At 36.7% G+C, this 144,179-nt stretch overlaps 1 long non-coding RNA gene across 1 annotated transcript; it reads right to left on the bottom strand.

Moving 5' to 3' along the window:
• Positions 1–443: 443 nt before the first annotated feature.
• Positions 444–57,441, bottom strand: LOC133225921 (uncharacterized). The gene is made up of 3 exons (XR_009729320.1): positions 56,926–57,441; positions 27,944–28,057; positions 444–611 (listed from the first exon to the last, which is right to left on the bottom strand). It is a non-coding gene; the product is annotated as an uncharacterized LOC133225921 (long non-coding RNA).
• Between the last annotated feature and the right edge of the window lie 86,738 nt (positions 57,442–144,179).

A 144,179-nucleotide genomic window follows, 5' to 3' on the forward strand; every position in this document is an offset into this window, starting at 1 on the left:
TTTAGTACTTTGAACAATATTACTGTTTATGAAGCTGTGAGATTGCTTAGGAGCAAATACTTAGGTGAATACGCAGATCTCAGGCTTGGGGACTTGCTTATGATTTTAGATTGTTTCCCTCATGATGCATTAAAATGTTCTATTCAGTTTGCACACTGATTAAAACAGTATATTAACATGTTTATATGGTTATACATAAATAGAGCCTGTGCGGCTTTCAGCATCTTCTGTTCTTTTGACATTGAATTGTTTCTGGGTGGGGCAGTTAAGGCTTCTTAAAGGCAAATATTCATATGTATAACAGCCAACAGAACATTAGTATTAATACTTGTATTGAAAAGTTATCTCACAGATACAGTTATTGGCTACTTCCAGGTCCTACTTGCCCTCTCCCACGGTCTGTCAATAGGCTTCAGTTATACACTTGGGGACAGGAAGAAATACAGTGCACGAATGTATTTTTAATTGTGTTGCAAAAATGAATTCCAGTGTCAGCATCTAAAAATGGTTCTAACACACTTGGGATCAGATTCTCAGCTAGTGTAAACTGGCACTGCTCCATTGACGTCAGTGGCATCTGCCTTTACACCAGCTGGCACCTGGCTGCTCATCTGGAAAAAAAAAGTAGAATGATCAGTTATGGGTTCTTATCACCTTTTCTATTTTGTTTTGTGTTCATATTTTTTATTAAACCTTTCTCAAGTGACAAATTTCCATGTTGTATTGACATTTCACCTGCAATATATTAGCACTAATACTAAATCTCAGTAAGTATTGACACTGCTGTGCTTCCACCAAAAGAATTTAAATCCAGTCGACTGTAGTTATTAGGGATTCAATTTACTCTTGGATGACTTTGAGTTATATGCTAGAAGTAAAAATTTCTGTGCAGCTACCAAGAGGAAGTAATTTTTCTGACAATGAGATGTGCTAATTTTTTTGTGGTCTTAAAAATGGCAAGAACAGAATCAAATAACCTTTACTATAATCCAAGACTCCTGTATTCTACAAACACTAACTGCACTTATTTCCACAGTGTGCTGGAGTATGGCATTGGCTCCTAATTACTAATGCAGTAATTCTAAGGCCAATGTTTTTCAAGAAATCCAACTAGACAATCACAATGTTTTCATGTTAACTTCAACCTATGGAAACATCACTCTAAACCTCTGCTGGAAAAAAAATGATGTTTTAGGGAGTATTTCACCATTTGCTGGAGTATGGCCATCTCTGAAGAAAAGTAGCAGCTGCATAACATCTTGAAGCAGCAGTGCATGCCAGCCTGAGACAGGAGGAAAAACTGTGATTGCCTTGTTTAAATTCTGCGTTCTACAAGACTGCTTTTTTGTACACTATGGCATTAAGAAATCTCAAGTTATACAGAATCATCCTAGTTCTTGCTCATGAAATAAGGCAGGGGGGTGGCATGAGGGGGTGGAATATGCTGGCACACCATAGAACAGATTTTTAGTTGAAATAATGAACACAGGACTATTTTAAAGTAAATCAAAACTTGTTTGACACAGCCATGGCACAGCAATCTGCAGTTCATTGAGTCCTATCAAAGTTCTGCTGGCCCAGAAACCAGTGCATCTCCAAGTATGCTAGTTTGTGTGTTTGTAGCTTTTGAATAAGATTTTTAGTAAGTCTGCTGTCCAAAAATTTACTGTGCTCTTGAAGTTAAACCCATCAGATAATATTACATGTTTATAGCACAGGCTATGAGGTGGGATGCTGATTAGCCAAGCTAATTTAGGAACAGAACAAATGTGAGAAGCAATGATATTAGTTCAATCAAATATTTGATTGCACTTCCAGAAATAATTTAATTGCAGAGTTCAAAACTATGCTTTGCCCATTAGAATTTTGCTTGATTAGTATTTTGCTACGTTTTGATATTAAAGGCACTTCCGAAACCAAATTTAATGTAAAAATATCCAAGGCAATACTGGCTTTTTGCTTACTGCTTTAGGCTTTTGTACCTCAATTGATATAAATTCTTACTCTTATTTAACAAATCATAGTTTCATTCATGTGTTCTAAACATACTTTTATATCTGACTTACTGAGCTTGGCTCTGCCTTTTATTACATCATGTTGTTAGTCCTGCTTGAAATTGTAATACAGGACTGCAGCACCGGACCTGTAAGCTTTGCTTTTTATTTAAAGCCAAGAAATTGGTGAATAAATTCTAATACTGCCTGCAGTTTCCCAGCCTTTTGGATGACAATTCTCCACTCCTTGTAACTGGAACACATTACTATTTATGGAAGATATGCACATATTTCAGTGTCCATAAATCATATGCAAACATCTGTTCTTTAGATCACTAGATGGAGTATGGTAAGTGCTTTTTACATTAATATCCATGAAGTAATGCTCACCTACTGACATTATGCTTAAACTTTAATGTTTTAGCAAACATTTCAGTAATTTATCTTTTCAGTCGGTCAAAGTCAAACCAGTAGAAATTGCAAGCACTCTGGCATGGAGTTCTGTGTGGCCTGTACCCAAAAAATATCAAGTGGAAGTTGTGTGACAGAGTGGTGTAGCTATTAAGAGCAACATGATCAATTCTGCTAAAACACAAGAGGTTCTGTTAGTAATTCTCTGTACTTGTTACTACCTTTGAAGGGTATTGCTTACCTTCCCTCTTCCTGTGATAGCCTTGTATGGGCATCTTTTACCTACTTGACAAATCTGGATTGTGTGTAGTGGTCTACCTTTTTGTTTTAGTGTTATGATCTATTTCCCATGTGATCCCACAGGCAAGATTCTAAAGCCCAGTAACTGAAGCTATCCTCAGAAAACATAGTACATGTGGAAACCAACACTTACATGCAAGTTAATGTAAGATGTGGGAAAGACAGTATTGTATGATAGGATGGGTGCTGGATGGGAAGGTAGAGGATAAGAGTTCTCTTATTCTGTCTTCAGTGTCAGTGTTTGTATCCCATTAAGTGTTCTCAGCATGTTTCCCATTTTGTGCTTTTTAAGCATTTATATATTTCAGACTGGATCCATTGATTGTTTTTCAACATTTCTTTTTGTCTTTGTATGTATTCTATGGTAATAGAGGCTTGATATTACGAGGTTAGATTTATAAATGTTAGTGTAACAACTGAGTTTTCATAGAGTGGAAGTATCTATGAAAATGGGGATTAAACATATTCTGTATTTCTACGTTATTGGATCCTTCTGTAGTCAAGTGTTAGAAAACGAAATGCAGCTTTTTACCTGCAGAAAATGGGCTGACTACTTGTACCTTTTTTACTAATCCTTTTTGCTCAAAAAAAAAAAAAAAACCAAAAACAACTCGAACTGCTTCAGCATGAATAGAGACCCCTGTCTTAGGATTTCTGAGTGTTTCAGTACAATGTGTATTTTGTCTTACACGTTCTTCACAGTGATCATATGAAATACATGTATTCAGAAAAACATGTTTGGGGGGTTTTAATATATATTAATTTGTGCTTTTGACTTCCTAAAATTATTTTTTTAATTTACCAGAAAAGGTGCTTCTTGAGCACAAGATACCTTAGGGATTCTGTATGTATCTGCATATCACTGCTGGAGCAGAGTGAAGTAGCAACTGGCTTCAACATCCCAACCCCCTCTTCTTTCTGAATCACCATAGGAACGGACTGCAAGAGTTGCCAAATTCAAATAATTATGGTCCTGCTGCACAAAGTTTCTTTTGATCAAGAGCAAGTCATTTGAACTCTAATGTTTAGTGGGTAATACTTACAGTCTCATAAAAGTGTAGTGATGGCTGATATCTCATAGTGCTTTGAACATGTGAAGTGCTATATAAACAATATAGGGCTATTGCACACAACTCAAGCTATTAGCATTTGAGGGACACTGCCCCAGGCCCTTAGAGGGGAAATAATGTCCTCACTGGGAAAGAGGCACCTTTTTGAGTTCTATCTGCTTCCAGATTATCGGGAGCTTTCTAGGTAGCATGTAAATATGAAGACGTATGGTGGGTTTGTTTTTTTTTTTTTTTTAATACTGTGCTTATTACACAGTAGCAGATACTAAATGAAGGTAGGCAGAATTCAGTTAGAACTGTGATTCTGAAAATGCAAGGATGGCAAATCATTGCCCATTTGCATTATTTCCTTTGCACTAATGCTCTAATTGTTTTTTGGCATTCTTATTTTTTTTTCCTTTGTGAAATTTCTGCATGCCGATCTACTTGTTGCTAACATACTCAGTATTTTTCATGTGTAACTTAAAACAGACGAGAGATGCCTCCTCTTTGTTCCTAAAAATATCACCGTACTTTACAGAAGTTGAACCACAAATGCAATTTGAGAATGTTGAACAGTCCATGGGTATCTGTGTATAAATGTTGCTCAAATCTTAATATATATTAATACAAGTTAAAAAACTAGTGGAGGGGTACTTTCTAAACTGCTGATTTAACATTTATTAGATCTGAAGGTGCTATTCAAATGGGGGAAGATCTTTTGATAAGATTGGTAGAATTGCCTGATTTGCTTTGAGTCTCCATCACACGTTTTATGTGCTCTGATAAAGGCTACTGCTTAGGATCCATCTTGCAATCACTGTAACATGCAGTCTGGGGTAGTAGAAAAGCTTATAGATATCTTCAGAGAGAAGAGGAAATTCCTTGAAATCTCTTCATGCCAGTCATTGCTCTAGTTGATAAATAAGACTGGTTTTGGTTCAGTGTTGGCAAAACATTCTTTTTGCTGGTGTAACTTATTTTCAATAGCAGAGACTATTCTAAAGAACTGCAGTTTTCTGCTTGCTTGCTTGTTTGTTTTTTTTTTTTTAGTGTCCTGAGCTAAGCTTTTAGACATGTTAAATGATGTAAACAAGTTTTAAATTTTTATTACTGTTATCTAGGAACAGCCATGCAAAACTAATACGCTATTGACTCAACCCTACAAAGCTCTGAAGAGAGAATAAGCTCAGATTTTGAAAGACTGGGCACACAGCTTAAGTATTTAGCATAGCAAACCCCATTGCAGTACAACTGCTTGTACTGGATCCAATGTTTTACAGCATAAATGCGAAGCATAATCCTGTGTATTCAGGGAGAAAATACCTAGTTATTTTACTAATTTCTGTTGTTGGGTTTTGTCTTTATAAAGACCAACATGAACTACTTCTCTGCCCTGGCAAAGTTATTTTTAAGTAATATATATTAATCTAAAGAAAAGTAGCCTGCAATAGATAGATACAAGAGTGTAGGAACTGTTACAAAAGCCTTCTATTTATTCTTCAAAACTGGTGCACCCTTAATAATTTTAATCTGCCTTTATTTTTGTGGTGCTCTCAACATCCTCTTCCTTGTCCCTGTTGAGCTCAGCTTCCCTTTGAAAAGCTCTTTGTGGTCCAGTGACCACTTTAAGCTTTCTATTGACAAAATTAAGCGGGACTCCTAATTTATTTTTCCAGCAGAAAGTGTGAGTTGAAAGCGGTCATTGGCCCAAAAACCTACAGTAAGAGCAAAGGTGGTTCTATTGGGAAGAGGGTGTGAAGTTTAGTTTCTTTCTCTCTGTCCTTCAATCCTTTTCTCTTGTTAACTTATAACCCTCTTGTTTCCTCCAGGGTTCCTGGAAAGTGTAGTTCCTACATCCCTCTCTGAGGTTTCCCTTTTCCAGCCCCACAACAGCAGGGATTGCCTTTTTGTATCCATCTGCTGCAGTAAGGAAGAGTAGGCCAAGAAGTAGTGCTTGGGACCTCTACTGAATCTGGTTTATGATTCCATATCCTGTGTCCCAAAGCTGTGGGAAGACTGAGACATTGGCAATAAAGTAAATGAATGAATGGGATGAGGGAATGCATATAGAGCAAAAGTGGTGATTATTGAACTGTTTGCTTTGCTTCATGTATGTTTTTGTGTTTTAACTATATATATAAATGCACATGCAGATGTAATTTAATGTGATGGAAGATAGAGAAATGTCTTTGATTTGGAGATTTAAAGGGATCAGAATTGTATATGTGCAACATCCAAAAGGCTCAAACAAAATAAAGACACCACGGGGTCTTGCCTTTCTGCAGTAGTACCTAATACATTTAAATACATAACCTGTAATTAATTCATATTTTTGGAGTAAGTGGATGGCATTTTATGTAGTCTATACCTTCTCTAGGAATCTCTAGAGACCTGGTATTACCATCTCAGTAACAAGTCCTAATCAACAAATCGTGATGTGAACAGTCACGAGTGTCTGGCTATTTTGAGAAGTTTTGTTTCTGCATTGGTGCCTTCTTAGATTTAGAAACCCTTTCTTTAGGGTACCTACAGATTTTTCTTGCTCAAAGGTAAGCAGGCAGTTTGAGGCTCTCATTAAAATTTTTGTGCTGCTTGAAGGTGTTCTGCTTGTACTTTTCTTTAGAAAAATCTGGATGAAACTCCATTTGTTAGGAAGGTTCCATTGCTTAAGTCCTGTGGTAATTCTACTCCGAACACCTAATGTGGAGACATTATGCTGGCTTTTAGCAGATAGGGTGGATTTCATTCTTGGTGAATATGACCCAGGTGCTAAAAAGCTATAGCTGAAAGTGCTAGGTTAAAAGCACAAGTCAGCTAGGTACATAAATATTACATGGCTGTATCTTTAATGGGTTCCTGTTGTAGACTTGGTTTGTTTAAAGATTTCCATAACCCTGCTGATTTATTGCATCTTTTCTAGAAGTATGCTGTTAGCAGGAAATTCAGTTGAAGCACTTTCAATCATGTTGGAGGATCATTATACTTTCACTTGAATAACTAATTAGTTGCAAGAAATTAACCACTGCTGTTTAGCACAAAAACACTTCCAAGAAGGGCTTTCTTTTTTTGTTGTGGAAAATAACCTCAGGCACTTGAGGAGGTAGGCAGAAGGGAGCAATAATGATCCTGCTGTCTTTTAATATAACTTTTGTTTTCAGTTCAACCTGGTAACCAGCAGGCAGCATAGTTGTCTGAATAGGGCACTGCACTTGGACTTGGGATGAATATGTTCTAATCTTGATGGTCCCGTGGTTTAAGGTTCCAAATGCTGTCCCTTAAGGCTGTGGGAGACAGAATGAGACTGAGAAAGAAACAACTTCATGAATTGGAAGGAAGGAATAACATAATATGACCAAAGAAAGGATTTAACCAGTCCGTTCATGTCTCTGGAACTTATTTTTCTTGTTGTGAAATGTGGATCATGCTTAATTGGCATATGAGGGTCTAGTCTGAGTGTCTTGTGTAAGAGCTCATTATTACTGTCATATGCTGTTCAGAGCACTGCTAATGAAATGCAAGAGACAATGAAGTGAGGAAGGAGAATAAAGGAGAACTAGAATACTTAGCATTTTGCCCCACCTTTCCTAGGGCAAAAACTGGAAGGAAGTTGAAAAACAATTGTTTGAGATCTTGGTTCTTTTCTAATATAAAAAATCACTTTAATAAGGCAATAAGAGGAACAAATCCTGGTCACTTTTTTCTCTGGAACTGCAATTTCAGCCCTGCTATTGGAAAAAAAAAATATAAAATATACTTTCAAATTATAAAGTAACATCATGCATCTGTAAATCAATTGTCACCTTTCAGTCTTCTCTATTGCAGAAGCTGTGAGTTCTTCAAGTATTTGGACAAAAAGGAGTAATGTTCAGTAACATGAGAGCAAAAGGGAGAGAAATTTACTGGTATTTCTTCCTCTGCCCTGCCTTTTATTTGCCCATACTTGCAACATTAGAAAGTTAAGTCTTCAATATTTGTATCCGAGATGCGGTAATACAGAAATGCTGGGGATTATTCAGTGAAAATATGGAGTGGGCTACTGTAGTCATGACAAACTCCTCCTGAATATAAAAAGTAAGGGTAGCACTACCCCAGTACTATAATACTTGTAACAGTTTTTCCCCTCTCTCTTGTTCATTGCCTTCTTTCCAATGCTTACATTCAACCACCTGTTTTGGGTACCTGAATGTTAGGATCAGAATCATTCAGGTGTTTATGATTATACTGGATTATCTGCATAATATAAGTATCTTCTGACAATATTTACATAAGCCTGGTACTTGGTGGATGGGGGTTATTTGTGTCGTGTGTCCCCCCCTTTTTTTTATATTTAATATTTTTTTTAGTATATGAGAATACAAGAGAGAAGCTCATATTTGGCTTTTTTTTTAGGAGGGGGAGGAGGGGAGAAGGGAAGGTTTGCATATGTGCGTGCCAGGAAATCTAATTTCATGCGGAAGAGAATAGCAGAGCTGAGCTCTAGAAAGAGGACATGAGCAATGCCATAACATCTACAAACAAAGATTATTGAGCTATAGGGCAAGTAACTAGATTGGGCATGCTCCCACTAAAAAATTGGTTGCAAACAAGCGGCCAAGAGCGTGTGTGTTTACACATGTGCGAGTCACTCTGCTTTAGGATAGCTGTGCTTAAGAGCTCATCAGGACACAGTGAGAAGGACTTAGTGCAAGTGCTTTACTATTTTCTAGGAAGCTACATACCAGGTTTTTTTAAACCAGTATGTTACCTTGAAATTGCATGCAGCGATCTTCAAGAGGACCAAGGAATTTTAAAAGATCCTCTCCCTTGACAATCAGTGGCATTTCTGCTAAAAATTCTCGTGGTTTTTGTCCATCACTGAAAAGTGCGATCTGACTACAAGAGTATCATAGAAATGTGCTAAATTCAATGCACTGTATCTTTGAAGACTATGCAGTAGCCTAAAATTCTTTTAGTTTTAGTATCTGTGGCTTATCCAAACTGTACACACTCACACTTTGTAGTAATTACAGTTGAATAACATAACTGAATATAAATCCATTGACATCCAAGTTATAGGCTGTTGACAGATGTCTCAATTTTCCATTCTTTTTTTTTTTTGAACATGTTTTCTGGTTTGCCCTTGTTACCTAATTTTGTTTTACTTGCTCTTCCATTTTGATCTGCAACTGTACAATGAGCTTAATGTGTCTTCAGATAACAGGTGTTAACTCTCTGAGAGTAGCTTCAAACTTCATTTTGGACTTCTGTCTGCAGTTCAGATTGTGGTCATCTGAGTTCTTACTCAGATCTAAATTTGAAATTCCTTCCTACTTGGACACTTTAATTCATGCCACACTAAATACTGACTTGCTAATATTCAGTTATCAACTGTCCCTTTGCCATGGAAAATATATGGTCCTTTATAATCTTGTATAATCAAACGAAGTGGAAAATACGTAGTCTAAAAAAACATAAATACCTGGAGTGAAAAAAATGTAAGACTCTTCTTTAAAAACAAACAAAACACCTTTGCAATACAATTAAAACAAATAGGCAACAATGTCTTGTATGTACACTTAAGTTATTGGATGAAAACACACAATGCAAAGGCAGATCATGAATAAATCAACAGCAGAGTAAACCTAGACCTCCTTACTGAGAAAATGGGTCTATACAGACTGAGTACGTTAAGCCAAGACACTGAGGGAGAGGCAGAAAATTTCACTTTAAGGATCACTTTTTGGGAAAAAGCATATAATTATGTTCCATTCTTTCCATTAGGAAGCTCTGATGTATTAGTTGTGTGTAAATGTAGCGAACTTTCTATTTCAGTATCTGCACACACATGTAGTTGAAAAGACCAAGTAGATGATGAAGTGAGTTGGGTTGGTCATGGATTTGAGAATCCTTGCTTTGATTGGGCCTATGTTGAGTAAATCAGATGTGAAGGGATTAGCTCCTGAGGCATGTTCCAGGTGATTTCAGACAAATGAATAGTTTAACTGTGCAAACTGAAAAAGAAAAAACATTCCAAATTGGAGAGAGTATGCTTGCTTGCCTCATACAGTCCAAAGATGGGGTTTTTAACCTTTTTCCTCTTTTCTCTTCTCAACTGATGACATAAATCAGTTTTGTCTTCCTTTTTGCTTTCCCAAGGTGCAAGTCTGTAAACATGTTTTTATGCTGATGAATAAATATGATTCTTGAAAACTTCACAGCGCATGAGCATTCAAAGTTCGTACATCTCATTGATTCAATTTTGGCATTCAGTAGCAAACCATGGCTGCTATTCTCAAACTGTCAGCAGTTTTCCCTGCAGCGCTGGAAGGTAGTTGGTGAACTGGAGTTTCTATAGTTCAAAATTCCTCAAGTGTAATGAATGAGTATAAATTCACTATTTTTCTAATTACACTGACTCATTGGAGTTACTACAGCTCTGAGTGGAAATAAGGATAGTTTTATTGTTAAAAAAATCTGTACTTCACATATTATACAATGTCTCATAAAAATTAAGTCTGCAGGCTTCTTTATGCGTGACATGTTTGATATTTATTATAGATATTTGTCAGAGATGCATAGTCAGAAGCTGAATGATGAACAGGGTCTGCATTCTCTTGACTTTGGCATTCGGCCGGGGTTGGTTTTTTATCACTACTTTATTTCTTTCTTTATTTTTATTTTTTTAAAAGGAAAACAAAAAGAAAAAAAGGTGTGTGGGGAAGGAATAATGTAGTGCTGCAGCTTAGGACTTACTCATTCTCACTCTTGTGCTTTCTGTAGCACTAGTATCAACTATTCAATCAGCGTCTTTGTAAAGCATCTACCAGGCTGCCAGATTCCTGATGCAGAGAAGCTAGATGGTGCCAGAAATCAGTCATTCTGTGCTAAATATTGCTGCTGGCTCCACTCCCTGTCTCTCAGAGTCTATAGAAGTCTAATCTTCTGTTCCTCAGAGAAAAGATGGCAGGAATTAAAAACACCATCTGAAGATGCTGTTATGTAACAAATGTCTTGCCATCCTGCATGGTTAAGGAGTTAAACTGGTCTCTAGTCTCAAGTGGTAGCAAGGCCCTATTTTGTTTCTTTTTGGTGTCTTATATTGCATGGAATGCTTTGCTTTGATGCACAGCTACTGTGTATTTGTCATTGAGTTCTTTGCTTGCCAAGACTTCAGTTTAGTCAATTTAGAAATTCTTCTATTTTAAACAAAGTGCTTTGCTGCCAATCAGTCTAAACATCAATGCTAAACTGCCTTGGACATGCACAGAAGGCTAGCCAGGAGAATACCTATAAAGCAGTTTAGCTACCTCCAACTTTCACCACCCACATGATGCCTGTACAGAATTGGCACACTGAAAATTAAAATGGTATAGTGTTAAAGATAAACTTGGAAAAAATAATGCTGAAGCTAATGTGCAAACAAAGCCTTTCAGAATTGAAATGCATCTTCATGGCATTTCCAATTTTTATAGAATCCAGGGATCTTTCCAGAAATACCAAGTGGCATTTGATTGTATAAGAAAGAATAGGATGAATTTTATAATCGCCCTTTCAATATGCAAATAATTTTTAATACTAATTTAAACTAATCATTACAAAATTAGCCTAGTGTAAATGAGATCAAGCTGCATCGTTTTGCTTAAACATGTTGCACAGCTGACTTAGGTGCTTAAGTAGCACATAGTACCTACATTAAAAATGTGAATCTTCAAAAGCTTTTATTCAGTGCTTATCTCACTGTGGAAGTGCCCAGATCCCCCAGCAATCAAATGCTTGCCAAAGGCCAAGCTGGCCTTATTTCAGCATGTCTTGCACAACAGGCTGAAGAAGCATGTGGTTCTGTTCCCCTGTGCTTTCTGCTTCTATGAGCAGCCATTGGAGCAAATACTAAAGACAAGGGAAGTTAGTATCTCAATTAACGAGCTGTGGCTGAGCATTTTCTCTATTGCTATTTGAATATTTAATTGCTCTTTGCAAATTGTGAAAGCTCATTGAGGAGATGTTTGAGAACATCTCTCAATTAGGATATCTGGTCACAAGTAGGGGGAGGGTTGTATTCAAAATCCCATTGGTAAAGTTGGAATTTGAATCCAGGTCTTCCAGACCCTGGGTAGTAAGCTATTACATGAGAGGGAGGCAGTAAAAATGAGTGTGACCTTGTCAGATAGGAGTATTTTCACTGCCAAGAAGCAGTTCTTGGTCATATTGTTGTACTGGCAACAACATTAAAACCAAAGTTTCAAGGTGCTGTTCCAGGCCTGTTAATCTAACCATTCTCCCACCTGATTGAGGAGCATTCTTTTCAACCTGTGAATTTCTGAGAGTCCTTTTACATTTGTAGTTTCTTAAGCTCTCTCTCTCTCTCTCTAAATATAAATATATATATAAACATTATATATATTTATATATATATATAAAAATATATTACATACCTGCCTAGATATAAATCTTTGGATATTTTTGGTATAGATCCTTGGAAGATAACTTCAACATTTATTATTTCTGTGACTTTGGCCCTTTGGTTGCCTTAATCTATCTTTAGGGCTTCTTATTTTCTGCCCTCCCTCTCATTAGGAGAGGGATGTCATGATTGTGAGTTTTGGTTGACTCCTCTTATTTTTAACTAAAAGGCTGACATATTGTTGGCTGGATATTCTTTCTTCCTAGGCCCTAATGGTATTGCTCGTTCTACTGAAGTGACAGTTCCTGCATGATGTGTAACACAGCGCAGCCAGGAAATTACACAGGATATGTCTTCTCCACCTTGATAACTCTCCAGGAAGAGGTTTAGCAGGTAAGATAGAGCCACAAAGTCTGTTTCCATTATCAAAAGATTTAGCTTCAGTTACTAATTCTGGAAATTTAGTGAATGAACCTAGTATTTGTGCGTGTGACTTTGACAGTTGAAAATGTTGACATATGAGTTTCAGGGTCTGAGAAAGATATATATATATATATGTATATATATATATTTTTTTTTAGAATGCCAAGTAACTTTTAGTTAAGCCACACTGAAAGTAAACCTGAGAAGACAAAAGGAAATAATATTCATTATGTGCTAAACTGTAGAGTTTATTTATTAATTTGCCAGCAAGTAGTTGAATGGCCCAGACGGAAACAGAAGTCTTGTATATTAAAGTTCTTTTCTGCAGTTAAAATGATGGGAAACACCTCTGAGAGATTTCTTGTTTTAAAATGTCAATGTGGAGACTTGCTAATGCGAGCAATGTGTCACTTTCAAGGCAGTTTGTTTTCTGTGTTAAAAAAAAAGGGGTTTGATAACCTTAATTTTGATAATGTTATGATTGACCCTTACTGTATGGGAGTCTTAAGCCTTGCTTATCTACAAAGTCAAACTTTAAAATGTGTGAAACAGGTTTTTCTGCTCTGAGTATGCCAGCTAGAGTTTGTCTTAAAAAGTGTGTGTGTGGATTCCTTTTCAGATGAGAACTTTTTAAGAAGGGATTTTAATTTCAATTGACTTTGGAAGTAGTTAACTGTGTTTTAAGCTTCCTTATCCACATTCACCTGCTTAAGTATGTTGTTAGGCTGCTTTAGAAACTTTTTGCTGATACTGTTTTTTGCTTGTTATTCAGATGATCAGGTAACTGAAAATAATCTAGTTCTCTCCAATTGCCTTTGGGGATACTTGGGAAAATTAATTGTAAAAATGTACTATAGTATGAATCTTCTCTTGCATTTGATTTTTCAGTAGTTAATTTGAGAAAATGAAGGAGAACAAATGTTGCTTATGTAAAACAAATGCAGAAGCATAGAAAACATGCCTATTCTTGTAAGAGGTGTGGTGTGCAATAGCTTATGATGAGGTGCAGTTGAAGTGCTGTTATGACTAAGATAGATGCTGCTTCATACAAGTCTGGTAGTGCTACTGTGTGTTTCTTCCTTTCATTTTCCCTGCTTCTTTTTCTGCCATTTGCAGTACTGCCTTTATATCTTCACTTCATGGGGGAAGAATAGTTTATGGGGGAATACTAGTTGGCAACAGAAGCGTGCTTCCGGTTGGACTTTAATGATACAATGCAGAAATATGTTGCAGAAATACACTGCAAGAAGGAAAAAAGGGAAATAATAACCTCAGGAGCTATTCTGTTGTGATTTGTGGCAAGGTAGATTGCATTGCAAGGGGTTACGTGTCTGTGACTTCTGACAAGTCAGTAATTATAAACTGAAGATAACGTAGTGAGCTACTTATATAATTTCTTGTTAAACTTGACATGGATATTCACTTGAGGTGTAATTCTGTTTAGATTTGTCTTTTTCATCATACTGTATTCACATTGTTTCCTGGTTTTCTGAAGTCTGGGGGGAAGGAATTGAAAAGCTTGTTCTAGGTCAGCCAATAGAGGCATTTTTCTCAGGACTAGGATGCAGGCATAGGTGTTGTTAGGGGTTTTGGAAGTTGTTTGGGGTTGGTTTTGATTTCTTTGCTCCTGAAGTATTGCTCTCAATATTTCTTCCAAACAATAATGGAAAAAAAAATGCTCTATCTGCCAGGTACATGATTAAAATGTGTAATTAATTTCATTAAAAATTTTGCATCTTGAAAAGAGGTGTCTGGATGAGCTGAGCAAAATAAGTCGCAGATTATGTTAATTCATGTTAACTCCAGAGAGTGTCTATGGCAGATATTTGATTATAAAAGTAATAATTAAAGTGATATGGAAACTCTCTGCTCTCTACTGTGGTAACTTAAATTTTACCCTTTTTTATTTTCATATCATTAAATTTACACCAATATTAAAAGATACATATGTACAGTATCCCTGCTACAAGTTTCTCTATAGCCCTTTGCATGGGTGATAAGCAGTGAAAAGCCCAGTGTCGACACATAGCTTCTATGTTATTGTTCCCTTCAGTCCCATCACATCTTTTGTCTCTGAATATTGGTGCTTGCTACTTGACTATGTAAAAAAATTAACTATATATGGCTGACTTTTTGAATATACAAATTGGGTATTATAGGTAGTTGTGCTACACCTGCACACAATTTGAAAAATGGAACAAGGTGAGGAAATAATTTAGGGAAAACGGACAAAAAGGTCTTAAATACTTAAAACAAATGAGTGCAAAGGTATTTTATCAGGAAATTAAAAATTTGGTCGCTGAATGTGACTAAATGTAAGCAGGTTTGAATAAAGGGGAATGTGTTCTAGTGTTTCTCCAGTAAGCTCTTTTATCTTAAACCTGAAACACAAATTACAGCCAGGTAGTGTTTAAGCATTAAGTAAAGCTTTCACATAAACCCACATCTTTTCAAGCAGGTGTCCGAAAAGACTACTTAATATTTTTACCCTTTTAAGGCCAGAGATCAAAATCTTTATTGAACCAACTAAAGGAGGCAAACTCTGTGGAAGATCACAAGTTCTTAAGTCCTCAAATCTAGTTTCTTTTAATAACTATTTTGGGGATAAGGGTGTTGTCATATTGACTTATAAATACTGAGTTATTCCAGGGGCAGGTACTCAGCTCTCAATCAAGACAAATGGGAATTTGTATGCTGGCTTTTAGAGTTGAATTTAGGCAAGGCGAAGTACTTCAGTTCCAGGAGGATTTTTCAGATCAAATTGCCAGAGCAAGCCATCAGTACTTGGAATGAATCCAGTCCAGGCTGACTGCATGAACTTCTGAAGAACCTTTGAGGCAGTTCTAGTGGATGACAGTTTAAAGAACTAAATATTACTAAGGCATTAATGAATGTGGTTAGATTAAACGATGCAAAAAGCTGAAAGTACCTTCAAAGGGTCATCCATGGCTAGATTCAGTGATCATTAGGAAGTCATTTAATGTACCCTTACGTAGTGGTCTAAACTAAATTGAGGGCATTTACCAAGTTACCACGGGGGTAGTATGTGACATACTGCAGCTTTTCTCTTTACAATGGAGATAATTCATAAAGAACAGTTAAAGGCTATAGTTAAGGCATAGATATTCTTCCATCTTAGTCATTGGCTGATGATGTAAAACTGTATGTAGAGTTAATAAATGTTTAAGGTTGTGCCTTAGATTGTCACTGACATGTCAGCAGAGGCTGGTTTCTCCATTCTTGGTGATATTTAAAAATTGAGGGGACAAGACACCTAGAACAGAGTAATGCGGTCATGCTCTGGTTTGAGTAGGACATCGGCCTAGGTGAGGTGCTGAAGTCTCTTCTGACCTCACTTAATGCAAGAGTGTCTCTGATTTCAGTTATTTTGAGTATATATTGATGTGTCTTGATTGAACTGTTTCAGAGGCACTTCTGTTGATAAAGATCAGCTCGAGACTAAATCTGCTTCTATGTGGTTTTGTTAGCTGAGGAAAAACTTGTGTATCCAAAGGATGCTCAGACCTTTCTGTTCTAAAGGTCAGGAAGAATAATTGTGTCTATTTGACTATTGACACTTGGAAACAATCAAGCAAACAACCCAGCATTTTTGAAATTTGTATGTGTGCATGACTTTTTCCAATGACTGTACTGTGGTGGATATTTGTTGCAGCAATTTGCCTGTGAGAAGGGGTGGGTGAAGAGTTGGGGGAAAGTTTTGTTTTGCTTACATACTCTGCTATCCAATGCCAAATCATTGTAGCTTTGGATGGCATAAAATGGAGTGCACGGGGGAAATAAGAGATGTTACACTGGGGGGGGGGGGGGGGGATAAAAGAAATAAAGAAGCTAGGTCACTGTTAAAAGGTACTGGTTTTCTTTAGGTAAATAGTAAAATTATTTTAGCATTTCAAAAGAAAAATGTGGGGTCATGTCCCTCCCTCCTTCACCCCGGGCCCCCTTTGTGTGATGGAAACAATTTTAAAAGGTTAGTTGAACTGTTGAATATATTGATTTGCACTGGCAAGATTAAATATGCTCAAAAAACTTCCTGGATTCCTGATACTTAGCTCTTCTGAGTTGAGATTATCCCTGCAATAAGCAAAAATCACTCCTATTTTGCATAGGGCATCAGAAATAAGCCAATACCAAATTAAACTTGGCTGACTGTAGTTTAATAATGTTAGTTTTTTTCTTAGTGTGAACACTTTGAAACTGTAACTTGAGGGTTTGAGTGTTCAAACTGATTAACTGCATGTAATTTACATTGCAGAAAATAGGTTATTATGGAATCCTGAAAATTCATCATTAAATACTTTCATCTAATTGGATACGGCTGTTTGAGAGCTGTAAGCAGCAGAAGAACTTCTAGGAGCAGACCCTCCCCCCAGAAAATTTTGTAACTTTGAAACAACTTGTCATGGTCTTTGGAGGTGGAGAAAAGTTTGTAAATGCAGATCAAAAGTCTGAATTGAATACCTAGCTCTATTAATGACTTCATATGACCAATTTAATATCATTGTTAGAATAATTTGGAAAAAATAATGCCTCAGACTTTATCACACAACTGTTTAGAAATTTATTTTTTTCCCCGGATGCTATCAAAGTGAAAATTGTTGTTTAATCCATATTTGTTATTGTGAATAACTACTTATTGTACAGGTCAATATATACCTGATTCTGGAAAAGAATGTTACAGGACATCTGGACTGTTTTACTTAAAGTGGAAAGAAAAAATACTTAAAAAAAAACACCAAAAAACCAAAACCAACCAAAAACCCAAGCAAACAAAAAAAACAAAAGAGAAAACCCACCAAAAAACCCAGAAAAACCCAGCAAACAAAACCCCGAGAAATCCCACGTGATCTAGTTTAGATATTAGTTTGTTATAAAGCACTTGATTTTTATCTCACTCCTTGTGTCCTGTGATTTTATTTTAAATTCTTAATGATCATCTGCCTCTGTGCTGCTTGTTCCTCAAAAAACGTTGTTGGTCTAAACAGGAGTCTTGGCTGTGTGATGAATGAAGTGTATGGCAGCTGACAAATTTCAGTAAAGTCTAAAGATAGACTTGTCTCTTATATCTACTCTTTGGCAGAGAAAAAGGGTGATTGACAAGAAGTACAGTATATGAAAGAACAGTTAGACACACTGACATTATGATACAGTGTCTCATTGGGGGATGTGGTGTTTTGACTACGTGGCTGCAGCAGGTCTATAATTTAAATGCTATTAATGGCACAAAGAGCAATAGCATGGAGAGAGGAGTACTCTAAAATCTCTGAGTCTGTACTTACAGTGCAGATGAAATAGCCGTTTTAACTTGTGGTGCCAGATGTTGTCCAAAGTTACCATTCTTCCATGAGGAAAGCAGTTTTTGTTTTTGTGGCGGTTTATTTCTTCCCCTCCTCCTAGCACAGACAGACATTTTCTGTTTAGATTGCTTAGCTTGTGTCACTACAAAGATCCCGGGCAAAGGGAGGCAGCTTGTATTTTGCCTAACTCATGTCCCGTTCACACATTCGGTACAGAATTCGCTATTGTGAATAGTCATGACTATGTTTTCTTTGTGTTTGTTGGCTTTTGAATATGCTTCTTTATACTTTTACTAAAGTAGCCCACAGAACTAAATTCACCAGAAGCTATTGGTGTTTAGCTGTAACAGAGTTACACATAGTCCTGTGACTGCATTATAATATCTCATTTGTTTCCATTTGACTGCTGTAACATTCTCTGCCTTTTAGATCTGTTGTTCCTTCCCATTCTCTACTTTTTTCTCTTTTAACCCCATTTTAAATTGTAACTTACTTTATTTTGCTTATTGAGCTCAGCTGTGGATAAGCACATGCTTCTGTGCCCTCACAGAAGCCAAACATTTAATGCACTTTAGTGTAATATATGCTGTAATTATTTGCCAAATTGGAGTGAGTCTTTCCAGAAACAGTTCCTAATTTTTGAGGACCTTGCAAAATGTGCACAATATGTTAATTGTAAAGCTTGCTTTAAGCATGCATTTCAAAAGAGGAGAAAAAAAAAGCCACGTAAGTGGAACTTGTTTAAAGTGCATCTCCATTTCTAGCAGGAGACTGTCATAATAGTCACATTATTTCTTTACACTGATAGAATGTAAACAGAGGAATGTACTGTTTGTAAATTGCACTTAGGCATTCTTTTTTATTTCAGCTGGGTCATTCTATATGTCTGGTGCTATAACACATAAATGCCAGCTGTTTTGAATTTTAGCTATGTTGCTGGACTCATTATTCATGCGGTGCTTACAAAGTTAGCTGCAATAGTAATGGTTGCAAAAGGGATAATTAGGGGGCTTCAGAAAAGTTGTCTCATTGCATAAGCCCCAAGGACTAAGTGTGGTAACTGTTGCATGTACGTATGCTTTTCTTTTTCTCACTTTAAAACAAATTATACCTGTTTTCTCTGCTGAAAAATGACATGGATCTACTTTCTACTGAAGGTAAAAAGAAGTAAAGAAAAATAAAGCTACTGCATTAATTAAGCAGTATCTCAGCAAAAGTCATTAATTGAAAAATATATTTACCTGGTTTCTGTCATGTGTAGCTACCTCTTAGAAGAAGACTGTAAGTAAAATGCAAAAATATGCATCGGCCAAATGAAAGCAGTTGTCCGTTGCTTTTCTTCACCAATATCCAGAAAGGGATAAGAGGTCACTTAAACCACTATGAATGGCTACTACAGTCAATGGTTTTGAGGTTTGTCAGGGGCAGAGTGGGCAGAAGCGTTTAGTAGCTCTAAATAAAGTTTATTGTCATAGACAGTCCAAGACTTCAACTAGAATTAGTGCCTCCAAGTTACAAATCTCATAAAGTTACATTTTCTCAACTTCTAACAGCAAATCTAACAGATAGAACCTTCAAGTATATTGAGGAACTGCACCACTTCTAGCTTTTTTTTTTTAAGAGATATTTTTCTTTCTTACTGTTATCTGGAAGCATCCGAAGTATTAAAATTCTGAGTCTTGAGGTACAAGTATTGAAAACAAGTCTCCCTTTCATTTCCTCTTCCTACACTTATTGCTAGTTTCTCTTTTCACTGCCCTGCCAATGTACTAATACCTCACTTTTGTATGTTTTCTGCTTGATAGTGCAACAGGAATCATGCAAACAGAAATGAGAATTCTTGTTTTTCTGGTTCCTTCTGTGTTTGTTTTTTTTTTTTTTTCCTTGGTGTCTGAATGGAATCATTATCGTTTGGCTAAGCATGACTGAATTTCTTGCTGTGGCTGGTCACAGTGATTAAACCAACTTAAGGTGTACACACTATTGAAAAAAGAAAACCCAACACAGTAATTCAAACACCTAGAGGCCTCTGACTTCATGCTAAACCTCTCAAATTCAGTGTTTTACAGACCTGTGTGTGTCTGTGCAAGTAGCTCATGGCTTGCTGTGTACTATTTACACAGATGTGCAACCTACAAGTTTGAATTTTGGGTAAACTTTTTTCTTTTGTTTCCATCATGTCTTTCCATGTAAGATTAAAATGTTGAGATATACTTCTGTTGTAAATGTAGAATTTATGTAATTCAGTTGCTGAAAGCAGCAGTGAAGAGCACTATCTACTTGTAAAATTCTTACAGGTTTGCTTGTGACTTGTGAAAAATAATGATTTCTTTCTTAGCACCCTTGTCACAAAAGCTTAGTCTGGAAGGTTAGAATTCTTTCCCCTGGTTTTTGAAACCCACAGAAAGTTAGAATATATGTAGTGCTTTATCACCTATGCTAGAGTGTCCTTCAAGTTAGTGGAAGTACTTTTAAGATTAGTTAGAGTCTATGGAAGAGCTTAGTGGTGCTGTAACAGGTGCTCACAAACTAAATTGCTAATAACTGTGGTGGGTCACAAACTTTGGAAAAAAACCCTGATTTTTTAATATTATATTGTAACCTTCGGTTGCAGCATGTTCTGGTAGGAAAATTAGGAGAAATGCTAGCGAAGTCTGCAGCATATTTGAGTCACTTGACCTTAATGATCTTTGTAAGGCTCAAGGGACAGGGCATGACTACTAGATGATTTTTCAGAATGGAAGGAACTTTGAAATTAAGATTATTTTAAATATTTTAGAAATGGTCATATGCTTGTCCATGTTAAGTTATTAACAGCTTTGAAACTATTAGTTTGAATAGCACAGAAGCAGTATTCTGTTGCTTGGTTTTTTTTTCTCTCAGCATAATTTCTGCCTTCAGGATCAGACAATATATACTTCATGGTGATGGACTGGGTAATGATCTCTTAGCTGCAATATGATTGCTGATACTACCTCAAAGACTGAATCAAAGAAGGAATTAGAATCTTTAAAGTAATGTTGCATCTGCTCCCTTTCTGTTTTCTGAGAACTTTTAACATAATCAGTGGAAAAGAAACCAAAAAGCTCAAGGATTAACTGACAGTTTAGTTATGGGCATTTGGAGATGCTAGGATGGTGTGCACATACTTCACACAGAGTAGACAGATAATTGAGTAGTACCCATTGCATACAGTTCTGGGGGTATTTTAGGGTATCTTCTACCCTGGTTGAAATTACCTGACTTAAAATTTCTTGAACATGCTCATGACTGGGTCGAGGCTGATTACACGTAATTATTCCATTAAATGCTGCAAATATTCTGATTGTGGGTTATCTTGTTTTAAATCATAACTGCAGATCATATAAATAATTTTCAGTGCCCTAGTGCGCAGCTAATCAAGGGAAGAAAGCTTCTTGTCTGCTAGCTATAACTGATAATTGTGGAAGAAGAGGAAAGCCTATGAATTTTTGTTCTGTCCCCAAACTCTGTTGTGGCTATTTCTATTTTCCTTATCTGTTTAGCCTAAAAAAGGTGTTTGTTTTGAGGGGCTTTTGCTTGATTGAGTTCTTTGTTTGTGGTTTTTGTTTTTCTTTTTTTTTTTTTTTTACAAGGTGTAGCAAAACAGGGCCTTGACCTTAATTCCAGGTGATGATGCTGATGTATTATTGCAATAGAAATTTGTAATTAAGATTACAAATCAAGCTCTGCCTTAAGGATAAAAATATGAAGATGGCAATTCATGGATTCCTAGATCCCTGCTTGGTTGGAGAAAGACTGGAGGGGCTAATGTCAGTTTAGGAGTTTAGAGGAAAGTCTCTTCCCTCCTTCTGTGCATGTAGGGTTGAACACTCACTTTGCTTTGTTGTCTAGGTTTATTATTAAATGCTCAAGCATGCCTAGAGGCATTCCCTAAATGAAGCTGCAACTGTATAACTTTTAAACTTAATTAGCCCTCTTCAGTTTTCTGCATACTGCATCAATTATAATTGAGTTTACTTGGGTATATGAAAAAGGAGAGGTGTGGGGACCCCATAACAAGTGCCTCTTTCCCCACATTTTGATGGAATGACTGCATCAAATGTGGCCCTTAGGCATCAGCAGGTATCTCTCCAGAATCTTTACATGTAAATTCTTCTTAAAACAGAAGATGCTGGAGAAAAAAGTTAAACATTCGTCAGTAAAGAGATGAGTGAGTTAGCTTCCACTACTTAACATGAGACTTCTTTAGAGTAGAAAGAATACCAAACTGGCTGTTCTTTGTGCACTATCGACATGATAGATTGGCCCAACGTGTTTCTTCCACAGAGCGATCTCCTGAGGTTTGTGGTCTTCTCTAAAGAACAAACTTAAGAGCAAGCAATCCTACCACAACTATTACTAATACCCAAAACTGTCCTAAGAAAATTGCTATTCACGGGAATAAGAACAAAGTGTATTTAATAACGCAGTATGAAATGTTACCATTAAAAAGGAAAAAAGGTAACAAAATTGAAGGTAAACCACCTAATAACTGTTTGAAGGAAAACCCCCTTCGTTAGAGCTCAAGCACAAGAAAATACTTGGCCTGTTTTGAACAGCAGTGCTTTTATAATGTGTGTTTGTTGGATCACAATCCTCTCCTGTTTGATCTAAAAGTCCAACAGTGTTAATTTAACAAATTAATGTAATGCACTAAGCTTGTAATATGATTAAAGGTATTACAAGAACTTTATAGAAAGAATGTCTTTTTTCTGATTCTGTTAGTTTTTCCATGCAATTGCAGATGTATACAAAACTGTAGCTTCATTTGGTTGAAAATTTAATCAATTTTTTCCCCTGTGGGGAAAACGTAAGATGTTTTGAAGAAATATATTTTTCACTGGACTTTTTGCTGGAAAGGCCTTTTATGTGAAAAGAGGCAAAAAGACCCCTTGCTGTCCTGGAATGGTTGACAGCCTGGTGTTTTTGGTGTGCCTCTGGAATGTCAAAGCTCTGTTGTTGTTGGAGAGGGGCCTGGAAACCTCCGTTTCTGATACTCTGTGTGAAAGTCTTAACGATCAGACTGCTATCTATCTGGAAAGCGATCGTGCTGCCTAGCTCTTCTTGTCCTCATTTCTTTACTATGATCTCCTCTCCCCAAAAGAAAATAAAAATAATTTAGCCATACCTCTCTTTAACAGAGAAGGGGAAAAAAATAAACAGTTCTGAACCTTTTTTCTCTTTAAGAAATAGATATTCTTTTCCAGTCAGTCTGTAACAGTAATGCATAGGTTCAATGTTCATGTTGTATAGTAAAGAAAGCTATAACGATAGTTTTCCTTTAGCAGTGATGTGAAATCACCATATACATGTATGGAGAGAAAAGCACTGTAGCTGTGGGTGAAGAATTCTATTTAGAGCAATGGAAAACTTGTGTTTATTCCACTGAGTCTTTCAAAAAGCATCTTGGTGCCTGTGTACTTGTATATTTACTTAATTTTTTTTTTTTTACTACAATAAACTAGAACCCCCTAAAACTAATGTTAAAAAAGTGAGGACTGCCTTAAAATACAAAACTAATGAGTAAAAGGTGAGCAGGAGGGAAATCCTGGTCATGAAGCTGAAGTGACTCTGTGAAAGAGTAAAAAATAATCAGTCTGATGTATGAATGAAAGAAAGATTCAGATATAAAACCATGCAAAACTTCAGTTTAATTTTATTGTTGATTATCACAGCAGCTCTTTTGAAGTACACGCTAACTGAAATTTGGAAAGTGTCTTTCAATAAGGTCAACATGCATGGTAAAATACACAGATTGTTTGTAGTTGAACACAGGTATGTTTGGGTTGCTTTAAAGCTTCAATCAGTGGGGAAAGAAAGGTGATGGTTGGATCATGCTTCCATAGGATGCACCTCATTTTTTAGTACTTAATATTTAATGTTCATCACTTAATGTGTTTTCAGGTGTGTTTCTGAATTATTATTTTACAAAAAGAAACACATTTTTCTCCATCTCCAGATGGGTTTCCACCTTGTTAAATGATTGGTACTTTTCTCTTTTACTCCTTAGAGAAGAGAATTTTTAGTTAGATTCTGCCATCCAGATAAGCTGTTCCTCCCTTGATTCAAGGGAACAAGAGGAGATAGCATTGGGGTATATTTGATCTCTTTGAAATATTTCATCCTGTCTTTTAAAAAAACCTCAGAGCTGTAACTTTCTCCTGAAAGGGTGCTGTGACATTGAGATATTTGTTGGCTGGACTTGAAAGCATGCTTTAGATAGCGTTTAGAAAAATCTAGTGCCCCATAAGTGCAATACACAATAAAAGGAAGTAATGCTCAAGACCTATTGTGTGTGGATTGCTGCAAACTGCTTTTTCTCTTAATGCTTTCAGCTTGCTGACCTGGGGAAAAGGTTGTTTCTACATTTTATCTCAGTTACCTGCCTGAAATTCTTAATTTTGGGGCCTTGTTTGTTTTATTTTGACCTGACTTTACAGTGTTTAGAACTTCCTAACGTGTGCAATGAACAGCTGCGCTGCTGAGTTCCTGTAGATGTTGAGAGCCAGTATGACTATTATAACTGCCATTACAATGATCACTCATGGAAGCCTTGACTTAGGAGAGAAAAATCATATTAAGTCATGGAAGTCTTCAGATGTCCTGACCTAGACCTACAGCAACACAGTATGGTATTTTCTGGCACGCTGTGTACTGAGCTATTGGATGGCTTTCTTCTGTGTCTCCTAAACACATTAGATAAACTTTGGAGCCATCCAGTACATTCTAAGTCCCTTTCCATATCTACAGCAATCTGGTTAACGTTACCTCTTTTAAAGCTCTTTGTTAGTACATATCATCAGATAAAAGGCTATGTACTATGGATTTCTGCTCTGTGAAAGTCCATTAAACAAACACAGTATTACCGGATGATCAACTTCTGAGCTTAGTTTTACTGAGGGCTATAGTGGGCTTTTAACAACTACAGATATGGCTTTTTTGACTTCCTAATTTGGGGAGGACTTTTCTTTGTCAGAGCACTTGTTTTCCCAATTCCTTCATGTATGAGCTTGCTCTAAAGGAAAACAATCTCTAAATATTTTCTTCACTGAGTTAAAAATATCTATTAATCTGAAAATCATTTTAGAAGCTATATTCTATTGTTAAAATAGTGGCCATGTCTCTTACTTTGGTATCAAAATATCATGTATATAAAATTCATAATTGAATTTATCTTCAAGATAAATTTCAGAAGGAAAAATATTACAGACCTGTGTCAGTGTGCAGAGGTGTATCATAGCTGTGTGAGTGTCTGGAGGGGGGAGTTGAACTATAGCAGCAGTCATTTCCATGGGTATGTAATGAAAGGCTTGTCTGCAGGACTTGATCTATCACTTTGTATAGGTTTCAGACGGACTTGATAGGAAAAAAAAAAGGTAAAAAAAAAAGATAGAAAAGTGTTTTCTAGACCTAGATCTTTACTGCATCTCTTCCTTCAAATCACTACATCACAGGTGTGTATGTGGGCCTTTTTATGGCAGTTGCTAAACAATGCTGTCCAGTTTGCAAAGTCAGAGATGTAATCACTCTGCACAGCACTTTCAGAGATGGAGATTGAAAAGGAAATGACAAAATTAACACTGCTGGTCAAGAGTTGCAATGAGGTATTTTCCAGAGGAAAGAACAGTAACCTTAAAGTCAGGATTTGTTGGCCTTCCACACTGTGCCGGCGCACAGCATTTTCTTTTTGTCCCTTCCTTATGTCTCACCAAAAAAAACCTTGGCTCCAGGAACTTCCAGTTTGGGAAGAATTAGAAATATAAAGAGTTAATTACTTTTCAAGAGTGAAGATTTCTAGCTCTTTTCCTTGCTAAGATAGAATGCAAACCATAAACTAATGGTAAATGTCAACTAACCGCTAGACTTGAAAGAACCAGCAGCTGGCTTCTGCTTATGAAGCAGAGAAACCGTGTGGGAGGAAATGTAAAGAATCTCCTCAAATACCCACTCTGACAGAGGGGCAGCCTGGGAGACGGTACTGATTATGGGTTTTAACCTTTAGAATTATTTTGCTGTTATTGTATTCTTAGACTTGTATGAAAATGCAAACTGGCAATTGAATTGTTTCAGGTAAAGGTATTGGATAAAGGCCCCAGGCAATCTGAAATAAATTTCTGATTAAAAAATGGGGTGCTTATTTTGCCTGTGTCAGCTTTGTCTGTTAATGATTTATGGTATGGATCTCAAAGATTTGAGATGTATTTAATGAATAATTGTTATCAAAGACCTGAAATCAGATGCAGTGTTTCAATATGGCAACATTATTAACAAAGTTGTTAGAGTAATACTGAAATGGCAGCACCTAAGAAAAATGTATCTACCACAAATCTGAAATTATGAGTTGTTCTGGGTGCAAATAAACATAGGGGAAATAGTTTGGGTGATGTTCATTAATGATGTATAAACTGAGATCAAAAATAATCTACAAGCTTCTGCTAATATAAATCGAGACAAATTGTAGGACTGCAACACTGACGTAAAAGCTGTTTAAATAAGGTTACTAATGCTGGTTCTCCTTCTAATAGGAAGTCTATACCTGCTGTTGAGGAAACAAAAGGTGGTTTTGGAGTAAGTTTTTTTTTGGTTGTTTTTTTTTTTAAGGTAACTTTTTTCAATATTTCATAGATCCTTCATCACTTTTTTGATATGGAAAACAATATGCAGCCTCATTAGTTCATGGCACAATGATTTTTTTTAACTTATTTTTAGAAGAATCAGGGTAAACAGACTAGAAACTCAAGAGAAGCTTCTTACTGAAGATAGCAAATTACAGGACACTCAATCACTGTATCTGAAAAATGTAGTGGCAGTCTGTCTGGTTTCTAAATGTTCTGTATCTAGATGTTGTTTTTACAAGACAGAAGAAACTTCTTTCAAGGATTGGTCAATATTGTTTGGTATGGGCAGATTGTTTTTACATGTTTGATGAGCAACACTCATGGGAAAAAAAAAAAGTAGAACTTCAACTCTGTTATTTCACCTGCTCTTCTTTTAGAAGTGTCCTTTTTTTCCTGACAACTCCCACTATGGAGCGCTTGTCTGCAGTCCTAGGAATTGCTATTAACTCCCCAAGATGGGGTGGGAAATTAAAACTGGTGAGCAAAGGCTTGGAAGTATACCAGCTGGAGGATATTTGTGACAGATAACAGGAAGAGAGAGAGAGAAAAAGAAATGGCCATCAATTCTGGCTTCTTAAAAGTGGGGTGTAGATGCCTTGCTGTTACGGTTTTGCAACGTCTTGTTGCCAGACTGCTGGATTAGTCAGCCACATCTTTAATTTGCCTGGTCTATAACAGCTGCTTCTACTGCTACCACAGAAATTACAGTTTCCAAGCCTTCATTTTGTCCCTCTTACCTATAATCCTCAAGTTCCAGTCTGTCTGACCACTTGACTAGGCTTTTTAATTAGCAGATCTTTGGGGGTGGGTGGGGCTTAAATGTATTTTGCATATACAGAGACACTAAACAGCCTTGGAAACTCTTGATGAGATGAAAAACATCCTGCTGGGAATATAAAATGGCACATAGTGCCTAGAATAATGTTTGCTGTAATTGAGATTTTCTTGTGCTATATTAGAAGGCATCATTTACCTGTACTCCTGTTCTTGTCAAAAGAAAACAAAATTTTGTTGTTTAAAACCTCATCTATTTCATCCAGTCTCTACACTGTTCTGTTGAGTCCTCTGAAGAAGGCTTATGGGTTTGGCACAAAATACACAAAGCCCAAGATGAAAACTAGCATTCAAATATTCTTGTTCAATCAGTGATTTGTACCAAGTATGTACTTACTTGATTTGCACAAATGAGGCAGGTGGAGTTTCATAATGATCTTTTCCTTGTACCTGAGACCACACTGCTGCCTGACCATTTGGGTGAGGTGGCACATTGTTAACGCGGTGCTAGTAAACAACATAATATGGGAAGGTTCATTCTTCTGTAGAAGATAATAGTTCTCACTGATGCAAGCATCTTAATGTAATTAAGAAAACAGCTTGTGTTAATCATTTACTAATTGTATGGCACAAGCAAGTAATCTCAGGGATGTACCTTGGAGACCTGATAACATGTTTCATCAACCTCTGGGGAGCTGACACAGACGATGTCGGTCAAATTGCCCTCAGTTCACTTCCTTTGCTGGTCTGCAGCTCTGCAGTGATTTGTCTAGAAGACAAAGAAATAAATGATTTTGTGTGATAGTTTAGGGTAAGCTCAATATATCAACCAATAATTGGTCTTGACATTTCCCAAGGAAAAATTGCTAGTGTCGCTATAAAGGTCTGAGTGGTTTAGTACTATTTGTACAAATTCTTCTCTTCATGGGATTTGTTTTTTTTCTTTTGGTAAAATATGTTTCAAGTTAGCGCTGAGTGAAATTAGATTATTAGCATATTAAATTGAGACACAATGCTGTGAATAAGCCTTAAATTTTTCAATAATTTAAACATTATAAATACATAGGCCTGTAATATTTGTCTCATGCTGTTCTGGTTTGCTGCTCTTATGAGATTATTCAGGCATATGAAACAAACAAAAAATTATCAGATAACACTATTTTTCAGTGTTGCAGATTAGTGTTGATAAAATCTTTTCCTGAAAGCTCAAATATTAAACCTGTGTGCATTGGTCTTCTTCCACAGTATAGTTTTTAATTCATTTATGTCTTAAAGAAAAACAATCTCACTTGAATACTCAAATACAGGTCTCAGTAATATTCTTCTCTTTATTGGTACCATGCACCAATTCTGATTAAAATCTGCAAAATTCAGCTTTGAAAACTGTTCCAGCCTTAATCTGCAATGTTCAAAAGTACCCATGGAACTACATAAATGACTACCCCCTCTCCCTGAAGTGCAGTGGGTTACGTGGGATTCCTAAAGCTCTAAATTCTTGGCATTCAGGGTTGAAAATGACAGGGCTCAAGTAAGAAATATTTCAGTTGCTTGTTGAAGTGACTCTATTAGATTGGGCTCATCTAAAGTCTAGTATCAAGTAAATATGGTATATATTAAATCTAAAAAGAATTTCAATTTTATGCTTTTCAGTGGTCTAATGATGACTTTTTTTAAGAGTTTGTTTTCTGAAAAAATACTGTAATTGCACAGCATCTGCTTAAAAAGACTGCTCTGTAGTACCAAACTTCAGTAGTTCCACGGAAGACATTTTGAGAATTTCGGATCCATCTTGTTTAGCTACACCTTCTCCATTATGATTAATGGGGGGAAGTGCAAGTTGGAATTTTTCTAATAGCTTTGAAAAATCTCATATTTATTTGCCTATTTTATAGGATGTGAAAAAAACCCAAACAAACCCAACAACCTAACCCTGCCACCCCTCAGGGAATTAAAGTACAGTGCTTTAATTACATAATGCCCATTAATGCTAATAAATTTTATGCTAAAGACCTACGCTGTACTAGTGCCAACTAAAACATAAGTCTCCTTCCTTTTCAAGCTCTGTGCCACATATTGCCTGGACATGCGGTCATTAAAATGAGCTAGGTTGTAACAACAGAAATTAGACAAAGATGCGGGATCTCATTTTCAATACCTTTTATAGGTTAAAATAATTTTAGGATTTGATCTTCAAGTAGTCTTTAAAACCATTTAAATAGGAAGTGTTAACTGAGTGAAGGAACAGGCCGCTAGGTATGTGAAATCAAGCAATGATGTTTCTCAGCTGCTGCAGTGTTTCTATAGTCTGGTATGACTTCAGTTTTCTCAGAAGGTTCTGTTGTAATGGCAGTCTGAAGAATGAGTTTATCAGCTGCATAAAAGATAGCATGCTTGTAACTTTATTCATAAATCCTGATTTTTCTCTTCTGTATCTCTCACCTAGTCAATAACTGCAGCCCTTTTATTACTTTTTCCCCTCCTTTTTTAAAAATATAGCTCTGCGATGAGTAATCCTTCTAGAGTTTGACCCTAAAATTAAGTCTCCTTCGCTTACAATATTTCTGGAAATGGGTCAATCAAACCACTTGATCTCTGTGTTACACTGCAGTGGTTCTGCTTTTCATGAGAGTAAGGGAGGATGCTGGGATCCATTTCATAAGAATTTAGAGGGTGTGGGGGGGGAGTATCAGAGGATCAAACTGGTAGATGCAGACTTTATCCACATCTCTGTGAGCCAAAATTTAGGATCCTGTTGAAGTAATGAAATGAAAACCTGATGGTGGCTTGGTCTGGTTGAAAATGGAGACCAAATGCATATAGCTGTGCATGAAGAGGTGGCATTTTGTATTTTGTGACAACAGGAACATGAGATGAGGAAGGGGCTTGAGTGGTAGTTGGATGGTAAAATATGTTTAAAAAGAAACCAAACCAAACCAACCAACCAAACAACAAACAAACCCAAGAGCATTTGGATACAGTCTGGCTATGGAGACATGGAAAATATGCATAGACTTAACAAGTGGGAGGATAGTGGGATCAACCAAAGGATGTGAAGAAATCTAATGGGGGGAAAAAGTACAAAAAAGATTAACCTCAGATGTCATAAGGAGATTGTATTTCAGCAGTCTGCCTTTTTCATATGTTGTTCTTGATTATCTCAATCCCTGTATTATGGCCAGTGCTGACCTCCTGAAATGGTTTTATTAGTTAGTCAAAGGATCCCCAGCACTTTCTTAAGCCTATCAGAGCAGTCTTCAGGAGTGTGAGGCAGCATGTGGGGTCAGGGTGATCACCACTCACATGCTCACAGCCTGCATCTGGCTGGGTAAAAGTATGTGTGTATATGTGTGTGGCTGGGCTGAGGGGAGGGTAATGGGAGGATGAGGAGATGGTAGAAAGCTGGGCTCACTGCCTGCAGTGTTCTCTGCAGGGCAGGGAACCCTTGGAAGTCCTGCTGTAAAGAGCTCTCAGCAGCTGTATTTCATCCTCAGTCTCAACCCTGTCAATCACATTTTTTAGTATTTTCACTATGCAATGTTTTTTTTTTATGTTCTATTTGTGCTTCTTTAGTGTCTCTGCTGAAAGATTGGAAAACTTTGGCTGAATTTGGGTATGGGTCTGCCATCAGTTACGTAGAAGCAGCCTCACATTAAAGAAAAAAGGGTTATTATAAGTGAAGAGCTTGTAATAATGTTACATGTTGATGAGCAGTAATTATCAGAGCTGGGAGAGTTTTAGGACTAAGCCTCCATGTTACACCTCTCCTTCCCGAATTCCCAGTCAAGTGGGAGCTCGTGTTATTTTTAGCAGTAGCTACTTTTGCCACTGAGCCTTAATGGACTGTAATCACACTTAAAGTAATTGATACTTTTTAATCTCATATGCTGCTGTTGTCAATATCCTTTTTATTTTTAAATTAGTGAGAAACTTGAATCATCTTCCCACTATCAGTTCCACTTCTAACTTCCTGACTAGTCCCAGAGAAATCATGGTCTTGCTGCTGCTTCTGCTCTGTTTGCCTGTGTTTGCCTTGTTGCTGATCTCACTGCTCACAGGCAGTCCTGCTCCAGCTCAGTGATGAATGCCAGTCACGATAGCATAACAAGCCAAAGGTAGTAAACTTGCTTTGAAAAGCTTGCAGACTTGGAAGTGCTTAGGTGCTAGGGTTTTAAACTCATTGAAACTTTACTAGTGACACCCGGGGGGGGGGGGGGCATCTTTTAATAGTAAACACACTGAAACAGATTTGAGCTAAAAAAGTTGGATTTGCTTTGTTTTGGTTGTGTGTAAACCACAGCATTATCAGGAGATGATTTAGAGCAACAACCGTGAACTCCTTGCTTGGACGATGTTGAACTGAAGGTTCTTCACGGCTGAAAATGTTTTTCCAGCTTTATGGGAGCTTTCCCCCTCCCACCCCCTGTGGCACTTAGCAGTTTAAAAAGAGCTGTGTTAAACAGTATTTGAGCTTACTGAATAATCAAATATGATTAATTTTTTTTAAAATAATGATTTCTTCTCCGGTTTTGGAACAACACATGTGCCAGTATGCTATTCTTTTCTCTGGTAGTTCTTACATGGAATGTATTTTTCCCTGAGAAAATGGAATCTTTGTGTCTTTGTCTCCTCGCTAGCTTTCAGGCATGTTTTGGCAGGAGCTCTGACTGTCGAGGCACTGGAGAGGAGGGGCCTTGCACTCATTTGTCAGCTTTTCTTGCATCTGTAATTTTCGTCCACTCAGCAGTACTGGAGGGGTGTAAAAAAGGGGGAGAGCTCGTAGCTGTTGAAAGTCAAACTCTTGAAATATTTGCTGGACTGCAACAGTCTGGGAAAGGTGTGTTGGGGGGGAGGGCAGAGCGGGCTACAAATGTTTAGGCTAAAACCAGGTTTAGGTTTAAGGTTTTAGCAACTCTCTGTTTCAAGTAATTGCATGCCTTTTCCCCATATATCTGTACGGGAATGGTACTGTGTTTATAGACTGGTTTATTGTGTGTTGATAAACTAGTTTTTTTTTTTTTTTAATGGCGGTGAAAATATTTCACTGCTGTTCAAGAGCTTTTTGTTTCCAGCCAACAGCTTAAAACATTTAAAGTCTCTAACTCATGTCCTAATCCTCTGCTGCAATCTTCCTTTGCAGACTGTGTGCTTTCATCTCCTTGTGAAATGTAACCAAACAGAAGTTAGTTGGGGTTTTTTTTATTAGACGACATATCCCTTCATACTAAAGAAAGCATTTTTCCTCTTCAGCTTTTTATGGAATATTAACATTGATCTCTCTTCCTCGTTTTAGTAGGCTGTTTAAGCTCAGGGCTCATACTGTGAGCTGTTAATTAATCAGTGTGACAGATGAAGAAAGTATCCAACTATGAAAGAAAACCTTACTTTAGTGGCTAACAAGATGTGAGGCCAAGTGATTTAAAGATTTATTTTTTCTGCATGATAAGGAGTCTTAAGCTGTTTGAGGTAACGTGGGGTTTTTGCTCAGTTTGTGTCTCTGCACAAACATTAAAGGGCTCATCAATATTTTGTCTTGAGAAGTCTAGACAGGAGTTAAAAGAGCCTCTCCTACAGTTTGAAGAGATCCTGTTTCCCATTATTAAAAACAGGAAGCACGTAAATAAGGCTTTACTGACAAATGAAACTGCAACAGTAACATGTACAGAGAAACATTAGCTCCTAGCTGAGAAATGTAGCTGAGGTCTGTTGGTTTTAGTGTACAGGAAGATTGCTGTGAAAGTGCATTAGAGCTTTGCTCAAGTCTAATTCAGTTATGTGATGGCAGACTAAGTCCAAAAGTAACGATAATGCATTTTAATTATCGAGAGTGAATTCTGACGTTTGTTTACATCAGTTATACTCCAAGAACTTTTCCCCCATCATTATTGGAAACTCTTGGAACTCAAAAGGAGATTTTCATGTTTATTTAAAAGCTACCAGAAGGCATTTCAGACATTTCCTGGAACAAACTGTATATATGTATTTTAGGAAGATAAGAAATGAAAGGAAACTTGAGGAAAAGCCTTTAGCTTTCTGCCTTCTTGTTGAAGTTTGTATTTTCCCTCCAAAGACAGCTTTTCAGAAAGTAGGTGGAAACCCTCCCCTCCGCCTTCCCAGTTCCTCTTGTTAAAATCAGTTAAACAACAGAAGGGAAGTTAGATCCCCATCTCCACCAGTGCAAAACCAGAGCAGTGCTATTTATCTCACCGAGCTGTTAAGGGCATTTCAGCAGCTCCACATTGTAATGACAAAAATTCAGTCTTGCCTGCCATACTTATGAGCTGCTTTGGTTTTTAGGTTATACTGCAGGGGGAAAGATGGAGGAGGAGGAAAAAGAGGAGGTTTCTGTGTGTGGTGGGGAGCAGTTGTTTTCCTTGGGAGCAGCAATGGCTGAGTGCACTATTCAGAAGCACAAGCACATTTAATTCCATGTTTGAGCTGCACCTTAATTCTGAGTTTGTTGAATTATGGTTCATTGTCTGGCATGTTGACTATGATACAACTGCATGTCACCTTAGTGCTGACCTTGAAAACAGAAGAGTGAATTTGTTTTACTGATTCTTAGCTACATTAAATTCCTACTTTAGCTGTTTAATTTACAGTTAACTGCAGGAATTATCCCCCCCCCCCCCCCCCCCCCCCCCCAAACGCCCAACAGCTTGTCTACTAAAACTGACAAGATAGGCCAAAATAAGCCTGATTGTAGAGCTAATGCTTTTCCTTTTCTGTACATTTTTGAAGATTAACAGCCGTTGCTGTACAGGAGCATGGCAGTGAATACTAAATAGTCCATCCATAAGGCATTTTGGAGGGAACTGAGTACATTCAAAGATGATACCCCAACACTGTATTCCATAACTTTATCTACTTTTTTGCACTGACTGTAACTAATACTATGAAAACAACAGACTATATCCAAAGAAAAAACACAGTATTTATCTTTTGCCAGGTTAAAATATTTACATGCAAGTGTTCTTTTGTTATTGACTGATTAAATGAGATATTTGAGCTCAGGTACCTAACTTTAAGCATAGGCTTTTCCCGTTCAGCTCCATGAGGTTGTGTTTTCATAGTTTAGAGTTGGACTTTTGCTCTTTTTAAAATGCATTTCCCTTCCCTGATAAGCACTGAGTTCTGTCACCTTGAATCACACATACCAGTATTCAGCTAGACTTACAGCTTTTAATGAGACAACTTATGGAATATGCTGATACTTGACGCAAATGCTTGGGTTCTCTTACTGCAAATAAATATCTCAGATGTCACTTCAAACAACTATTGTAATAGGGAAAAGTAAAAAAGACAACTGTTGAAGGTGCACTTTTGAGGTAACTATAAGGTATATCAAGTTATTTCCCTAACTCAGAATTGTAACAGTTAGTCAATTTCTGAGGGAAGTTTATTGTGGAGAAGATGCATTTTCTGTACCATAAAAAAAGTTACATTATACAGCGAAGCTTAAGAAGAAAATTGCATGGCTTTTTTCACTTCTTTGGGACCTTTTGAAAATCAGATGTTTATATGCTGCACATAATTGATCTAGGGTAGGAAATGTCTCTTATAAAACCATATGCAAGACATTTTAATAAACACTTCGAGTATCTTCAATTACACATCCCAGAGAGAATTTTCATATCAAGGCTAATCTTTGTATTCAGCTTTCAATGTCCATTTTGCATTACTAAGGAGTGCTTCTTTTAGAAAGAAAAGTGATCCATTGTCAGAATATACATGACTGGTGCTGTGTGCACAAATGCATTTAGGTTGATGAAATACATATTTCAGAGACTAGCAACCATAGTAAATAGCATAATGTAAGATAAGGTACCTAATATAGACCCAGTTTAATCTAAAAGAGTCTAATATGAAAAACTAGAGTCCTAACAGCACAGGATATTGGTAACAGAATCTTAAACTTTACAGGAACGTAGTTTCTGAGTGAAGCTCTCTGGATAATGAGCAGTTTCCAAGAGATTATCTAGATTTCTGTTTATTTTATATGGAATTGGAAGTGTCTTGTGAATTCTTCTGAAAGGATGAAGGCTGTTTATGTAGTTTTATTTTTTTACACTGTTGAAGTTGCAGGTTCAAAGTAACTGTAGGTACTGTGATTATACCACATCCTTTTAACACACAATTTCTTTTTTTTCCTCTAAGTTTTGATTACTTTGAGCATTTTTTTCATTGAGTGTTTGTGATTGGACCTGATGGATTCCTTCAGCACCAGTTTTAAATATTTGTTATTTACTAATTTACTCAAGGGTAAAGAGAAATTTATTTCTAATTCAGTGGTAGGCACCTTATCTGAACTAGAATAAAGTGAAGAAAAATGCATTTGCATTCGACTTCGAATATTAAAGTTTCTAATGACATTTCAAGTTGTTACTTAAGTATTCTAAGTGTTTATTTCTGTACAGCTTCACATCAGGGTAGGAATTTTTTTTGCAAATCCCTTTAATTCACAGAAGTCAGGAAGCTCTGCTTATTTCTTTTAAGCAAGAATAAAAGTTTGGCACACAGCTTAAAAAAGGTATTTCCATTCATCTTCCTTTTGAATGAAATGATGATTGTATAGGTGAAAATAATGTGAATTACTGTGAATGTGTGGAATTACATGCAAATTGGATTAGGACTTAGAGAATTTACCTAAAATGTACTTTTAACATGCCCTTGGAAAGTTTACCCTACTCTGTGTTGGAGCTCTTCAGGCTGCCAGTAAGCAATGCAAAGCAAAGTGTTCCAGGCTACCAGTAGGTAATAAAAACCAAGGACTACCATTAAGATATGTGAGTTCAGGCATTTAATATTCAAAGGTCTTCTTTTTAGAGATTCAATAAAAAAAAAAAGTTCTAAACTTTTGGGGTTTTTTGTTTGTAAAACATGGAACAGAAGATACCTGCTAACATTAAATGTTTTGGAGTTTGGTTTGGTTTCTTGTTTATTTTTATTTTTATTTTTTTTCAGTAAAGTGCCTGACACTTATTGATGTATTTATTTAAGCTGATGCTATAGAGTGAAGAAGGCCCTTGGCTCCCTGAAATATTTCTCTCTGTCATACATCCTGAAGGTGTTAAGAAGGAGGATCAATGTCCTGGGAATCCTTGCTGTGCTCTTCTATCATGACAGTCAGTAGTAGTGTCCAACAAAGAGAAAAATTTCAGTACTCCAAGCGCTGATTCTGGAAGAAACTTCTTTTGCTTTGCATGTAACAATAGTTTAAAAAACAAAAGAAACAAAATTCGTATGCCTATTGCAACCTCAGAGACTCAAACTTACATCTACCACTGTCAGTTGGAGGAAGTAATAAGGTGTAGTAAGGGTTGCATTTTTATTTGGTCCAGAGTAAGGGAATACCTGCTACTGTTACTGTTTCTTGATGTCCTAATTTAATCTCACTCATCAAGTCAATGTGTATTCTCACACCTTTAAACACCCAGGCTTTTTGTGATTATGTGATGATGAAACTGGATTTTGTGGGTTTTTTTTTTTTTCTTTAATGTTCTTAAAGGGTTTTATAACTAGTTCAGGCTGCTTCTTTCTGGAAGCATTATTTCTCCCAGGTAACCTAAATATATGACTAGATAAATGAGTTTTTTGCTTTCTGTAGTACAGAATATGGGGAGACAAAAAGAGAAGTTTAGGGATACTTTGCCCTTCCACTGTTTTGTGGCTTGGTTTTAGGTTTTGGGTTGGGTTTTTTGTTTGCTTGTATGTTTTTTGTGGTTTCTTTGGTTTCTAGTTTGTTGGTTTTTTTTTTTATGAGGGATTTTTTTTTTCTGAACAAATTATAATTTTCCATTCTTATAAACAGCAAGTTCTGCAGAATACTTCTTTCTTGGCTGAAGTTAGCATAGGAAGTGGGACTGATATAGCAAATTTGTTTCATAACTACAGAAAATGTAATATTCAACCAGGAATTTTTAGTAAAGAATTTTCTTCACAGTATGCCAAATATTTTGGTGCATGAAGTGAGTCTTGCTTTTGAGTAGTATGGTATATAATACCTTGATTTTACTAACTAAAATAGCATATATAGACATTATTATGTAAATGTTTCATGCCTGAAAGTTAGGATATGAAACAGTGTTCAGTTTTTTCTTCATCTTCTCTTACTTCCAGAATTTAAATGCTCTTTGCCTGCAATAGGGTCACTGTTGAGAGTGGAACAAAAACATATGGGGGGCATATACTGTACACTGAATTTTGGCCTTTGGTTCTGTTCCTCCTTCACAAGTTGTTCCAACGGTGGGAAAATGGCATGTGCCCTGGCATATAGCACTGCTGCTGCAGATAACTACAGTCTGCTGTAGTGACATTGGTTCATTGAAGAGGTGGTAACAGTTCACCTTAATTCTTTTAAAACTTCTTTTTCTAATTAAATCTATATCCAGCAAAAACATTGTACCTCATGACACTGGGTTTTGATGTTGCAGAATGCTATGACTCTGCATTTTGCATGTTACTAGACAAAATTTGTCTCTGCAAACACAAGTAGTACTTAGTGAACTGAGACCTGCTCTGTGTTCTTTTTATTATTTTGATTGACTGTTAATAGCATTTTTCCTCTTAAATGTGTAATTATATATCCTTTTAGTGTATATTTTTTAAAGTTATTATACTGATACTTCTGCCTTAGAGAGCCTTCTAAAAAAATCCATGTCAGGTGTGTACCTAGCCCTTCTAAAAGATTTAAAATAGAAAGCACTGGATCTGGTAATAGCTAGGCTATCCTTCTGGATCCTGTGAAACCCGGGGATTTTCTCTGTGCAAAGTCCCCTGCAATGCCTGACATCCAAACAGCACAGTACTGTAACTCCAGCCTGACACTATTTTGATAATTGTTGAAGATGCATTTCAACAAGAGTAGTATCTCCTAAGCCTTGTTACATATAATACTGTGGTGAAGGTTTCAAAGACGTGGGAAAAGGTTATCAATTGTCCTTCATCAACTAGGCATTTGCTTAGCTGTGGTCACAAGCAGAGGCCAAGCTATTTATCATGCCTGGTTTGTTCCAGGTATTACCTATTTTGTCATGGCAGAATCTTCTGGCAGCAAAAGAATTATTTTAAAAACAGAACTGACCCTTCCCCCAGAATTGCACTAGTCAGTCCAAAAGTTGTTGTTGTTCTCCACCAAATAAATGTCCACACCCCTTAACAGTGGCAATTCTCTTTTTAAATAACTGAAGTGGGTTTGGATCTGGGATAGTGATAGTTCCATAGTTAAAATTAACTACCTACAGGGACTGGTTAGGACATTTTAATGCTTTATTAAATGGTTTTTACTGGGTATTTAACTTAAAAAGTTTGCACCAGGACTTGCACTTGTCCAGAATACACTAAAGGCTTTTTAGTTAAAAATTTTTAGTTAGAAGTTATGTGGTAGGTCCTGTTGCAGGTAGGATGTCTTGTAGACGTTCCCCACAAATTGTGTATTTAGCTCTGTCTTGGGTTGTTACTTATGCCAAGCAACTTTGAAGTACTTCTGGCCTATTACATTAGACTAAACTTAGTGGGAGGCCATGTTGTTATGCTTTTATGACGGTGAAATAATGTAACATGATTCTGAATACATGTGACGAATGGTAGATTGCTAATTTATGTGAAGTGTTTCAGATATAGAAATGAATCACTGTATACCATTCATTACTTTTTTTTTTTAACTGGCAAACTGATAAATATTTCATGACCACAGGTAAGCATAAAGCTACCTTTTTCCATCCCACAAACAAAACTAGTTCTGTGTTAGATTTTGGTGATATTTAGGCAGAATGAAGAGATCTGTCTAAAGCAGTCAATTTGTTGCTGAATTGGAAACAGCTATTTTGGAGTCAATGTTTCTGGTTTTGACTATAAATTCCCTTTTAATCCTTAAATGTTTTCTGAAGGAGTTTTCTTTAAAAATCATACAAACCCACATGAAGTTTAACTTCGTAAATCAATATTTTTCAGCTTGACAAAGTGTGATATTCAAAGACTCCACTGCTTGTGAATTAGGAGTCAAACATGAAGTGAAATCTTCTTACATTTTTGGTTGGAAGTGGCACTTGATCCTTGAGGCAAACAAATTCGCTTCAACCTACATGACACATCACATTACTAACAAGCACACTGGCAAGGCTAGAAGATGAAATGCCACTTTCTGTTAAGTCAAAAGACATGGGTTTTTTTTTTCCATTTCTGAAACTTCTATCACTTCCTATAGTTGCTTTTGCACATGAAAAACAGCAACAGTCCTGTACAGAAGTGGTGTATGAATTATGGAAAAGCAGCTTATGCTGAGCAGTGTGGCACAAGAAGATGCCAACCATTTCATGAAGAGAGAATGCAGCACAGTCAAGTGGAGATTATAGAGCCCACAAAACAGTTATGATAAGTCTCTTTAACTAGAGAGGAGGATTAATAAAGTTATTGTTATCTTTATACTTCAGCAGGCTGAGCTAAGATGGTAACCTTGTACATGGTAAAGATGCTTACAGTACCTTGACAGAAAGTACAAATAGAATTGCCTATATTTTTGTTACTGTATAGCAGTGTCCAAAATTGTCTCAATTTACTTTGTTTTATAGTAGAATTAATAAAGTGTAATAATCTTAATATACCTTCCCACAGCCTGACAACTGGGGAATAAGTGAAGTTTCTCAAATTATATCACTTTGAATATGGAACAGGAGCCCAGATGAATCTTGGTCTCCTACTGGCTTCACCAGTAGCTTGCTCTTTCCCTTCCCTAAGAAGGGAACAAGAAAGCTTTATAAAAATGCTTCAATCAATACTAATAGTCTTTGTTTATTAGATATTTTAATGACTTTCCAGTGTCTATATCGGAATTGTTCTACATCTGGCTAAAAGCAACTAAAAGGTTCAATGACAGAGGTAGTGGGATGGATGAAGAGAATTTTGTTCTTTGTTCTATACTTCAATAAATTGCCTTGTAGTATTTTTAGTGTTATTTAAATGGCTTTGACACAATTTTATTTTCAAGTGTTTGAATCAGAGGAATTAAAAAGAAGTAAGACTTAAAACCAAGAAATAAGATGCAGTGAGGAATGCAACTGTAGCTCACAAAAACTTTTGCTTATAATATAGATATTGGAGTTGTAATTTTCATTTTTTGAATGTTTTTCACTCCAGCTGCACTAGACAATACTCTTGAGTTGTAGTTAATACATAAAGAAATATCTGCTTATTTTTCTCTGCATTACAGGATGTGTACTTCCCTAATTGGCAGCTTGTCATTTATACATGGAAAATAAAATTGTATTGGCAAGAAGGAGAGACCGAGATATCAAATTTCTGTGGTGCACAAATACCTTAGTTACATTTTTAATTTAGTGATTTGGATCATAACACACTGAAAGCCTCTGTAAGGCTGGCCATGAGTTACAAATTGCTAAAGTCCAGGTTAGAACTCAGACTCCTCTTGCAATACTTGATGTTAGGACCACCCACTAGTTTCAGTTAAGGATGGTAGCTCTATTCTGATATCCAGGAAGAGCAGATACATTTGATAAAGCCATTTATTTTTCTCTTAATGTTGAAACTTAAACTGCTGAGATACTTCTCCCTCCTAATGTGTAGTAGAATTGTGAAAGTTTTCTATATCTTATGAAGTTAAAACATCATAGCTAGGAGCAAGATTATTGAATACAGTGTTCTAGAAAATAAATACTCCATTTAAGAACTAAAAATTACTGTTAATAAGTTCGTGTTGACTACCTGGGCCAGCACAGAATTCATTCAAATGCTTTACTGAAAGTTAGACAATCTCCTTTGGAAACTCTTGTTACCTCTTCAAATTTATCTTGCTACATCTTAAGTGAAACTGATCATGAGTAGAACCAACTGTAACTCTAGATCTTGTACGAGAAGTCAAGCATTTCCATTATAAAAAGTCAGGCTGCCAAAATGCTTGTATGAAGCCAGTAAGATTTAACCAACTGCCTAAATTCCAGAAGACAGGAATTTTTTTATATTTTCTTTTTCCCCAAGCAAAATCATGCTTTTCATGTCTTAAGGCTACAGAAATATGAGATCTTTTAAAAGTACATTCAGGCAGACTCACTTTAGGACTTCAGTTTCCTGAGGTCCCTTTTTTCATTCCCTTTTTTGTTCAGTGCAAGACAAGTGGTTGTAGTAATTCAGGTGTTCTAGATGCTGGAGGTAGCTGATACTTCTGATGTTAATTACAGGCAGAAAAATACTGTGTATTTTGGAGACTTTGTGCCTGGAAGGAACTGAATAGGTTTTGAGTAAAGCAATGTCTTTCTAGACAGAGTACTTGAATTAAGCAAACAGACTCTCAAGACTTTCTAACACAGACTGTCTGCTATAGCTTGCATAAATCTGCTGAGTACTCGACCAGTATTACTTGAAAAGTATTGATAGAAGTATTGCCAAATGAAACAAACAATTCTCGTTTCTCTAAATCCAAGGTGGCACTGAATAACCATAGTCACTAATTTATCTCTGATTTAATCACTAGAGATGATAGGAACAGTGGGATGGTGTTAAAAAAAAATCAGTTTGGTCATCTCTATTCCAGTCTTGCAATTTATAGTTCTTTACAAATTAGGGAATTCAGTATTTTCCCTGCTGCAATCAGCTAGAGGTGGCACTGTCGAATCCTTATAATCCACTTGATGTATCAGTCAATATGATCTCTGTAAGTTTAAGTAAAATCTTCAACTGGTACGTCTAACTTTCAACCCAGCTTTGCCATAAACTTATCCAGATCCTTCCACAAGGAACTCATTTGTTTCCATAAACTGGAGTACATCTTTTCCTCCTTCATGCCTTTCGTTTCCCAATAGTCCTGATAGTCTAGACAGGTTCTGTCAACTGAAGCAGCATAGTGGGGAAACAAGTTTTCCAGACAATGCAAAGTGAGCTTTTGGGCATCATCAGTAGCCTCTTAAATATGCTTGATTTAGGTGTTGGTGTGAAAATACTAATGTAATGAGATCCACTTTGCTTTTCTTGCCCATTTTTATCTAACTGTGAGCTGGCTTGTAATAAAGATGACACTAAAGAAAGGATAGGGTTCAACATTGCTCAGAAAAAGTTGGATGATGTAATTCAATCTTAAGTCTTTACAGGATTCTTTGTCTCTTTTTCATCAGGCAAAGCTATAATGTCTTGTTGTACAGATCTTACTCTGGCCTCACAATTTTGAGGATAAATTAGTCCCTCTTTCTGGTTCAGTTTCAGTGGTTTCTGAGAAATCAAATCTTTTAGAATCTTAACTCCATAGATAAAATGTGAGCTGAGATTCAGCAAAAGGACATGATCACAAGTGTATAAATTTTCAAGTATGCTTTCTCTGCTTCTCTCCACTAAAAGCATACAAACTTCTTTTTTCTACCCCCCCCCCCCCAATCTTCTTGCCCTAGCTGGTAAAATCCATTTGCTTTCCCAGGTGCTCAAATGAAACAAATGTATGAGATGGCTTAAAGGACAGCTAGAAAATACCTGCTCTACATTCAAAGTTTCTGTGATTCTCTTTCAGTCTGAAATCAGTATTGTTAACTTTTCCTAACAAGCTACTTATTGAATATTTGTTCTTTCTAGGGATTGTTCATTTAATACAGAAAACATATGCTAAGATCAGTGTCACAGCACAAAGGGTCAATAATCCTTATGAAGATCAAAATTTAAAAGAAATGTTTGAATAGGCAGTGTTAACTGAAATCTGGTTATTTTTTTGTTCAAGAGGATAGAGAAATGAAATGTTTGTTCAGCAACATTAACACAGATTAGTGGTGGTCTGTTGAAGAAAATGCTTACTTAGCATTTATTTTGAAGAATGAATTTTGTTAATCTCAGTGAAAGATAGGGTTGCCAGCTCCGAAAGGCAAAGGTGCCCAACTTCCATTTGTCTCATAGCAAATTTCTGAGTATGTTTTTAAGCAATCTGGAAGTAATCTGAGGATGAAAATGGTATTCTCGTTAAAAATCTATCTTAATGTTGCTTTTCACTGCCATATTTAGGAAATGTGTTCTTGATTTATCAAGATAGGTACTACGATAAGTAAGAATGGAAATGACACTGTGTGAGGGAAGACATGGTCTGCTTGTTGTTCTTGGGGTAGGATAATATGTGAGAAGTTTCTGAGGCTATGAGAAGTAAGTTTTCAGTATGTGAAATGTTTTGACTTTTAACTAAGAAGTTTGATTCTACAGTGCCACCATCCTTTAAAGATTAAATCCAAATGGCACTATGTGGAATACAATATCCATTGTTCATACTTCTTGAATGACTTGGAATCATGTGTTAACATGATGAAACCAGATGGGATGTTCAAACACTAAACTCCATTCAGTGCTAGCCAGATGTCTTTTCTGGAGGATGGGGGAGGGATTGTCCAAATAGCAATTTCAGAAAAGATATTGACTGTCAAACTTTGAGAAACTGATTCAGGTGATAAATATACTTCATTGTTTATTTAGTACTTATCTGCTTTTCCTGGCTTCAGATGTGGATTTATTATGGGATCAAAATATTTCTTTTTTTTTTTTTCTTTTCCCCAAAACTTAAATGAGTAAGTAAAAAATAAATGTAACTGGGCAAGTACACTGAGAGATAAATTTGACTTAATCAGTCAAATGCAAGCTGCAGAAAGTAGCATTGAATTAAAAAAAAGAAAAAGGTATGCCAAGCAGTTAGTAGTAATTCAGAGAGGTTTTATCTCTAAATTAGATTACCAAATGTTTCTGTAGTGAGCCAGCTGTATGTGGAGCTATGTTGGCAGAAAATGCATGGCTATCTTGTGTCTTAAAAACCAAAAGAAAACCTCTTCAGTCATGGTACCTTTGACCCTTGCACAAATTCCACTACAGTGGGCTTGTAGCAGTTCAGAGAGACTGTAAATATGTTTAGACAGCTGGTACAGTCTGAGGCCTTCTTAAGGAAATGGAAAACAATACAGGATGTCTTCATTCAGAAATATTCTCATATAATGAAGAATGCCCAGTATCTTTCAATGCAGAATGCCTTTTTTAGTGAGTCTTGTTGCTAGTCACAAACTGAAGTATGAGTTTTCAAACAGAACAATTGAGAAGTAGGTCTCCCCCACATTTCTCCTTCATGCTATGTTAACCTCACTTATTTTACATGTGTGGTAGAAGAAATGCCAGCCAAGTTAAGTTTCTAAATTTAAAAATAATGGATGACAAATCTTTGGCAGAGAGATATGAACAATTCTAGCCCTCGTTATGCTTGCCACCTCCTGTTGTAGAGAGCTAAGGAAAAAAAGAGTGGGAAACTCATTTAGATCTTGTAGCCAAAGGCCACAACTCCCTCTCCTATAAAAGTCTCACATTTTCTTGACTGTCTGCTGTCCCTTTGCGATGTCCAAAGCATGCAGTGAATCCTGAGGGCATCCAGCAGGAAATTATTGCTGTCTATTCTGTGTAAATCCCAAAGAAGAGAAGAAAAGGAGTGGACATAAGCATCGTGTAATGAAAGAGGCACTGGATTAGAACAGGGTAGAGAGCTAGGTCTTAGTACAACAAATAGTTTGTGAATTCAGCAAAGTAATTTCAATGGCCTTGATATTCTCATAACCTGCTCATGCAAGGCATCAGTCTCCTTCCACCAGGAGCGTGCTGGAAACACATGTTGGAGTCCTAAGCCATTGAAGCCTGGTAGGATGAATCTAAATGTAATTCCCTGTGCTAGTTGCTCCAACCTGGCCTGCATGGGTACAAGTGTGTTGTTATCTCCCTTGTAGAACCACCTTAAACTGTTATGCAACCAAAATATGTTAATGAACTTGATATTTCAGTGTCCATCCTTGTTTCCTTTGAGCTATTTCTTTCTTAAAGTTCAGGAATTTGTTTTTTTTACAAATTTAAACCAGTCTTTCAGAAAAATACATCTGAATTCCGTTTTGAAAAGGACATGAACTTTATCAGCTTTTTGAGTAACTCAGGTTTCACTTCCTTCATTAACATGACCAATAGATTTAAATTCTATTTTTTTTTTTCTATGGAGAAGGTCTTAGCTTACCAACATTTTGCCACTGAGCCTGAAAAATTCAGCTGGAATACTGGTACTGAAAGAATAATCATGATGAATGATTCTCTAAATGAAGTTATGTGAACTTTATTCCCCCAATATAAGTACAAAACTGGCAGAGAATAATGGTTAGTGGGAATTTCACCCCCCCCTTTCTTTTTAATGATGATTTGCAGAATTACCATGTGGATTTACCTATGAAATAACCATAACTTAAACAATTTCAAGTGAAAAAGTAAAGTTCATGAGTTACTGATGAAATGAAGAAAGAGGAAACTTGGGTTTAGAAACAAACGTCCAGTGAATCCCACAAGTTGAAATAATGATGCTCCACAGTTTCTCTCAGTGAAATTTCATGAGACAATGCTTGCTTTACCATACTATTCTGTGTTTTGACGAAACCTGGCTCTAATTTTGCAAGCAGGAAAACTGACGCTAATCAGATTGCAAGTTGGTTATTTGGGGTTTCCACTAACAAGAAAGATTAGGACTTTGAATCTACATTTCATGGTGTGAGTTGAATAGCAATATTTATCTATCTCTGAAAATTAACTGCCTTACAAAAGGCACTGTCTTATTTGCATTTTACTTGCATTTATGCTTTTAAGTAAAAATCCCCCAAAACCCAAAAGAACAAAAAAGGAAAACAAAAAACCCATCTCTTCCTATCTAGAGTAAGTGTTCATATTTATGGCAGGCACTTCCAATTTTTACATCTTTACACCTTACTCTTTGCAGAGGAATATAGTGATTCAGGACAGAGTGATTGAAAAAGGTTGGATGGGGGTAGAGGAGACAGGTAAGCAGCAGCTCACCAGCAAATGGATTTCATAGGGGAATCTGTCTCTAGTTTTAGAATTTGGTGAACTGATGCTTTGGAGCACACCTGGGTGCTGATTCTGACAGTACACAGATCTGGAAGGAAGGTTTTCATCTCTTCCATATCTGTGATATATTAGGAGTCGTTTACTGGAAGAAAATTTGTGTTATGCAAGACTGAAGTAGTATAGAATTACAGGAGACACCTGGATTTGGTTGGGTTTTTTTAAATGGCTTTTTTTCAACTAACATGGAAAAAAGCCCTTAAAACCAAGCACAATTCAAAGATAGTTTTCTTTAATTTCCTTTCTTCAGGTAAAATGCATAGGGAAGGCATTAGGAAAATTGTAAGTCAGAAAAGGGAAATATGTATTAACAGAAAAAGCAGGTTCCATAGACAATTTCCTGTATTTTAAGTGCGATTACTACATGTAGATGGGAACTGTTAATTATTAAGGGTAAATGAATCAAGACAAGTATAGCGTTTTACCATGCTATTTTTTCTGCAGATATGATATGGTGTGTAACAATTGTAACACTGGCTTAGAATTTACAGAGAATAAGCTTTACATGAGTCTTCTCTGAAAGACATGACTTAGATGTTCCAAAATAGCAGGATACTAAATGAATTTAGGTTTTGGGTTATCTATTTTTTTTTCTCTGATTAAGTTAGAAACTTGACTAATTAAAATTTCAGTCAATTTTATACTTGCAAATCGTTGTAAAATTGGTCATTTACAAACATTACAAGAGCATAGTCTCAGGTTGCAGTCCTGAAAAAGATTCATAGTAGCCACCTAAAGCAAGACAAATGAAACCACTTTATCCAGACAAAGGATTCTCAAGTTTTGTAAGTGCCCAAATAACTGCTTCTATGGATACACAGCAAGCTCAGTAGTTATGATCTTGATGAGATAGTAGGAGAAAACAGTGCAGAAAATTCATTCTTTTTATCTCAAGTCCAGCTCTTCAGTACTATGTGTTTCCTTCACAAAAACAATGTCTGTTTTCAGTCTACAGTAGTTGAATTCTCAGCTGTGCAAAAAATACAGTTATGACAAGTACACTTGACCTTCAGTGAAATTAAGGAGAGTACCACCTGCACTAAATATGTCTTATAAACAGTGTCAGGAGCAAAGGGATACAGTCTGGCTAGAAATCAAATCCAGTTGCATAGCTTACTACAATAATAACATTTCAGGTTGCTTTAAATTTTTGACTTCTGATGTACCCTACTCTCAAACAAGGGGTGTTGATGAGTTCTTAGCAGCTGCACTGTGAACAGGAGCTCTCTTTGTGCTGAGATAAAGCTACCCAGCTCTAGAAATAGTTTATCATGCAATAAGCAGCAGTTTATATGTTTTTTCTCCATTTTTTCATAGCCCAAATGTTATAAATGAAATCAAGTAGTACAAGAGAACTGTTTCAGGGCACTTAGCAGAATATTTTGATCCTTTCACCTGTGCCTGCTCTTGCTGTGGTTCATCTCTTAAACCATTTCTTTTCCTCTGTGCTTTTCCTTCAGCTTAATGAACATTTTGCAGCATAGCTCAGTGAGGAAGGAGTGTGGGAGACATCAGCTATTTAAAGCTTTTAAGTGTCTAAATCATAATTTCAAAATATTTTTAAGGCAGACTTAGCTGGAATAAACCACAAAGTGCAGAACTGGACAGTCTTCTATTTCCAGCAAGTTTTAGACTATGGTTGTACAGACTGCATTTTAGTACATTGTGTCATGCAGTATAAAACTTATGGGTCTTTAATGCTGGGTCCACATCTGAAGAAGCCGTCAGTCCCGCAACATAATATGAATAGGAAAAATGGATTCCCTGCCCACAGCAACAAGGAATGTCCATGTAGGCTTTCTGGAAACAACATGAAGCCTGAAATGGTCTCAAAGATGATGGTACCTATGTATACTTTCTCCCCAGCATTGTCAAATTGCAAGCCCTCAGAAATCTTAGCAACTATCTCCTAAATATAAGACATGGATGAATAAACATTAAATATGCATGTGCTGTCTTTTATATTATCTGCATCGCTGACAACTGGAGAATTTACAGCATCTCATATTTAATATACATTTTACTACACTCCTTATTTTTATAAAAATGAAATTATACAGAAATTGTGTAATTTAGCTCTTTTTAATATTAGTCTGTAAAACTGTTGTTTTGCTTTAAAATTTACATCAGTCCCAATATAATGAATAACTACAAAAACATAAATTTATTTTGGAGGAAAATGAGCTGAAATTCCTTGGCTATTTTGTAGCAATGGGTTCTGGTTTTGTCTCCCATTTCCATAGCAAAGAGAATTAATCTGAGAGATCAATAGCATTGCTGGCACACGTTGCATATTCCTGCTATAATTCATGGTGCTGGGGAGTATGTGACATGAGCTTAATCTTGTATCTTGTCGTATAGAATTATGCCAATCGAATACCATTTCAAAGAATCTTTTGGTTTTATTACTTTAATGGAGTAATAACTAATAAGGGAAAATGGGAAAAGCAAGTCATTGTGTACTTAGGATAATAAAAACGTGCTAAGCCTTGATATCGGGTGGGTGTAACGGATGCCGTTGCATAAAATGCTCTGTGCACTTGGCCGCATGTGAAACCTGCACAAACTTCCCAATAATGCTAAAGCACTTGCTAAAATGTTGCACCTGGAGCAGGGAGGAGTAAAGAGGGCAAAGGTCAGCATTAGGCATTAAGACACTGGCTAAACAGACTTTACACTCGGTGAAAAGTCCAGACAACCCCTGCAGTGTCATCTTACAACTCTGGTTTTCTTCTTTTCAAGACATAGTAATCCATAAATACACTCAAGTCACCAGCAGCTTAGCTCTCCACTCCCCCCCCCATCCCATTTTTAACTCTCATTTTTAATTCTTACATAAAGATCTGAAATTTTAACCCTTTCTCTGCCCTGGGGACTGCTTTTCTTTGCTGTTGTCATTCATTACACTGCTCCAGCTTTTAAAATACTTCTATGCAAATTATTTTATTAGAAAAGTGGCTTCATATCAACTGAAAAATAAAGCTTGAAAGCGGTAACACAAATTCATTGCGTGGATAAGACATTATGGGAAATGATCAGATTTTTATTTCTAAATAAAAGGCAGTCATCAAACTCTGTAAACAACTTAAATGCATTGGGGGTTTTTAAAGCTGCTTAACCAGAGACTTTATGTAAAATATCACATGGGATGCAGCATAAAATTTGTTTTTACAATATCTTCTGAGCTTTTTTATTTTGGATGAGTGAAACCAGTTTCAAAAGGGATGCTGCAAGAAAATAATCTTGCTTGCCATTTTGGCGGTTTGCTAAATAAAAACCCCAAACGAACAGAACTTATCAATTCCTATAAACTGGAAAAATGCAGGCGTAAGACACAAAGACGTCTTTGTACTTTTATCATCTAACTGTTTGTTTTGTACCTATTACTCTTAGTATCTGAAATCATGAAACCAAGCTGATTTTAATCATTTTATCTGATCCCATCATCCACATCCAATAGCTTAAGAGACTGGTTAGAATCCTAATATATTCTGGAGCCTTGACAGTAAAAATAGGCTGATGAAATACAGTCCATCAATTGCACGTAACCATGTGCTTTCTGCTGACTTCCTCTCCTTGTTCTGAGAAGCACTATGAGGCCATACTTCCACGGAGGATATTTCCTTTTCTCCTGCATCTCACTACCCCTACCCTTCTGCAAACCTGCCAAGATGACCAGCAGATCTGCCACACTGCCTTAATTAATTTTCAGAACTCCTGAACAGCACTGACACAGCATAGCTGAGAGTCTGAGTATGTATTTTGTACTGTGCATGAGCCTTGTTTAAAGAAACATTCAGCAGAGAAATCGTTTTTCTTCTTTTGCACAGTGAGCCCCCTCATATTTGCTCATTGAAGGAAAAGAAAGTTTTTGGGTCTGTTTGTGTGATGCTATCACTTCAGTTAGCCACAAAATGGCAGCCTCAAAATCTTCTGTGAAATCTCGTAATTTCAGGCCCAATGGTCTCTGTTCCTGTGATTCTTAGAGTTGCTGCCCAAGGGTTTCTAACTCAGTCTGTCTAATGGGGGGAATCGAAGAATTTTCAATAGAAAGGTGAAACTGGGAGTGCAATATAATGACCACCAGTGAAATGGCCAGTACCCAGCAACTGTATTTACTTCTTGTAGCATAGAATTCTCTAGAAATTAAAAACCTATTTCACCATGATGCTTTACATGTGTGCTGAACTTTGAGCATGGAAGTGATTCACTAGGTGGCCTTCAGGCTTTCTACATGAAAATATGATAAATGCTGTGAACAAGATCAGATCCTTAGTGCACAAATACTGGAGGTAGTAAATGTCTAGGTAGGGTTCAGGCTTGGTCTTCTTGGTCATGCAGTGCAGCACTTCAGTCTGCAGTTAGTCTCACTGGTACCATGGAACAGTCTGTTAAACAAGCTGTACAGAAGTTAGCCTCTTAGGGTTAGACCTTGCATGACGTAGTCTTAGCCCTTAATGTTGAATATAGAGCATCATTACAGACAGAGTATTGTCTTCCAATTATCCTGATTCTGATGTTTTGTTGCATGCTATCGGGAAATAAAGTTAGTGTGCAAGTACATGGAAAAACCTGAGGAAATTGAACTAGAATTGAGTTACATGAACCTCTTGAGCAAGTCTTTGTATCTTGTCTAGTTATAGAAATATCACACAAAAAATAACCCAAATAATAGCAAAACCAGCAACAAAAATACTATTGTTCTGTCTGGGATTTTAAAGTCTTTTCAAGCATCTGAGGTATCTCTAGTACCCTTTGCTGTGGTACTTCAATGCTGAACTCGCAATTATAATCACAAATTCAAAAGTTGAATTGTACTAATATGACGTAGATGAGAAGTCAGGCAGTTAAATGATTTGCCCAAGGCAACAAAACATCTAACTAGAGAGCTGAAACCAGACCTTTTACCATGTCTGCCTGGCCAGTTCCAAAGTCTGTGCTTTATTTTATATTCTCAGGCATGTTTCTTCATGCGCATGTTACTTGGACTGGATGCTTGACATACAGCAAAGGCCATGCTACCCACTGCATTTTCTTCTGGATTGTTTTTCACCTTACATTTAAAAACTCATCAGGGTTTTAATAAAAACCTGATTTTTTTTTTTTCAGTAAAAGCCTGATTCAACTGAAGAAGCCTACCTTAGAGAAAGTATTTCCATAATTATATTTCAGAAATTTTTTTGTAGAGCTGTTTGATTCTTTCTTGATTCAGGCTTCTAGTGACAGTCTGAAACCTTCAGCCAGTCAAAATTAAACTGTGAATAGTAGCTGGAATTGTTCAAAATAGTACAGGAATAATAAATCTGTTACCAAGTTAACTAAGTTATTTCCTTGTGTAAAAAGAAAAAAAAAAAAAGCCCATTAAGCCCCCTCCCCAAACAAAAAAACCACAACCAAACAAAAAAAAACCAGCCAAAACAAAAAACCCCACACCAAAACAAAACAAAATCGAGAAAGCAAACAAACAACTCAAACCAAGCCAAAACCAACCCAACTTGCTCTATATTCTTTCAATTGATTCCACACACCACCCCCCCAGCCCCACACACCTTTTCCTTTAAAGGATTCACTTTACCCACTTACCTTATCCATGAGCTATGTAAACATGTGGATAGGACCTTGTGCATCTTTAGCATATACTACTTGTTAAATCTCAATATTGTTATATTGCTCCGCAGATATCTCACTAAATCCAAATCAAATAGTAAGGTAAGACTGTAATGATGTTACCTGTGTTCATATTTCTGTAGATAATGTTTGTGTATGATATATACAGTATTTACAGTCTGTACTTTGCATCTAGATCACACAGAAACAAGTGAGACCATGATCCCCATCCCACATAGTGTGGGTGGTGTGTGTAAAATCTATGCAGGCGAAGTAATTGAAGATTACAGACACTTTAAGGGTGAGAGCATTTTGGACAGTGGAAAAAAATAATTCTGGTTTTTAGGCTTTTTTTATTTCAGACTTTCTGACTTCATTAGAAAAGGTAAAGCAGTTCATGCTTTAATGCACCCACACTTTTCCTTCTTCTGTTCACTTTTTTCTTGAGTTTTGGTTTGTTTTTTTGTTTTTCTTTTCTAAATATTTGGTTGTTAATGATGCTGGGTACCTGCTTATCTGGTGTGTAATAGACATACATGTTCCTCGTTACATGCATTTGTAAAAAGGAACTTGGAATGATTTTTGCCTGAACACAACTAGATTTGCTTCTGTACAAATAATATAAATGAAATAATCTTAATTATTTTGGCTCATGCTAGAAAAGATTCAGGACAAAGGGGAGATTGATGCAGTGTGCCTTACAATGGCCCTACTGATTTCTCTACTGGCCCTTCCTCTGCACATGGTCAATTAGAATTGAAAATCCTGTGCTGATTTCATTCGCTGGAATTTTTAAGCAGGTCAGGAAGAAAGATGTTATTGAAAGGAAAAGTCTCATCTAAATAAGAAAAGAACACGTGGCCATCTGGTCTAACTGTACCATGCCGAAAGTCGTTTTGGCTCAACTGTAGTTTGAGCTTTGCAGCAGTTTGGCAAAATAACGCAGAGAAATCTGTTTACATTAAAACACTCTGTGCTTTTTATCTATAAAAATGCAATGCATGGTTCTCTTCCTATCTGTAATTACATGAGCTTATTTGACCCTATTACCTTATTGAGACTCTTTCTGGTAGGCTCTCAAATTACTTCTGCTGTGTAAAGGTATAAGTGAAACAACGTTTTCTGAAAGTTTTGGAAGTAATCCTGAGCTCTTTATTCTTATGGCGAAAAGTTACACTTCTGCTTAGACTAGGAAAAACTCAACCAAGCAGATGCAACAGAGGAAGTATGGGGGAAGAGGGGAGAGGAGAATTTAAAAACAGAAATTGAAACTTGAGGTTTCTGCAAGTAACACCATGGAGTTTGCACAACCAATTGAAGGCCATACACTTAAGAGATGAGCTGTAACAGACATAAATTTCTTAGGGAATGGAGTAAAAAATATGCATAAACTTCCGTGATTGCTTTGTTTCAACATCAGTTATTTGAAAGTTTAAATAAGTCAGCAAAAAAACTCAGGTCAGAATTTTTCACATTTAGATGAATAAACTGTTTGTATAAAAAGCTGAAACACATAGCTCCAAATCTCGGGTGCCTGGAAAACAGCAGCTGGAGGGTAATATCGTATTTACAAAAATTACTGGGCATTTATATCTCCTATCTACTTAAGCCAAAACTGTTGAACTCCCAGCATTCACAAAACCCAAGAGACTTTACTGGAAGAAGGGGAGAGTGTTGAGCTAAACATGGAGGCAAGGGCCATGTATGCGTATGCTCAGGTTTAATGCTTTATGTGAGTAGTTGTTGGTTTTGCACTGGTAAACAATAAATAAGTTGCCAGTTGAAAATCCCTTATAATAAAAGGAATTATGTATATGACTTCTAAAGTTTAGAGGAATTGATTTGCATAGGATTTCAGTCTTTAGGAAATGGATAAAAATATATGGTTGGTTATTGTCATTACCTTTAAGAAAACACAAGTCAGCACTTCAAAATGTAGCTGCAGGCATTATTTTGAAACACATTTGTGAAACATAAGTAACAAATTTTGTTTTTCAAGTATAATATGCCAGCAAAAGTAGAAAGGAATTTAGCATGTTAATACTAGTGAACATGTGTATATGCATATACATGTAACTTACAAGTATGTACTTGTCATATGACCACTGTGCTGAGTTTGCCTGTATATTTCATACAAGGTACCTAAATGTTTCTTCAGAAAAGTGATAAATCTGTTGTTTAAAGAAACCCCAAACAATCCATAAATACAAATTTGACAGCAGCAAAATTCATTCCACCCATTTCTCTGAAATCTCTTTTCTAGTATATTTACCTTGCCTGTGGATATTGTTGCCACCACATGTAACCTTTTGTTTGTATGATTCTACTGTTATTTGGAAGGGAAGATCTCTCTAAGACTAAATTTGTGGGACACTTATGCTGAGTTCCTTTTTCTTAATAGCAATATATTTTTGTTTTATAAAGCAAACAAAAACAAATGCCTATCTTTCTATTACGATACCTGTTAATGTGACTAAAATATTGTTTAAGCCTTTCCGGGACTAAATTAGAAGCAGTATACGTATGCATGTGTTTAAAAATGTTTTTCCTTTTGAGTCTTTTTCTGCCCAAAATACATAGTGAAAAGCAGAAAATAATTGCCATGTGCATCATGCCATACTTTGTACCAAAAGACAATGCAGTTTCAAAGAACTTTCAGAAAATAGGTCTGCACACCATACATTTAAAAAATAAATAGAATAAATGCTTTGAATCTCCCTTTTCCCTGTATGCCTCTGCTAACCCCACCCATAGCCACACCAAACGGAGAGCAACTATTTTGGGGAGTACCGCATTCCCAAGACTAACTTTCTGGCACGATGGCACTGGGCCAGTCAGCATTTCTCTGGGCTGTGGCAACAGGAAGGCGGAGGAGGCTTGTGAGGCCAGCTAGCTAGTCCCCTGCCACGCTCCCCTTCTGTGGCTTGAAGACAACCTACTTGTGAAGCATTTCACTACTATCTTGTTTAAAACTGCCACAAAACTGTCTAGGAGATCTTGCTAATCTCTCTAAACCCAAATATATTTAAATGTTGCAGTTTGACTGCCTTTTAGACGTAGGTCTGTGTACACCATCTATTTGCCTTTAGTGTAATTTGTACATATACAAAATCTGTTCATAGTATTTGAGCTACATGGCAAATTATGTAAGTGATGCATGAACTTAACATAAAATACTGCATTGACTGTACAGCTAGAGTGTAAACCACTGTAAAATGGGGAACAGTGGATGCCCTTATTTACACTGTTAGAACGTGCGTGCACCCATGCACATGTTTTGTACAATAAGGTGCATATCTATGTTTGCAAAGTTTCTTATTTCATATTTTCTTGCAAATCACAATCAAGTTGAAACCAAGCTTGGCCGACATAAGGAAGAAAGGCTTGTGTTTGCCTTTAATCTTTCTGCAACGCGGTTCAGACTTCTGTCTGATCTGCACATAGCAGAGTGAGGGGCTTGCCATGCATTGCGTACAGGCTCCTTGATTGTGGAGGGAAAAAAAAAAGAAATCTGGCTGGAATCCAGACAGGCGAGCGCAGTGCTCTGTTGATCATTGTGTCTAGCCTTCAGGTGTCTCAGCTCACAGTGGGCGGCGGTTGGGGGAGGGGGAGATAACAGGAGGGCAGACAAAGAATAAAATGGTGTATTTTTTTTTTAAAAAAAGGTAAAACATTCATGTCAAATTCTTAAAAAAATATATCTTTTTTTTTTAAAAGGGGTTCTTTTAACGTTCCTTTTCCCGCAGTGGGAGCAAGCAAACATCTGTGCAGGAAGATTTATTTAAGCCATAATTAGTAGCGTCTGGAGTCTTTCAGCAATTTCTCCTTATTGCACTTATTTTCTTTTCATTTTTTTAATTATTTTAAAGCATTCTGCTCATTTTTCACTTAGAAACTGTTTTTACTTCATGCTTTATTAGAGATCCAGCCCAGCCAGGACAGAGTCAGATTTCTATTGTCTTTGCTTTTTCCCTTCTGATGGTAGTTTTCAGAATCTAACTTTTGGTAGGGGAGAGAGGGGTGGGAAGAAGCATGCAGTCAGGGGGGAAAGATCTTATTAAAGGTCTCGTGAACACGTGGGGGCAGAGAAAATGAACAAAAATGCAAATTAGTGCTTCTTATTACACAGTTACTCCTTTGGGTTCAATTTCTTTTCCTGAGAAGAAGGAAGGGGGGGGAAAAAAAAAAAAGGCAGCTCTGCTTTGTCTGTTGCTTCTGTTTGAGAACTCTCATAAATCTTGCCCAGAAAGCAACTTGGGCTTAAGGAGATCTGGCCAGCAAAGCTCTGGGAAGCAATTGCAATGTCTCTTGCTATAGATACTCTCTTCTTTCTGCCCCCGCTGCCCCTTCCACCCCGACCTTCTGACGTTATGCTGCCAAGAACCCCACACCCTTTCCCACCCTGCCAGGAATCCGAGTGAATGCAAGCTGCTATCGAGAGGTAAAGTTGCTTATCAAAAAGCCTCTCCTTGTGCTGAGTGAGTCCAGATATTATGTTAGCTGTGTTTTTTCAGTCCAGCCATAACCCTTTCCTAACACTCCCCTCTGTTGGCTTGCCTCTCCCCCTCCCCCCGTGGAAAGGGGTGGGATGGGAACCTTGCTCGACTTCATTGTTCCAAATGTAAGAGCTATTTGCCCCAAAGTGTCTTCGCTGTCTTTCATAGCTAATTATAATAACTGTCAGATGTCTGGAAAGTCTGGGCTGCCCTTGCTGGCAGAGTTAAAGTTTGCCTTTATTTTTTTCCCCTTGGGGACAGATCGGGCCTGATTAGACACAGAGTACAAATAAAAGTGAACAACATACGTGTGTCGGGCTTTTTGTCTTTGTTTTTCTTTATGAACAAAGCAGCATGCTGGCTATGTCAGGAAGCAGTGTGGCATGCAGTGTGCATGCAGGCACTGCCCTGGAGGATAACTCTTTCTTTTTTTTTTCTTTTTTTATTTTTTCTGTTTTTCTCTTTTTTTTTATTGAAGAATACAAAAATTCCATCTGAATTTGAATAACGCTTTAGCTACTTGTTCATCTCATCAGAAAAAGTAACCATCAGTTCAGTTGCAGACAGCATTTTAACAATTTTAAGAGATTTGCATTTCTGGGTAAATATAAAAATAAATAGACTCCGTACTCACAGTTTTGCTGTGCTGTGCAGGTCGCTGTCTCCTTCTACAGAGACAAGGAGGGTCGGATGATGTCAAGAGTGCAGAATCCCAGTTTAATTCAGGAGAAATATTACAAATGCGCTTCCTGAAGTCGCCTGGAAGTCAGCCACTTGTGCTCAGACATCCCATTGCTGCTCTGCACGCTATACTATCTGCAGTTCTGAATTGAACTAAATACTGCCCATGTGAAAGACAGGGGAAACACAGTCATGTGGGACACACAAATCCACTCTATTGGCTCCGAAGGCACAACTTCAGCATTCTTGCATTTCCACCATTGGCTAACAGTTCAAGCTGAAAGTGTCTAAGTCCTCCTAGTGAGTCCGTTTTCCCTTTATGTGTGGAAGAATGACTGTAGGATTTTACAGTGACAGGATTAGTTAAGAAAGGGACTGAAGTCATCCCTTTGACTGAAGCTGGTGGGTGGGGATTGGAAGCTGTGCTTTTCTCAAGTCGACGTTTTTCCTTTTTCTGCCTGCGCTCTGGGTGTCAGGAAATGCTTGCAGTTAACTTGGGCAGCACAGAGAAACTGAAGTGACTTAGTTCAGGGCTAGGGACTTGACTTTTTAAGTAATGCAGTGCTACAGGTTGTACAATGATTTTTGCAGGAATAACTCTATTCTGGCTGGCTAAAGTGTGGTTATTTTCTCCTTTCTAGACTTTTTTTTTTTAAGCCCAGAAAGGGCTTTATCAGGATCACATAACTGGAGCTTTTGCATCACACAAGCCAGACAAATAAATCCAGCAGTTCCAATTAGCATAGACTAATAATTTGAATGACAATAGAAAATACATTTAACATAACTTTTGGATCGCTGGGGAATATACTGATGTGGTCATAATATTTTAAAAGAAGCAATAAATTCAATAAAAATCTATGAAGATATTTGGATATTTTGAGAATAATTAAATTATAAAGATTAAATAGGAGGGAAGAAGATTGGCTATTCCCTATTTTGGTGTTCTGTCATTTGCCTGATTTAGTTATGCCAGCATGAGCAGTTATTTGAAATGGTACTCAGTCATGTGTGACATACTTCTCCAATTAACCCTCATTAAAAAGACCTTTCCCAAGTCCCACGTGCATGTTTTTCCAGAACCATGGAAAGTGGAGGTATAAGAGATTTGTCAGGATTTGTGTCTGTTCTCCTCTCTGGGCAGGTTTAGTTCTTCTTCTCTGTTTCTAGGGCTTTGTCTAGTGTAGCTAAATACCCTGAACATGTGGCTCCTGTTGGTGGACTGTTGAATTTAGGGGCTAATTTAGAAGTTGAAGGTCTTAGCTATACTTGGAAGTCTACCATAATGATTTTTCTGAAATAGTAAATTCATTATATGCCTGTTGTGTATGCAAGGCCAAGCCCAAATGAACTGCTGGCATTTGTACCATGTGCAAGCTCCTATTCAGCAGCTTGTGCCTGGCTCTGGGTGTCAGGACATCTTTTTGTTTCTACCAATCAAGCTTGTTCAGACCACCTTAAAACAATACTTATCCCTCGTTAGAGTTCACCCTCTTGAGCTATTTATAAACTTTTATCATCACCTCACTGACCACCCTTGTCATCGCTTAGCTGAACACCATATTCCAGGTGTAGCTGCATAAGAGATGGGAATGTTCCTCCATAGCTTGTGACCTGGTGTCACTGCAGCAAATCAATATGTGTTTGCTCAATATGGGAGCAGGAAAAGATATATCTTAAAAATATACTTGAACACTGGACAAAGAGGATTTCAGAGACGATATATGGTCTGAGTTAAAGCAGCAGCCTTGCAAGGCCTCTTTGCTTGTAAGTGCTAAGTTGCAGAGCATTTATTTTTCTTTACCAGGCTCAATTAAAAATAATTCATGTACTAATATACAAAAGGTGGGGTTTGGTGGTGGTTGCCTTTGGCTTTTTAATCTTAATGAAGAAAGGTAATTGTCTGGTTTGGATAAAATAAGGCTACAGCAGTAGCATCAAAACTTTCTCTCCACCCTCCAAAAATGTTTTCAGCTCCACTGGGCTTTCCACATCTGGACTCCAGAACACTGAGGGGAGAAAACTGGAAACCCTGGGAGACATTTTCTTTTTTTTTTGCAGCGCTGGTGGTCTTCATAATTTTGGTTCCTTTTTTTTGGTTTTCTTTAATTCAATTAGAGAGGGAAGAAATACTAATAAAAGAAACCTTACTCCAGAGAGTTGTAAACTCTTTGGTTTTAAGACCAGTACATGGTCTCCTCTTAAATACATCTTTGTCATGAATGTCAGTTTCTGATTTTGAAATGCTGAAAAGCTATTTAAAGAGAGGGAATAAACATCTGAATTCATTTAGTGTTGTTTAGCTCTTTCCTCAAACAAATCATGAGTGAATTTCAGGAAAATTTAGGGAATCTGGAACAGTGATTGTTTACCTGTGCTTCTTGAGGCATGAATCAAAGACTTAGGTGATACAAGCAGATGCTTTGGTGACACGTAACATTTAAGATTCCAAATTAATACTTAGCATGGCTGTTGTCTGCAGAGAGAGAAGTGCATATTTACATGTATTTATGTATTTCAATGGACATCTTACTGTCCATATTATCTCTGTTGAAAAGAAATTTAAAAGTTATGTTCACTCTTCTTGAAAAATAAGCTACCACTTTGTCTGTTATTGGTTACTAGAGAAGCATTCATGGTTGTAAGAGGCAAAGAACGAGAGCATCATAAAATTACCATGGTGTGGAAAATAGCATTAATTTCCAAATTAAAGCATCATTGTGATGACACTTAAGATGTGAGCCAAGATGTTGCTCTGAGAACAGGGCTGGCTTAGAATGGAGACTGTACTGTTACTGCTATGTGGTCCTCAGTGATTCCATCCATTGACAGAACAGGCTTCTATTTATGGGTTTGGGCTTTTTCCTCTGATGTAGCAAAGTGGTAAAAACTTCTGCTTGATAGAGGTCTTGTTCCTAAGAATTTTCACTGTCCCCTGTCCAGGAACTCTAGGAAAATAGACAACTGACGCAAGTTATAAATGGCAGTCACTACAATAGTTCGTAATTCTTTGGAATTATTAGAAAGCATATGGTGTGAAGGGACAAAAGTAGGATGGCCTTTATTCACTCTTATGGAGGGCATTCCCACACAACTTCACAAAAAAAGCTAGTGATTTTTCTTGTGTATATCTAAGCTCAGTGACTGTTCGGGGGAAGGAGGAGATTTGCCTCTTGGCTTCTTTTTAGGAATGTGTGCTACATTTAGAAAGGCAAAAAAATCAAAAAAGTCAGATAAATTTATTTCAGAAGCTGCTTAGAATAAAGGCACTTACACAGCTTGCATGTTGATGTGTTGTGTTATATAAATGGATTCTTCTGAAAATGTTTTAACTGTTTCCTCAGAAAATCAAATGCAATTCTAATGTGTGTGATGTAGATTTCATGTTGCCCAGCACTTTTAAGCCTTTCCATTTCTCTTTCTGTGGAAAATAATTGAACTTTACTGTATAGATTTGCTTGCAACTTTGCCAGAGAATTCTTGCTGTTCTATACACCTTTGCTTTTTATAATTCAGCAGTAGGTGGTATCTGCTAAAGTATAAATCTTATATTAGTCACTGCTAGTAAAATCCCTCAGTGCTGGTAATGCATAAGAAAGGAAGAAATTGGTCAAAACCCAAACCAGAAGATACTGGAGAAGCTGGAAAAAGGCAGAGAAGAAGCCAAGTCATTGAAAATCTTTGAGGGCAGGCAGGTGGAAAAAGGGCACCCAAAAGCCATTTCAAAGAGAGGAATTGCCAAGAGACTGTGAGGATGCATCACTTGCAGGGCGTGCATGTGTGCATTTGTCCTGGAAATGGTTTTATACTCTAGTGAATTACAAGCCTAAACTAACATAAGGAGGTTTTTGAATGTATCTTCTATGGGAGGGCTGTTAAGGAAGGTTTGCTACTGCACCTAAAGGGGTGAAACTATCTGAAATGCTAAGTCATCTGTGCAGCACATGAACCAGCTGGCCAGGTTGCAGTATCTACCATTTACAGAAAGAAAAATCACGAGCACAGCTATTAATATCATAACTGATTTTATACGGCTTTTGTTTGTTTGTTTTTGTGTAGAGGTTTTTTCCAACCGAGACTTTTTTTATACCTCTGTCTCTTCTGTTTCAGTAGATAAAGTGAATGAAACCATGTGAGATACTGGGAAGATTTTCAGCAGGTAGAGAGGAAACTAGTATCCAGTTACTATTGAAAGTCCGAATGTATTCCTGTTTCAGCTGCCTGATCTGTTTAGGGCCAAGTTTTGGTGGATAGTTTAGGTAATCTAGATATAATATATCTACTACAAAAACCATATCAGATTTAGTGGGTTATTGATCTTTATGTATTAAAGTTCATGTATACTTTCAGCTATTAGTTGTTTTGTATTTAATAAACCTGATGTTGGTTACAGGACTGTTGGTGGGGAATTCAGATCTCATCAACATCTCATTCAGACAAACTGATAACATCAGGAAAAATCCATGATTTTCAGCTATTGGATTCTAAAATTTTTACAGGTTTGCACAAGTGAATATTAAAATAACCTGTTAACAAATGTGTTTGAGGAGAAAATTTCTAGATAAAACAGAATGTTATGTAATAAATAGTGGATCGGTGACTGAAATACTGCTCAGATAAAATTGTGATGCAAACATTTGAAAGCTTGGCTAAATTTAGGGTGCCATAGAATTATGACACCCATAATGATCTGATCAGTAAAGCTAGTTATAAGCTATGCTTTTAAGCTGACATATCTCAAGTTTAAAATAGATAAAATCCCTTGTTACCATTAAGGTACTATTGAAATGAAAGATCCTTGAACAATTTTTATATCACACCTGCATATTCCAGGAAGTCTAATGATTTCTTTTAAATGATGCTCCTTTTATTTATTTATATATTTATTTTTCCTTTGTGACCTTTTTTTTGTTGAATCTTTCCATTTTTATCCTTTTCCTTTTATCACCTTTTTCCCTTAACTCCTTTCATGATAAACTATTTTCCCTCAAATGCACAGGCCTGAAACTCAGCTGGCCCAGTTTTTGCAACAACAAAACCAATTGACTCTGTAGGAGCAGTCTGACTTGGTGATCACAACAGGTCTTTTTTTCTTTGGACTACTTTTACAGGTTACATAGCTTTTTCCTGCTTTCAAGTAAGTTCTTTCCCAATTTAACCCTAATAATAAATAAACATATGTATTTTATAAATTTTCTATCAAACTGCCACTTCCTTATAGAAGTCTGCAACTGGCATTTTATATTTTAATTTCCTTCTGTTCTAAGATATTCTCTTGGTTTCAAAATTTGAAATGTATCAATATTTTGTGTTATTCAGTATTTGGTGAGGAATGATAGTATTTAGCAGTTTATGGTTTGTATGTTGAAGTCTTTTGATCCAAAAGCCATGGGTGGCCTAGTTTTGAATACTTTTTATATTTAATATATAATTCCTTGGGATAAAGAATCTCTCTCTCCATTGAGGAAATAGATGAATATATTTTACACTATATGTAACAGAACTTAATAGAAGAATCCTTCCATTGTCCTACCTCTATCAGCAAAAGAATTACAGTGTTATTGGTAAGATTAAAGCATTGCAAGGAAACACATCATTAGCACTTGTAACATTTTCTTTGGTATATATTAAAATTAAAATATATTACAACCTTTTTTCAAAGTCAGCTTTTGCTCAGGGACCAATGTAATGCATCTTGGAAGTTATTTTTCTTCTTTTTCAATAATATTGATCTAATGAGACCTGTGACTTCTTGATTCATTATTCCTGTCAGATATCTCAGTCTTTTAGGAGTTAGCTAGTAACTAGTTTGTCCCATTCTGTTCCAATTTTGGGTGGTCCTAAACCAAGATAGTTTCAAAAGGGTTGGGTTGTTTTTTGTTGGGTTTTTGGGGGGGGGGGGGGGGGGGGTGGGGTGGGTGTTTGGTTGGGTTTTTTTTAAGCATCTGCCCTCCACATTTTACTCCTTAATGAAATTATTTTGTTCTTTTCTTAAGGGAAGCTAATACTGCATAAATGCAATACGAATGCCATAGTTTTCCTGCAAGAAGCCAGACCTGTTACTTTAAGGATGTACACTTCTCCTCTAGTACCTTATGAAAATTTAAATTAAAAGAATTTAATAATTTAAGCAGAATAGTTTAGTGACTGAATGTTGAAGAACGGAGAAGTTTGAAGTTGCTAGGAAAACACTAGACATTTCAGAGAATATAGTTCAATAGTGCCTTCAGGCACTGATCCTTGCTAGGTGCATGCAGGGTAGAGATGCTTTCAGAAATAGATTATTAGTTGAACAGAACTGCTACTCTAGTAATTACTTTTAATCTTTAATTATAGATTCCATTATGTAGTCTATATTGATTAATGAATTTATTATACACTAAAGACCACATAATTCCTTTAACAAGAGTGTTTTGATACTAGTTAAAAAATAAGTTGTTGGCAGGTGGAAGGAAGGTGGGAAGGCAGAGGGGGAATTCAATTCAAACTGCACTTGTTCAAATAATTACAGTCACCAAAGTATTCTCACGCATTTGTTTGATTCTTGTATGGGAATAAAATCCAGCCCTGAGCCCTCTTAAATGTCCTCCTAGTTTAAGTAATCTCTATAGCATTGATTTTGGGTTTTGTTTGGGGTTTTTTGTTTTGTTTTGTTTTTTTTTAAGTATAGCCAACATGATGGTATCTAAAGATCCTATTACTGCATCTCTTGCTCCATTTCTTTTGTATCTTTCCACTGTTTAATTATGGATCTCATATATATCACAGTATAAACTGGAAGCTTCTTGCTTGAGGGACCTTGACCGAGATCCTGACCTTAGTGAAATCAAGTAGGAAAGTGGGTTTCAGTGTCTTAAGTGGTTCCAGGATTTCACCCCTGCCTTTATTCAGGACACCTCTGGACAAAGAGAACAAAAATGAAGTGCTTGAGTATTAAGCCAATTATCTCCTTTAATTAGGATGTGTATAGAGAACTCTTAAACTGAAGAAAGGGTGAAATCTGCTGAATAAATTATTCACAGCAATAGTCCACCCAGCTCTAGTTCTGACAGAGATAAAGCTGCAGTGGCATCAAAGTGTCTGCTCTTAGAGGGAGTTGTTCTGACACAGATGTCAAATGACAAATCAACATGAGGTGAACAGATGAGTCTTATTCCCTGCCTTGCTCAGCTGGGGAGATCACTAAGGGTGGTCAAATAGGCTCCAACAATACTCTTGAAGCATCCTTTAGCTGTAAAAGATAAATAAAACTGGCCAGGAGGTAACTTCTGTAATTCCTTAAATCTGCTTTGCAGATATCACAAGGGGTCGAACACAAATAGCTTGGGAGCTTTTTACCACAGCATGGAGGGAAAAGGGGAGGGAAATAAGTAAGATCTTGTGTGTACCTCCTTTAAGAGTTAGAGACCTGAAAACTTAAACCTGTTTTTCTATTGGTGAAATGGGAGTTGCTAAAAAGGAGTTCAGCTGCAGTTCATTTCATCAGCACTAACTTTACCTCCATGTTCTTTGCTGGTTTCTGGTAAGAAATCTTTAGACTAGATAACAGTGATGGAATTACTGAGGATGTTATGAATAAATAGAGATTCAAACCCTGTTCCGGGGAAAATGTTCTGACCATTTATTGTTTTGCAAAATGCCATGAAAACTATAGTTTCCTTTGGGTTTCTGTTGCTCTGTGCAGTTCCTGTACCACCTGCTGAGTAACTTCATCTTCTTAGCTCATTTCACATAAAATTGAGTGCTTAATCAGGGAAAACCAAAACTATTGGATAAAAGGTGGTTTAAACACTTCTTAAGGACAGGCATGTAGGAATGGGTCTCATTCGTTATACTCATCATCCACGTAGGGCTTTGGTAGAACTATGTTAGCGTATGATGTTAGAACAGTCCTGTCTACGTGCAGAACCTGATGTGGCAGCTGGGTGCCATGGAGTCAGGCAGTAGTAGCTTCAGCTCTATAGCCACAGAAAGAAAACCAGAGATACCTCTCTAGCTGTCAAGCTGTCATTTATGCATTTTAAATAGCATAACATTGATAATAGTGAATTTCAGCTAAAAAAAATCTTTACAGAAAGAGCTTTTACTTTGGGTAATAAAACAGGCCATTAGAAAAAAAAATATTTAATTTCTTAAGAAAAAAAGGAGGGGGAAAAAAGAAAAATAAAACAAAACAGTAAGTACCTTTTCCTGCTTTTGGTTCCTCCTTCTGTGAGACAGCACTGCCTTTACAGTCTTTATCCTGAATGTAACATTTCAAGCCAGGATTTAAAATCAGTGTAATTTTGTATCAGATTTTTGGCATTCTTTTACTGCCTTTTTAGAAACTCTGTGCTATGACGTTTACAGTCCTTTAACATAGTGAAAATCCTTATTTTGCAGTGATACATTTTCATGGAGTAAATATGGTAATTAATGTATAAGGTATCTTGGCTAAATTTCTGTAGCTTTTTTATTCCAGTATGCTAAAATTGGTATAAAGGAGTATTCCTTCACAAAAGTAGAATTTTACTAAAGATTATCATACTGTTAAGAACTGTACATCATAGACAAACAACTCATGTAGAAATATGTGCTTGTTCCTTTGAGAGAGGTGAATAGATAAACTGTCCAAGGTACAGGGAAATAGAGCATGGATAATGCGGGTTTGAGATATTCTGTTGCTTAAGTGATGCATTAAATCAATATTCTGCAAAGCTTTTTCTTGTTAAGTTATTTACTTGGCTGCTGTCACAATTCACCATTTAGGTCATCATCTTTTTTAAAAAAAAATATTTTCTTGTGGCCTAATTTAACTTTATCTAATACTTCAATTCCTCAAGTAATGAAACTTTTTAAAATGCTGAAATGATAGCACTGTTTTAATGCCAATATTTGCATGGAAATTCCTTACTTTGCTAACAGGCTAAAGAGAATTGACTTTCAAGTGAATTATTAGTTTATCTGCATGAAAATCTATTACTACAGTTGAATAGGTGAAGGAATGAAAAGTGATGCTGGTAAATAAAAGGGGAAATTCGTGAAGTTCTGCAAAGAGAATACTGAAAAGGAAGACAAGTGTTTTGTTTTTTTCTTCAGCTATTTTAGTATTTACAGACATCTGCATAAATGGAATCTCAGAAGTTGCTTCTTCTCAACAGCCAATATAACTGTTCAAAAATAATTATGGAGATAATTAGTGCTTTGTGTAATAGGAGCCAAGGTGTGCACTCATGAGAGGTACTTCAGGGAAACCTTCATCCTCCCCTCATTCATAATGCCTGAGCAAGAGTCACAGAGCTTCAGTACCCTGGAGGTATTTTGCTTGTCAAAAACAAAAGAAAGGGCAAATTCTGGATCATGAGTCACCTCTGTTGTGCTAAGATCTTACAGAGCTTCAGATAACAAAATCATTTTAAGCCAAGCAATTTATACAATTTTCTTTTTCCTTTAATCAAGATTCAGAAGGGTAAGATCACTCATTTCCCTTTGTAAACTGTCTTAATGGTCTATCATCTATACAGTGCTGTCTGTGAGATACGGCTTACATAACATGTAATTAGTCACAGTGTCTAGGCAGGGATGTTGCTGCATCTGTACTTCAGTTTTAGATGATGCTTTAGTATTTTTTAAAGCATTTTTGAAGGCATTATGAGTGAAAGCCACAGGGCTCCCTTGAGTTTTGTTTTAGTGTTTTTGTTTTGTTTCTTTTTCTTTCTAAGCAGTTTCTGTTCATTTTAAGCTGGACCAAGAAACAAGCTTCCAAAGAGAATTTCCTCATCCTTGTTAGGCTATTTTAGAAATACGGGTGTTCAAATAATGATGAAAGCAATCAGGTAAATGGGGGTGGAGGGAGGGAGTGGAGTTAGGTAAAGGAGACTGCAAAGATTATGGTTAATTATTTAAGAAGGCAGAAGAATTAAAATGAGTCATGAGGAAAATAAAATTGCCGAGTACTGAAGCTTGTAGAGAAGAGAGATTGGGAATGCCTGTGTTCCTTTTCTATCTCCAAAGGGATGAGAGATGTCTTCTATCTAATCTGAATATAAAAATATCAAATTATTTTCTTAGGAAAGGAAGTGCTTTTTCATACAATGTGTGATTAAATTGTGGAAGATTCATAGGTTAGACCTGTTTCTTAATTACTGTATGGATACAGACAGTTTTGATGCTCTTCTGTTTTGATCTTCATTCATTCATAGTCTCCCCCCCCATCAAATTTTGTTAATCTGCTTCTATGATGCCTTTTCTCATGTACCTTTCCCAGTCTGATGGAACTAAATGCAAAACAAAACATCTACTGTCTTGCTATCTACACTGCTTCAAACTGCAGAATCTTTTTTAAGAATATACACAGATAAGGCAGCATAGTTATATTTCACCAGTACTCTGAAAGGTTGTTACGTGGTTGTTTGTGAAACAAACAGGATTCACTGGCATGTTATGGAAAAATAAGGTAGATCTTGTTGATGTTGCTTATATAAGAACACTTTTGCTATGCACTGTTTTCCATAAAGAAAGCCACAATTTTATTTTTTTTTTCCATTCTGGATAATAGGTGGAAAGGGAGATAAGTCTGTTCTTGAAATATGGTTAATAGAATTTCAACTATGTGTAAGTCATTGCAATGGTGAAACCAAGGCACTGGTGAAAGAGAATTATCTGAAGTTAAACTAAATTCAGGTTAATAAATATTTATATAAATAAATATCACTGATTATATAAAAAGGGATGACCTTTAACATTTTGTTTCTACCGATAGCAACATTTTTTATACTTTTTATAATATGTTGATGATTTTGAGGAAGTATTCTATTGTATTTTTATTGTGGAATGTTGCATGCAGTGAATTTGTCCGTAGTATGACTGTCAAAAACAGTGGAAACTCCATTTCTTAACTAGACAAACCTAAACTGCATGAAGCAACAGGCTTTGTAATCCGAGTAATTGTAGAATAGGTACTATGGCTACTCAAATGCCAAAAGAAACTGAATCCCATGTCAAACCAATAACTTTTAGTATGTTCTTAGTGGGCTAAGAGCACAGGGAGATGCTATCGCTGACATGGAACAAAATACACACAGAAAAAAAATGATGGAATAGCTGAACTGCTGAGAACAAGAAGTTCCAATGAACGGAAAATTCACCAAGTCCAAAAATGTAAAGTGCTGACCCCCACCAACCTCAACAAGTTCTTAATTAGTAGAGGATTAACGCCCTTTTCATGTGGTGGCAATCTCTAGAAAATAATATGCATGCATCAAAGAACTTCAGGGTCTAACAAAAGATTAAACACAAAGACTCTGTGGATTATGAAAGTGGAATCTGAAAGGGGCATTGCACTGTCCAGTTCGCAATTTTTAACAAATGATCAATACCTTTGAAAATAAAATATTTTGGAAAAATAACTATGTTATAAAAGAAAAAACCAACAAAACCAAAACACAACAAACAACAACCTTATTTCTGTTGCATTTATTTCTCATTTCGATGTCTTTAACACTATATACCAGAACTTGTTAGGGAGAAATCTGGACACGTTTTAAAATGTTGCCAATTTATTATAAGGTGAGCAATAAGGAAGTATTATTTCTGAAATTAATTTTCCAAAAGGGCTTTAATTCCTATTTTCTATGGCAAAGGACACCAGGTTATTCAGTAGTCTACATAAAACCATGACCTGAGATGAATACAGCAAACAAAGAAACAAAAAACTAGAATCCCCTCATTCTTTCCATTACAAGTCTAGTTTTGCCTGATGAGGGTTCCACTGTGTTTTGTATTAGAAGACCTGTGAGGAGTAGCAGCAACCTACAGCATTTTGGTTGTTGGCGTGCATAGGAGATAGTGTGCTGCTGTGAAACGCTGGTGCAGGGAGGTGGGCAGCAGAGGAAGGGAGAGCCCCAGGCCCAGCACTGCCATCAGCAAGGCAAGTGCAGCCTCCTCGGGCCCCCCTGCTCTGCAGCTCCTGGCTGTGTCAAGGGTCAGACGAGCAGTGCTCAGGAGCCCCTCGGTACAGCTGTGACGTGAGGAAAAGCAAATGAGCAGCCAGTCAGTGTTAGCCATTGACGGGATCCCAGCAGTTAAAGGCTTAAATTGCAATGCATTGCTGTTTTGGCTGACAAGGATTGAAACCATACTAGCAAACACAAGCAGAAATAAGGCATTTTGGAGGCTTCTACAATTGCCACAAGTTTGTGTGTTTCTGATAGTTTTGCATGCAGTGCAATTTCATTCAAAGATGTATTGCTTTCTCCAAGAAAGTGGCTTGCTTCTTAATTCTGAAAATGTGGGTAATATTCTGAATATACCTGCTGCAAAATAGAACCTATTTCCTTTAAAGATGCACACAATATTTTATAATTTACTTTTGTAGTAGATTCATAACTTTAATTCTGATCTTGGACCTCTGGGGCCACATGGGTATTGGAAAGCTGCATGTGCACTGCGCTGGTTTGCAGATGCCCAACAGGGTGCAGATGGAAGACGGTGTCCCTCCCTGGCTTGCTTTGTATCATGATCTGTGCTGGCAGTGAAGCCGCACACCTCAACTAAGTGGAGAATGTGAAAAAGCTGAAACCCTGTAAATGTAGCCAAGAAATGCGTGACTTTCACTGCTCTTACAATTGCCAACGTCAGAAACTTCTGCACGTCGGCTGTCCACTGAGGAAATTTATGCTCAGCCCTGGCCTCACGCAAGCTTGTGATTTATGGCATGAAACAGTGGGTTGATGAGCACTGTTCTCCTGTTGCAAAGACCCTCTTTAATTTCACTATATAGACAAATATCTCAGCCATTAAAAAAATTAAACTTTTGGTTTGCTTAATCACTTGTAGGTAATGAGTTCTTCAGGTTAGTTACGCTGTAAGAAAAGTACCTGTCTTTGTAACCAAAAGAGAACTTCTGTAACTTCAGTTTTATCAGAAGTACAGTATTTGTGCTTTTATAGGCCAATAAATGCCTATTACTGAATTTCTTAACATTTATTTTTACTTCAGTCGTGCCTAGCTTTATGTTAGTCAAGCCCTTTTTCTTTTGTTCTTTCTGTGTAACAGAATTGGCATACTTAAGTCTTCACAATGGACAGATTATAGAGTAATTTATATCAGGAAAGGGGAGTAATGGTAATTCCAACTATGGGTTTCAGTGCTGCATTCATTGCTGCACTCATCACAAGGAGTCCATGCTTTGGCTCATATTTAAGGTCAATCTTCAAGGGCTGACAATGGAGGAAAATATTTTTCAGATAAACTGAGTGAATTGGACCTGGAAGTTTGTGAAAGATAATAAACAGGAAGTGGTGCCACTTTTAGACTCGTTTCTCAACACAGCCAGATTTGAAGCACAAAGATATTCTCTTTGTCGTGAACTTGATCTCCCAGTGCTTGTATTTCCAAGGAGATATGACCGTATTAATTGTACCCGGATGCTGACTAGGACATACTCTATTGGTATGTTTGGTTTGTCTCTCCCACCTGTTCAGCTGTTAAATAAGCACTTTAAGCCTCTTGTTGATGCATAGGTCTGCAAAAATATACTATTTAATTATGCCCAGTTAATTCCTAGATTTTCAAAACAACCTGATTCAGCTTCAGGCTTTATATGTTAATAGTTAAAAATAAAATGAGAAGATCCAGTCTTTTTAAGAGGAAATTAACATAATGAGCTCTAGTCATATGTAACCATATAAGAGAAAAAAATATTGGTAGCCTAAGTAACTAGTACATTAATAGGTGCTAATTTAATTCTTCTTTTCAGATAAGTAGAAAGTTAATTCAGAAAGGGTTTATATATGTCAACCAAAAGCATGACTCTGATTCTCTATTATGATTGCTTCAGGATTCTGATGAAATACTGGCTGTCACTTATCTCTCTTCCTAATTAGATAAATGTTTCAACCAATATTCTTGGAGGGAGAGATTTATTTTTTTCTTCCAGAAAAGCTCACATAAGCAACTTTGACATTTGCTTTCTGTGTTCACGCCAACAGACTATTTGAATATAGCTGGAAAGCAAGTAAATTCAGATGAATATTCATGAAAGGTGTTCTTTCTGATCTAGGAAGTGAACCTAGAGAGATATATTGTGTTAGACCTCCAGCTGCACATCTGTAACTTTCCAGCACCACCTATATTAATGTATACCAGAGTAAGCCTCTCTTTCTTTTGTTTTTTATCTAAGACAATATTTCTGCAAATACTTGAAACTACTCAAGTCATGCTTCACTGAAAGACAGCATTGCCCTTCCCAGCAGAAATATATAACTGGGGATGGAAGAAGTGAGACTTCTCCTTTTTAATGGTTTCAAATTGGTGTAAATCTAGCATGAATTCTGCCCTAAGGTATGATAGAGAGAAAAGGCAAGAACAAAACCAGATAATTTTTTAATGATTTCCTATAATTTAAGCTCTTAAATCTAAATGAATTATTCATCCGAGTTCCTACTCTTTTCTCAAGATTTGATGAAATTATATTATTTTCATTCTTCAGAGGTCACAAACAGCATCTTTTTTGACAGTAACTAGAACTCAGAAGTGCTGCTTAAAAATACTCAAAACCAATATATAAATTTTAAAAGATTCACATTCCTGGACCTAAATCACTGTTTCACTACTTGCTGTTTGTTTTCAGTCCTTCCTGCTAACAAATCCGAATGAATTTTGCTACAATAACTGAAATCCACACTCACTGAGGCATACACAACTTCGAATTACTTAGAATAAAGATGGTGAGCACAAACATAGGCTATACTGGCTTTCTTTTTAACATGATCATTAGACTTGGCAGTTATTGGAAAAAACATTTCCTTGAAGAGACATGATTGCGATTCCATATCCACTAAGTATACATGGTAAAAGCATTAATATGTGGGTGGTAAACGAGTCTATGTTATCCCGAGCTTCTCTTGTAAAACTGACCTGTAGAATTCAAGATTGAAGTTACCGTGCAATGTAGATTCAGTCCAATTGCAAGACTAAGTGAATCAATTCAAGGTTTTTTCTTGAAGGCACTGATTTTCACAATTTTGCATTCTCTTGCCCTGAAAAGGAGTATGGAGGAAGTGAAGGAGCAGATTTTCTTTTTTAAAAAGTTGAGATTCTCATGGGAAGCTTAGTAGATCAACTGAAATAAAAGGAATTTCGGGGAAAGATGCTGGTGTATAATAATCCTACTCTTCTACTGCTCCTGCTGATTCCAAACTTAGTCCCTGAGTATCACATGGTGAGAGCTATTATTATTTTACTTAATGCTGTTCATGTTAAAAGTTAGGTTAGCACTGCACATCCCATTTATCACAGACCCAGTATGGAAAAGCCATATGGTGATCAAGGCTGGGAATTATGCCCCAAGTTTCACACTAAATGCACTTATATGGTCTTATGGCTACTTACACTTGGTGCCCATCTGTTAGGATGGCAGGGGGCCCACTGTTAAGTTGGCCAAACAGTTGCCCTTGAGGATAGTTGCCAGACAATGTTTGAGCTTCAGTGGGTAACATAAGCAGTGGAAAAACCATTGTTTTTGCTAAAACTGCCTCCTCATACCAACAATGGCTTCTTATGCCTGGTCATAATTGCTACTTCACATAGAAAATATATGAAATAAAAATCTGATATTGACAATTTCTGCCCATTGCAGTGGTACAGGTTATATTGCAGTGAGCAGATGTAAAAATCTTTAGGAAGAAATGTTGAAGTCAGACTTCAATAGATTAAAATTATGAATGTTTAGTATACAGGAGATTTCACATCAGATAAAAAACTAGAAAACAGACTGATGTAATTTATCAGTGGCAAACCTAAAAGACACAACTTCTAAATACGCTTCAGAAATCTCAGCAATCAGCTTCAGAGAGGAAAGATTGAATGATTCAAGCTGGTATCCACCATTCAGAAGGTGGGATATTTGCTAATTTCAAACAACCAAACATATTTTGTTTCAACATGAAGCCAAGGGATTGAAAATATTATTTCTGAAAACAAACTAAAAAAAAAAAAAGCCACACCGAATTCCAAACAAACACAAAAACCCAAACAGCCTTGAAATCTAAACCAAATTTGGACTTTGGAAACAGTGAATGAAAATAAAGGTGGGGAGAAAAATATAATAAAGATAATAAGGAATAGCAATGTACATGATATAGCAAATCAATTTTTTGAGATAAAAATGTAGAAGTTAAGAAAAGAGTATGGAATTGGGCACCATAGAGGGGATATCAGAAGCAGTGAGAAACGAAAAAGCAGACAGGTTTGTTTATTTCCATTAAAAAAGATAGATTGTAGTCAAAGTCTTAGGTATAAACCAGAAATTGACTACATTATATATAAAAGCAGACTGTCATGACTTCAGGAAGGAGAACCAAAACATAAGCAGGAAAAAACATGGAGTCTAAGAAAGAAAAATAAGCTTTCATGTGAAGGGGAGCTGGGAAAAAAAAACCCAAAACACAAAAAACCCCAAGAAATTAAAAGCAGGTGGTAGCAATTGAAGTTCAGCTCTTTCCTTGAGTTTTGTGGATTAGACCTTAATAGGTCTGAAGCCTTGATTGCTTAACAGTCTAGCTGAGAAGAAAAGAAACCGTGCTGCTCTCAAAGTATTTTCTGGGTCTGGACATCTCTCTTGCATCTAAAAGGTATACTTTGTTAGAATATTGTCTTTACCTATATGGATGATGATCAATTTCTCACTGCAATGAGACTGTTTTCTGTACCTGTAGTTTTCTAAGTGGCTTTGTATTGTCATTTGAAAAACCAAGCCGAAGTATGTGCTACTGAAAAATACCAATAACTTGACATTAAAACTTTTCCTGGGAGTATCACAGTTTTAATGGGGATTGTATTCAAAAAGGTCTCTATATCTTGATTGGTAAAACAAAGAGCACAGTCTGGTGGTAAGAACGAATGATTATGATGGAGAAATTTGCATGCCAGGTCTTATTGTACCTGGTTCATTCCAAGAAATGTTAGTTTATTGCATGCCAGGCAACTGGAGTCGCTTTCTGGATTTTCTGGAGGAAATGGAGTTGTCTTGTTTTTATCTTGAAAGAGATCACTGAAATGGAATATTTTTAAAACCAAAAATTTCCAGGGTCACAGAATGGAGACGTTTTCTCTGATGCTTCATTGAGGAGCAGATAATTACTGTGATGTCCCACTCCAGAAGGGTTCGGTAGGTAAAACTGGTTGTAGATCCTTTGTCAAAACTCACATTGGATAGCATGGAGGAAGGTCTAATTCCTGATACAAAGATGTTAGTAACCAGCTTGGTCTTTTCCAGTCTGAGCGGATGCCATTGAAGTAGTTGGCTAAATAAATGCTTGAATCGGAATTCCTGGTGGTGAATCTGGTTACTTTTCTGCCCTGTTTCTACTATTCATTTAATAACTGGGTATTTTCTAAAATAACTGTGAAGACGCTCACTATTATGTGCTCCAGGATAATAGGTCAAGCATGCTAAATAACAATGTAATCACTGATGCAAAATGGTCATTTTTCTTAGAATCCTATTCTTTAAGGACCTCTCACTCTAAATAAGTGTGGTTGTTTTGTGTTTTTATCGTGCCATTTTGCAGCAATCATAAGATTAAGGGTTTAAAAAAGAGGTTCTGTGTTCTTTAATGTGTCTTTTGGTTGCATCATATTTGTTTAGAGGAATTATCTAGATTGATATTGACTTGCTAGGAAGCTTCTTAAATGTGAAGGGAAATGTGAATTTAATTTTGAGCTTGGCCCAGCATCTGAGATTAAACACACAAGAACCCAGTTGTGCAGTTTGTTCTGGACCTCAAATCTAGCAGAGACTTTCAAGTTTCCCTGAAATAATTGGAACACGATACCTATTAGTAACCAGATATAATTTAAGCAAAATACTTTCAGTTTTAACAGATGGGCCTTTCAAAATCAACTATATGAATCTAGCATCTTTTGAGTGTTTTGTTCCTGGAGCAACAACTTTTTATTTAATTATCGTAGCTCTTACTTGCCTATTGTGTTTCATTTGTCTCATGACCACATTAATTAGAAGAAAAGATTATCTTCTGCACATGACATTTCAGTTCCTGAATGAAAAAGGACATGAGCTTCAGGCAAGTTACATTAATTTGGTCTGTATAGAAATTAATAACAAGTGTACTTCAAACTTTACCATAAAAAAAAATAAATTAGTATTTATGCATTAGAAAAGGCCATTCCTGACCCATGGCCAAGAGATTATTTTGTTGATTTATCCACATGAAAATATTTTATGTTGACAATCCTTTACATGAGTGATTTTTGAAACAGAGCATACTGTTCTTACAAAGGCTTGATAACAGGTTTGTTTCTTAGATACTTGATTATGACCTGAAAGGCTACTTTTAATCTGAGAAAGGAAATGTCGAATGTCCATTACTAGAGAAGTCCTAGATATTAAATATGTACTTCCTCATGAAAATTCTGAATGATTGTATGTAAATCGTGTAATGACCAAAAGGAAAGTTTAGGAGAAATATTGATACATTTAATCAATTTTGAGGCCACGAGAAACTAAATCAAATATAATTCAGTGTATTGCTACTAAAAATGCCTCAAAACCAATAATTTATTAGGGTGTCCAGTCCTGAATTGAGAATTTCATTTCTTATTACAGTAGAAAAGTACAATACTATAGTGTGCTAACACTTCAGTGCTGCCCTTAAAAACAATGTTCAGATGTGCAGTGGAAAAGCTGAAAAATCTGCTTGGAACTAGAAAAGAAATTTCATCACCTATGCCTCATTTTTGGGAGGTGGACTTTTAAATCTTAGAAGTTTTGTTAAGCACTCTTGATAAGTAAAACATGCTCAGGGCCATAGCTTCAACAAGAAGCCTCAAGTAGTCTATAAAGCCATGTGGACACAAATATTTTTCTTTGAAGATATTGCAGTCTCGTGTTTTCATTGGAGAAGAAAATCCTTTTCCACTACATCTTTCTTGGAGTGCTTTATGTTTACAGACTGCATACCTTTTAAGATCAAGGCGAACTATAGCTGTCCTTTTACCTGTGGCTTTCAGATTGGCTGGAACTGGGACTAGCTATGCTGCACTAAGCTTCGCAAGGTTGTTCATTCTTAGGTATTTTACATTTAAAAAAATCTTATCTTTAAGATAGTTGTGACTTGTGTGTATAAAAAAAAAAAATTGGTTTTAGAAGTTACCATATTTTTGATTTTGACAAGGAGAACTTTCGTAGCATCTATATTTTTATTTGATTTCTAATATCTTTATTCTGCCATTCACTTTAAGTGCTTAAGAAATTCAACTAGATTCCTATGAGTGTCACTCTCAGAACCACTTCAGAAATGACGATGTCATTTTGACTTAGACTTTCAATCACATTTTCTTTTCTTCTTAGATTTTGCTTTAACTTTATTTTCCTACCAGTTCAGCAATTTAAGTCCTATTTCCAGCTGAACCTGAATGTTTAGGCTTTCAGATGGATTGCAAGGGACCTCCTAGAGTCTCAAAAAGAGAATTAATTGAGGTACAGGGAAAAGTATAACTTTTCACACACCTTATCCTTATCTTAAGCTGAGGAAATAATTTCCAAAACCTGATTACAGTAATAATAATATTTTTAAAGCCATTTCCCCTTTAATGTTCATTAAAACAATAATTTCTCAAAATAAGACAAGTAATCATCCAAAATATTAGGGATCAGGTTTATTTGGCAATAATTGTTCATTGTATGCATTTAATTTTATCTATACAATCAGAAACAAGGGCATGAAGCTATGGCAGCTCAAATGAGGAAAAAGTGTGATCTGTGGCTTGAAACATTTCCTGGGCAGCCCACAGAGAAGCCTCAGACATTTGCAGTCATCTACTTCAGCACTGATGCTGTATCTGCTTCTGCAACAGTTGCTTGAATTCCATTCATTTTACCTATATGCATTTAATTATTTTATTATTTTTATTCCAAGTTTCCCAATACTTTTCTTACAGATAAGTAAAAAGCTTACAAATCCAGTATAATAAAAAAATTGTATCGGGTTTTGCCCCTAATCTGCCTAGGTCCGTATTTAATCTTAGGAAATGAAATCTGTTGCAGTAGCCATTATGTTATTAATGCAAGAAAATGATGTTTAAGGGAACAGGGGTAACCCAGCAAATCTCTTTTTATTCTGCAGCTCTTTTCTTGCTTGTATTTTGTTAATTTTTGACTGCTCCTTATGAAACCAGAAAAGCAGTAAAGTCTTTGAGAAGCATGAAATAAATTCTGTTCAGTGAGTGGGTAATTGTTCAAGGTCATCTGTTCGTTGTCTTTGTCTTGATTGTTTGAATTAGTAGCTAATAATGGGGCTGAACCGTGAATGAATTATTATCCATAGGGCATATTTTGGGGAGTGTCAGGAAATATTACAGGGTAATTAGGGTTATCCAATAGCAAGGCTGTGTTACCAGCAGATGTCTAGTAATTACTATGTTTAAAAAGTGCAGGGATTAAACTAAGATTATAGCTTTTATATTGTCTGCCTTTACAAGCCATATTTGGAATTTATTCAGTTTATTCTGCTGCCCTTTTCCTTTTGTTCTGATTCTGTCACTTAAATTCCAACTTAAACACAGGCCTTTCCTGGTGAATTAAAATAAGCATCAGCAGATGGTATGCAGTGCATGTGTATACAAAATAGTAGTGTGGTTACTGAGGACTATGAAGTTGACTGCATTGACAAATACGGCCGCTGTTTATTTAAGAAGCTCTGATTCCATTCTAGGGCTTGAACATTGAATTTATATCCTACCATAGTGCAAAGATGAGGTTTTAGAAATATTTTTAAACAAATAACAGTACTTAATATGATTAGAGAGCTCATTTGTTCATTTAATTTTAATCTGTTGAGTTGGTCATCTTCAGGCAAAAACCAAAAGTCCAGAGTTTAAAGTTCTGCTGTTACTGACCCAAAGATGGCTTAGTGCTACCAGAGGCCAGGGAAGGGGAAGCATTTGTTTAGTCCCCAGTCCAGCAAATTTGATTTTAGCAGATGGGCTGAAGGGAGATAATGTAATGGACAAGTATCTGTGGCATCTGGAATGTCTGGATTTAGCACAGATGACTGGCACTGGGCTTGGGGATGGGGGGAAGGGAGGGCAGCATAGGAGCTGTCTGTGCAAAAAGTGAGCCTTAGAAGCTATGAGAAACCTCTCGGTAGAAAATGGCGATGACTACGAAGAAAACATCAGGACACTGAGGGTTTACAGCCATAAAAGAGAAAATGTGGGAGGCTTGAAGAATGGAGGAGTGGTATAAAATTAATGTGATGGGAAAAGGAATTCTTGATGACAGGGAGTGAAGGCTTTTCAGCAAGTGTTTGTATCCTTTCTGGGACCTCTTTGAGGAAGAGCACACTTTCAGCTCAGTCTTTTGATTACCAATAATTTTAAATCACAATTGAAGTAAAAAGTTCACTTTGCAAATTGTAGGTAACTCCCTCAAGTCTAAAGGTTTTTGATTCTGTCCTTCCACTCTTTTACACTTTTTTTTTTTCCTCTGGCTACCATTAATCATGGTAAGTTTTTATTTATTTATTTTATACACTGCTGGCAGTGCAAGAGGGGATTATTCAGAATCACTGCGAATTTGAAAATGTTAGTGCTTTTATTAGTATGTGGCTAGCAGCAGGTCAATTAGTCTATGGCAAATGCTGGTAGATCATAGAATCCTAGAATGGTTAGGGTTGGAAAGGACCTTAAGATCATGTCACCTAAGGTTAAGTCCAACCTGGCCTTGAACACTGCCAGGATTAAGCATTCACAGCTTCCTTGGGCAACTTGTTCCAGTGCCTCTCCACCCTAACAGTAAAGAACTTTGTTAGATATAACCCGATCTTTTACTGTTTAAGTTTGAACCTGTTACCTCTTGTCCTATGACTACAATCCCTGATGAGAGTCCCTCTCCAGCATCTTTATAAGCTCCCTTCAGGTACTGGAAGGCTGCTATGAGGTCTTCACGCAGCCTTCTCTTCTCCAGGCTGAACAGCCCCAACTTTCTCAGTACTATCTTCATACGGGAGGTGCTTCAGTCCCCTGATCATCCTCATGGCTCTTCTCTGGACTTGTTCCAACCATTCCATGTCCTTTTTATGTTGAGGACACCAGAACTGCACACAGTACTCCAGATGAGGTCTCATGAAAGTGGAGTAGAGGGGCAGGATCACCTCCTTTGACCTGCTGGTCACGCTCCTTTTGATGCAGGCCAGGATACAGTTGGCTTTCTCTGCTGCTCAGGCACACTGAATCTGGCTTATGTTCAGTTTCTCATCAACCAAAACCCCCAAGTCCTTCTCTGCAGGGATGCTCTGAATCATAGTTAAGGCCTCTGCTCGCTGTAGCTGGTGTCTGTAGCCTTTTTATGTAAATCACAGCGGTGCCTATTATTGCAAATTCCATAATTTCAGAATTTAATTTTGGTCACACTAGAAGGCATTCATTAACATTGCATTGACAGCTTCTTTTGCTGTAATATAGGTGTGGCAAACATTGTGTTTATGGCTGTAGATTGCACTAATTTTCAAATATTAATTATGTACTTGCATGCATGAGCAAAAAAAAATACCCAACAATAACCTGACATGTCAACATGCGTAAGTGGCTTACTGTGAACATGCAGTACTAGGATGAAACTTTGTGACAAAGTCTAGGGTGTGTAATGCACAGTTATTGTCTTAATTGCATGTGGGATTTTATTAAAGTCAAAGGCATTTTTCGTGATTTAAAATTAAGGACCACATCAAGTTTTTACTTGTCTAAATATTAATACAAAATTCTCTCTTGAAGAAATTAAAAAGCAAAGCTAAAGTATGCTCAGAAACAAAGCTAAATCTTCTATTATAAAATTTACTGTAATAAAGATTGAGTTTCTCTGGTGTTAATAAAAAAAAGCCAGTTATGAATTTTTACTTATTAACACTTATTGGAATTAATGCTTGACTTCTGGTGTAGAGGAAAAGCTGAGAACATGGAGAGAAACAATCAGCAGAACATTTGGGATTTGTACAGTTAAAGGTTAAATAAAAGGCATCTGTGAATATTTGCAGTTATTCTGAATTTAAGACCGTATTCATTCAGATATTACAACAGGATTTTTATCTGTTTAGGTTTCCTGAGTTTAAAAATTGCAGAACTCTCATCAAAATCAATTAAGAACTTCAATAGCTATTAGTCCCTTCAGTGAAATACTGTGATGCCTATTGTTTGTATTCTAAGTCATTGATACCCATATGTTAACATGCTAAATGGCAAAAAAGCTCATGCCAAATGCCCCCAGCTTTGTAAGAGACATCCATCTTTCTCGGTTGTCTAGTTACTAACATACAAATGCCTGAGCTGGAACCTGTTCTAAACTGAATGAGAGGATTCAAATAGAAAACTACTCAACTTTTCTTTTTAGCAAGTTATGAGGTTTTATTAAAGTAAGGCTAGCATTTTGTTTGGTGGAATTAGTTAAAATATGGCAGTGAGGAAAGAGAAGGTTCAAACACCTAATCTTACCTTTTGATCTGATTGTAAATTAACAGTCCCTGAATTAGCAAAAGCTACTGTAGTTTTTACAGCATAATTTTTGAATAGTTGGAAAAGGAGATTAATGGAAAAGCTATATTTTACCCTAAAGCTTTTCTTTCACTTCATAATGAAAAGAAACACCAATGATAATGTTTTCCGATGCTGAGTTTACTGTTGCAGCAGTAATGTTTTTACTGAAATCTCGACACTGCCAAACATAAGCAAAGGCAATAAGTATACAGGACACTACATTAGTCCGAGTGTGCTAGTAATGATCTCAGTTATCTCAGAGAAGAAAAGCAGTCTCTGCAAGTTCATGAGCCTTTCTTATACAACAAGGGATAAAACTGGAGTGTTCATTAATAATAAAGGAGCAGCCAATGTAATGAAGATCTGTCAAGTGTGAGACCTAGATAGATACAGTAAATGTGGAAAACACATCTGTAGTCATGATCTGATTTTAAGATATTTGCAGATTTCCTTAACCTAAATCAGCAGCATATCAAAGCCATGCTTTTTCTCACTTCTGGAAAATTGTCTGTGTGCTTTTCTATAATGGGGAATTTCCTGCAGTCAGATTCATGTTCAATAACCTTCAACAGATTTAAGAAAAATTCCACTCTTTGAGATGGGAGACCTTGTTAGAGACCTCAGAAACTGACCAAAACACTAAAGCAGACTTAATAGTAAACATTAGATGAACTAATGAGGTGACTAATTAGGGAGTGTGCAGAACACCCCTGTTTTAAAACGTATGCATATATTTGTTTTGGCATGACCCATTTTACTATTCATGTTGATGCTGTTGTGCTGAAGTAGATTGTAGAGGGGTTTTCAACTTATGTTGATCTTTTTTTTTTTTTTTCCATGAAACAGAGCACAGAATTTATGTAGTCAGTACTTTGCCTTATGATTTAGAGAAGAAAGGATGACCATTTGTTTAGTCCCACCGCCACATTTGAATCTCAAGTGTAGTGAAAGGGCAATAATAAAACAGATGTGAAAACAAAAAAACAAGATATTCAGAAATTAAGGATGCTAGTAAAAAAAAAAAAATACTTTTGTAATACTATTAGTTTTACATCATTGGTTAGAGTTGAGAAATGGGAGAACTTAAAACACTTTCTGTTTCCATTTTAATCCTCAGCAAATATTTTAAAGCTGTAATTTTGGGTGGATGATTACTAATGACCTTCTTCAAACCATAGATATTTCTAAAATTATCTTGACAGACATAAAAATAACTGTGTATGGAAACTGACAATCAGAATCTACATGTGTTTAACTTTGGTAATAAATAGGATTGCTCAGATGTAAGAGGCTAAACATGTGTTGACGTATTTTCATGACCAGAACTGTAGAGATGGGAAACTTGCATTGAAGTCCTCAATTTGCCATGCCAGTGTTTTTAGGATTGTATAAGATACCTGTTTTCTGTGTAAGCATGTGTCCTAAATGAATGTTTACGCACCAAACCATGAGGCACAGGCCAGCCTGTATCCTGGCAAGTTCAGCTGGCTCTGCTGCAGCTGAGTCTGCCTGTCCAGGTAGCACACTACCCAGCTGTTTTCCAGCAAGCTGGTGTTGTTAGTGACATGTAAATCGGTAATAAAATGGATCAAGAGGTATCCCAACTTCCTTGTCAAGGAAAATGTGAAAGAATAGCTGATTTGCTGTAACGAAATGAGTTACGTAAATAAATATTTGCAGGTTTAAAAAGGACATTTATAGATTGAAACTATCTATAGTCAAAATGAAGTTTTAATAAAGGTTAGTTAATCTGCAAACAAAGGGAGATATTTTATTAACATTTGGCCTAAATCTATTATTGCTTAAAAGCTTTTGGTTTGGCCACTCTACTGAGAGATCCATTTTTCACAAAGTTCCATTCTCAATTTCATTGCTTGGAATTTGAGGCTGTAACTTTTCCTCTGAAATCAAAATTGTGAAAACTGTACAGCATATGTGGCAATTCATCTTCTGAGTCTAAACCCACGTGAACTCCAAGGCAAAACATCTTGGTGTGAAAGCCTGTAACTTTTAACTGCTCTTACTTTCAACACCTTTTGAATTACTAAAGTTTAAATTTGAGGTATATTAAGTATTCTTGTAGACATTTGTTTTTTATCAATCAAGAATGCATGCTCCAACATAAAATCTTAAAAGCAGGGGAAACAGTTTGCTGCAATTTATTCAAATACCATTTCTACTTTTCTGTATACCTTTGAAAATATCCAGCCTAGAGATTGCATTCTTTTGCAGCTTCAAATGTAAGTTGTTATAGCTGGGAGAAGAAATAATTTGGTGCTTATTTTTTGCTATACAATAACCTCATCTAGCTCTGAATTTAACAGGAATGGCTGGTGTTTATTTTTAACATGTTAAATCAGAAAGGAAATACAAATGGTCATTTCTTGAAGCATGATTTTCTGAACTCTTAAAAAGAAAAGTTTAATTTAGAAGTGTATCCTATGACAGGAAATGACAAGCTACCTTCACGAGGGTATAGGCTGGGCTGCGGTGTTTGGATCGGTATATAGCTGTTGACTTAGGAGAGAGACGCTTGCGCAGAAAAAGCAATACTTTGTTCAAGTCACCAGACAGTCTGAGGATCTGGGGAGGAGACAGGGAGGGGCTGAGGGTTTTCACTAAAAAAGACAGAGTCATCAGGCTTTAAAATTGCTGTGTGGCCTTGTTCAGTGAAAATAAAGAGTAATGTGCCTATAAAAAGCAAAGTAAACTACCAGTTGACTGCCTCTTTTATGCCATACTCATCTTTGAAGGTTAAATTTGTTATTTTAGAAAAACCTATGGTAGGTTTGAAAAAAAAAGAAAGTTGTTGGCTTCAGCTTTTTTATTTTGTGAACCAAAAACTCGTCTTGCACTAAAGAAGCAAAAATCTTCATCTTTAGTATAGTTACTTAAGTGAACACAGGTGTCCTGCCTTTTAAAATTCCATTATTAACATTAGTATTTAATATTTAATTTAATATTTAATATTAAATGACTGTTATACTAAATTGCAATTCTAAAAAGGAAATTTACTGGTTTACAGAAATGTGAAAAACTAAATGTCCACATTGCAGATCCTTCTAGCTGTTAAAATGTCCTCAAATACCATTTATTTCTTACATATTAATGTTGTCAGATATAAGCAATGTGCTAAATCACTGATATCCCTTTGATTTTATAGGATTATTGAAAGAAAATGAAAGAAAAAATACAAATATAAATAAATTGTAAAGACTTCAATAGGAAAACAAAGGTAGGCAGTAGGCATCTTATCTTCAACATCTGCCTGTAATGACAGACAAGTCTCATATAAGCTAGACACCTTTGAATTTCTTGGACACTAATACTTAAAGTGGTTATATCATTTTACTAGGTTTTTAATGAATTTTCTGCTCCTAACCCTTTATCCAAATCCTGTCAAACATGAGGAGGATACTTTGGTTTTCTTTCTCTCTTAGCAGCAGTGGAGATCAGGTGTGTAAAGCCAGAATTACAAAAATATTAGCTTAGTATATGCTACAAATCAGATACAGAAATACTACAATGCAGGAAACATTTTCAGCATTTTTAAAAGATCTAATTTTATTCACCCAATGTTGAAAGCACACTGGTTGCTCTATTTGGGCTTAACTCAAATTAGTTAAATATTTAGAAGTATCAGGACTCCAACTCTTCCGCTTTGTTTTTTCTTCACTGACTCCCCTGGAAACTGGCTGCCTTTGGAAGTACCTTTCTTTGGGTTTAGGCTTTTCAGATATTCATTTGAATCTCTAACAGACTTTCACAAATAGAAGTAGTCGTCAATGTTCTGTAACCTATTTACCTTTGTTTTCCTTTAGAAAGGGGACCAACCATTAAGAGATATTATTATATTGTACATGTGGGTTGTTTTGTTGTTTTTTTTTTTTTTTACAGTTGAAATCATTAATGATTATTGCAGGTCAGGGCAATTTGATACTGTCATGGGTTTTTCTCCCTTTTATGCCTCTGTACCCCTTCTTAAACATAGTGAAAATGACAGTTACAGAGGTTCCCGTTCTTTAACACTTATTTTTCTGCTACAGCTCAACTGCAACCCACTCTTCCTTCTTCTAAGGGTTTTCCTCCCTACCAGAAGTGTTTTCTGGTGCTCAGAAAATTGCTTACCAAAATGTATTGATTTACGGGGGGAGAATTAAAGTTGTTTGGGAGCAATATCCTGTTTTAATTAACCGTCAGGTGTTCTGTGCAGGCAATTGGTGTGTACTGTTGGAATTAGGATGGTCAGCTAATCTTTGTAACAAAGCTTCTGTTCAAGTGAACAAGTACTCTTGTTGCAAATACTTTTGATGAACCTGAATACCTTCCTTGACTACTTACATGTGTGCCTTTGAACTTATCTTCCACAAGCATTTGAGCTTAAAATCTTGTAGACTATTACATGGAGCTGGTTGCCAAGGGGACATGGACATAGCCTAAGAAGATTAATTTTTAAAAAACAACACCCAAGTACTGAGTTATTGAGAGCATTCAGTGAATTCATTCCTCTTGAGGAGTCACTTTGAAAATGAATATTTGGAAAGGGTGGTTATAATTAATTTATGAAGTTGAGATAATGCTGTTGGGTGCACCATTTGTTTTTCTTTCCACCTGTATAATTTGCTGGCTACTCCTAAAGTCTCCTCTTTTCCTATTCTGAAGAAACTTGCTTTTGAATCTCAGGAAGTTTCTTATTCCATTGGGTTTGTTGTTTTTTGGTTGTTTGTTGTTTTTTTGGTGGTTGTGGTTTTATTTAATGAATTTTAATAAGAACTGACAACTTTTAATGATTTAATGAATACACACTTCTAAAAGGCAACTGAGCCATAGCCATGGTATAAAAAAGTTGGGGTGATCTTACACTTTTAACTGGTTATGGGGATGGGTACCTACTCAGTTCTTTCAGAAATTAGAAATTTTACTCATTTATGATATTTTTTTCTGCTAAAAGGAGTTTTAATTGTAATATGGTCATAGTTTATTCTGATTATTTTATTCTACAGTTTTCTGTTTCAAAGAAAGCAAGTCGTATTAAGAAATTCTTACCAAAATGAATGTAAAATAACCCGTATGTTCAGCTGAAGAATGTAGCTGAAGAAGGAAAACAATCCTACAAAAATGCAGGAATGAATCATATTGCTTCTTTAAGAGGCTGCAGCACTGGGAAATTCCTCATTGCTAAGGTAGTTCTGTGGGACAGTGCTTGGATGCTGGCTCGATGCAGTGTGATAACCTGAATAGTTCATGTCTGAAGTGCATACACCTGCTACTTGTACTACAGTATCTGCCTGATAACATCAAATCATTAGGCTAAATGTCTCATTTAGGAGGCTGGGAAATAAACACACAGGTGCCCTTCCCAGTGTGCAGATTTATAAGGAAATATTTTTATTATTGGAAATCCTTTTCTAGTGTTTTTGTGATATGAGAGTGAGTTATATTTCAGAGTTTGCTGTTCCCAGGGTTTTACTCACCAATGTTGAGAAGTGGACAGCATTGTGCTATCAGTGTTCATGAGGTAGGAGGTATTGCAGACCCACATGTGCCCAAGGTGCTGAGCCTATGGTGAAAAAAATCACTGAATGTGGACAGGTGGTGGGACTGAAAAAGCAAAGCGGATGTCCTTTAGACTAGGGAGACAGAGGAGTAAGAGGGAGGAACTGGCCCAATGACAGAATAATGTCAATTGTTTCATATGGGGTTAGGTGTAATGACACAGAATGACTATGCCTTGTTGAATAAATCAGGCCTGTAAGAGAGTGTAATCCACCATTTAACAGATGATGATCATCTCCATCTGTGTCTGTGCAGTTTCACAAAAAGGAATGTCTTATTTTCTCATGTAAGTGACAGCTTTTTTCTGAAATTTATCTCTGTTATCAGAAAGGAAAAGAGGTTTGCTTCTGGTTGGGGTTTTTTTTTCCTTTGTTTGGTTTTTTTTTGTTTTGTTGTTTTGGTTTTGGTTGGGTTTTTTTGTTTGTTTTTGTCTGTGAGCTAATAAACCTTTGGTTATTGCAAAATAGAAATGTATAACAGAAAAGCTGTTGTTTTGGTACTTGCTTACTAACATCTGTTGATAGCAGTGCTGGAGGTAGGCCAGGCTTAAAGCCACACACTTCGCCTTCTTCCATTAGGGTCATTTTACCTGCTTAAAAACAGACCTGGCCCAGAATAAAATGATATGGCTGGTACCTTAGGGAAATTGTTTTCTCCAGTTTAGTACTAGAAGGAATCTCCAGGCAATGACATTTAACTAGATGCTGTTCCAGGTCTAGAGGGCTGAGAAAGGTGAAATTTGCAATAGCTGAAAGAGGACAAGAAGCCTGTACCTCCAGGGTGTTTCCCCACAGCAGAACAGAAAACTGAAAATGAGAGGAAATGATGATTTCACTGAGTTGTCAGTGGAGATGATTTCCACTACAGGGCTGGGCATGCAAGGTAATGAAGCAAGAGGGAAATAAAGCCAACTCTGCCATCACCAAAGCCTTCTAGGTTCCGTATTTCAGTAAATGATGAGGAAAGATTTCTATGCTTCTAGAGGTCATTCCCCAGCACAGAGGATGCTGAAGCAAGGCTCTTTGTCTTTTTATTTCCTAGGCCAGTGTTCCTTTTTGTTTTGGAAACTTTTAGGAAGTTTGTCAGTCTCACTGCTTTTACAACTTCATTTACTTAAAGAGGTGTTAAAACCGGACAGCTCACAGTGCCAGAGCACTAGAAGTCTTGCTCTGTGTCTGCCGAACATTGAAGTCCCACATTGTGGGCAGGGTGACAGATTTTGCTCTGAGAGCCTGCCAAAAAGGGGAAGAAAGAGGCAGCTGCCTTGCTACAGTAAAGAAGGTCAGGAGGATATGGGATGACAGTCAGGGGGATATGAAGTGACATAAAAGAACCCAAGCATGGCTGGTTGTTTAGTGTCCTGTGGAGAGATCTCTGTTAAAGTTGGATAGGAAGAGAAAATGACTTGGTATTTGTTAGACAAGGTAGGATCTGTGGTTTGGCACATGTTACACAAAAAATAGGTGATGTGTGTATTTTGACATTTTCTCACCTATAAATACTATTCTTGCCTCAAGAGAGACAAACTTTGTTTTATTCTAACACTATAGGGTCCTTTCTGGCTTTATGATCTGTCTTACAGACTCGATAAGCTCTCCCTCAAGACTGTAAGGTGATATTAGCCAATAGTGCTAACATCAAAGGTGCTTTATTGAATATGATCAAGGAACCTCTAATGTCAATACAAGGGGCGTTTGTTTTGCAGCTGGTTGGCAGACAGCCAGTTGCCATGCAGTTATGGAGCTCCTTGATGTTGAAGTGGCTTTAAAAGTGTGGTGAAAAAGACTGATGGAAGGCTTACAGCTCTAGACTGTGCAGGAAAGGGATTGCTTGTGTAATACAAAGGTAATATTTTTGGTTTATGTTCAAATGGGAGGAGAGTGGGGAAGGCAGCCATGTATTTTGTCAGCTGTATATGCCAGCCTGGTGACCTGTGAGAATTCGTGAAATGTTACCACCGACCTCTCATCTCACCAAAGATGAATAAATTGAGGTAGAAAACTTAACATAAAATATACAGTAGAATGGCAGAAACTCTTGTGACCCTCCCTCTGGATTTGAGTTCTTCTTGTGGTGGCAGGCAGTAACGTGAGATGTTTCAGTCCTGACTTGATTCATACAGTGAGAGCTGAAAGTAGCATCTGCAAGTGTGAATGACCAAAGTTTGAATTCTTCAACTTGAAATTACACATTCAAAGGAAGTTTAATTGCAAGTTTTGTAATTTGTCATGCTTGTATCCTTGTGGAGACTAATCTTATGAAATGTATTTGTACATGTACCTTGGGATGCTGTACACCTTGTTTGTGGATGTTCCTTCTGGTGCAGTTTGGACAAATCACCTTAGAACTGCAGAGGTGTTGTCAGTCATCTAACAGTTTTGAAGGCATGGAGGTGTCTGGAGGCTCTTTTGGTGAGAGAGCTGAAAGATAAACATAAGTTTTCTCTCTGCCATGAGATTTTAGAGAAGTGTAATAAGCGTTGGTGTATCAGCCATCTACAGAAAGACCAAATACAGATGGAGGTATAAAACGTCTACAGTATAGGCAGATTATCTTTACTCAGTTTTCTGTGTGAATGGGTGTTATTCAAGTTATTGTGTTGTCTCCTTGGATTATGTATGTTAATTTTTTTACTTTAAAAAAACTGCTTGCATCTCAGTTTCTGCTAATGCTTCACCACCTGTACAAAAGAAAGCATGTGAATTCTAAAATCCAGCCTTCCCTTCACCCTGCTTTCTCAGTCCAAAACCGAAAATCCACCAGTTAAGACTTTAAGCTATCCCTAAGTGAATGAAACAAGACTCCATTGGTTTGACATATTATCATCTGATGCTATTGTTACCCATGAAAGCAGGGATAAATTGTGAATAACACAGTGTATGGGAGCAGTGAATGAGGCCTGAAAGGAGTGCCACTGAAAGCTCCTCATCTTATTGCAGTTGCTGACACAAGAATAAATGAGAAAAGGTTGGTTTACATTCTTGTAATCTTAATTTTTTTTAATATTGTTTACAAAATCTAAACTCTATCTTCAAACTGCAAAATGAGTTTACACAAAGTATGGAAATGCAGAATGAAACCTAGGTTTTGTGCTCTGACAAAGTGCATTTTGCAGATCATTGGTGAGCTGGAAAGACAAAAAGGTCCATTTGTTTCTGCACATGTTTTGTCATGGAGGAAGAGAAAAACTGGTAGCTAGCAAGCTAGTGGTTAGTGTTTGCACTGACAAATATATGCATATCTGTGTGTAAGAAATTTTCAAATAAGCTTTTACTGAAGTATAAAGCTAAACAGTCAAATGCTTGTGGTCTGATAAGGGCATAAATATGCTTGTTGAACGTGCATGTTGAAAACTGATTCTCATTTTGTTACAGTCATATGGTTTCTACACAAAACAATGAGCTATTTCTAATTTTAGTGGTTCATAGTTTCATTATTTAAAAAAATGAAACAAAAATGTATAAAGTGGCTGTTTCTTTACAAGTCTAGTCATATGCACAATATGATTAAAATGTGTTATTTTTTAAGATTTTTGCAAGAAAAAATGTATGGTCTTTGCCGTCTCTGAAAACTGGCAAATGTTCTCATTCACTGAAAAAGATTAGAAAATAAAATTTCTAATTTAAAAATAATATTTAAATAAGGTCTTAGTGTCTGAGTTAAAACTTTCTGTTGAATTAAGGTCATATCCATAACTTTAGTTAAAGTAAAAAATAAAAAACTAGCAAATATTAAATAATGAACTGCTTTCTTTGAGAGTAGTAAATGCAGAAGATGACAGAGATTTTTGCAATAGAAAAATTTTGTGTCAGTTCTACTAAGTATCTCATCTGAATTTCTATGTTCATGAAAACAATAAATGTTTTAAGAATTAGCAAAGTGAAAAGAAAACATAAACCATAGGGCGAACTTGTCTAATTTTTTAACACAATCATTGATGTAGCTGAATAATCTTGACATCCTACCACATAATTATGCATTGGAGGTAGAAGTAAATCTATTGTCACTAAATGCTATGAAAACATTGCTGCTAACCATCTTCAGAGTTTTGCATGATAAAAATTTATTGTGATAAATATAGACCTGGGATTTCAGTATTTTTCTTCAAGATACCCTCCTAAATAAGTGGAGGGAATAAAAATAGTCACCTACTTATATTATTGCCTTTGCTGAATATTTGTTGTGAGCGATTCCAGTTACTGTTCTTCTTTTCCTCCTACTATAAGTTTTTTTTAGTCCTTTCTCTTACTAACTTTCCCAAATCAGTATCCAACACACTTTCTGAACTGCTATAGTAGGCAGATTCTTAGAACATAAAAATCTTTCTAAGGATTCAATTCATTCTGAATTTCCACTTAGATTTGAACAGTTCACCTAACTTGTGGTCTTGTCTTTTTTACAAAAGTCATTCTTCATTTTTCCTGTGTTCTTATAATACAGAGCCTCTTACAATAATGGAATTAATAAATTTTAATCCGTGCTCTAGCCTGGCAAACTGAATTTGCAGCATCTCTTTCTAATGTTAAGATATATTGCTTCAAAGCTTTTGCTGTAATGCTTTTTGTTGGAGGGAGAGGAGATGCTGACTGTTGTGTTTAAGCAGACGCAAAAACATTCCATAATCAACTGATGCTAATAAACACAAACTGATTAGAATGCCCTTTTCCCCCTTAAGTCTGTAAGAACCACAGAGACCAACCTTGATAGTGCTCCCAAGCTGCCACACTGGTAGTAGTTGAGTGCCTACTTGAGCTGTAGTTGAGGTTCTTGATTGGGCATGATTTTTAATGCCAGAGTACTGGACTATTTTGATGTAGATGCACAGATCAGTTCTTTACAGATTCCCTGTCAGTCCTCATCATCCATTTTGCTGTCCTGTTCTTTGTCTCAAAATTGACCTTTCTAGATAATAAGAATTTATTTTTAATCTACATTTAATCCACTTCTCTGTATTTGACTAACTGAAATCCTCTGGTTGTGAACAACCTTCTACTTTCAGATGGAAAAAAAGTTTTAAAATAGGTATTTTAATGTTTATTTCCCTTTTGATTGCAGAAAATATCCCTACTTCTCAGCAAATGCTAGCACTTCAGTTTTAATCTTTACTCTCTACTCACCATTCTTTTAGTGACATCAGCAATCTGTGTTTTATGAGATCAGAGGATACCAGCAGTGACTTTATATTATATTCTTTCTTTTAATTAGCCTTTGATTTTATAAAGGCATAAAAACTTTTCTGTGATATTTTGTCATCTCTCTTATTCTGCATGTTTTGATTTAAATAGAAATGCCTCTCTTTTTTGAGGGGGGTGATCATTATTAGCATTGTGTATAGAAACTGGTTTGTATTTTCATTAGACGCAGGTCTAAAAACAGATGATAGTTTAGAATTTTTTAATCATGTAATCATCTTCAACCCTAAATGAAGTTTGGGCATGCTCTGCAGAGTAGTGGCCTGTATGAACGGTTACCAGACTGTCATGTACAGGCTCTTCTGCTGCAGGTGTCTTTTTTTCTTTATAATAAGTTAACCAGATGTGAGAGAAAGCATACTCTTAATTATTACAAATATTGTATATGTCAGTATTATAACACACTGATTTACTGGGCTGTTATGGTACGCTCAGTTACTATCTAAAGAAACACCATCTAGTTAAATATTTCACTGCAATTTTTAATAAATGTGTAGGTGACAGTTTTACCTTAAGAAGGTTAAATATACTTCTGTTGTTTCAGGATGAGTTTAAGAAGTCAATTGGGTGGATCTCCAGAGTCTTGTGGAAAATGAAGCAAACATTTGTTTTCCCAGACAAGTCAGTAGCAGCTTTCCAAGAGGTTTTTGGAGAAAAAAACTCAGAGCTTTGATGTGTTTTGCTGCTTTTAAGAGCCACTTACTTTTTAAAGTTTCTTGTAAATCAGAAGAATATGGGATAATTCAGAGCAATAGACGTCACTCTATTAACTACTTATCTTATAATTACCTTTATGGAAAAAGGTCATTTATTTTTTCTTGCTGTGAAGTTTTCAGTAAAGACCACTGTAGTCTTAGTATGGGAAAGAGTATATACTGATCATTTTGCTCACGTCTGCTGTCTGCACACGTCGAGGGCAGTTTTGGTTTATTTTGTTCAGACAGGAGTTGTATACCTAATTTGAAGTTCACTGAGATACTATCTCCTTCAACAGCCTGGTGTGCAGATATTTGTAAACCTTCTCCCAAACAAGTCTTGTCTTTTTATCTTTTTTTCCGGAAAGGTGGAAGTGGTAACAAACCGTTAAACCAGTGGTTAAGAAGGTAGGTGTCTGTGGGTATTGATGGGAAATAGTCGTTAGAGGAAAGCTGCATCACCACACAGGAAGAAACATAAAACTCTTGAAAGCATTTTCCCCAGCTGTTGCGGAAGAACAATTTAGGCAGTAGAACTTGAAAGCCACAGTTCTTATATCTCATTTCTAGCTAAGAGAGTCCTTCCAGAAAAAGGACTGATTAGCTGCAGTCCTTTTACAGCTCTCACAAAGGCTCAGCTTTTTCACAGAAAAGATGGATTTAGCAATAAGGAAACAATAAATTGCAAATAAGTAATCAAATTTCTACAGGATGGCCTTCAAGCTTTGCAAATAAAATGACAAAATGTGAAAGATAAATGATGGATCTTTGATTTTTGAAAAAGAACATAGCTCCCTAGTTTATTACAAACATTTTTGCCAATAAGTAATGCCAGTGAAACTTATACAAAAATGACATTTAAAACCATTTATGACAGTATCTCCTCTTCACCCAGTCACATGATTTCTTTACTCTTTCAGCTATTACATTTTGCTTCTGACTGGGCAAGTTTTCCCTCTGTCTTCAAGTCAGTCAGTTATCTACAAGGGTTGTGAGCTGAGAGCTCAGAGTTCCTCTTTTTTCCCCCTCTTCCTGCTAGTCTGTCTCAAAAACTAGACAGATTATTTTTCCCACATAAATGTCCAGTGTTCTGCCGTTAAGTAACTTCAACACTTCTTTCACATGACATATTGTTGGTAGCTATTCTGGTTCTAAAATATTGCCCACTAGCACCCTTGGAATAAATATTTGCAAGTTTTCTTTGAAGTATGTATTTGGAGACAAAGCAGACCAGCATGTTCTTTAAGCCAATATTTTTCTTTCAAGTAAGATTTAAGGGAAGCAATATGATAGTTTATAGTAGTTCATGATTCACTTAACTGATGGTGCATTTTATAGTCCTACTTCTGTTACTGACCTGTTACATCATCATAGACAAGACATGTAATTTCTGCTTTTGTTTTTCCCAAGGCAAGGGTGCTCACTACTTCTTTTGGTCTGTATATTTTGGAGCAACATTAACTAAAATTGTCTTGTGTAGTGAACGTCTCTTTGTGTATGTGTAATGGCAAGACTTGCAGTCCCACCTTCAATCATTTTCTTTTCACGTTTAAAAATGTTTTTTTCAGTAACAGTTTAAAGTGACGTTCTTCTCTAAAGAACAGACTGTCTTCCCCCTTCCTCTAAGTAGAAGCTGCATCCCATTGTTCTTTGTGACACTCAAATCAACATGTCTTTTAAACACACTGGAGAGCTGCTTCTTTCCAGTGATAGGAAAAGTGACCTGCATATGGGTGGCACGTTTGTAGAGACTTTCTGAAGGAAAAACACAGTGCAAATATATTCTCCAAAAGCTGATTAATGATCTTCTAAGATTTGTAGCTGTCTTAAATATTAAACAAAACTGATTTTATTTTTTTATCTTCCTTCTATAGTGGAAGCTTCAGATTTCTGTGTGTTGTGTATTTCCATAAATTAATTTATAATATTTGGTTTCGAGATACTTGTGACATCCTATATTGATGCATGTTTCTAATTTAACAGGTAAAGGTTTTATCTAGGAGTAATATGCATGCTAGGAGTAGGCTGCACAATGTCATATGCTAAAGGGTGAAAAAGAAGGCAGAGACATGATAGTTCACACATATTGAGAGATGCAAAGCTGCAGACTGTGCTACAGACAGGAGTTGAAGCCTAACTGAAAATGGGAAAATCAGAAATGCCATACAGGATTAATTTGACATAGCTGGAATTCAGGATCTCAAGGCAATAATAGACGGGGGCTTTTTGGGTAATTTTACTTTTAAATAGTCTACGGTTTTACTGTAGATTACTTTGGTTATTCCCAAACTGTGGTCATAGTAAGTGAGGCACCTGTGGGTTTTAGGTAATATTGCTCTCACAGGGATATGGTTCTTTGGGTTCTATGCTGCAGTCATTCAGAATAAAGCTCCTGAAGGGTGATAGCAATCCAAAAAAACTTTGTTGTGACGAGGCAAAACTGAGCACCTGTATGTTAACTGAAAAGAAGGTCCCCCGCTGGAAGACGTGACATGGTATAGTCTACAGTTCTTCATGATATCTAGCCTCTGCAAGGGTAAGCTTAGGAAAAACAACTTTTCTACGATGCAGGCAACCACAGCACTATAAAAAAAAAACATAGATGATGCATTTGGTATGCATTAGCTCGACTTTAATGTCCTGCCCTCTCTCTCATACTGACAATCTGCATTCTATGTGAAATAAAAGTGATGGGGGTAGTATACACCTAGCTTAGTACAGATGTTGCTATTTGATACCAAGAACAGAATTGACTGGAATGGTGACGGAACACTGGAACAGGCTGCCCAAGGAGGTTGTGGAATCTCCTTCTTTGGAGACATTCAAAACCCGCCTGGACACGTTCCTGTGTAACCTTATCTAGGTGTTCCTGCTCCAGCAGGGGGATTGGACTAGATGATCTTTTGAGGTCCCTTCCAATCTCTAACATACTGTGATACTGTGACTGTGTTGTCTTTACTGGAAATCCTAGTTAATGTTTTGCTTGTGTTAATATTTCCGTGTGTTGTTCTTCCTGGGCAACACCTCAAAGTACTTGTATTTCATCACTAAAAAACTTTAGTCTCATTGAAAATCCCTGGGATTGGAATTTTTGAGGTTGGTTATTTTGGTTTGGCTTTTATTTTTTTTTTTCCCCTTCAAGTTCCACCAATTACTACATCAGAGCAGTACATAAAACAAGAGTTTTAACTTCTTTGGGCAGATATTCAAAAGGTATGTGGCCTGAAACATGGGAAACAAGGCATTACTGATGTGACACAGATACGTGTGTCATTTTGGTAAAGTCATTTAATATTTCTGTTCTTCACATGTCTACTAAGGAAAGACATGTTGTCATATTTCTCTACTTGAGACTATCACCTTACAGAAGCTAGTGTATTTATGATTGTACGTAAAATATCTTTGGTTAGTGTGTTTGCCATACATTCTGTTCCATGTATTGTATCAGGATTATAACTTTAGAGAAGAGATTATGTAAAGGGCTGCACCTAACTGGGTACATCAGGTGCCATTTCTGTTCTTAAACGGTCATCTGAGAAATATTTTTGAGTCATTTGATTGCTGGTAATGTCTCAACTCCTCTAATTCAACCACTAAATGAAAATAAGTACCAAGATTTTTTCCACTCACTTTCACAGTGGGGATGGGATTTAAGATGTTGCCCTTCTGTGTCTATATACTTCATACGTGAGTATGATGATACACTGGAGATGTATATTCTTATAAGAGCAGATGGTATCTGTCCATAGTTCAGGCAGCCTGTGAAAGCCAAAAAACTTCTGAAACTCTTCCAAGAATAATGACTTGTTCCCCAAGACAAACTTATTCGGGATGCAGTTACCAGACAGAATTTAACATTCTTTGTTAAGAAAAGCTGTTTGAGCAAAGGCAGTTATTACATGCTATGACATTTTGAAAATGAAATTGATGGATTCTTCTCACGTCTGGAGCAGACACTAATGGAAACTCTTGTGAATGTGCTGAGACCTTTTGAACAAGCCACTAGAGAGCAAACTGCTGAAACAGCATAGTCAAGCCAAGTCATACCAGCAGCTTTTATTCTGTGATTATCAATGCATGACTTTTCTCTTCCACACCACCCCTGAAGTCATGCAACAAGGAATCTTATTTGTTTCCAAAACATTTAGGGGAGAATAAAAAGATGGTGCAGACTGTTTAAAACACTTCTTATTGTTATGGAAGTTTTCTTCTAAATCCCTTTCTCTGAAAAAGTTAGTGGAAAATTAGTGTCAGAGAGGTAACAAGACTGTTAAGTGATCAAAGATATCTGAGAAGTCATGGAACATTCATATTCCTTTGGCTACCACTATTGCTATAAATTCTTTTTGAAACATTGCTCAGGGGATGAGCAGACAAAATTTTTTTTGTTAAAGCAAGCAAAAGGAAGTTGGCTACTCTTGCTGTCCTTTGCCTTTGGTAGCTTGCTGAGCACAACTTAAAGCAAAAAACAGATATTCATCTGCTGGTATTTCAAATAAACCATCTGGCTAACTAATGTGATAATTAAGTGTCTTGAATTCCATCCCACTAATTTGTCATTTAAAACAACAATGACAACACTTTTAGATTTTTTTAATTTTTTTTTTTTTTTTAATTCTAGGCAGGTCATGTTTAAATCTCAAAGTCTGAGTAACTAGGTTGTCAAGCAGTTTGAACTGCTGATATTCATTTATTAATGTCACTGTGCTATCTGAAGAATTGGCTAGTCTTTAAACAAAGGAAAACAACAAAACATTAAAGGGCCTGGTTTGGAAAGGAGTTTTCTTTCTGCACATGGATTTATTACTCCTCAATTTCACTGAATGGATAGGATAAATAATTTTCTTGCTGTATTGCTTGCACACCGTTCATAAACTTTGAGCAGCGCAATTTTTGTGGTTGTTCCCCTTTCACACTTGGATCTATTGGAAAATACCTACACATTGCTAAAATTTTGAGGATTTCCAGTACAAATAGTCACATTTAAAGGACTGAATGTATTTTAAGGATATATGAATATTGTGGAGTAATAATATTGTAGAGCACTGTCCAAAAGTTGGGCCAGCTGTGTGATAGAAGGTAAGCATGTAGCATTGGGTTGTGGCCAATTTCACCAATGTGCCCTCTTACCACACCCCTTTGAACACAGTGCAAACTGTTCCTTACAGTAGTACCCTGATGGAGCAGCTGGAGAGTTGTTGAGTGACTGAAAAGTGCTGGCTGCACCAATAATTCTAATAAACTCAGTGGGGAAATTTATGATGCAGTGTTACCTGAAATATAATCTCTTCAAATGATTTTCTATGTAGGTGTTGACTAGAAATGATCTACTGATAGTCATCAGAATATTTCTGATAATTACAGTTGCAAGGGTGTGTACACAATTATCAAATATAGCTGAGGGAGGTAAAAAGTCTTTATAAAGATTATCAGCATTTACATTTAAACCAATAATATAACAAGCTACTGTAAGTTGGCCTTGCTTTGAGCAGGGAGTTGGACCATAGGGTCTTCAAAGCTCCTTTCCAAACTAAACCATTCTATGTGAGAAGTATTTTAACTAAGCATTCCCCTGTCCAGAAGCCTTGGTTACTTGAAAACAGAACTTCTCATGGGAAGCTCTTGACTTTGGTGGGGGTTATGCTGGAAATAAAGAGAGAGGGAACAGAGGAGCCCAGAAGGCCCATGTATTTGTGTTAATTACCTGACATATGGCGGCACAAGGTCAAGCTTTGCTCCAGAAAACAAGTGAACCACTCTCTTAATCTTACTGTGTTTTTAACTGATTGTGAAGAGTCTGTTTTATTTTGTTGTGTAATAAAACAAATTATGGAACGTCAGAAAATGCTGTAAACCTGGTAATCTTAGTTTCTTGCCAGTCATATTCAACTGGACCTAGTTAGAGGAAAACATTAGATCTCATATAGTCCTATTGTTTCCTTTCCTCTCTTCTTCTTCTCTGGTGAATTGTTTAATGATACTTCTGGCAAATTATGTCATTCTAATTAGGAAAGTCTATTAGTTACTTGAACATGCATTCTTCAGATATACCTATGTACCTATTGTTTCACAGCTATTTTAGGAAGATTTGTTCTTATGAGTCATCCAGAGCTGGACTGAGGGGGAGGTGCCCCAAAGAGCATTTAAGAAATATAGTAGCAATTAAGCCAGTTTACAGTCTCAATTAAAAATATAAAAACCTATCAGAAGAATTTAATAATGAGGGTAAATACTTTTTTTTGTGGGTGGATATCCATTTGGTAAGAAAAGGTATGAAAATCTAACATATTTCATTCTTCAGCTGTAGCAAAGTAGAAGAATAGACAGGGCAAAATAAAGTTAAACCAAATTTTTTTTCTAGGGAAATATCAAATATTATTTAAACCTTCCACATTATAATTGAACACCAAACCAAAGGTAGAATCAACTTCTTCTGTAGCCCAGTAAATATTTAATGTCAAGAGACATAAGTATCTCACTGCTTGACTCTCAACAAATGAGAACAATGATCTCACTCAGCATTGGATAAAAGGAGAGAGCAGCAGGCTGCCAGAAAAATAGCTGCACTTCTTACTAGTGTAATGAATGTAACTGAATAAATGTTGATGAGACAGTGCGTCTCAGAAGTAGGATGGAACCAAATTAGAATGCATTATCTAGGAAAAACACCATGTTACAATTTATGGTCTAGTCCTAAACTGAATGCTTATCATACGGTGCTAATACCCATTTTTCCTTCTCTATGAAGCTGGTCTGGGATTTAACATCTTGAGATCAGCTTAATCTAAAGCATATGTTTTTTTCTTTTATATCACATGTGTGTTCTCTATTTCCCTTTTTCTAAGAGCTAGGACCAGCATGACAATATGCTGTGATGAAAGAATACAGAGTTCATTGTTGTGATGTAGCTACAGAAACAATATGGGAACCTACAATAAAATGTGTATGTTATTTTTTTATAGGTTTTATTTTGTGGTGCAGGCTAGTGTTTCTGTTAAGATTAGAAAGTTAAAGGTTCCCCATTAAACGGGGTAAATATCTGTCCACACCACCAAAGCCTTAGTAACTTAGCTGAATGTTTACCAAAATTTGCAGCAAAGGTTGAAGCAGTCTGAAACAGTGAACTCTCAACATGTGTCTCTCTTCTACCATGGGAATGCTGTGAAGGAGGATTCTGCCACAAAATTTGGGATCACTTAGATTTTTGTGGATCTTTGTGCCTGGATCTATTTAAATTTAGCTTTTTAAGTTGAAGAACTGAAAGACTATTGGAAATAAAAGGACAATTTATAGTGTTAGTTTATCACAGTGGAATCAAAATACATATGTTTAACTTGAAAAGCATTTAATGTAAAGATGTCTCATTTCCTTTCAGTACTAGAATATAAGCATATCCCGTAATATTTTCTTTTGTTATGTGGGGCTACACTACAGTAGAATACAAAATAAATTAAAGCCCCTGTCATAACAATGCAGCACACGCAATTCTAGCAGAACTGTTTGTCCAACATAATTGTCTTTCTAGTCAGAAAGCCCCTAACTGCCATGATGAAACTGTCTTTTCTGGCAAAAGAAGTTCCCTTGATCAGTGCTACATCCCCACAAGGGATTTTCTTTTGTCTCATTTGGTCATAAGGTTGTCTCATTGTGTGAAACTAGTTCAGTATGGTAAATGAAGTCTCAGCTGACAACTGATTATGTAGCACAGTGCTTCTTCCTAGTGTGTTGTTTCCTTTGGATAGAAGCCCTGTTCTTAAATGAGTGAATGCAGATAGTATATTTGAATTATAAATAACCTGAAAAGGAAAATCCAGGAAAAAGACTTACTGTCCTTTCTAACAGGCATCAGACATCTTTTATATGTGTTAACCATTGCAATTACATGGAAACTCCTCTTTACCCTACTGAGAATTAAAGGGAATTTACAGGATGTATTTGAGCATGCTCACTGCTGCTGAGAAGTTATGACAGAAGTTATCTAAAACAAACCTTCTCTTTGACCTAATCTGCAGTTTTATTCAGTCTGCACAAGACTGCAAACATAAAATTCCCTTTCGTGATAACAGTCACGTAACAAGTCTGGGAAGGGCATTAAATTCTACTGTATAATTAATATCAGACATAGAGTCTCTGTGCTGCAATTCTAAATGGAGCAGTAAAGAGCTGGGGAAAAGAAAAAAAAACCAAACACAAGCAAACCCTGGTATCACCCTGCATAAACTGTATGAAGGTAAAGTTTCAATTCCTGCTTAGAGCAGAAGAATGAAGGATGTGGGAAGACATTAGGTGGTCACTAGCCATAGTGCTCAAGAGGGTGAGGCAGGGGGGCAGCCATGCAGCCTCACCTTCACCAGAACGTGAAATATTTAGTGGGGGAACTGTACAATACTACTAGCTCTTTCCTCACCCTTTATTTCCCAGGTTTTACAAGTTAACAAGGAAGGGTTTGATTCCAATTTGCATAGATCAGGATAGACACGTGGTTCAGACTTGTTTTCCTTGCATGGAAAATGAAGGAGGAGCATGTTTGTCTACAGTTGTCATGAGGAAAATCAAGCACAATCGTTTTTACTCTGTTCTTGTATAGGCTTTTCCAAAATGAATCTGTTTAGTTTAGGCACTGAGATACAGATCAGGTAACAGCTGACTGTTGCAGGTTGCTCAGGATTTCTCACCCGCTAGGTAGTGAGATGTTAAAAAGCTGTGTGGTTTCAAAGTTTTAAAGGAATGGAATAATCTTTTTCTGTTGCCCTGAAAATCCTGTTTGGTTTTTTTTTTTCCCCTCTAATTAAAATTAATATTAGCCTCAAAGATATTATTTTCTGAAACATTTTGGCATCTAAAATGGAGATCCTTATTCAGCCTGCAATGCTGTGCAGCAGGCATGGCCACTGCTGAAAGAATAGTACATAAAGTATGCATTGTTTATTGGCACCCTTAAGTGATATTTGCCAAATAAAAGTGATTTGTGCTTTGTCCTGTTAGTTCTTAACCAGGGAAAGCGTTCTTTACATCAGGGTTTTAAAATCTATACACACTTTTCAGAAACATTCTTAATATACAAGATCTCTCAGACCACTAGCAAAGATGTGATTTAATCTTTTTTTAATGGTGCTGCCCAAATTGAACTCATTTGGCCATTGTTTTTGCACAGTGTGTGAGCATACAGTTTTATTATTTGTTGGACAGAACTTTAAATTTTATTAAGCAAATGCTCTTTGCAATGCAGAAATCCATGTTATAAAGGTAGAGCAGAAGTTATGGGTATGTATACAAAGGGTGCGGGTAGTAAGTAAATGCCAGATCAGTATCATTGCTTCTGACTATTGAAATGTACGATCTTAATGTTTTTGCCATTATAATGTTACATTACTTGAAAAGATCCAATGATAGAAGATGGCTAACATTGTATTACTATATTTACAAACATTTTTGTCAACCTCCTTGTTCTCTGAAATGAAACAAACGGGAAACTGCATGTCTGGTCTACTGCTACTGATGTGTGTCACTTTATTGTTAGGGAAGTCTGCAATTTAGTTTGTTTTTTTTTTCATCTCCTGAATTCGATATCCAAACTACCCCTCCTTTGAGAAGGCAGCATAAATCTGTCACATACAACTATTTCATTTACATTGTTATGGGAAAAGTAACAACAAATAATCTGTTATTCTGAGTAAAGACTATATTTTAGCAAAAGAAAACAGTCCAAGACAGAAGCATAAATGGGGAGACTACAATAGTGCTTTAATATCCGTATGGTTTATCTCGCTGAGAAGCTATGGAATGCTTGATTTCTGTCATCCATTTACAAGTATTTAAAACCTTTCTAACTTCTAAACTTTTCTACGTTTAAAACCTTTTAAACTTTTCAACTATTCAAAACTTACAACTGCCTTGGCAGGGAATGAATAATTTATGTGATGGGACTCTATCTCTAGTTTCTGTGCTTCTGCAAGATATGTGTAATGTTATGAAATGTATCTCTTCCTTTCAAAAAGGTTGTTTTACTCTGGTTAATAAGACATTTTAAGCCTTAGTTTTTAAGCCATCTGTTTAAATAGAACAGGTTGGGGGTGGTGGGGGGAGGCTTAAGCTTGATTTTGCTTGTGTCTTGTCTCTGAAGAGAGCTGCTGTGCAGGAGGGAATTAAAAGAAAGTGGATCTAGAGAAGGTCATGCCAAGAGAAAACAAAACAAAATCACCAAAAAAAAAAAACCAACAACTTTTTTTCTTGTAACTAGGGTGGGTTCATGATTTACATGTTAGAAACCCGAGCATGAGAAGGACCAACTGGGCTGTCAGACTGACAATTGTGTAACAAGCAGTTAATCCGGGCAGACCCAGGGGACATCATCGGCTCCTCCTCCCAGAGGCTGCACAGCACTTCTAAGACCCTGTAACAAGCTTAAACCCATGATAAAAGATCTGCGGTCACAATTACAATGTTCCATAGGAAGAAGGCAGGAGACATCAGAAGCCTTATAGGTATCACGGGAGACAGCAGTACCAGGGAACTTGCTAAGTGAAATTTCCAGGTGAGCCTCGGAGCAAGTCAGGGTCTGCTCTAGCAGGGGAGACCAACAGCCCAGGCACTTCTGCCAGGCAGCCCTGGGGGGAAATTTCTTCCTGGCTGCAATCTGGCAATCTGTAAATGCTTGAGCCAAGCATCACACAAGCTTCAGGGACTTTATAACAGCTAACATGTTCTGTTCCTATTTCTAGCTACAGCTATGTTTCCACAGAAAAACACCCCAGAAGTTAGCTAATATGTCACCCTGGGGAGAGTAGGTGATGGAAAGAAAAGCTGCAAGGTCCTGCTGCAAATGTCCTTTTGAGCCATTCTGTCACCCCCTCACTGGGTGTACCTATGCTCTGTATCTGCAGAGAGCTGCCTCTCATGTGCGCTCTACCCCTTTCCACTGAGCAGTTAGGTCAGACACGAGTTTCTCTGGATTCTGGTGACCATGAAGTAGAGAACTAAAGAGAAATGTAGAAAGTGTACTTCAAAGATCAAAGCCAATCCACATCTAACATCAGCAGCTGGCTCCCGTTACGGTTGCACAAAACAAAAACAGAATTCAAGAACACTTGTATCATTAGGACAGTCTCCTCATTAAACATGTCCCCAAATACTCTTGCAATAAAAAACTAAAAATAAATGTTAATGGCAAATTTGAGGTATTTAAGTATTAAGTATTTTCTTTTGTGAATATTTTTGAGAGAGGCCTATTTCTGAGTAAATAATGCTTGACCACAACGATTATCCAAGGTGGTAATGAATCACACCTGTTGATAGTATAGGCTTGTTTTAAGTGCTACTTCTTCACTGAAATTAGTATCTATTAGCCTGACTTTGGTCTTTCTAAGCTACTCCGAACTTTAAGGAAACATAAGGTCATATATTAGACCTTTATTAACAACACCTTTGTAGCATTAACAATGAAGTTGAGCACCTTTTAATACCTGACACTTTTAATTCCCATTTCTCTGTCACACCTTAACATGTTGTGCTGAGAATGTGATGAGGCTGAGCAGCCTAGCTCTCCTCACAGAGACTGTTTTTCTCCTCTCAGCTACATAGGTCTGAGCAAAACAGAAGAAAATTGTTTTACTCCTTCCTTCTCAAAACACAGGCAATTTGAACTTACCTTTAAGAAGTCTGATGCATGTTTGATTGTTAAATCAGAACCTGATTATTAACCGATGTGTAATTAGTGTTTGTCTCTAGATGCCTAGTTCTCATTACTTCATATATTTAACTTGAATGACCTGTGAATTTCCATGAATGATTTAAAGAGTTTGGTATAAGCTGATATAAGTTAAATGCCTAATTTTAAGCATAGAGCATTGAGCGACCCACTTCCTTTCTGCTTCAGATTTTGAAAGAGGCCTAATTTCAGTTTCTGATGGATATACTGCTGTTTAATCTAACTCTTTTAATCTGAGCCTTATATAAACTCTAGCGTTAGTGTACTTTTAAGCAGATTGGAGTTTCCTTGTGTATACTTGTAGAGTGAACTTGACTTGGCAGCTTGAAAACCTTGAATCAGGCTAACTTACCAGTAATGTTCCTCAGGCCTGAAGGGGAGACAGCATCCTGTAGAAGTGTGAAGGGAAAGAGTTCCTAATGCTCTGTCTGACAGAGGGTGATGGAGTTGCTAGGTAAAGGAGTTGTTCTTTTACTTGGATTTGTTCAGGTCTGTTTTTCACTGTAGCATTTCCCAGGCTTTAATCCTCTCCCCATATGAATTGCTATGTAAGTCTATGGTTTTACGGTCAGATGGGAATTTTTTTAATTGTTATATTAAACAATTAATGTTTCAGTAGCACTGGAAAGGAACTGTAGTACCATTATGATCTTTGTCTTAAATAATGTTAGTCATCTCCACACCAGCTCACGAACTATGTAAGACCAAAACCCAAAAAGGTCAGCTCTGAATCCAGACTTTCCCAGTGTGAGAAGCTAGGTACATCTTGGATTTCAGCTCACCCACTCTGGGTATAAAGGCCAAATGCTAAGATTTGAAAAGGATTAGACTCCAACATCACCCAACTCTAATTTTACAATAGCCTGTGGCTGCTTTCCCTTTCTAAATATAGTGATTCTTGAGTTTTGATGGAAATAGCTTTGGAGCAGAAGTTATAGCTAGCATAGATCTAGAGTGGTTTGGTGTATTTTGCAGTATTTACACATGTTAACTTTTTTGAAGCTATGCCATCCATTATACGGCTAACCCAAGTAAGTCATTCTATGAACAGCAGAGTCCAGTTTTATGGATCCTGTAAATCTGATGGATTTACATCCCACATCACTAAACTACTTCTGCCCTTATCTTCTGTATCCCTTCACTTGCTCTGCTTCCTATATTGTTATTCCTTATTCCTTTGCTATGGTCCCGGGTATGTTAGATATCCCCATGTCTCTTAAACTTGCTGGGCTGAAAATAATTCTGCAGAATTATTAATACATTTGGTAACTATGGGTATAGTGTAAATGACAGGAAGGCTTACGTCTTAAAAATTTAAAAAACACATAAATACCAATCAAACCTGAAATATACTAAAAATTTATGTAAAATTTTAAAGCTGAAATGAATGTTCTGAGTAAATGAATCAGCGTTGTGAAAGCTGAGAATATTGGAAAATTAAGTAACACATCATTTTATCCAGCACCTAACAGCAATGGCTGATTTGAAGAAAATGCCTATCTGCTTGCTGAGGGTGCAAGATAACTTCTTTTCCTTTATTGGAAGCAATGAGGGAGCTTTCATCTAAAAATACTGATGTTTTTCAAGCCTCAGTAAGCTTTTACAAAGTTTTTGTGCACTTTAATATAGCCATAAACCAGTGAAAGTTTATGCCATATCATAAGTTTGTATATTGTATCTCAAGTTCGAGTGATGTTCTGGAAACCCTCAGGATTTCTTCAGAAAGTTGGCTCAGGTTTCTGTTTGTGCATTAACGCTTCTCCAACCTGCCTTTCAGCAGACATTTTGATCCCTGAGGTTTATTGCCCACTATGAGTAAGATCAGGTAGGGTTGTTTTTTGGTTTTTTTTTTTTGTTGTTGTTTTGGGTTTTTTTTTTATCCCTCTCCCCCCCCCCCCCTTTTTTTTCCAAAGGTGATAAATGGTAACAACGTTAGCTAAGACTATAGGAGCAGCAACGATGACATCATTGAATAATACCTGGAATAAATTTGGCCATAGATTTTTAGGGAGGGGAGAAAGAAAGGCGTTCTCTTTATATGGAATGGTTCTTCACTACCACTACATTAAGAAAATATTGCTTTATTCTTGTGTTCTCTCTTTTCCCCTTAAAGCTTTGTGATTATAATTTTATTCTCCAATACCTAAATTTAGTTTCAAATAAGGTACAGCAGCTCAATAGAACACCACACATTAAGATCCACATTGAATTTCACATGACAGGCTTTATGTTTACTGAAGGCTTGGGGGCTATAGTTTTAACAGTCATCTCACATTTTGGTTGAACACAGTTTGATGCACGTCTAGGAAATTTGTGTTTTACTCACACAGGGGATGATTCAAGTCTACGGCTGTCGCAAACAGTATGCAGGGCCTAATTCAGGAATAAGCTGTCAGCTACTATGCTCCCACAATAAAAGGAAATTAGAATCACAAAAGGAAATTGGCATAAAACATAAGATGAGAGTTTATTTTTTTAAATCTTATTAGTATTTAATTTGGATGAAGATTCATGTGAACTATTAGAATACAAACCCCTACCACAACTAGTATTACTGTAGCTGGATTTTTGTAAAGCAAACCTTGGTTATGAATGTGGAATTCTACAGGAGTAGTATTATTTACCCCTAAAATATAATAATTCATCTATCATGCTGTGAAAATAGCTGTAATGATAAAAACATGTTTGCTTAATCATGCTGTCCTCCTCCCAGCATTTATATCATCAATCTAGCATGTAAGAAAAGTACAAAGAAATACAATGCAAGGAAATTAACCTTTCATAGCTAAAATGAGAGTTCCTGAAGAACTTAACATCAGACACCTGCTGCGTTTCTTATCTCCTAAGCTTGGAGCAGAAACATCAAACACAGAATGTACTTCCTAGCAGACTTAATTCTTTCACCCTTCTGTGTGCAGTAATTCTTTCACCCTTCTGTGTGCAGGACTCTTTGCCCATTTGGCCTAACACAGTATTATGTATTTATTTACAGATGTTTATTGACATAACATTTCAGCTTCTTCCAAAGCATGAAAATAAGCATGAAGTGCTTATTGGTACAGAAGTGCTGATGCACTGAAATCTATTATTTGATCCAATTGTACGTGTTAGTACCTGGACAGTAGAAAATATCGTAAGTATTAATCAGATAAATATCAACCAGTGTTAAATATATACACATAATATAAAACTAATTAAGCTAGTATGTGCTGAAAAGGAAGAACTAGTAATGATTTGATATCAGAAAATATTGGATGGGATTAGATGGCCATTATTTTTACTGGAATAACCTACATAGACAGTACCAGAAGGAGCATATTTATTTAGTATTGGTGTTTCTGATTGTGCATTTTGGACCCCTCTTACTGGAAAGCTGTCCCCCAAAAGACCACTTCTGTTAATCTGATCCTGTATGTTCATTTTCACTTATGCTATCTGGGACAGTATGTTTGGCTGATTGTGTGCGTGTCATTATGCTTTATTTCAAGTCTTAATTTCTAATCTAGACCCACAGCATTGACATAAATAGAATGCCCCTACTTCCCTTCTCTCTGTGTCACTTGGAAAAAGATCTCCACCCTTAGGTTACATTTGGAGAAAACTCGCTTTCCCTGGAAGCCTCTTCCAGTGAGAGTTTCACAGGTACATAGATGACTCCTCATTACATGAATGTACCTGTCTCTTTTATGCTCCAAGTTTGTTTGACATCCAAGTGAGGCTACAGGTATGCATATAGTAATGCATCTGCTTAGGTTGCTGCAGGCTCACATCTCAAGGGATGTATGTGCCTCAGTTTATACCAAGTGTTGGGGAAGAACAGCTAAATACTAATCCGACAGTTACAGTGCAAGATTGTCTGGTAGCAACAGGTGTAGTACATAGTGATCTGGGTTTTTGTACAGGAAAGCTCCATCTATAGCCATTCCTGAATGTCATGTATTGTGTAGCGATTGTATGGCACAGGTATTTAAAATCATAAATTACGTCATTTACTATTAAACTCAAACAAGCTTGCATATTTCAGAAATGAATATTTCCATACTGTATGTGGAGTACCTGGCACCACATGTTGCCAGCATACTATTTTTTAAAGACCATTAGCATGCAAGCTGTATGTCCTGAAACATCCATCAAATAAGAGCTTTAGTAAACAGAATATCATCATTACAAACAAGACCAAGGAATTGTTTCAGACAATTAAAGCTGTACCACATAACAGTTCATTTGTGTATGTAACTTCACTTCCAGTTCAATTGTCTCTCTGTACAGATCACTCAAGTGCTCTTATCTAGTTTTCTCTAAGCTTGTTCTGACAAGTTGGAATAGTAGTGGTTTGTTCTGAAGCAGCTAGTCCTTCTAACAATGCAAAGAATTAGTCTTTTGTCAGTGCATACCAAGTGCAACAAAGGCGCTGTTCTACACAACCTGATTCAGTGGCTGTTTTTCAACAGAACTGATGACTACATTTCCAAATTGTGAAAACTTAACACTGCTGGAGGTGCTTGAGCTTCATTTTTTCTCGTGTGCTCAGTGCCAAAAAAGCTCATAGTTTAAGTTGTTGCTATTATAGAAGAGCTCATTTTATTACTGTAGTTGTCGCTGGCTTTCAAAGACTAGGTGCCTTACTTTCTTGGTATACATAGTCATATATGGTTTTATTTGGCATTTAGGGGAAATGTCATACCACTTTCTGAAACATTTTAAAACATTTGACACTTCTTGTCATTGTTTATTCTTATTTTTCAAACTGCAATTTATATTTTATTATTAAAAGAGAATGATGGTGAAGTGACCATTGATTAATAGTTACTCAGTTTTATTTTGGTTTATTTTAATTAGATTTAGCATAATATTTATTTACATTTTACATATTTTATATCCAAGTTGCAATTCTAATTTTTAATTATTTAGATTGCTATTATATATATATGTTCCCATATCAGAAATTGATCCTACCTCATTTTTAGTATGTAAACATGGTGTGATTTTACTTACATATGTATGACATTTTCTGTCCCTGAAAGCATTGAACCCTTCTGAAAGATCTTGCTATAGCTTGTGAAATACTATTTTATATATGTATAAAATATATATGTACCCGTATATATATAGTATAACACTTGTGGCAAAACTGTTAATGGAATAATGTGTGTTTAAAAAAAATAGTAATAACAGTCATATTCTTTAAATCAGTAATTCCTTTGACTGGAAGATGTGGAATGTAAAAATTGTTACGCAGGAAAGCAGAAAGAGAATACAATTGTATAGAAAAGAAAAATAAATCCATTTTGATGAAACTTAATAATGTTGGAACTTTTAAAAATTCTTTTCAATACATAAGAAATTTATATAACAGGCATGTAAATCTTGTGAGCAGCAACGTTTATAATTTTATTTTCTTTTAGCATAATTTCAGTCAATCAAATGGATTTGAAATTAATTCTCTCTGGTGAATGGACACAACTAATCCCTCTCAAAACTATCACCTCTGCTATCTGCTTCTTAGAACACTACCTTTGAAACTTGAAATGTGAGCTTCATAACTAAAAAGCATTAGAAACTTCTTGTCTTTAACTGAAGTTTTGATTGTAGCTCACCGAAAGGTTTTTTTTATGAGCTAGCTCAGTTTTAACTTGATGAGATATTTGAGTTAATGAGCTGATTCTTATAGGCCAGAAAGATTACTTAGAATTTGAAGATATACAGAGGTTATAACAGCCCCCTTGTTCCACCTGTTCAGTGGAGGCTCTAAAATCAGTGCTAATTGATACAGAGAAATATTCCCTTGTGAAAAGCAGTCATCTTTTTCCTAGAACTGAACAAAGAGTCTTATTAGAGCATGGAAAATAGCATCACATCAACTCTTCTCCTTCCTAGTTAAACTTCTTAAAAGAAAATTCTCCCTAAAGTTTGATCTTTTCTCCTATGGAGTTGCATGCATGCTCAAGGAAGATGTGAGCTTAGGGACCTCATTGTGACTCCAGATGCACTACAAAGGTGTTAAATCAGCAATTAGAAGGTGTCAGTATCACAGTTGAATCTCATTGCTTGAATGTGAAGAATTTGCCATAACCCAGAGTTGAAATGGCTGGGCAGAAGCTTGGGAGCGCAAACTATGGTGATTGGTGTGAGAGGTTCTAGAGGCTGCAGACTTTGAGTAATTAGAGGTGAACAAAGGGAGCATGGTCTGCCTGTGCATTTCCTGAAGTCTGATTTTATATATATGCATGTTTTCCTTTTAATGACAGAGGGAGGGAGGGGGGCTGCTGAGGAGAGGGTGTTTAGCAGTGCTTTAGTATCTTTTGCCCAGGTGTATGGTGAGTAGCTTCCATATGGTTGCAAATGATCTGTTCTTTCCTTTGATGTGACTTCACTGAACACAAAGCACAGATTAAAGGCTCTCTACAGTTTATTATAAAATTACTAGGCAAAATTAGAAGCCCTCAGGATGTACTCGGATCCCTCAGAATTTGCCAAGTGTGTTTAATTGTTCCTGTCTCCCTTTACAGTATTGTAACCTCCAAGCAAATCTAGGGCCTCCCTACTTCTCTTAGATGATAGAAGTGGTGCTCTCTGATCGTTATATGGCTGCAGGACAAGAGGATTTGTCTTGTTTGTTGCTTTTATATAGACACAAAGCATGCTTCCTTTTGCTACATTGCATTTTTATTCCTTGTGTCTTCTTTCAAACTTCCGTATCTACTTTAGTGAACTGTTCAATATATAGGCCAATACAGAGTTTGCCAGCTGGCCAGTTATCAATGGAAAGGTTGCTTTATAGTTCAGAGGTGATTTCTTTGGGTAATGGTTCATTCACAATTACAGAAGGTGGTATTTGGTGAAACCAGACAAGGAAATCCTTGGCAACCAAAAAACTTCCTAAAGAGAGGATAAAAACAAACCATTGATTTTCTATGGTAAATTTAGTATCAAAATCCAAGTCCTTCCTTCACCAACTTAAAATAGGATTATTTAGTTGCACTTAGAATTTGTCTTCACATGTTGAATGTAATAAAGCTTTCTGAAAGATGGTTTATCTTTAACCAGTATTCAGTAAACAGACTGCATTGGGTGGAATATCAAAGGCAGAAACACGTTTTCCCACTTGGAAGCTAGTGCTCATATCCCACCATTGTGAATGGCGGTTACATGCCAAGCTATGTGGGGAAGATAAGATTCCTATTAGTTTAGTTCATAAGCATGTAGGTTCAAGTCAAACTACTGGATAGTTGGCAGTATGTTTGTCTTGATGCAGCTGTGCACCAAGACAAGGGCCCATATTTCTGACATATGAATGATGAAAACATAATGTAATTAGTATAAAATATTATGAAATCAAACGTAGAGTCCTTTCTTTCTGTAATTGCTGGAATGTAATCTTGTGACTTGACTGTTTGAGGTGTTGGGCTTTTTGAATGACACTTTACTTAGAATAAGCTGAACCAAAATGTTTAACACATCTTGCTCCTCTAGTTTATCAGATTGCACCACTGCTAATGGGGAAGTTAAATTTGAGAGGCAATAATGGAATTACTCACCCACTTAAAAGGCGGTTTGTCATAGTAATTACAAGGTTTTACAATGTATTTTATTAGAATTAGAGTTGATAAGCAATCTGACAAAGTATAAAAAGTGAGAGTGCAAACATTTATCTAAATGTTTTCGTAATACTCTTGTGTGATATAAACAGGTCATATGGCCATGCTTTTAATTAAAGTGACCATTGCTAATTCCCCAGTTCTGTGTATCCTTCCTCACATTAAAATGCATCTGTCATTTTCATCTCCCTATAAAAGCCACGGTTCCCAAGAATTTTTCTATCCTGCAGACATAGTATATATGTGTTCACTGGTTAAGGAACAACATGTTGTAGGATGCATGCTGTTTCAATTAAATAATTTGAGCATATTAATCATCTACAAGAAAAGGTTAAACCCTGGAGTTTGCATCTGCTAACATTCCATCTTGGGGTTTTTTTTCCTCTAACTTTTCTTAGTATTTAATGGATTCTTGCATTTTCTTTTAATAAGAGACTGAAATTTGATTGCAGCAAATCAATTGCTTTTAATATGGAAAATATTCTTTTAATGGAATAGAAATTTTATTTTGAAGATCCAGACTCTTGTTCTGTGGCTGTGGCTAGGACATTTGATTTTTAATAAGGCAAATTTTGCAGTTGTGTTTTAAAGGCAGGGTTATTCCTGCCTGGTCATATTTTTAATTGCAGCTTTTCTAGTGGACAATTTATGTAGTCTGCTTTGTTTTGCTCCTTCATTTAGAGTAGTAATGTAAAAGAAGATACTTGAAGTCTCTAGCCAAGAATAAGATAAGGCTATGTCATTTAGCTCTTTGTTACGTGATAGTTTTTATCCATTCCAGAAATACTTAACTCCTAAAAGACCTAACTCCTGTGACCTATCTGAATGGGTCTGTTTCTGATGATACTTGGGGCATCGCTGTGATACAAAGAAATATAAAAAGCTTGTTATATACAGTCCACAAGCAGTTGTAGACTTTGTCCTCTTCTGCAGTGTCAGGAGCAGCTTCATAGGCTCAGTCACTAAAGGGATAAGTAAAGGGATAAGGCAGGGAGCTCTCTCTCAGTCCCAGCAGGATAGCAACAAGTTAAGAACCTAAACTAGTTTTACTAGACCATAAAAGTAGGGAAATGCACCCTAAGAGAGACAGATTGTGGCTGTATGGAGTGACAGACAGCAAGGTAGGAAAAATACAAATTTAAAAGGCAGATGGTCCTTATGTCCTGAGAACTTAACTGACCATCTACTGAGAAATGTAGTGCCAGTGTGTCCCAGCTGTTCAATTGTCCAATTGCCACATATACTGCAGTGCTGGGTGGAGTTTTATTATACAGGTGTGGGACATCTTGACTTCTGTGTAACTGCACAGCAAAATCAATTGCTTATTTGTCATATATACCTTTGGAAAAAAATGTTTACTCTGTATTTGGTATGGGAATTTCCCAAGAAAATAACACTGAGGTACATTTGTGTATGTAGAGGAACTGGATCTAGTTCCATGGCCGTAATAGTGCTCTACATCTAATAATCCCCCCGAAAGTACACAGGAATTTTTCTTCCTCTAATTGCTGCAGAAATAACCTGCTGTCATCACCTTGTCTCCCAAAAGTGAAGCCTCTGATTGTTCACACTACAGTTCATATCCTGCTTTTTTGCTTGCCTATTTCTGACTTCTGCATAGCCGTGGTATCAATGTGACATCTGATGTTTCCAGTCAAGCAACAATTCCGGGGATAACAGCCCTCCCTGAAACACCACCTCTGACAAAGGGCCTGAGCAGCTCTAGTGTTACAGGGGCTCCTGCAAGGCTGAGCCCACATGCATTCCCTGTCCCCTACAGTGGAGATAAAACCAGCCAAATCTCTCTTTACATGAGCTCATGTTTTTCCTGACTTCATTCTCTACACCTGCTGATGGTTTTATCAACTCAAAGGATTCTTTATATGAACTTAGCTAAGTCCTTATGCAGTTTTGTAGTAAAAAACAGGTCATTGATTCTGATTGTATAGGGATAAAAGAGATATTGCTATTGAGCCTATGCATAACCTTTGTATTCAGTGTAACACTTAAAAAGATACTGGCTTTTATTTTGATTTCAAGAGGGATAGGTATGGCAGAGCTCACCTTTGTCTTCTAAATGTGAGGTGGGAAAGAGCCTTCACTGCTCTGTTTTCTGAGTCCTGATGCTGTGGCTGACTGCATGAGCACACAAACCAGAAGAAGGGTTAGTTTTCACTAATTTATCTGCTAGTAGTTTGGGTGTATGTTTGCTTATACTGTAATAGACCATCACATGACATCCTTGTCTCTAAATTGGAGAGACATCAATTTGATAGGTGGACCACTCGGTGGATAAAGAACTGGCTGGGTGGCTGCACACAAAGTGTTATGGTCAATGGCTCAATGTCCGGCTGGAGACCAGTAATGAATGGCGTCCCTCAGGGATCAGTGTTGGGACCGGTCTTGTTTAACATCTTCATCGCTGACATGGACAGTGGGATTGAGTCCGCCCTCAGCAAGTTTGCCGATGACACCAAGCTGTGTGGTTCAGTTGATACGCTGGAGGGAAGGAATGCCATCCAGAGGGTCCTTGACACACTTGTGAGGTGGGCTGGTGTCAACCTCATGAAGTTTAACCATGCCAAGTGCAAGGTCCTACACCTGGGTCAGGGCAATCCCAGGCACAGCTACAGGCTGGGCAGAGAAGAGATTCAGAGCAGCCCTGTGGAGAAGGACCTGGGGGTGTTGGTCAATGAGAAAATGAACATGCGCCAGCTTCAGTGTGTGCTTGCAGCCCAGAAAGCCAACCGTATCCTGGGCTGCATCAAAAGGAGTGTGACCAGCAGGTCAAAGGAGGTGATCCTGCCTCTCTACTCTGCTCTTACGAGACCTCACCTGGAGTATTGTGTACAGTTCTGGTGTCCTCAACATAAAAAGGACATGGAAGTGTTGGAACAAGTCCAGAGGAGGGCCACGAGGATGATCAGGGAACTGGAGCACCTCCCATATGAAGATAGGCTGAGAAAGTTGGGGCTGTTCAGCCTGGAGAAGAGAAGGGTGCATGGAGACCTCATAGCAGCCTTCCAGTATCTGAAGGGGGCCTACAGGGATGCTGGGGAGGGACTCTTCATTAGGGACTGTAGTGATAGGACAAGGGGTAATGGGTTAAAACTTAAACAGGGGAAGTTTAGCTTGGATATAAGGAAGAAGTTCTTTACTGTAAGGGAGGTGAGGCACTGGAATGGGTTGCCTAGGGAGGTTGTGAATGCTCCATTCCTGGCAGTGCCAGGCTGGACAAGGCCTTGGGTGGCACGGTTTAGTGTGAGGTGTCCCTGCCCATGGCAGGTGGTTGGACCTGGATGATCTTAAGGTCCTTTCCAACCTTAAGTATTCTATGATTCTATGATTGTAAAACATGCCATGCCTCAAGACAGCTCAAGTTAAGGGTTGTAAATGATACAGATTTTTGACAGACAATCACATTTCTGAAACTACGGAAAACTGTATTGAGTAGTCTCTGTGATGATTATTTGTCTATATTTGTTTCAAAGATTATCCATGGGCAAGTGAGAATGTTAGCGTTTATCGGGATGATGTTGACAGTAACACAGATAAAATGGTATCTAGTTTCTTTGTGCTTTGGGAATACAAATTCCTTGGATAGACTTCTGTTCTATTGTATCCATTTTACTTATTACACGTTGTCATCACAAAATACTTGTGAGGAAAAAGATCTGCAACTTGTTCAGACGCCGAGTCACGGCAACTTTGCAGCTTCACTTTGGTTTTCAGTGTAGTTTTAATTGAATTAGTAGCTCTGGGACACTGTCATGAGCTTATCAGCAGAATTTTACAGGAAAATCTATCACATGATTTTCTTGCCCGTTAGTAAGTACAACAAAATCAGTCCAAAGGCCCTGAAGACCTGCCAGCTAGTGCTGATGGTACAAAGCTCACCCCATTGGTACTTAAAGTAAAGGAGTTGTCCTAGGGTATAATAAGGAACTACACACTGTGTTTGGGGGTGGTAAATACTCAGTTGTTTGAAAAGAAAGGTGTTGAGAAGGATAAAAAAAACAACAACCTGGACCTCTGATATATTCTTAGTTTCTGTGTATTTTATACATACTTAGTTACATATTGGATCTATCTGGATGATTTACAAGATGACTAAATGTAAGAACTAAAACAAAAATAAAAAATTCTGCAATTACAATGTTTAAAAAAATGTTTTGGAATACTGTTAGCACTGGAAGGTGGAACTTTCAGAAGAACCAGTGATTTAATACTTCTAAAAAAATTCTCTTAATGTTAGCTGCAATCTGTTTCTCCAATGGAAATATTCTAGTATAAGCCATAATTATTTTCTTTGTACAGTGAATTTATTTGAGTTGTTCTGAAATACATTTGGTTGCAGTATTGCCATTCAGTTATATCGGGGCAATAGGAAATATTTAGACAACACATTTGAATGAAAAAAGTGATTATTTGAATGCATTTATTAGATACCTCCTGTATTAGACACAATAATGGCAGAGTTCATTTTTCAGAAAAATAGGTAAAAATTGAAAAAAAAAAAACCACCTATCACTCCATTTCATGCTAAATCTACTTCATAATGGGGCTTTTTTAATTATTCTTACAGCCCCTCAAGCAATCAGGCTAGGATTCTGTCTGATGTACGTTTGTTTGTATTTAAGATATTAACCTGTCTAAGAAATGAATACGATAGAGGATCATGTTTCAAAACTGTGAATGTATTCTAGCTCTGTGAATCAAAGACCTCCTGACAGAGATTTTACTTGTCAAAATAAAATATGTATTTTAACATTTCTATCTGCATACTCTGATGTATATCCTTTTCCAACCCCTATTTAAAATGTCAGTTGCCTAACCCAAATTGAGAACATCCATATAAAAAAAGACTTTGTCTACGTGTTTGGAATTGTTACATGGTTTTTACTTTTAAAATGTATATGTTAAAAAGAAGGCTTAACAGTTTTACTTCAGTGTTGCTATTAAAAATCACATGTATTTCTTAAATACTGAAAATGTCACTAATTCTTTTATTTAAACCATGGCAAACTTTACTGCTCTGTTGATGAGTTCACATTTTATTAGCATTGTTCTTGTCTCCTGCTTAGGGTTCTGTATGAGCTCATTATACAGATGATAAATTTAACAGGGTGATCACAGGTCATGGATAGCCACACAACTATGTCATGATGCATTACATTCCAAAGACTTTACAAAACAGTATTATGACTGCAAATTTTCTCAATTCCAGGAGGTTGTTTTAACCAAATGACTGCTGTTGCCTTGAGTTAGTGTATTTTGGGCTCTCATGAGTCTACAGATCTTTGAGGAGATTCATCTCTTCTAAAGAAATATTCTGATGTCTTTTCCTTCCGAAGCCCACAGATATGTACACAGCAAATCAAGTGGAGAGGCAGAGGAGAAAACTTGAAGCATTTTGAATTAAATGTCATATTAGCATGCATTTCAGAGAACCTGCATATCTCACTAGTTTGGTGGAGAGAACAGCACAGCAATTTAGAAGCAACAGCACTGAGGAGGACCCTTTTAGATAAATGGAAAAAGTCCTTAAAATACTAAGACACCTTGTCAGCACTTAAGCAGAGAGGAATCAGATTATTACTTCTCTGTATAAGACTTATCTTTCTACCAGCCTGAGAGTGTATTTCTTGTTTGTCAAAATGACAGCAGCCGAGTCAGCTCTATATAACATGGCAAAGCACAAAGGGATATACAGTCTTCATTCAGAAAACTGGCAATAGGCAGCATCAGACAGGAATGAGAGCACTCCCCTGCACAAGGGGACTGGAGTTGAGGGGGATGCTGTTAGCCAGACCGGTATCCTGTCACCCATCTAATGTTGACAGCAAGCCTCCCGCAGAGTGCCTCTGAGGGCTGTGCTTGGGGGATTCATAGTTCCAATACTCCAAAGAATATTTTTTTGTCAGGATAACATGTTTTGCTTATTTGCCAAAGAATATATTTGATCAAAGATCTCAGGGCTTATCTGTCTCAGTATTTTTGTCATTGATTATACAAGGTCTGTATTATCTAGGTCACTTACATGTTGTGCTTCTATATGAGCATGTCAAAGAAATCTAATCACTAATGTATGTTTAATGGGAATGCATCTGAACTGTTATTCAAACAATGAACATTTCTTACTCTTTGATATGTTCCACTCAACTCTGATAGAAAATTAACATCTCTTATTTTGATATTACCCAGAATCCCAAATACAATCAGCATATATAATAGGTTTAAAAAAACATAACATTTACAGTTCAGTCTTTACACTCTGATGCATGTTTTTCACTAATTAACCCATTTTAGTTGTTTTGTATCCCAAGATGCTCTGTATTCATCATTTATATGCTCTATTTAACTCTTTTCAGACAGAAGACAATATATACAAGCAAGCTCCTGCATATGTTACCCTAGTGAATTGCTCATTCTTTAATGACTGTGCTAGCTGGAAACTGATTATTCTATCTGAATAGAAAATTCTTGTTCTCTTGTTTAAAATAAAATGAAATTCCACTTTGCCAGGACACAGTGTTCCTTATAAGTGACAGACAGACAGACTTTATTTGAAATAGAAAGCATGCATTGAAAATACCATTTTCTTTAAAAAAAAAGAGGTTTTCAGAATTGTTCTAGAGCTAGTATTTATGACACACTGCCAAATATTGTAACTTTCCTAAAAAACAGACCCTGCAAAAACATTGTTGTTCCCTCTGTATTGTCTGTACAAAATCTCCGAATGCCTTTATATGCTTGGAAACCTGTTTTACCAAAAATACTTGAACCTAAAAATGTGCAATACATATCCAAACAGAGTTGATAAGTAGATGTTATTTCTTTTGCATAATTCAGTAGTATTGAAGAATTTTTATTGGAAGCATGTGGATGTTTCAAACAAAATAGTGTTCCTGTAGGAATTTTTCCTTTCACACCTGCAGAACTGAATGTTGGTGACATTTAGAACTGTAATGATTTTGGCAGTGCAAACTATCTCTAGCAAGCAATGTTTGCCCTAATTCTTCATAAAGTGCATAACAGTTTAAACACTCAAGAGGTTTGAATGCCTTATTCTCAAGAAACCAGTGTACACGTCCTTAATATAGATTTGAAAATCTCAGCCTACCTATGTGATAATGCAGTTTCACCATGGATGAAACACATCATTAAGTGAGTATAATGAAGTCTTCAACCTTTAGCTTTTCTTTTTATGAAGATGGTTATCTGTGATTGTTTTTTCTGGTACATGTTTGTTGTGACTAGATGGATGAACTGTGAGTTCTCTCAGTACTTAAATTTAATGCTTAACAGATAAGTCAGAAGAGGGGCAAGGAAAGAGTTCATGGCACTTACGGAAACTGCAGACTTGTATGCTATAATCTTTTGAAATATATATTTTAGAAGTCATGCAAGAGTAAATTACATGCAGTAATGCATCATAAATATCTGTACTATCCATTGAGTATAGAACACATGCTGGGTTGTTTTTTGTTCAGTAACATGAGATATTACATAGCGCTTATGGTATCATGTGGATTGTTAGCCTGACAGACATTTCCTGAAGTGGCTAATATTAAATTTAGAGATGATACATATGCAGGATGATTGATTTGAGTATTGAGAAGTTTTAAATGGAGGAAATTAAATCAAGTGGAATATACAAATTTGGTTTATGATTCTCTTTCAAACTACAGGCTGGTTTAGGCTGTGTGCAATGCTATGCCCACTCCATTTTCCTTATGATGTATGAGGTGAAAATACTACCGTTATATAGTTTATTGTGCTGAAAATGAGAGTTATAATTAGATTTATGTTTCCATCAAAGCTTCTCCTAAAGCTCTTGTTAGAAACGACTTGTTTTATTTCTTGTACTGCCCTTTTAGTAGAATAAAAAAAAGTAAAATATTCAATGCCTGTAAGCAGGTGGTTGAGAATCATAAAACACCTTTATTCAAAAATATTTATTGAAAATGGATATTTAGGAGGAAAAACCTGTGGCTGGGACAGAAATCAAAGTAATTCCCAAAGCAAGCACAGACATGAAACTTAAAAAAAAAAATAAAAAAATTTGAAATGAGCTACAAAAGGGATGAAGAGAAGTTTCTGCTTTGGAGCAAGTAATTATCGTATTTACCCCACATTGCATGAAGGCATTAGTACTCGGTTTATCTTGGAACACAGATCCTTCATTCATTGCTAACTCTTTCTGTTTCTGTACATGAATTACATATTCTGAGACAACATCACACAGTGAGAGTGGGTTTAATATATTGTTTTACAACTTCACACTAATTGCCTAAATTTAGTAATCCTCAACTGATTAATATCCCTGTTTATTTCAAACAAGCAAACTCTCTCTAATACTGTCAATAATATCAGACTAATTTGCAGCCTGAACTTTGGAACCAGTTCTGGGGTGATGGTAGTTCTTTGGGAGAATTCAGGTTCAAACTAGAAATAGGTCATTTATTAAAGAAGTCATAGAAGTAGGGTAAATTCTTTCTTCCTCTGGCATTCCTCTCTTTTTCCCTTCATACATTTCTTATTACCAACACAGTTGTTTTTTTTTCCCAGCACCCTTATTTTACCAGTATGTTAGAATTCATTTATCTTGCTGATATTTGTTACATACTTAAAATTTATTATAATTGACAGTTCAGAGTAGTGCTCTCCCTGGAGTTTTGCATTTTATTTTCTCTTGAAACATTACTGCCTTGTTCTGATAGTCTCTGCAAGTGAGAACAGAACAAAAAAGAAAACATCTGAGAAGTGATGTCCATACCTAAAATCCACTGCAAGGAAGCCAAATATCAGAAGGACAGGCATTTTAGTAAGAATTAGTCAGAACTGATTTGTTACCATACACAAGAGCTGGATAATATTCCTTCCTGGATAATATTACCTATTAAACATGTGAGAGTCAAGTCTTCCCATTTCCCTGGGAGAACTCAAATTGATTCTTCAGGGGAACCATAATTTCTAAATGAGATTCATCTATAGATCAATAGCTTGGGTGAATTTTGATTGTTTAAAGCTCAGTGTAGCATTTCAGGCTGGATGACCCCAAATGATGTTTTACTGGCTTAGTATTTATTAGCATTCAAGTTTTGAACTTCAGACTGTGTGAAGCTAATTATTGTTATACAACTTCCATAATTTTTTGATACATTGTAGCTGATCCAGAAGGGCAAATATATTGGGCAGACCAAATAATTTTGCTTGAGGGAGGCATCCTCACAGCCTAATTTCTGGGGAGTTGCAATTAGGTACAGTGAACAGTGGCAATAGGAGACGGCTGAAAAGGAACTGGCTGTTGCAGATGCTCTGTGTGATTTCCGTTGGCCCCATTGTCTGTAAGAGATTTGAGCCTTATGTAAAACTAGGCTTTATGCAAGGACTTTGAGTCCACTGTGTTCACTGAAAGTCACTGGAGAAGGCTGTAGGTATTCCTCTGCTTTTTAAATATTTTAATTATAGTATTTAGAGCCTAACAAATGAATTCCAGTGAAGCAGCATTTGCTGAGAGAATCCTTATTTCACAGAGAGCATTCAACATTTTAAGAACTGATGCTTTCCTGGATGGGTTTGTCGTTGTCAGCTTGCTTCACTGTTGTTTTCTGACTCTTTCATCTACATTTTTCCTCTAGTTGTCATTGGTGTCAAAAGAGAAATAAGACAACTGATTCAAAGGTCAGAGACATCATTTCAGATTTGATGAGTCAGTGACAATAGAGCTCAGGGAAGTAGCCCTTGGCAAGTTTCAAAGTAGTGACAGTTTTGATGGTGAAATGGTTGCAGACAGCTGTGGAGGCTTCTTCCTACATAGAAATCTAAATAATAAATGAAAACTTCTATTGATGACACATGCAAAAGATTTAATAAAGGACAAGATTGTCCTTTTCAAGCTATTATCAGTAGCCTGAAAAGTGATGTAATTTGAAATTGCAGCTGTTGCTATGAATGGGTTATGCTCACCAGCAGGTGATAGGAAGCAGCTTTGGTACATAAGGGTAGAGCCTTTCCTAAACACAACCCTTGTCTTGTTCACATGTATCCCTAGTGTAAGTGGTTCTGAATAACCAGGAGGCAAGCTGCTAGTTATAAAGCGCCGGTAATGTTTTTTTTTAGCTCCTGAAGCAAGCAGGAAACCAGAGAATAACAGTGAAATGTAAACTTATGTTAAGGACATGACATTTAAATGATGAGACTGTTATTAATTCTCTTACTTCTCAAACTGAAAGTACATATTAAAATCAAAATAATGAACTGCATTAAGTCACACATTTCCTGTTATGAGTCCTCAACTGGCAAAACTAAGTGCACTGCTCCACACCCTGGCCTCTCCATTCACCATTTGATCACTGGAAAAGCTAGAGGAGGAATCAATGTAAAACCAAGTTTCCTACATGGGGAAACCTGTGTGTTACCTGCTTTGATTTGCAATTGCAGAATTTAATGAAAAACGTGCGCATCAAATTTCTTTCCTGTTGACTTAAAGGTAAGAGTCTAGAGAGGAAATCTTTCATAATATTAACAAAAACTTTCCTGCTTTATGCTTTGCTTCTTGCCTAGAGTAGGAAAGTAGTCAAGTAAAAAGTAGGTCACTGAAATAATTGCTGTACTGAAAATAATACAGCCTGGCATTTCTGGGGTTGAGCTTCTGTATGTCCATTGGGCTGTTAGTAGGCTTGAGATCTGTGTATTTACATAAAGATGGAAGTCTCTAGTATTTAACATTAATTGTGTACTTGTGTGTAATCTCCTCTAAGAGGTGTTTTCTTGTCAGCTGGGTGAGATTTATTTTAATTTTCAAAGCTACCTGTCAGCTATATTTAAAAAAAATGAGATAATTTATAATTTTCCTTGAAAGCATTACATTTTTTTTTACATAAGTCTGTGTTTATATATTTCCTTTCTGTTCTTCATTGTGTCAGTTGTTCTACTTTGTGTAGTTATTTAGCAATAAATTCCTTTAATTTTTGCAGAGATTTTTAAGAAGATGGGTTTTTTTTTTTAGTAACATTATAATTCACTTATATGACAGACTTTTACATTGAATAGGAAAAAAAAAGAAAAGGCAGAGGAAGGTGGAAAAGGGGATCCAAAGGACAAATGAAGAGTCAGATTGGATAGTCTTTGTTGCATTCATCCTCAACTGTTGCTTTATCTTATGTGCATCATGTACAATGGAAGAAAGCTTTGACTGTCTGAAATGTTTTGCTGCATTTTGTGATCTCATGTCTTATATGTGCCATATATATATAAAAATCATAGCTCAAAGGAATGTTTTAAATCTAGTAAATATAGTCTTTTTTAAATCATTTACAAAGAGCAAAATAAAGGTAAGAATAAGGTTATGCCTTGTAGTATAGATACATAAGTCAACAGGAGAAAAAGTCTCTACAAAATACAGAAATCATCTCCAAATCATAGGGTTTACTGAGGACAATATTAGAAAAGTAAAACATGATTGTAATATTAGAGACAATACTATTGCTTCTTATGTTTCACAATTCCATTTTTAAACAGTCAAAAGCTCTAGTGTGTTAAAAAGCCATTCCTCATGAATTATACATTCATTCTTTTTCATTTGGCTACAGTGTCTTTGTCATATGAATCCTAAGCTACTAAACGTGTATGTATGGTATGTCGAGATTTTTTGTTGGCAGTATGCACAGTTGTCTGTTCATGCTTTTTTACTTGTTCTATATATTTATATGTTGACTAGATTATAGACTTCTTTTGTGACAGTGATTTTTTTTCTTTTTTGATATTTTCATATAGATCTAGTGCCTTGTTTCTGCCTAGACTTTTTTTTTTTTTTATTGAGACTTTAGGAAGATGGGCATTGGATCTAAAAAATATCCCCTTCAATTTTTAAGGAATAGTAGTACAAAAGTGTTCTTCAGTTTAGGCCTTACAGAGAGAGAAGCAATAATGCTCAGTTTATTGACAGTTTTAGATTATACATTCTGGGCACCTGTTTACCAGACCATGTTGTGAAATATTTCAGGGAACTGTCCTAATTCTTGCATTCATGAGCAAGAATACAGCCTTCTTTGGCATGTTGGGAAGAATTTATTTTCCATCTGGTGTTTCAATGTTGAGATTGTATTACCAAAGTTACATAATTCTTATGGCATGAAGATGCTTACTGTAATCCTCAGCTGTCCATCAGCAAGCCAGTACTACTTCTGCCAGTTGCAAACCCCCACCAAGCTGTCTTGCATGCTAATGGTTGTATGGTATATGAAAAAAAACAACCACCAAACAACAAAAAAGGAAGAGCCAAGTAACCTCCAAATCTGAATGTGTTATCCATTTCTCATTATGGTGTTATTTAATAGGTGGCATAATTCAGTTTGAAATGATGGCTCTGCAGTGATTGGCAACATAATCTCGGGTATGGTCTCCATTTTATGCTTTACCAGGGATGATTTGTGACACATTGGGTCAGTGATTTAGTTTCTTTGTCTTCTCAATCTGTAAAATGAGCAGCAGTGCCCTGTTTCACTAATATATTCTGAAGGTATCTAGATCACCTTTTGTGAAACGTTCAAGCACCCTTCTCATAGAAGGGTCAGATAAAAATTCATCAATGAATTGCAGAAAACGACATTTTTTGCTATTGAGAGGACAAATTAACATATTTGTTTCTCATTTAAAAAAAAAAACACCCTCATTTACTTTATCCTACAAGGATATGCACCACCTAACTCAGAGTTTTTCCCCTGAACTCTACTTCCTTTTATCCTTAGCTATTTCCATCATTTTGGATGCCAGAGATTCCTTTTCACAGTTCTTCACAGTCACTTGTCATGCATAACCCTGAGTATGTTGCCTCTGCCTTTCTCGCCCCTGAAAAAGCTAAAGTAGTTTTTCTGCTTTCCAAAAGCTTATTTCATTTGCAGTAGTTCTGCACTTTCTAGTCAGAAGGGGTGAAACTCCTCTTAGGAGTTTTTCTGCTTTGGTTGGTTTGGCAGGGGGGATTTGGTAGTGATTTTAAATATTTATTTGGTTGTGTTGTTTTTTTGTGGGGGGGGGGTATTTATTTAGTAGACAAAAATAGTATTTCAACATCTTATATTAGCTCCAGCATGTAACTTTATGGTTCACCACCATTCAAGTTTGAAAATACAAATCTGCAGAACTTACTCAAACGGAACACCTGCTGAAATTAATTCTTACCTTGATTAAAACTGCAGTTTCCATTTCTTTCACTGTTAAATTCTTTACCATGGCCTTCTGTGGTATGATGAGAGTTTAAATCATAGGAGTTTGTATGGTATGAGTAAATTTCAACAAAATTAGTTAATACAAGTTAACAGACTCAAAGCTGGTGGAGGAATTTTACCCATGTTATAGTACTTCTGTCTTTCTTCTGTCAAAATACCTCTCTGTGATTTGTGGTAATTATGAACACTCAGGAGTTGTAAATTACGATTATTTTGACACATTTGTCTTTGCTTCCTTCTTTTTAATGCTGTGGTTATTCTAAGTATCTAGTCTTTTTTTTTTTTTTTCCTGAACCATACTTTTTTTGTACTCATATATGCCATATTGTTAAACTCTAGAGCAGAATTGCTCTGGATCTTTCATGAGCTTTAGAAGGAAAAAGAGCTGAAGTTGAGGGCAGCCTTTTCCATGCTCTTCAGGGGAAGATAGCAGGGCTAGGTTGAAGGGTGCTACAGGTTACCCCACCACACCAGGGCAGGGGACACGTGTGTGTGGGCAACAGGAACAGATGCTATATTCCTCTTCCTGGCCCTAAGCACCATGTGGGACGCACTGCAACCTGAGCTTGAAATGCAGAATTAAGCATAATATTGCCAAGTACAGCTGTTGCACGCATGTGAACACCAGTGCAGGGTGTACTGCAGAGCCTGTGGGATGTGGGAGAAGGACCTTCATCTTCCTTAGCCTCAAAGATCCCTAGGACTGCTTAAAATTATATTACTACTGCTATTAGTAGAAAGAAACTTTATGCATGTTTTATAGGTCAGGAGAATAAATATGGAAGTACAAATGGCTCAAAGAGATGGGTAGAAGTTCTTGCAGCTTCTTGCTTTACTAAAAAATTGAAAGATATATATAACATTAGGAAACTGACCTTGATTGATCTTTATTTTCTTTGTAATAAATTGAGGATAATTTTAAAATCTGTTCAGTTTCTCATAGCAGTTTTAAAGTGACAGAAGTTCTGTAATTAAAAAGCTGATAACAGGGCAAAGTATAACGTTATTTTAGAATGTACTTGTGGTAAATACTGGTAGGTTATAGCTGGTCTAAATATAGGAACTAACGTAGGAAGTTTCCATGCTCTATGTAAATGACATTATTGTACTGCAAAGAGTTCATAAAAACACCGTTTTACCTCTTTCGAATTATCAGCATGTATGGTTTGTGTTTATACTGCATAGTTCAGGTTTTGACTTCTAATTTTGACTTTTAGAACAATGTTATCTTTGTGTTTTTCAGACATGCTCACACAGTAGAATTTCCTTTAAAATGAAATTTGGAGTGATGAGGACTGTTGTGAACATGTACCAGAGCTCAGTTTATACTTGATAGACTGTCCCCTTCTGTGTATGGCCTAAAATAGAGAGATGGGGGGAAGTACAGTTACAAGCTGAATGTCTGTTTCTTACAAAGGGAAACTGAGCTGCAAGGCTTCCCTGTAACAGGATTATGACAACATAAAGCGAAAATCTTTTCTTTTTCATGTACTCTATTTTGAAATATTTAAATCATTCAAAACAAAAAACAGGTTAAAAAATCAGGCAGTGTATTCCATTTTATCAGTAGTTTAGATGGGTTAGAAATGAAAGTCAAGTGGTATGTTGATAGTGCTAAGATAAATAAATGAACTAGAAAAAATTTCCTAACGCAGGCAACAGAACTCTGGAATCAGAAAAGCAATCAATGCTACAATATACTACTGACTTTCTTTTAGCACAGCACCTATGATTTTGCTTTTCTCCAAGTCCTAGCACTTGACACCATGATTAACTTTGTAAGTATTTATAGGATAGTTTTAGCCAAAACAGAAAACACTATCTCTTTTGCACCACAAATCTGTGGAAGTAGAGGGTCAAATGGCATTCACAGCAGTGTTCAAGCAGCAATATCGGAAAACTCTTTCCAAAAAGCAAACCATCCCCCAGGCCCATCACAGTATTTGTCAGATGTTGACTGGTCTGTTTACACCATTACTGCTGTGGATCAAGGGTCAGCATGACAGCAGGAAGAAACCTGTCATTTGAAAATGGACTCAAAAGGGTAGAGAAGGTGAGGCCTTGTGGAGGGAGGTGAGTGGGACAACTGTGCTCAGAGATGCTGCAGTGCAGGGGCGTGAGGCTAATCCTTCCTGATGTGATGGCTGGGAGCTGAGGGAAGCCATGGCCTCTTGGAGCAGGGAAAGAGTGCCCTCCCCCATGATAATGTATGAGCAAACACACTGAAAACAGCCCTTAAGAAGAAAATAAAAACTAAGGGTTCTGTTCATCCCTCCAGTTATGTTAAGTACCTATAGTCAAACAGATCCATGAGAACTAGATGCTTGAAGGGACAGATGTGCTGTTGCTGGGTTTTATACAGCTTCGTGTCAGTCCAACTGACATGACAATATTCCAGACAAATACAGAGGATCCAGCATTTTCAAAAATGATGGCTATCTGCACCCTGCAGTATTGGAGAAGCTGCAATAGTGAAGGGACAGTGTGGCATATGTGCATTAACACTGCAGGAACACCTGCAATTTCCAGCACAGACACAAAAGAGATGTGCAATGAGTTAGCTTCTTAAAAAAAAAAAAGAAAAGAAAAAAAAAAAGGTTTGGTTTAGCTTAGCAAAGATAACTAAAAGCAGGATCTGTGGAAGGGACCTAAAACAAAAGTGTTTTAATATCATTATAAAGAATGCAGTAAATACTGTGAAGAAATGTAGATGTTATGTGGTTTCACTAATAACGTTAGAGTGCAGACTTGACCAAAGTGTTAGTGCAATTTTCTTCCATGTACCTTCCAAGGAGGAGATAGCTCATGCCATCCCATTCTGGCAAGTTTGTATTCCTTTTGCAAGCATGGTAAGGAGGGAGTAAATCCACCTTCCTGAGCTTCATGGGAGTGAAGTTAAAGGAAATGGCAGTTGTGTCTCCATGCATTCAACCCAGAATTGCTTGCACAGTGCAGAGTTTCTCTTAACCCTGTAATATGCTGTGACCATGCAAAATTCTTTTCTGTCATGAGAATCAAATAATCTAATACTGAAAAAGGAACTTGGATTTAGACTTTCAAAGTAACCCAGAAGGTTTTAGACATTTATCTTGAAACTTCTTTAAAAGTTTTCCTAAGATTTAGAAATAATAAAAAAAATGTCAACAGGCTTTAAAAGCTGTTAAGAAGTGGGTCAGTTATTTAGGTAGCATCACTTACATGATGTCCCAAGTGCACTGAAGAGGTATTTTCTCTCAGAGTTTTTGGAAAAGGAAATGTACAAGTCACTGGAGAAGGGGGGGATGTGGGGCGGGGGGTGATGAGAAAGAAAAGAAAGTAGGAGGGCAATTCACAAAAAAATATCTTGAATATAGTTTTCTAAGACTATAGGAAATATAAAGCCGCAGGATTCATTGACAAATATGCAAGGACTTCCTTTTAATTTTACAAACGTGTTCTCTCTAATGCCAGCATGATTCCTAGCTGAAAGTCAATGTTCTTTGCCTGACCGAAGATTAATAGTTGTCCTGGAATGATCGGAGCACTGCATTCTGGCATGTACTGAAAACAGCAGAACTACCTAGCGTTTAAATAAAATAGAGTTGCAGAAATGTAATAGCTAAAACAGGCAGGTTAGGTGTATGTTTGTGACATTATTTGTCACTGTGTCCATCTGTGCACAAATAATCAGCTACATTAAATTTGCAGCAGACATCTCCACTCTCATTTTTTGCTAGCGATCTGGCAGCATGGAAATAATTTATAGAAGTATGGGTAGAATGTTTTCTACTAAAATTTATCTATCTACTAGGACCTTAGGGAAAATGGCTAAGATGGAGAAGACAGAAAAAAAGGTAAATTTTAAGTAAATCAAGGACAAGGCATGAATTCAATAAAGTACATGCAGTTATATTATAGAAAAGTCTCAGGCCTAGTCCTCATTGCTTTCAGCAGCAAGTGAAAAAATGACAACACTTAAAATGACTTTATGTTCAGGGCTAAAATATTTTCCCTCATTATCAAACAAAGAAGACCAGCAACTAAAGAGAAGCGTTTGATTAAAGCTTTTCAACAAAGAACAAGGGGTGTGGGGTTAGTATAGAGTATCTCAAAGTTTAGGTTATGACAAGCTAAAACGTGCTGAGGTGTGACTAAATAGGCAAAATAGTAAAGCTCATTTTCCTCTGGTTAGATAAATGAGCAGTGGAGAGGACTGCTGTTGAGGGTCTACCAGGCAGGCACAGACAGCCCTCTCCTATCCCCAGCAGCAGCAGCTCAGTGCCTCCTGGGCTGGTGGTGCCCCCCAATAGCTGCAGGTGGTTCTCGCCCTCCTGCTGGTGTTGTGTGTAGATAGCTGTGCAAATACTGCCTGAACCAGGAGCAAGGCTGGTACTTTGTACTTTGGTATTCCAGGGCTTTTATTGAACCAGGAGTTCAAGAATATACATGCTCAGTATGGTTGTGATTGGCATCAACAGCAGCAAGGTCCTGGTACACTTGGACCACACACTAGGACATAAGGCTGAGTGGTTCAGATGAAGAGAGAGATGGGGACTGGAAATAGGGGAATATCTTTCTGAAAGATTTTTAAATGTTTCTTGGTTGCTTTGGGGTTTTCTCCCCAGGAACCAGGCAGTCACACTGTGCGTGCTCATTAGGATCATTCCCTCTGCCTCCGTGGGGCTGGTAAGCATGCTATACCAGAATGAGAAGCTGCAGCTTCTGTCAGGGAACCTCACAGTACAGCTTGTGTAGTCCGTTGGACAAACTATTGGTACTTCTGTAAAATCAATTAGAAATCAGAGGCAGAGTGAGAACTGAATTTAATGTTTGTTTTTTTTTTTTTAAGGGAAAGAGAGATCTAAGGACGAGTTGAAAATGGGTATTAAACCAAGTAAAAGCGGAAGCAACTTGATAGTACACAAGGGATGGTTTGTTGCAACTTGCTAATTCAAGTTGATATTTAAATATCTTAGAAGTATTAAATGGGTTAAAAACCATCAAGGCCAGAGCACTGAAGCCTCTACAACTGTATGAAAACCCTGTAATAGAAACAAGAAACTGCTCTCTAATACCAAACCTTCAAGTAGCCTAATTTAGCATGTTGGCTAGGAGCTCTGGGTCTGTAGCTTGCGTGCCGATTATCTGGGTGTCAGTGATTTTCTCTAATCTTGTGCTGTGATAATAGATATTAAATGGGTTATTTCCTTAGCAATCTTTAAGTTCAGTTATTGGTATGCTGGAGGCAGATGGTTCTTAGAGGAACTCTGTCAGCCCCAGAATTTGTTTCCCTGTTGGCTTGTCAAAGCTATTCTCTCGACCTTCAAGGTGCAGAACAGGGTTTATCTATTCACTCAAACTTTTGCCTGAGGAGAGGAGACTGAGAGGAATCAAGCCTGTTCTTGGATCATAGTCTATTTGGCTTGACGCTGTCAGTAAGCGTTATATATCACTGTAAATGTTTGCTTAGCCTGTTGGTGAAGCACACGTTATAAGATGAAGGATATACAAAAGCAGTGTGGATATGTGTAAAGAGGGAGACAGTTAAATGGCACTAAGGTAGAACAAAGAAATGAAAGAAATGAAATATATTTTACTGTAATCCACCACAATGCATCTGCACTGAGGTGGTTATTGGCAATTAATTTCTATGATTTTGGAAACTAAAGTGCATCTACTAAAATGGAACACTGTTGGTGTCCCTTATGTTTTGCATCTGTATGAAAATATATATTTTGATTTAAAATACAACATTGGGAGTTGCATGCTAGAAGTGGTTTTTACAGAAGGTTCATCTGCTCCTTTTTAGTATACAGGCTGCATTAAAAGTAAAAGCTGAGTGTGAACAGGAGGAAAACCCTAGAGCCAAGGGGCAGTGGGTCTCTGCTGTTCTAGGCTGTTCATGGTGTGTCCCTGCTCACAGGCAATAGAGCTTCTGAAACCTTTGCATGGCGAGGCTGATTTCAGCTTTCCTGCACAGAAGCTTGCCATTAGCATTACAAATACGGCTACCAAGACCCAAAATATATCAGTTAAGAAGCTTTTGGCAATATTACCTAGGATGAAGAAGTCTGCCTGTGGGCAAGTCTATTTACTTGCAAGGATGGATATTCACATTTTAAAGGTCTGCAACAAGTAGCTTTTACAGATGTGGTGGGTGGTCATGTTTCTAATTCTCGAATTATCTTCAAATTTCAAGCTGTCTGGAATGTTTTGCCTGAAAATGTTTTGCCAACAAAAGTTGGAGTTTAAATCAAAACCAGAAGTTTTGTCTGGTAAAAGTAGTAATTAATTTTTTTAGATTGGAATTTTCTTTTCATTGTAACTTTCGTTCTGTTTCTGCTTGGAAACAAAATAAGAAACAGCTGGATCAAAATAAACCGAAAATTTCCTTGGAAATTTCCTTGCTCATTTCTGAGCAGGAGAGTTGCATTTTCTGCCAAACTTTTCATATAAATGTTGTATAAATCTGAAAAGATGTATTGTGGAAATAAAGAAGAAAAAAAGTTCTTTCTCTGCTTTTACAGAATACATTCAAAGAGTATCTTCTTATTCTGTGGTCTTTTCACTCATCTACACCCAGCAACAGCAATATGGATTTGTTGCTGTGCTGCCCCCAAGTAACAAGCCACTCTGAACACAGCACAACGAGTATAAATTCTCTCTAAACGTGAATCTGAATGGCAATATCTTACACCGTGTTTGCACAGGTACCTATGTAATGCAGCGTTGCATTGTATTAGGCAAGCATTTTTGCAGTCACTGTGGCACATGTGAAGCCTCTGTCTCATCCCATCCAAGTCAAAGCCATTGCTACTGTGTGATTGCAACTAGCATGAAGTGATGCAAATGCTCCTTTCCATTTACTGTCACTCAGTGTGAAAGTAGAGCACGGCTGGATCAGACTACTGGCTAGACCATCTGACTATGGATGAGAGAGAATGAGAGAGATTTTGTGAGTTTGGATAGGGGGAGTTGAATAATTCCTAGAGACTATAAAAATCAGCTTATATGTCAAATTTCTGAGAAGTTATTTCTATGAATAAATCTAATCAATATCAAATTTGCACCCATCCCCCATCCAACACGCTTGCAGAAAAAACTCATCTCTGAACATGTCTTCAAATGTTCTGAAGGTGCAGATCTGAACACCCCAGTTATTGCGAACATATAATGTTTAAAAAATAGTAATTTGCCATGAAATTTTGTAGGCAATGCATTAGGAAAGGAATTAGGAAATACAGTGAGTAAGAAATAGATTAGCTTAGGCTATTATAACCAACCTAAATTTTTAAATGGCTGTCCACTTTATCTCTCCTGCAGCTGTATCACACCTTTAATGGGATTAGGCTCTTCCTTAAAAGGCAATTTTTTACTTTATTTTTTTTTCCAGAGCCATAGGTTTCTGGCAGGGAATAGCATTCCAGTTACACACACGAGCACACACCAAGAAAAATGCACTTTAATAAAGGCAAAAAGGGGGCACCTACATAGACTGAATCAGGATGAAAACTCATTTCAGTATGATGTGGAGTGGTACAAAATGTCTTCATAGCTTTAAATGCTGGTCTTTATTTTGTTTAGATACACATGCTGTTACAGGAATAACTTTATGTTTTTATATTGGACTTGGATGAATCTCACAGAAGTCCAAAAAGGGGACTTTTTCCTCACAAAAGGGGGAGAACAACTCCACCGTTTAAAAAAAAACACAAAGGCAGCTCTGACCAGAATAAGGTCAGATCACAAGTGCCCAGTGAACTGCAAATGCTAAGATGCTCACAAAAAGGATGGAAATCTTGAAGTTCATCTTTTCAGTGATCTCAGCTGTTAAATGACTGCCACATTCTTCCTGTAAATTTGCCCAGTAAATGGAGCATCCTGATTAGAACGCATCCTGACACAGCTGGCACCCAGGATTGTGGAATCAAAAATCTGCTAATACTAGTAATGAAAAAGCAGAAAGAGGGATAGCCTCTGAGGGTAAGCAACAGTTGCAGAAGCAGAGAGGCATGCCTTCTCTAACAAACGGGAATATATATGGGATTCAGTTAAGTTGGTCTAGTAAGTAATTTATTTCTTGGAGAAAGTCAGCAATCTATGATTGCTAACTGCACCATGGTTTGCATCCAGAAACATGGAAAGCATGCAGCACATAGTGGATATGCAGCATGCTCCTTTAGTGATTGCAGCAGTCTTTCCTGTACTTCCAAAGAGACCTGCTGGGGTCACAGGCAAAGCACAGAGAACAGTACTGTCATTGCTCTTAGTGATTTATTTTCCTCCCGATTTAAGCAGGATTATGAATTGAGGTTAAATTGTACATCTCTTTAATCCCTATTGTGGGTAGTCTCAGGACAGATATGCATGTGTCAGGAATTCTTAGTGGAGTCCTTGTTTAACATGGATGAGAGCAGAGGGGGCTGCACCTCTTGACCTGCTCCAAACACATTGAGAAGTGTTCAGTGGACTTGTTCCCTGGGATGACCTGGCTAATCCTCTGTAGGTGTGGCACAGTTTTTCCTGCCAGGCCAGCCTCTGGGAGGCTGTTCTAAAGCATGATTAACAAAAGCCATTTTTTCAGTGTTTCTGCTCCAATTTTAAGCAGGATTTGAAGCAAATGCTCATTTATAAGAAAAAAGGTTGCAATCCCTATTATTTTTCTTAAAATACGTATTAAGTCATATGTATAGATATGTGTGTATAAGTCTGTATGTATATTTTCATGTATATATGCATACACACATGCACACGTAGATGTTATGGTCACTCTGATTCCAGGTATCAAATCTACTGGGTGTCAGTCTGGCTGGCAGGAGCTGGTGTGACTCTGACATGACCCTGACTGGGAGAAGTCAGAATGTGACTGGGAGAGGTGATTTTTCATGGGGCACAGGGCAGCATGAGGTAGCACTGGACAATAGCAAAACAGGCTACAACATAATCATCTGTTACTCTTGCTTCTGTATTGTGTTGAAACCTGGCACACAATATGATTTGAAAGTTATTTTGTGTTTGCTGAATACAGTAGTAAGCAGGATCTTAAACATTACGCATGACAATCTGTTTTTCAAATAGATGCTGTCCTGGATTTAGAATGCCCAGTCATCCTTTCTGCCCAAGCATATGTGCAGAAAACACTGCTTTGCAGTAAGGTAGACTCTATTGATTTATGCCTGTTTTTAATTTATTTTTTTTTTCTTGTTCTTATGTAGCTGATTCCTGTATAAAATAGGTGTATTGAGTCAATATGATGATGAATATGCCCCAGGTTATCTAGAGGAAGCATGTATTTGCTAACACATGAAACTATAGCTTCCAAGAGCGACGTTCATATCGGTGTGTATTCCCTCCAGTGGAAAAAGGACTGATAACATAGGTTTCCCCATCTCTTGGGAGTTCATTTCATGACCTGTCTTTCTACAAGTTTAGAAGTGTTTGTCTTTTGTGTATACGTGAGTTTCAATGAAAAAGTTTGCTGTATTCCAGCCATATTAACAGAAATACAGAAACAAATCTTATCATGCTACAGTGAGCTGTTCAGCACAAAATTAACTCTAGCCAACTCCACCTCTCAACAATGTCTTAACAACAGCTTGGATCTGGTTTTGCATTTCCCTATTACACTTGTGTTGTGCTTATACAGGCCTAAAAGCAAATGCAAGGAAAAAAAAATACCTTAAGGTGAGGACTTTCAGTTAACCAATAAAAAAAGAAGTCTGCACCTAGTCAGGGAAAAGACATGCACAAGAGTCTCCTCATGGAAAAAGATATAAAGGCAGCAGATCCAGGAGGAGAGAGTTTTCCAGTGTGACAGCTTCAGTCCATCAACTATTCAGCAGAGATTAATCATAATCGTGGCAGACTCCTCCATCAGGCTTCCTCCAGCTGTTTGATAATGTCTTCTGGGAAGTTCTCATTGCTTGGGCCACTGAACATGCCAACTTGTTTGTTTCTTAAAGAAGATAGCCTGGTTAGAGTAAAATAAGACTTTTGGCCCAAACCTTGATTTAGAATGGTTTTACTAGTAGGATCAAGATGGGAGCAAGGGTGGAAACAACATTTTAAGGCATTTTTGTATTTTTTTTATTCTTTTTTTCTTTTCCTCTACTTTCCAATTAATACAAAGATAAAACCACCAGTCACTAAGAGTGGTGGGTGTTCTCATTTTTTTAGGCTGGAAGGAAACAGAAAGCCCTAATAAGAATGCTGTGAGAAAGCTGATTTTCAGGAGAGATGTGACAAATTTTAGGCTCAAGTGCAAGATTTTAAAAACCAGACAGGTAAATTTATGCATTCTAATCACTGTCCCTACTTTTAAAATGGGTTAGCACCAGGTACTCCCACTGCGATCAGTGTTTTTTAAAATTAAACCATTCAAATAATGGAGTTGGAGTCCATTATTAGGGTTTCCATATAAAATCAACAAAGAGAGCCTGTTCACTTAAATATCTAGCTTCTTGAAGGTAATTGCCCAAAACAGTTCTCCAAGTCACCCAAAACTACTTTGTCCTTATTTATGGGAATTCTAACACATTTCAGAAACTCCTGGTTATCATTAAAAAGGAATAAACATGCTACTGGATGACAGGCTTCATAAGTAAAGCTGTCAGAGACACAGACCTTCAAAGGTATTTTTAGGGAAGCAGGATTTGCCAGACCTTTAAATCCTGCTCAGGTTAGAGGCTGTACAAAAGAGAATTATCTTCTATCACCGATTTGTCTATTTATGTTTAGCACATTCATGGTATCAATAATTAACAACGGTGTTATTAATAAAGGATTCCTCCTCTTACTGGTGTTCAGAATAGTTCACATTGCATTTGAAAATTTGATTTGGTTTGAATATTTTCAGGACACTCTCTGCTATACACAGCTACATCACAGCTTTATTCCTTCAAATATCAGTAAAGAGGACTTGTGGAGACTGTAATACTTACTAAATAGTTTAAATCCCCCCATTTCGTAAACAGTCTGTCATTCTTTTCCATTTGGGTGTAGAATCTTCTCGCATGCAATCGTTAATTGCAATCACTTTACTTGGTGACCCCCAGGCAGCCTTGATGTGTAACGTATCCCTGATTTCTGATTGCAAGTCCAGAAGTCAAAAGCAACAAAAGATAATTGTTTTATTTCTGGTCTTTGTTTTAATTTGTAATTTTGAAGTTAAGTGCTTTTGAAGTTGCCAAACAATAGTGCTATTGGCTTTTTAATTGCCTAATATGAGAAATGTTTGCCAAGTTCCTTGGTAACTGAAGAAATACTGCAATTTACTGATTAATAAAAGCTTTTTGTAATTTACCATACTGACTCTCAGTCACCCAAGGAAACTGTCCTTTGCCATGGCCTCTTTTACAGTCCTTGATAATTTGAACACAGCCATTTATCTGCATTTCAGATCTATTTATGTACAAATACTTGCTTTAACAACAAAAAAAGGGGATAAAAATACAACTCTTGCATGAGCAATATGCACAAATTCCATGAGTCTTCTGCATGACTTGAGCTGCATAATTGTACATTTAGTTCTAAAAATGGATGATTTACACAATGGGACAATAGCCTGCAGCCATGGTTGAAAGTGCATATTTCTGTGAAATATTCAAATGTGAACTCGAGTTTCCATAGTGAAAATGAAGATTTACATATTTGATAAGACTTAGAACTGCTATATGTCTTGCAGCAGACCTAGATGTCCGATGGGTCACAGGAAAGTATGCAGATTGTTGTAATAAAGTAGATGTAGTTCAGGGGCAAGCATCACTGATAGAGTAGCACAATGTAGACTGTCATTAGAAATCATCCAGTTTTTTTCCAATTTTAGTTACAAATGGAAAATGTTGAGTTTCCATTTGGATAAGCCTCTGAAAAGGAGTCTCCTTATCAAATTTTCCTTGCGTGGGCAGTTGCCTCAAAACAACAGCAAACCAATCAAACAAAAAGAACCAGATTTCTGGTATTCTTAGGCTACGGTAGGGATGGAAAAGAATGATTCACGTCATCTGAAGAAGCTGAAACAGGAAATTAAAGTAATGATAATTTATGCTTGCCCATCACTTTTGTTTCACAGACACTAACAGATTTCATAAAGGCAGGAAAATATTTTTACATTAATGTATTAACTGAAACCCAGGAAAGTCAGTGGCCTAATTTGCCAAGGTTTCAGGCAGCTGTAACTGACAGTGAAATAACCCCTATTCTAATAGTTTTCTTAAATTTTAAGTAACTAGTTTATCTGTTCAGTGGGATTGACAAAAGGAGGTTGAGTTACATACAACTGAAGACACTTTGGGAGGAGTATCTCTAGGGTGTGTAAGGTTTTATTTCCAGTCACAGTTCAATGATGATGGCCAGCAATGGGGCAGTGATTGGGATCTGCAAGTTACATATTTTCTTTCTTGTTTTTAGGTAAGACTACAAACACCCCTTTTATCCTCAGAGCTGGGTATTATACTCTTCCAGACTCAACCCTGCAGCAATGAGTTACATTTGTGCAGGGTAGTAGCAACAGTAGTCCTAGTTGCTCCTCACCCCAATACAGGAAGATCATTTTGAAGTGAGTCTTATTTATGGTATGTGATGTGTGTTTTGAAAATGCCTGTTTTATGGGACTTTCATTCTAAACTAAGCAGATGCCAGCTAAGCTAATTGCAAGAAAATGTAGGGAGGCAGAGAAAGTGAGTATTAGGAACAAAGCTGCTTAAGACATCATGATATATGAGAAGTGATTCTTTTTTTAAGAGTGATAGCACAATTTGGAAACTGTCATTTGTTAGCAAATACATTCAACTTTGTTAGTAATGTAATCCGTAGGATTAGAACTCGCTATTTGACAACAGAGTCCAAATTCATCACTAGCTGGAAAACACATTCCTGAGTGTGCGTGGGTTAGCTGTCAAAGTGCTCTCACTGGCAGCATGTGTATGATTTGGGGATCTGTGGCAAACACCAACATAAACAAAAAGCATGCCCAGAAAAACCTGCTTGTGAGCATAGTGTGAAATGTTTATGATTGGACTATCATAGACCTTCAGACACCTAAACCTCTGTGCCAGAGAATGTTAGAATTTCTTTCATGAATTTTAAATTATAACTATCCATTTGCTGACTTGATAAACATTACATCTTCCATAGGAAATCTGTAGTAATCCTTATGTAGGACTGATCTTGGAACTAAATATTGGTGGTTATTTCTAAATATTAAATGATTACTTGAGATATATATGAGTATAATAAAATCCTACCTAATGCTCATGGATCTGTAATTGATTATAAGTTAAGTCATAAGGAAAGAATATAAATATTGATCATGCTTGGGAAGTAGTTGGCAAGATTTTACTTTTCTATCTTTAAACCTAAAACCTCAAAGTTAGGAAAGAAAACCTTATACTGATTTAAAAAGAAGCATATGGGGTAGGAGGGAAGTATTTAAATCCTGAAGAGGGGCAATTCAGCAAATTAAAGTGAGAAAAAAGTAGAACTAGTAGAAAGTTTATAAGGGAAGCAAAAGAAGTACAGAAAAGCCTATTACTATTAGAGAATGGTAATATATTAAGATTAAAGGAACAAAGCAATTATACACAATTACTAGATGAAAAGGTAACATTCTTACTCCGGGGTGAGCAGATGTGTTCAATAAATATTTCTACTCTGTAACTAGGAAAGAGGTAAATGATGTATTCATGGGATAGATTGATGAAATGTTTTCCATTCTTGTGGTTATTTAGGAGCATTTTTAAACAGCATCACCTAAATCAACAGGTACAGAAATTTCCCATGAGTGTTTTAAGAGATGTCTCATGAACATTTTGAGCTGTTAAAATTTACTTTTATTAAGTCTTGGGAAACAGAAAGGATTTCCAGAGACATGGGGAAAAACAAAACAAAACAAAAAGTTGTCCCATTGTTTAAAATGTTAAATAGTATAAGTTGAGAAATTACAGGTCTTGTCAGCCTGACTTCAGACATGGGAGAAATGGTGGATTTCATAGAATCATAGAATGGTTAGATCCGGAAGGGACTTTAAAGGTCGTCTAGTTCCAGTCCCCCTACCATGGGCAAGGATTCACACTAGACCATGTTTCTCCAAGTCCCATCCACCCTGGCTGTAAACAATTCCAGAGATGGGGCATCCACGACTTCTCTGAGCAACCTGTGCCAGTGTCTCACTACCCTCATCGTGAAGAATGTCTTCCTAACATCTAATCTGAATCTACTCTTTTTCAGTTTAAAATTATTCCATCTTGTCCTATCCTTACCTGCCCCTGTAAGAAGTCCCTTTCCAGCTTTCTTACAGGCCCCCTTTAGGTACCGGAAGACTGTTATAAGGTCTCCCCTGAGCTTTCTCTTCTATGAAACCATGGTATTGTAAATAATATTGCTTAACAGAAGAACAGAGAAACAAATATTTATTGGATGAGTTTATTTGCAAGATTGTATTAATAAGAAATCTAACCTATTTTACAAATCTTTCAACTTATAATGGTGCAAGTTGGAAAAATAAGTTGATGTGGCATGTAGTAAATGGATTAAAGCAGGTGTCAAAATAAAAGTGTAACCAGGGAGTTGTCATGTTTGCTTCCACTGTAAGCCACTGAACATCTGTACCTTAGAATCCAAAATCATATTTCATCCAAACCTATATGAGATATCATGGTGTAGAAAATATCAGTGCATTCTGAATCCTAAAGAAGAGAAAGATGTTTCAAGTTTGTTCAGCATCAGATGGAAATAAATAAGGAAGTTCATCGAGTATGAGCCTCTTTATGTGCCCTCAGGAAGGAGGCTTCCATGAACATTAGGGGCTGTTTCAAATAACATCAACCAGTGCTAGTACATCAAAAAATTGGTCAGTGCATGCCTCAATCTTTACTCTTAAATAGATTCAGACTGAAATTACAGTTTTCCTTGTTATGTTTGAGGAGTATAACACAACCAAACCAATCTTGAGGTATTACCTACATTTGGCTTTCATTTGGAGAAAGAACCATGGTTCTAAACTGAAATAAACCACATTTGGATAACATCATTTTTATCTTGGCGAGATGGAGTTTCTCAAATATAAACAGGCTGCTTTCTTAGCCTCTATTTACCTTAAAAATGCCTGCCTCACCTAACAGCTTAGAAATTCCAAGGACAACAGAACTAATTTTCCAGCTGACTTCAGTTTCTAGTATAGCTGTGGGAAGAGAACTCTGATCATTTTTTGAGATATTTAATTTATACTTTCTATCCATCCATGCATAAGGATAGCAGTTTTGACACATAAACAAAACCTATGTTTATGGATACCATGGATTCTCTGTGGAACAATTTCTTATGAAACCAATATCTAGAAGGCTATCTGTTCAGTCTTTCCTGGGTTTATTCTGCAATTCATCTTTAGAATTGTGTTGTGGTGCAAGGGTTGGGTTTTTTGGGTTGGTTTTTTTGTTTGTTTGTTTTTTTGACTGTGAATTTTCTCTGTTTTTTCTCTGAAGATGCAAATATGAAATTAGCGAATGGTTTTATGACTTTATCAGTGTTGATTTCACTATAAGTTAAATGATGTTTCCAAAAAGCAGTTTTGCTGAAAAGCACTTAAAAAGACTTCTTCAAGATAACCTTGTGAAAAAAAAAAAAAATACAAAATGCAGATGATCTTTAGAACAAAAAAATCTCCCCAAGAGCAGTCGGAGCTCCCCACACATTACCACACCCCCCAGACTGGTCCAGCTCTGCTTGTTGTTGGTACCAGCAACCACACGGCACACGCATGGTGGCCAGTGCTAATCAAGAAGTCTTAGCTCTAGGGTAAGGAGTACATGTGCATTGTGTAATGTAATTTTGATGTTTATTCTCTAGAGAGGTTGTTTTGTCCTCATTGCTTCACCTGATTTTAACAGTGGTTATGAGCTTTGTCGGTTGTTAGCATCAAAAACTTTTTAATTATTAACTTATTAATTATTAACTTATTAATTATTATTATTTTTATCATGAGTTGCCTGGCAATGTGACTGCATCTGTTAGGGTTCAGCAGTATGGCACGTGGCATTCAGGAGATTACCTCCTCTAGCTTATCTGAACTGCCCAAATGGCAGCTACAGTGAAGACACTTGCATGGATCTTAATGTCACTGGCTTAGTAAACAGAATAGGTAAACACAACCTACACTGAAGACCAAACTTCCTTGTTTCTGACACACTGGATGGTGAATCTGTATGCGTTACAATCTGATGTCTCAGTAACACTCTGGGTGTGGTGTTAGACTTCGCACGCAAGCTCTAGGAGCGTCACTGAAGTTGCAGCATAGCGTGTGCTACATTTCTATAGCTGCTAGCCATATGCTTGCAAGGGCACAGTAAGAAAGGCATTGCCTTCTGACATGTCCTAACAGTGTAGTATACAGCATTTTCTTACCTTAGTGAAGTGAGGACCAAAACACCCCTCCTTACATTTCACTGGAATGGATTTCGTCTTGCATATTTTTAAATTTTGGATGTGAGATATGTAAATGCTCTTTAACCATCTTGTTTTGCCCATAATACATGCTTCTAGGTCTGAAGAAACATCAGGTCTGTTCTGTTGTGTACATTAGGCATGTCTGGTAGTTGCAGGTAATGGAATAGCCCACTTAAATGCCCCCATTTGAAATAAAAAAGTTCTGTTGTTCTTTTCTCTGCATTTTTAAGACTTCTCAGGAAGGATCTGGTGCAAAACAGAGGATTAGACAAAAATAATGTACTTAGTCTCAGAGTAGGAAAATGCAATTTATGCCATTGCACTAGTTAGCTCATCAAATTGAAGATGCTGAATTTATGTGACTTATGAGTTCTTGTTGCTGTAACACATTTAAAAGATTATGTTGAAATGGAAAAAGATGCTTATAAAAAATCAGGTTAAACAAGATTTTCAAATGTGCATACATTCAGGGTGTGTGAGACTAGCTAACAAATAAAAAATTTATTTAACTACATTTCATCCACAGGCATTTAAATTTTTTCTAGAAAGTTTAAATCATCTTCCATATTTTAATATAATCTTTTAAGTGTTAATGTTCCTGGGCAAATTTTGTCCTGGCTAGTAGTGCTTGTAAAGGCAGTAGGATTTCGTACGATTGTTCAGTCCCAAATTTGGCTTACTGTAAGCCACAGTCATCAATATTGGCATACTAAAAATTACACGTTAGTTATGCTCATATTGTTCTAAATGTTTTTCTTAAAAGCAGAATATATTTTTACTGCTCCTTTTTTTCTCTCTGAAGTTAATTTTGTACTACAGTGTGATGTAGGAAAAAACCTCAAGCATTTGCATATCGATGCTAATGCTGAAAAACATTTTATATTCCAAACTGCCCTTTCAAATAATTGACTTAAAGCAGTGATATGAGTATCCATTATAATAAAACTTTAAAGCTGAAGCTTTACTATATATTTCTGCAATTAAGCCTGTACTTATACCTCGAGGTAGTTCAGAAGTATGAGTTATCTGATTTTTGTACTTTTCTGTCAGGAGCTTATCATTAAGGTCTGAGCTGACATGCTTGGTTATTTCGATGCCTGATTTTTTTTTCACTGCCCTGTAGTTAGAACTGCTATATTAGATGACAGGAATTAAGTGCTTAAATAGTGAGTGCTCAGTGCTGAATATGTCTGCTTTTTGGCTGGCGTCTGACATTTTTTATATGTGCAAGATAATTCCTACTCTAGTAAGGTTCATAAATGTACAGTCAGGTTGACTGTACTATCTCTTGTGCTATATTTTATTGTCAATTTAGTATGGGTTTGTACTTCAGTTTTTTACACTTCGGTATAACATGTGGTGAAAAGCTTACGCCAAGTCTTACTTGGGGAGAAAAAAAATGGTGCGGAGTGGATTTGATGGTAATGTGTCCAGCATGTTCATGTGAAAGAGCTGTATGGGATGCTCTGTAGATACTGTCTACAGACTCTGCATTTTCAGAAATTTCATCCCCTACCGTATGGCAAATTTCCCATTAAGCTAAACAGAAAAGGAGTGTCCAATAGAAATTCAGATGGGAAAATGTATTTGGCCATCTTTGATCACTGTAAAACAAATATGCTCTGCAAGTAATTTTTTTCAGTATTTTTGCAATGATTGCAACTGTTTGGAAAAGAGATTAAGTTTAGGCCAATGTCTAGTCAAAAATCCATGTTTTAATATGGAATGTTACCCTGCCAAACTCCAACACCAAAAGCTTTCTACTGACATCACTGGAAAAGTCTTGCTAATCTACATCTTTTATGATGAAGAACTGGCTCTGCCAGTGCAGGCACATATGCCAGAGGCCCCAGCTGAACTAACTGTGCAGATGCAAAAGAGCTCTGCACAGGTGTAGGAGGGCTGGAACAAGGATTTTGTGACTTTCAGCAGCCCAGACCATAAGATTTCAAAAAATTAAATGGACTACAGAATAAGAGTAGAACACTGATTGCACTTATCAGTTGTGTATATACATATGTTTATACACATATGTGTATACAAAGCAAGTTTTGACAGATATATCTGGTATTGACATAGATATGGGAAGAACTGCATATATTTGTGCTATTTTTTTGATGAAGGAATATATTTGATCTAATTGAGATTAGGTTATTGAGGTTAGTTTGGAGTCTGCCTGCTAGAAAAAGTTAGAAACTTTAGAATTCAAAATAAATTATGAATTCTGCCAAGAAGCTGTTGGGCCTCATGGCTAAAAATATGATTTTGAAAGTGCCTTAGATTGGCCTTCCAATGATGCTTCCATATTACACTCCAGTGCTACTCCATTGATACCTAAATGGGCAGTCACATAGATGCTGGAGAAATACTTGAAGTTCTAGTGAAGGTGTTGAGAGACAGTAAAAGCAATTTACTCTTCTTCCCAATGCTTCTCTCAGTAGTTTTTGTATTACTACACAACAGCATTAAATGTTTCCCATATGGAGAATGAGACAACAAAGCTGTCTTTCAGATAACCAAATCATTTAAATTTTGGACCTATGGGATAAGCATTAACTAACTCCATAGGGAGGAAGTCATTAATTTCTCATTTTAAGTTCTGCTGCAGTGTCTATGTCAGGCAAGCCCAAAATGCAAGTAACAAAGGTTCAGGTATACAGAATAAGATAATCGCAAAAGAAGCCAAAATGAATATGAAATTGCAAAATCTTATGCCTGTCCGCATATCCATATCTTCTCTCCTCATATCCAGGGAGTAATAGCCTGTTCCGAAGTAAAAGCTTATTTAGATTTAAAAACACTTGGAGTCTCACTTGTAATACTTCATTGGAGACAGCCTGGAGTATTCTTCTGAAATGCAGAGTGCTTAATAACCTGCTTCTGCTGTGAATGCTGTCAAATATTTATGCTTCTTTCCTTCCAATGTTTATTCAGAATGCATTTTTGTACAGCTGGAAAGGTTGTTAGGAGCTGATGACTGGGACTTCAGAATGACAGATATTCTTAAAGGGGAAGAAATGAAATCATTCCGTTCAGAAGATGCAGATGTTGATGTAGCCTGTGATGTGTGGTGTGAATTAGTGATGAGTAAAGCCACATTCATACAAGATGAAAGACTAAATCATAGTGAAGAAGATTTCTTGGTAAATGAATCCCTTGGAAGGGTAGCACCACTTAGCTGCCCAGATTTAATCAACTTGAAACATAGACACAGAAAGAATTAAATTATTAAGTAGCTTATAAAAACATGTGGTGGAAGAAGGGGGACCTTTGGAAAGT

The sequence above is a fragment of the Neopsephotus bourkii genome, unplaced genomic scaffold, assembly GCF_033783945.1.
Source record: "Neopsephotus bourkii isolate Nb327-2 ecotype Australia unplaced genomic scaffold, CSIRO-AGI_Nbou_v1 NB_1768, whole genome shotgun sequence".
Classification (NCBI taxonomy): domain Eukaryota; kingdom Metazoa; phylum Chordata; class Aves; order Psittaciformes; family Psittacidae; genus Neopsephotus; species Neopsephotus bourkii.